This window comes from Dromiciops gliroides, chromosome 2 (genome assembly GCF_019393635.1).
Source record: "Dromiciops gliroides isolate mDroGli1 chromosome 2, mDroGli1.pri, whole genome shotgun sequence".
In the NCBI taxonomy this organism is placed as follows: domain Eukaryota; kingdom Metazoa; phylum Chordata; class Mammalia; order Microbiotheria; family Microbiotheriidae; genus Dromiciops; species Dromiciops gliroides.
Genome location: NC_057862.1, coordinates 116,351,421 through 116,495,599, shown reverse-complemented (window position 1 = coordinate 116,495,599; position 144,179 = coordinate 116,351,421). Strand labels below are relative to the sequence as shown.

Genomic DNA, 144,179 nt, shown 5'->3' with positions numbered 1-144,179 from the left:
CCTCTAAGTATGTCATTATTCTTTGTTCATATCATTCTCTTGTTTCCTTCCTTCCTTCCCTCTCTTTCTTTCTTTCTTCATTTGTCTATTTATTTATTCATTCCTTTATTTGTTTGTTTGTTTATTTTGCAGGGCAAAGAGGGTTAAATGACTTGCCCAGGGTCACACAGCTAGTAAGTATCAAGTGTCTGAAGTCGGATTTGAACTCAAACCTTTTGAATCCAGGGCCACTACTTTATCCACTGTGCCACCTAGCTGCCTCCCATTCACTTTCTTTCTCCAAAGTCTTCAATTGCTACAGGAAAGAATTTAAAAACATCCCATCTGGGTATACAGAGCTCTATAGAATCTATATCTTATATTGACTTAAGTTGTTGTTTCAGCTTTCCCTCTTTATTACTTTACATTGACCATAATCTTTATCCAAACTGAATTTCTTGCTGCACACCAAACATAATTCAATCTTCCCTGTTTCTGTCTATTGGCTCATTTCCCCCCTGGTTAGAATTTTTCCTCTATCCTTTTTGCCTCTCCAAGTCCTTCACATTCTTTGAAACCCAGCTGAAATGATACTTCCTGTATGTAGTCTTTTCTGACCACTCCATCTTGAATTGTCTTCTTTCTATGAATTCATTGAGGTATATTCCTCTACACAATTCTGGTGGTATTTAACTTTGAAAATGTATTGAAAGAGCATGGGTGATGGCACCAAAGAAGATGAGTACAAATTCTACTTTTTCCATTTACTATCTGTTTGACCATGTATAGGTTATCTCTCAGATTCAGTTTATTTATAAAATAAAACAATTAGACTAGATGGCCTGTATGTTCTATCATAGCTCTGTATTTATGATCTCATGGCATGATATGGTAAAATAGCATATGATTATATATATATATATATATATATGATCATCCAGCAATGTCTCAGTTTGATGTAGTGGAAAGTATGTTAGACCTGGAAGTCAAATCCCTTTGCCTCTCAGTTTCCTCCTCAATAAAATTGGAGTGTTATTTGCACTCTGTTTTACAAGATTATTGTGAGGAAAATGTTTTGTAAACCTCAAGATAACTTAGAAATAGTAGTTTATCCTTGTCTCTGCTCTTGTGCTCATGAAATTTCTTTTATATCTTTTTTCATGCATTGTTTCTTATCTCCCTCATATTATGGTGAATTCTTTGAGGGCAAAGACACATAACACTTCATATCTCTGAGTTGGTCAGTTATCTGTTCTGATTTGGCCAAGACTTGTTTCAGTTTAATGAATAGCATGCTTATTCCTTGGGTTTTTCTTCTTTTCTTTCTCAATGAACATACATTTATTTTCTTTCACATCAATTTCCTCCCCTCAACAGTGGAAGAAAAAAGAAAGAAAAACAAAACCCTTGTAAAAAACAGGCATAGCCAAAGAAAACAAATATTGACGTAATTTCAAAACCTCAGCAATCTCCTTCCAACAGCAGCAACTAATGTCCCTGCAACCTCTCCCTTTGTTTTCACAGGACAGGCAAGATGGAGAGATTTACAGCAGGATAGTATACAGTAAAATGCCCTCATGCCACCACCTGACACAGTGGAAGGTAAGATTCAGGTTCAAAAATGATTTAGTTTTAAGAATTGCATTTGCTGTATAATATTTAGGGTACCATATATTTCATGTATTATGAAAAGTGAACATTGTCAGAAATCAATTTTTATTGATATGTTAGCACAAGATGTCATAGAATTCCAGGGAATTACTACTAGAGAGAAAAATATTTTGCATGTTACCAATTTTATTTCGTATGCTATATTTTATGGGTTATTTCATGCTTCCTGAAAGGTCATATTGTCAGAATTTATGTGTTCTTTTAAAGAATTGTAAACAATATTCAGGAATTTCTTATAAAAATTACACTTTTTGGCATTTGGGGGAAACTAATCCCTTATTTCCCATAAGTTCAATGTATCAACATTGATGTTATTTACTTTTATGCCATTTTCTAGAACATAACAAAACATGAGGATTGATTATAAAAATGTGTGTTTTTGTGTGTGTATTTGTATGCATACAGAAATATATATGTACACACACATTATATATAATATACATGCAAATATATGTATATATGTTTATATATTTATGTGTGTGTATGTATGTGTGTATATATATATTTATATGCCCTCATCACCTAGACTGCTATAATAGCCTTTTAACTACTTATTCTTTCTTCCTACCAGGACATATTTCCATTCAACTACCAGAGTAATTCCTTTTTAAACTACCCCCCCCTAATTATTAAGAATTTTATTTTTCACCTGCTTATAAAAGAAAACAGAGTGCACAGAGACACTTTATTACTTTGGGAACTGGACTGGAAAGCTTATTAGAACATGTGAAATTGCACCTAAAGTTTTGTTATTAACTGATGATTATAAAACTGAAAAGCTAAATTTATTGTACTTGAATGAATGTACTTAGCCTGGTCTTAGTTACTTTGATTTAAATGTCTAAATTATGTCTCCTTCAAAATGTGTTTGACTGTAATTCATGCTATTGGGATTTGGGGGCCATTATTGGACTGCAGGGGTTGTTGACGTGTAACTTGTGATCATTATTTTATAGAATCATCTATACCAATTTTTTAATTTAAGTGACATAGATAATCCTAATAACTGTATATTTGGCAAACTATTAAAGTTTTTCAGTTATGTTTCCCCCCTTGAAAAAAAAAAGAATTTTATTTTTCTCCCTTCCATCACGCCCTCACAACTTAAAGAAAGCAAAACCAAATCCTGTTCAAATATACATAATGAAGCAAAACCAATGCTCACATTGGCCATATCAAAAATAGAAATGAGCTATTTATTAGAAAAACTTGCTGCAACAATGTTTTCCTAGTTATCTATTCTCTTCTAAATTTAGCAAAAGCTATTTTTGCAAAGACTTAAATTTTATGAAATCAAAATTGTCTATTTCATCTTGATTGATCTTCTCTATCTCTTTACTAGCTCTTGAATTCTTACTCTTTTTATAGATTAGAAAGGCATTTTCTTCCTGATCTTATTTTTATGATGTGACCCTTTAAAATAGCTGTGCAAAGAAATAGAATGGTGGATCAGCGGAATAGTTTAGGTACACAAGACACAGTACTAAATGACTATAGTAATCTACTATGTGATAAACCCATAAACTCCATCTTCTAGAATAAGAACTCACTATTTGACAAAAACTGCTGGGAAAACTGGAAAATAGTATGGCAGAAACTGGGAATGGCCCAACATCTGACAGTATTTATCAAAATAAGGTCAAAATGAGTACATAACTTACAGGTAAAGAGAGATACCATAGGCAAATTAGGAGAGGAAGAAATAGTTTACCTATCAAATCTATGGAGAAGTGAAGAATTTTTGACCAAACCGAAGATAAAGAACATCATGAAATACAAAATGGATCATTTTGATTACATTAAATAAACAAGAGTTTGCACAAATAAAACCAATGCGAGCAAGATTAGAAAGAAAGCAAAAAGCTGGCAAACAATTTTATAGATAGTATTTATGATAAAGGCGCCTTTTCTCAAATATGTAGAGAATTGAATCAAATTTATAAGAATATGATTAATTCCCCAATTGAGAAATGGTCATAGGAAATGAACAGGCAGCTTTCAGATAAATAAATTAAAGCTATCTGTAGTTATATAAAAAAAACCTTCTAAATCACTATTAATTAAAGAAATGCAAATTAAAACAACTACTCCCTCACACCTATCAAATTAGCTAATATGACAAAAAATGAAAATGATAAATGTTGGAGAATATGTGGGAAAATTGGAACACTAATGCATTGTTGGTGGAGTTGTGTATTGTTTTGTTCTCCAGCCATTCTGGAGAACAATTTGGAACTATGTCCCAAGGGCTATAAAATTGTGCATACCCTTTGACCCAGTAATACCACTTCTCAGTCTGTGTTAAGGCTAAAATTCTAGCCAGTCTGTCTAAAATATCTAATGAGTGGTCACCAATAAATTATAAGCTTTAGCAAGAGTTAGACTTTTAAGCATTTATTAAGGAGAATAAGAATTTGGTAAAGAGAGAGAGAAAGGCCTAGATTCCTATCTATTAAAGGGAGAGCGCATTTCTAGCTCCACTCTCCACCAGAGTCCAAAGGAAAGAGACCCAGTCAGAGCGCCAGGTTCCTCCCTTCTTCCTCCCACAAGCAGACGTCACTTCCTGATGCCAAAGAAAAGACTCCTGGTCTTGCCCTCAAAGACCTTCACTTCATCATGGAGCTTTTCTACAGTAAGTCTCCAGCAGGTGGCATCATTCCAATCATTACAGTCCCCCCTTTGTTTCCTCAAGTAATAGGACGTTTCCTTGATGAAAGAGTCAAAAATAACAGAATATAATAACCTATGCTAACTAACAATATGTTAATAACAATATAGAAAAGGGAGAGGAAAGTTTTGTCCAGAGGGGCGGTTTTTTGTCCTCGTGAATCGACACTTTGACATTGGTCTTGCAAAGGGAGGGCCTCTGCAGAGAGTACATGTTACAGATGGTATATATTATAACAGAAAGAGAAAAAGAGAAAAAACCCAACAACAACAAAACAAAACTCTTCATTTAAAGTCTCTGAAAGTCTTTTCTCACATGTCCTCTAAGTGTACTCGTGGAACAAAAGTCTTTTCAGGGGTTGATGTGTGGATGCTGGTAATCAGCCAGGAAAATTTCCTACAAAATTGAGCTTAACATAACTTTAAAATAGCTTTGTCCATAATCAAATCAAACAATGAAAGTTCTCAAAAACATATCTAAGGGAATGCAGAATCTTAGTTGTTATACATGAAACATAATAAAACAAAAATTGAAACATTCTTTAAAATTAATATTACTATAGTCCCCCCTTATGGAGAGTAATTGAGAAGACAATTGCTGTGATATTAATTTTAAAAAATGATTTTTATCTTTGTTTCATCACTTTTTGCATCATCTGCCTAATTATCCTCATGCCATTATGAGAAAATTCAAAATCTAATATAATTGGTAACAGATGTCAAGGCCAAATTCAACACTGTATTTATCATGACACCTGAGATAAATATTGGGGTTACCATAAAAGAACAGAGAAATGATGGGATATGTGCATTCCCACACTTGAGCAATATGTACTGCCCATGCAGTATTCCAGGCTTAAACTAGGTGGATGAAATATATGTCCATGCCACTGAACATATTGGAGGAAACTGAGTCAGACTTAATAAGATGCATGGGATTGAGATGTCCATGGCATCAGGCATATAGGAGGGGGCATAGAAGCCTGGTGTAGAATGAGATGGGTGGGATGAATATTTACAGCCATCTGTACAATATTGTGGGGGAAAAGAGAATAAAATATTAAACCAAGAGAATCCAACCTCAACATTTGTCAAAAGCCATTCCCTCAGCCATACCTTGACTTCATGCATGTCTCCCCTCATGTGACAGTTCAGTGTCTGCTCTTGCATGTATTCCTCTTGTGATTGGATGGCATCTTGACCAACTGACATCTAATAACTCAGAATAAAGGCAATTAATGTCTTAAATGATAAGTTCCCATAATCCAAGTCTCATATGGATTTAAAAATTGAGGATAATAAATGATCGCAAAAAATGTGAATACATCTTGACTCAGAGTAATATATAATTATGCAACAATTTCAAATAATACCTTTTTTTTACTAAGTATACAATTGCTTTTGTGAAAAATCAGAACACATTTAAATACAAGTTAAAGCACAACACAATCTCAAAGAAAACTTTTTTTGAAATAAAGAAAACTATTACAAATGTTCCCCTCTTTGTTTTTTTTTTGGAATATGCTTATCAAAAATAATACTTCTAGAATAAATTTACACTTGCCATGGAAACCAATTTGCCAGGGAAATGCTTTAAAGAGTTTGATCAAATAATCAGTTGAGAAAAAATAACAAAAACAAACAACTCAGAATATGGGAGCACAATACTCCCAGAATTAACATTGTATTATGAAATCAAAATCATCTTGCATTGTTTCTAAATTAGATAGATGAATGAAGAAAATACAAATGGAACAATAAAAGACAATGAAATTCAAACTAGAGAAATCTAAATTAATATGAACTTAATATTAATAAGAGTATTATAAAATATAAACTTGATCACATGACTATAAAAGCTTTTACAAATATTCTCCTTGTTTTAAAAACTAAGTATAAAACACAATCATAAAAGCATGAAAATATCTATGAAAATAAACCCATACCATTAATTTCAAAATGTATATGTAATAGCATAGAAATCCTATGTAACCTCTGAACTCACATTAATATTCTGAGTAAAGTTATAACACTTTTGATTCTGGTATCTAAAATCCCCAGTACTCATATCAACACCTTGCTGCTTACTTCTACATTTCTGTAAAATATGTACCCTTACATGGCAAAAGAGGTGGAGTCTTGAACTATTCAGCTTAAGTTTTTCTTCTTTAACCCCTCTATATTTGTCTGTGGGTCCTTCCCTAATACAAATGCTTTAGAAGATTACTAATTAAAGACAAAAGCAGATTAGCAACAAAATGAGCATATCTGGAATTTGAAGGGCTTTCTAAGGTTGAGTCAGAAGCACAGCCAGGCCAGGGAAGGGCTGAGCCTGAAGCTGCAAATGCTGGTAGAGAAAGCTGCACATGCGCATTAGATCTCTGGACTTCCAGAGCAGGGGAATCAAGGGGCTTGGCCAAGGGAGGGGTAGAAGGTGGGGTCTGGAGAGGAGGGGAGGGACCAGGGCAATTAGAATCAGACTTGATTTTGAACTCTGGCCTGGATTCCTCTTCCCCCACTTTGCCTCCAGGAGCTAGGGGATTAAAAACTTCTAGAGGGTGTGTCGTTGCCTCCAGGCATGCAAAATTAGAGCAACAATTAGTATTAGAACTTGGAAAAGCTGCAGGAATCTCTTCAGGTTTCTCTGAAAAAGCATAGCTGGGAGAGGGGGGGATGAGCACCTTGCTGGCTCCTCAAACAAAAATAAAAATAAAAATAGAAAATCTACAAAAACAAAGCATTAACATGATCTTATCTCCCATTTGTCTGGTTAAACAGACTGAATTAAAAAATAGAGTAATTAGGGAATTTAAAAGGTCCATTTGAAAAAATTTAAAGGGAAAACACCTGGCAATTCAGCAGTACTTCGGTTTAAAGGGACAAGGTAGGGGAAATTTCTTACCCTACTGGAAGATCAGAAGAGTAAGGTTTAGCTTTCCTCCTCGTGGTCACCATCTGTTAAGGCTAAAATTCTAGCTAGTCTGTCTAAAATATCTAATGAGTGGTCGCCAATAAATTATAAGCTTTAACAAGAGTTAGACTTCTAAGCATTTATTAAGGAGAATAAGAATTTGGTAAAGAGAGAGAGAAAGGCCTAGATTCCTATCTATTAAAGGGAGAGCACATTTCTAGCTCCCTTCTCCACCAGAGTCCAAAGGAAAGAGACCCAGTCGGAGCACCAGGTTTCTCCCTTCTTCCTCCCACAAGCAGACATCACTTCCTGATGACAAAGAAAAGACTCCTGGTCTTGCCTTCAAAGACCTTCACTTCATCATGGAGCTTTTCTACAGTAAGTCTCCAGCAGGTAGCATCATTCCAATCATTACATCTGTATCCCGAAGAGATCATAAGAAAGGGAAAAGGACCCACATGTGTAAAAATATCTATAGCAACCCTTTTTATAGTGGCAAAGAATTAGAAATTGAGGGGATGTCCATCAGTTGGGGAATGTCTAAACGAGTTATGGTAAATGAATGTAATGGAATACTATTGAGGTATAAGAAATGAAGAGCAGACTGATTTCAGAAAAACCTGGAAAGACTTTTATGAACTGATGAGTGAAGTGAGTAGAACCAAGAGAATAATATATGCATTAACAGCAACAATCAACTATGATAGAGTTAGTCCCTCTCAGCAATGCAATGATCTAAGATAATTCCAAGACTCATGATGGAAAATGCTTTCCACAATCAGAGACAGAACTATGGAATTTGAATGCAGATCAAGTCATAGTATTTTCACTTTTTTCTATTTTGTGGATTTTTCCCTTTTGTTCTGATTCTTATTTCACAACATGACTAATGAGGAAATTTGTTTAACGTAATTATACTGTATAACCTATATCAGATTGCTTACTGTCTTAGGGAAGAGGGAGGGAAGGGAGAGAAGGGAAGAAGGGAGAAAAAACTGAAACTCAAAATCTTACAAAAATGAATGTTGAAAACTATTTTTACATGTAATCAGGGAAAAAATACTACTAAGTGGGGAAAATCATAACTGTGTAAACATTTTTTAATAATTCTTATCCCTTCAATAGGTATGTTCCTTCTTTTGAATTCAGAGTCTGATGCACTGAACACTTCTGGTCATATAGTACCTGGCAGAATTGGGATTTACATGCTGATTCTAGTTTCATAACTCTGTGCATTATTATGTCCCACTCCTCTCAACAATCAATCAGTAAAGTAAGCAAAAAGTAATAAGCATGAGGAGGTGGGGCCAAAATGGTGGAGGAAAGGCATTAAGTGCTCAGAGCTCCTAAAACAATTACTCCAAAAAACTCCAAACACAGCCATAAGACAATTCCTGGAGCAGCAGAACCCTAAAAAGGATGGACTGAGATAATTTTCCAGCCAGAGATGTCTTAGAAGTTTGGCAGGAGGGGGCTGCTGTGCCACTGTGGGAGTGGAGTGCAACCCCATGCTCCTGCCTACACAGATTTAGCCCCAGCCAGATCATGCCAGAAAAATTTACCACCAAGTCTCCAAATCAGCTGCAGCACTGGCATCTTCCAGAAATAAGATCACAGTCTGAGGTGAGAGGGCTGAACAACAGGCCTAGGGGAAGACTATAGGGGTTTCTGCAGGAAACTGAGGTGGAATTTGGTTATTCTTCCCCATCTGGGAAGCAGGAAGCAATCTCCAGTGGCAGTGGCCCAGGTGGGGGGAGGGGCAAAGGCTCTTCAGAGCTAACAACCACAACAAACAAAATTTTGTTGACTGGTTAATTAGCAAGTTGGCCTGGAGTTATTTACAGACCAGAGCATAGGCCAGGCCAGTGAAGAATCTGCCTCTCTTTAAATCATACCGCCCAGGACACCCTGAAGCTTGAGAGTGTAGCCTGAATGCAGTGCCCCACTTTAAGAAGGAGTTAAAAGCCAAATAAAAGAGGGGCAAGATGAGCAGAAAGAGAAACATGTGGACCATAGAAAATTTCTTTAGTGATAAGGAAGATTGAGGTACAACCTCAGAAGAGGATAGCAATGTCAGGGCTCCTACATCCTTAGCTTCCAAGGAAAATATGAATCAATCTCAGGCCATAGAGGTGCTCAAAAAGGACTTTGAAGATAAAGTAACAAAGGTAGAGGAAAAAATGGAAAGATAAATGAAAGGTGCAGCTAGGTGGTAGAGTGGATAATGCACCAGCCCTGGATTCAAGAGGACCTAAGTTCAAATCCAGCCTCAAATACTTGAAAATTACTAGCTCTGTGACCCTGAGCAAGTCAATTAAGCCCACTTACCTCACAAAAAAAGAAAAGAAAAAAAAAGAAAAGAATTGGCCTAAGAATTAGGATTGAACAAATGGAAGCTAGTGACTTTATGAGAAACCAAAACAGAATAAAGCAAACCCAAATGACCAAAAAAAAAAAAAAAAAAAAAAAGAAAAGAGGGCAATGTGAAATATCTTCTTGGAGAAATTGCTGACCTAGAAAATAGATCCAGGAGAGATCATTTGAAAATTATTGGACAAACTTAAAACCATGATCAAAATAAGAACTTAGACATCATCTTCCAAGAGATTGTCAGGGAAAATTGCCCAGATATTCTTTAAGCAGAAGGTAATATATAAATTGAATCACCTCCTGAAAGAAATCCCAAAATGAAAACTTCCAGGAATATTATAGCCAAATTCCAGAGCTCCCAGGTCAAGGAGGTAATATTGCAAGCAGCCAGAAAGAAACAATTAAAGTACTATGGAATGTAATGACTGGAATGACGCCACCTGCTGGAGACTTACGTAGGAAAGCTCCAACATGAGGAGAGGGCCTCTGAGGACAGGACCATGTGGCTTTCTTTGGTGTCAGGAAGTGACATTGGCTGGTGGGAGGAAGAAGGGGGAGGCTGGCACTCTGTCTCATTCTCTTTCCTGAGCATTCTGGTGGAGAAGGGAGCTAGAAATGCACTCTCCCTTTAATAGATAGAGGAATCTAGGCCTTTCTTTCTCTCTTTACCAAATTCTTATTCTCCTTAATATATGCTTAACAGTATAACTCTTGCTAAAGCTTATAATTTATTGGCGACCACTTACTAGATATTTTAGACAGTATAGCTAGAATTTTAGCCCTTAAAGGAGCCATGGTCAGGATAGTACAGGATCTATCAACTTCTGCATTAAAGGATTGGAGGACATGGAATATGATATTCAAGAGGGCAAAGAAATTGGGATTACAACCAAAAATCACCTACCCAGCAAAGCTGAGTATAATCTTCAGTGGAAAAAATGAGACTTCAATGAAAAAGAGGACTTTCATGCATTTGTGATGAAAAGACCTGAACTGACTTTCAAATAAAAGATCCTAGAGAAGGATAAAAATGTAAACAGGAAAAAGAAATCATGAGGGATGTTAAAATGTTAAACTGTATACATTTCCACATGGGAAGATGATACACCAACTCGTAAGCACTTTCTCAGTATTAGGGCAGATGATAGGAATAAATTTAGACAGAGCGCACACGTGAGCATTGATTATGAAGGAATCATATATGTAAAGCATTTGTTTTTTGTTTATTTTTGTTTTTGTGGGGTTGTTGGGGTTGAGTGGCATGCCTGGGGTTGCGAAGTTGGTGAGTGTCTTGTGTCTGAGGCTGGATTTGTGCTCAGGTTTTCCTGGGTCCAGGGCAGGTGCTTTGTACACTGTGTCACCTAGCTGCCCCATGATGACATCTTTAGGGTAAAATTGAGGGGGGAGAGAATTGCACTGGGTGAGGGGGAAGGGAAGAGTTAGAATGTTGTGAAATCTCACATGAAAGAAGCAGGAAAGGGCTTACGGTGTAGGGGGAGAGATGGAGGAGGAGTGGGAGAGTGAATGAGCCTTATGCTCATCAGATTTAGTTCAAACACCTTAATCTCATCAGAATTGACTCAACAAGGGAATAACATACACACTCAATTGTGTGGAGTAATGTATCTAACCCTTCAGGAAAGTAGGAGGGGAAGGGGATAAGGCAGGAGTGGTGAAAAGAGGGAAGGTAGAATGGGGGAGGGGGAAGTAAGAAGAAAAACTCTTTTGAGAAAGGATGGAGTAATAGAAGATAGAAAATAGAGTAAAAAGAATGGGAAGGTGGGTAGCTAGGTGGCGCAGTGGATAAAGCACTGGCCCTGGATTCAGGAGTACCTGAGTTCAAATCCGGCCTCAGACACTTGACACTTACTAGCTGTGTGACCCTGGGCAAGTCACTTAACCCCCATTGCCCTGCAAAAAAAACCCCAAAAAACAAAACAAAAAGAATGGGAAGGGAATAGGATGGAGGGAAAGAGTTAACAATAATAATTGTGAAAAATGTTGAAGCAGAGGTAAGAGTAATGGAAGATGATGATTAATGATGATGATGAATTGATTGATGGATTGATGATGATTGGATGAAGATAAGGATTGATTGATGAGGATTGATTATGAAGAGGAAGATTGAATGAAGAAGATGATTGATTGATAATGATCAGGATTGACTGAGGATGATGATGAGGATTGATGGGTGATGATTAATTGATGACTGATTGATGATGATGGCAAAATATATTGTAATTACTTTGCTGGGTTATTTCGAATAAAATTCTTTGTCAAGTATAAGGTACTATATAAATGTTATCTATAAATGTTGCAATAATCAACCTCATGGGTTTATTGTAAGGAAATCTCTCTCTAAAGTACTATATAAATGTAGTTTACTATAAAAAATTGATGAGCAGGATGCTATCAGAAATATCTTCTAGGATTTGTATGAGCTGATACAAAGTGAAATGTACTGTATAAAAAATAACAGTAATATTGTGACATAAAAAAAGACATCTAAATTATCTGCTTGCCTCACACATAACAAACTTGACCATGGAAGAATATTAAGCTTGTTGCTGTTTGATATTACTATGGTTTTCTAAAATAAACTATTTCAATTTGCAATAAAAAAGAATTAATAAGCACATATAGATTATGAATTATGTTCCAGAAATTGTGCCAGGTGATGGATATACAAAGAAAAAATGAAATAATCCCTATCTTTAAGGAACTTACATTCTAATGGGAGAGAGAACATGTTTGCCTAGACTAGGGGATAGGGACTAGATCTGTGATTTCAATGGTGGGGGGACCTCTCTATAAGGAAACCCTTTCTACAAATGCAGATCTGTAATCTAATTCATACAACATAGTTATATTATAATGTACAGTTCCAAACAGATGTCAGTGTAGAAGGAAGAGTTTTGCTGAGGAATGCTTTTCCTTCTAGCTGAAAAGAGAAGCTAATCTTCACCGACCATACCTTTTTTCATCCCACTGGCTAAGGCAAGACGATTCCTTTGGTCCTTGGTCTCTCCTCCAGATTCTTCTCCTTCCCATGGGTGTTAATAGTCTTTGTTTTAAGTTATTTACCCTGCTTCAAACAATGAGAGGGCTTAAGGGTTTTAGGCTAAGGAAAGTAGCCCTCAGTTCCATATAAATTCCTTTCTTTGCACTTTTGGGAAAGTTTTATTGTGCAGGTTATTAAAAAAAAATGACAAAAGATCATCAAGTCCTCAAGTCAGACTTAAACCCGGTAATTAGAACATTGGTACCATAACCCATTTAAATTCAAGAGAGCCCTGATATTCTCTAAATTGATGTTGAAGATTTAATACTTAAACACAATTAAAATTGAGCATATTGGGGCAGCTAGGTGGAGCAGCAGGAGTACCTGAGTTCAAATCCAGCCTCAGACACTTAACACTTTCTAGCTGTGTGACCCTGGGCAATTCACTTAACCTCAATTGCCTCACCAAAAAAAAAAAAATTGAGCATATCTTTAATTTAGAGACAGTTCATAATAAAGTACTGTTGAAAATAGCAACATAACTTTTTTTAAAAAAAAAGATAAAACTCCAGACTTAAACCTCCCATCCTTTTGAATGGAATGGGAAAAGGAAAAAGGAGAAAAGAAGCATTCCACCAAGAATCATTTCACCAGCCACCTGGATTCTCAAGGAACAAGTTTTGTCATTTCTCAGTAGGATATTTCTAGTAAGTGGAGTATTAAAGGAAACTCCAGCTGCTCAATGCTTATCATTCCCTATACAAAGTATCCATTATTGATACTAGGTGCCCATGCTGCCAGTCTCTTAGATTCATTGTAGACTCTATCTGTGCCTCTGTGTCTACTTGTCCATACATCTACTCCAGCATTTTTCAGAGTGATGTTAAAAGTCTCTAGCTAGCTTAAAACTCTACATTCCAATACATAATCTGTGGTAGTTCAGTCTCTTGCCAGTCTATAAAGATCACAAATCTCCAAATCTACTCACACTGCAGAAATTTGTCCCCATACAGCCAATATGGCAGAGAAATGGCAGGGAAGCACCTAAGTTCTGCCCTAAACCCTTTTGAACATCTTTAAATGATGTCTCAAAATGAATTCTGGAGTGGCAGAACCCACAAAAGGATGTGGTAAAAGAATTTTCCATCCTAAGACAACTTAGGAAGTTGGAGCATAGTCTAGCACAGGCCCTGCCCTATCAAACCAGCAGTAGGCCTTGGGATCAAATGAATAAGAAGCAGAATCGATGATCGCCAAATCTCAGCCCACTTCTGGTAAAGGGGTCAAACAACTGGTCAGAACGAGATTATAGGGGTCCTATTGCTGGCATCAGGGGCAGGTCTCTATTGCATTGTCCATGCTTGTATCTAGGTTTTAGCACTAGGTCTCAGTCCCAGTAGGAGAGTGAAAAGGAGCACTAACATAAAAGAGCTTACAGCCACAGAGGATCTGTGACTCTGTTCAGAGTTCTATGGTGGAAAAGAGTGCTTGTGGTCACTCACAGACCAGAACACAGGGCAGGAGAGTAGTAAACGTACGTCTCCCTCAATCTTACCATCTTGGAAGAACTGAAAACTTATAGGTCCCCAGTATCTCTGAAAAGAGCTGCACAAAAAAGCTGAATCTTTGGACAGTGCCCCCTCCACTCTAGGAGTAAAGCCCCACATTAGAACAGAGTTAAAAGTCAAGAAATAGGCTTGGAAAATGAGCAAAGATGAGAGGATGATCTTGACTAAAGAAAGTTGCTCTGGTTACAGGTAAGATTAAAATAAAAATAAAACAACAAACTCAAAATTGCTACATCCAAAGCCTCAAAGCAAAATATGTATTAGTCTCAGGCCATGGAAGAGCTCAAAAATGATTTTTAAAATCAAGTAAGAGAGGTGGACAGAGGGACAGCCATGTGGCACAGTGGATAAACACTAGCCCTGGATTCACAAGGACTTGATTTCAAATGTTGGTTCGGACACTTGACACTTACTAACGCTGTGACCCTGAGCAAGTCACTTACCTTTCAATGCCCCCCTCCAAAAGAGGAAGACTGAGAGAGAGGGGGGGTGGAGAGAGGAGGAGGAGGAGGAGGAGGACAGAAAAAATGGGAAGAAAAATGAGAGCAATGCAAGAATATCATGGAAAAAGAATCAACAACTTGGTAGAAGAGACATAAAAAATATACTGAAGAAAATACCACCTTAAGAAACAGAATAGGCCTGATAATGAAAGATGCAGAAAAATTCACTAAATAAAAGAATTCCTTAAAAAGTAGAATTGACCAAATGGACAAAAAGGTATAAAAGCTCACTGAAGAAAATATTTCCTTAAAAATTAGAATTGGGCAAGTGGAAGCTAATGATTCTATGAGACTTCAAGAAACAAACAAAATCAAAAGAATGAAAAAATAGAAGAAAATGTAAAATACCTCATTGAAAAAAAAAACAACTAACCTGGAAAATAGATCCAGGAGAGATAATTTAAGAATTATTGGACTACTTAAAAGCCATGATCAGAAAAAGAACCTGGATAGACTCTTTCAAGTAATTATCAAGGAAAACTGCCCTGACATCCTAGAACTAGAGAATAAAATAGAAATTGAAAGAAACCACCGATCACCTCCTGAAGAAGATCCCAAAGTGAAAACTTCCATAATATTATAGCCAAATTCCCAAGATTCTAGGTCAAAGAGAAAATATTGCAAGTAGCTGAAAAGAAATAATTCAAATATCATGAAGCCACAAAGTAACAAAAAATTTTGCCATTGATACAGTAAAGGATTGGAGGGCTTGGAATATGATATTACAGAGGTCAAAAGAAATAGGATTGGGGCAGCTAGGTGGCACAGTAGATAGAGCACTGGCCCTGGATTCAGGAGGATCTGAGTTCAAATCCAGCCTCAGGCACTTGACACTTACTAGCTGTGTGACCCTAGGGAAGTCACTTAACCCCAATTGCCTCACCAAAAGAAAAAAGAAATAGGATTACAACTAAGAATCACCTACCCAATAAGCCTTAGTATAATCCTTATGGAAGTCTATCTTATCTTACAGGGAAGTATGATGGAGAGAGTAAGGGAGAAGGGAAAGAGCTGATGGAAGGAAGGGAAGATTATGGAAGGAAAAAGTCAGGAGCAAAACACTTTTGAGAATGGACAGGGTGAAAGGGGAGAGAGAGACAGAGACAGACAGACAAAGAGAAGGAGAGAGAGAAGGATAAACAAGAAGAATAAGATGAAGAAAAATATATAGTAACCTTAACATTAAAAAATGGAGCAAGTTTCTCTGAAAAACACCTCATTTCTTATATAGAAAGCTGAGTCAAATTTATAGAATAAGAGCCATGCCTCAATGGACAAGATGATCAAATATATGAATAGTCAGTTTTCAAATAAAGTAATCAAAACTATCCATGAGAAGAAATTCTCTAAATCACTATTGATTAGAGAAATGCAAATGAAAACAACTCTGAGCTACTACCCCACACCTATCATCTTGGCTAATATGGCAGAAAAGGAAAATGATAAATGCTAGAAGGGATATAGAAAAATTTACCAACAAACACTGTTGGTAATGTTGTATATTGATTCAACAATTCTATAGAACAATTTAGAACTATTCCCAAAGGACTATAAAACCATGCCTCCCCTTTGACTAAGCAATACCACTACTAGGTTTCTACCCCAAAGAGATTTTTAAAAAGGAAAAGAGAAAGGACCTATATGTAGAAAAATATGTATATCAGTTCTTTATGTGGGTGGCAAAGAATTGGAAATTGAGAGAATGGCCATCAATTGGAGAATGGCTTAACAAGTTGTTGTATATGATTGCGATGGAAATATTATGCTATAAAAAATGATGAGCAGGCAAATTTCAGAAAATCTTTGAAAGACTCATATGAATTAATGACAAGTGAAAGGAGCAGAACCAGGAGGACATTGTACACAGTAACAGCAATATTGCATTATGATCAACTAGGAATGACTTAGCTATTCTCAACAATATAATGATCCAAGACAATTCTGAAGGACTTATGATGAAAAATGCTTTCCATCTCCAGAGAAAGAATTGATGCTTTATAAAAGCAGATTGAGGGGAAGCTAGGTGGTGCCATGGATAGATCACCAGCCCTGGATTCAGGAGGACCTGAGTTCAAATCTGGCCTCAGACACTTAACAATTACTAGCTGTGTGACCCTGGGCAAGTCACTACTTAACCTCAATTGCCTCAGCAAAAAAAAAAAATTAAATTAAAAGCAGATTGAAGCAGACTTTCTTTAATTTGGTGTTCTTGTTTTCTTTTTGTCTGTGTTTTCTTTCACAATATGACTAACATGAAAACATATTTTGTATGAGCACACATGCATAACCTAAAAAAGAAAGAAGGAAAGAAATGTGTAACTATCCCTAGAAAATCCAGTCTTTGAATACTTGCCTGAATTAAAAAAAAATCTGAGATTATCTGAAATTCTGGCTATATACATATATATGTTTGTATAATACATGAATATACATGGATATATATTTATATTTATTGTGGTTTAGTCATTTTTCAGTCATTTCAGACTACTCATGACCCATTTGGGGGGTTTTCTGGAAAAGATAATAGTGTGGTTTCCCATTTCCTTCTCCAGCTCATTTTATAGATGAGGAAACTGAGGCAAACAGGATTAAGTGACTTGCCCAGGATCACAGAGCTAATAAGTGACTGAGGCTAGATTTCACCTCAGGAAGATGAGTCTTCCTGATTCTAGCCCAGCACTCTATCTACTTACTGAGCCATCTAACTGCCCCCATACATATACATTCTTATGTTTCAATGTTGTTTGGCAAAATACTTTATATACATTATCTCATTTGATCCTAGAAATATAATATGTAGAGATGTACACATATGCATGTGTATTTATACACACATGCTAGATGATATATGAGTATACTTCTTATAATATATGATTATAATAGAGAAAATAATTTTCAGTGATGTTTTGGATGCGAGAACCTAGTAACTATGAGGGATTAAAAAAAGCTTTGTGTTGAAGGTGACATTTGAACTGTTTTTCTTTCTTTCTTTTTTATTTTTTTTTCTTTGCATGGGACAGTGGGGGTTAAGTGACTTGCCAGGGTAACACAACTAGTAAGTGTCAAGTGTCTGAGGTCAAATTTCAGCTCAGGTCCTCCTGAATCCAGGGCCAGTGCTTTATCCATGAGCTATTTTTCTTAAAGCAATTAGGAATTCCTTATAGTTGAGTTGGAGAGGAAGTATATTCAGGCCTGGGAGGCAGCCTGTGGAAATATACAGCGACAGGAGAAGGAAGACCTGGTGTCAAGAAGACAATTAGTCCAAACAGGTAATCATAATGACAAGATACAATGTATTAAACCTTAAAGTCTAGGCTGATTCCTCAAGGATAAGAGAAAGGATTTAAGGGCCATTGTAATGCAAAGTAGTATGGAATAGTAGAAAGAACCCTGCTATGGGTGACAGGAGCCCTGTCTAGTTCTGGCTCTCCTACTGATTTAGCTGTGCAAACTTGGGTAATTCACAGCTGCATCTTCTGAATCTTCATTTTTTTTTTCATTCATAAAATGAAAGGATTGGACTAGATGATAACTGAACTCACTTCTGGCTTGAACATTTTGTGATTCTATACAATTTTTCAGGGATCAATAGTACATTAGGCCATTATTGCAAATGGCAAAATCTAGGCCCGTGTTCAACTCAGTAATGGTTATGAATATTTTCTGACGAGCTTTAGTTTGGGCCAAGAAATAGTGGAAAGAAACAATGTCTTTTGCTCCCCGTCAATAGCTGACATACAATAACGTGTGAGGTATTTAACTTTTAATGGAATGTTTTGCAAGGGCTCAGAGTTCCATTAATTACTACTGGCATGTTTCTTTTGTACTTTGATTCCTAGGAGAGCTTTTGCCTTGAATATCTGTTATCTCCTTTTAGAGAGGTTAGCTCAAAGACCTGCTGCTGCTGGGGAGAATAGGTTTCCCATTTTATAATACACTGCATTTTGCTTGGAATAGACATGCATCTGGTCTCTACTTTTGTGCTTTCTAATACTGTTCAATTTGAATATGCTGTGGGGGGAAAGGGGAGGAACTGGGGAGACAGCTGAGAAAGTGTGACAGAATGGGACTATACTTTCACAGGATGCAACAAAGGAGACTAGTTTGTATAAATAATCAACAATTTGAAAATCCAAGGTAGCAGTCTGTTCCTTTATACTATACTGAGGTTTCTTTGTGAAGTCACTTTATGGTCTGTATCTATGATTTCATCCCTGGGAAAAATCCTTCCACCAGGAACAGATTGTCAACTCATCTCTAATTTAGTTTTTCAAGAGTTGCCTAAGGCACTGAAAGGTTAAATGAATTATCCTTGGTCAAGCAGCTAGTATGTGTCAGAGGCAGGACCTGTTTCCAGCAGGCCATGTTAGATTTGTGAGGCTGTGGATTATACTCTTAGTTTTACTACAAGGTATACATTTTTTTAAAACTACATTTATATTAGATATAATGGCCAATAGAGCTATATTCTTTGTACTCTGAAGATTTTCAGTTTGTGCTGTTTCATGGTACAGGCTGTGACTTAAAGATGAATGGGTTTCTACATCTTGAGCCCTGTAGATATTGTATTTCAGAAAACAAACTACTTCTTACATACCAAGGGGACAACAGAATGAAGAACAGAATTAGAACAATAGACAAGGAATCATGAGACTTGGCTCTATCACCAACATGCCTTGTGACTTTCAGCAAATGACTCAACCATTTTTGGCCTTAGAATAATCACACTAATCTTTTTCCTTCCTTGTCCTCCTCATTATTACACATTATTTATACTTTAAATTTACAAAGGAATTGATATGCATTCCCTTATTTTATCCTTATAACAACCTTGTAAGGTATGTACCATTATGAGCTCCATGTTGTAAGTGAAGAAGCTGAAGGCTGCAAAGGTTAAGTGATGTGCCCATGGTTACTTAGCTTGTAAGCACCTGAGTGGGGTTGAGATAGATTGCTAGGTTTGTAACAGAGAGAGCTTTGACCTTAGGGTTAGTAAGTATTGAGTTCAAATATTGGCTTAGAAATTTAATAGCTATATGATCATAAGCAATTCACAATCTCTCTAATGTTGGTTTGCTCTTCTATAACAGGAAGGGCTTAGGTTTGATGTCTTAATGCTCCTTAAATGTCCCTTCTAACTCTAAATACAGACAGCTGGGTGGCACAGTGGATAGAGTACTAGGCCTGGAGTCAAGAAGACTCAACTTCTTGAATGCAAATCTGGCCTCCAATACTTAATAGCTATGTGGTTTTTGACAAATCACTTAACCATCATTGCCTCAGTTTCCTCATCTATAAAATGAACTGGAGAAGGAAATGGCAAACCACTCTAGTATCTTTGCCAAGAAAACCCCAAATGAGGTCAAGAAGTCTCAGACATGGCTGAAGATGACTAAATAAGAATAACTCTAAGTATATGGTCCTATTATCCTATGATTTAGAACTTCAAGGGACTTTAGAAATTATTGAGTCCAAGCTCCCTATGTTATAGAAAAGAAAATTGAAGCCTAGATAAAAGGAAGGAATTGCCCAAAGTCACATGGAGAAGTAGTATTTTTATAGTTCTTTCCAGCTCTAATATCTTATTGTTCTATTCTCAATAGAAAGCCACTCTAGCCCTATTTATTTCAGGGGCCTATTCCAGTTTCCATCCTAGCCTTAGAATGTCATATGTAGCAATAACTATTCTCATCACCACTTTTCATAGGGCATGTGTGCCTATTGAGTTCTTCCAATGTGTCTAAATTTCATGAATGTTATTGGTTATACTCTATAGCACAATATCCCTTATGACAAGACCCATGACACACTAATAAATGTTTTTCCTTCCCAATAGATATTAAAATAGGGCACTAATTATCTTATGTACTTCAAGGCTACTTGATCATGACCAAGTCATGATATTGAACTCTATTCAAAGGTCTTCAACAGTTTTCAAAATCTTTGGAATAAGTTTTGTGGGAGCATGACACCAAGGGGAAAAAACCCAGAAGTAGCTTGAAATCAAGACCATAAATTCAATACATTTACATCATGTGTGTCATGTAGTCAAATGACTTACCCGCTATGATTTATAGTTTCCTTATCTGTAAAGTGAGGAGGTAAAAGATGTTATCTTTAAATTGGTTTCCAGTTCACAGTTTAAATAATCCCTAAATTCCACCTAATTAAAATTATTCCATAATTCCTTCAGCCACAATATCAATTCTCTTTACTTGAAATAGAAGGAAAACAGCTAAGTAGAAGTAAAAACGACTTTCTTAAGGTCTCACTGGAAGTAAGTGGCAGAACAGATACAAACCCTCATCTTTTGACTCCCAATCCATTTCTAAATCACACTTCCTCCCTCAAGGCTCATAAGAAAGAAAGAAAAGAATGGAAATGAACATGATAGCATATTCTTTTGGTGAAATATAACCATTTCAGAAGTTGCTATTCTGTGTAACCATTTCACTCGGGACATATGGCTCGGTCTGCCACAGTAGGTCCTTTCAAAGAACCAGCCCTGAAATGGTTCTTTTGTTACTAGAGATAAATAGTAAATTGTTTCTTTTGCCTGAAGGCTCTTCCAAAGACCCACATTGGGAGCAGTTGGGATGATGTTGCCATTCATCAGTGTCTAGTGCATAGATGGAACAAATTAACCTGGCAACAGCATAGGAATAGAAGTGAAACAGAGTAGACTAAGAATTCCTATAACTTATGAGCAACAGATCTGCTCCTATTCTATTCATTCCTTCATCCAGACATCATTTATTGAGTGCCTATTATATGCAAGGCACCATGTGTGCCTGAGGAGCGAGTGGAAAGAGGAATTGGATGGAATGCAAAATAGAGTACACTCATAGAGATAACAGTCGGCTAGGGTTAATAAGTTACCTATGTCTTTAACTTACACAAAATAAGACACAATAAGAACATTAGCAGGTATAACTAAGGTGTTAGCAGTCTGAACAGGGTCATCACGATTAAGATCATCAGTGTAAGACCTTGGAGGATAGCAAGGATTTCAATACCACTGAAGAGGCAGGATGGTGATGTAGGGAAAAGTGAGCCAGGCTTAGAGAATAGTAAGCCAATGCATGGAGGATGAGAAATATGAAAAGGTTTGTAAATTGATTATAGGTGGTCCAGCATCACTGTATGTTTAGAAGGTATGAAGCAAAGTAATATGAGTTAAGACTTCAAGGGTAGGTTGGAACCATGTTACAAAATGCTTTCAATTCCATGATAAAGAATTGAAATAGAGGTCAAAATCCATAAGAATAGAAAGAGTTGGTAAAGTCAGGTGGACGTGTGTGTGTGTGTGTGTATATGTGTGTGTGTGTGTGTGTGTGTGTGTGTGTGTGTGTGTGCCATTTAAGAACTACCTATCATTAGCCCTTTCCTGGTTCATGAAAAAGGGAAAAGTTTGTGTAAATCAGGGAGCAAATAAAAAGCAAGTAAAACCCAATTTGGAAAAATGCTTTGTGTTACTTTCTTTTGTTTTTGTTTTTTGTTTTTGTTTGTTTTTGCAGGGCAATGGGGGTTAAGTGACTTGCCCAGGGTCACACAGCTAGTAAGTGTCAAGTGCCTGATGCCAAATTTGAACTCAGGTACTCCTGAATCCAGGGCCAGTGCTCTGTGCCACCTAGCTGCCCCCTTTGTGTTACTTTTATGAGCAATATAACAGAACTCAATCATTACTTGAATGGACCAAGCATTTGTGTACTGTTAACTAGGGCTGAAAGAACTTACACTTCCTTTCCTGTGCCCCAACAGAAAGGATAAACCACTGCAGGCTTCCTGCCTTGTGTTTTGTGTGACAGACCTATTAGTTCTCTGGATGCCACTACTTCTGCCGCTCCTTATAACTACACCCAATTTAAGGGGAAAAGGTAATAGATTGAGATGGTTCAGGTAAGTAGAGTCAGATGTAGAAAATATGTCTAAATTGGCAGGGTCCAAAACTGGAGAGGAGTTGTGGTGGCTTCTGCTCCTAAGGCACTGCTGTTTGCTCCACTGGAATTGCAGAGACCTGGGCCCTCCAGATAATAAAAGTACCCTGGAGACAGAATTTCTCCATACAAATTCCGTTTCTATCCAAGTAAAAAATAACTATGCTCAGATTACAAAACAGTAGTTCCCTTTAAAAGGAAGTTTTCATCTTTTGCAGGGTTGGTGGTGGAGGGCTATTTTAGAATTTCTATAGAGGAAGACTCCCAAGTATTTTATATATTCCATAGTGATTTTAAATTGAATTTCTTTTTTTATTCCTCCTGGGTTTGGTTGGTAAGCTACAGAAATTATGGTGGTTTACATAGGTCCATTTTTTATCCTGAAACTTTGCTGAAGTTATTGTTTCGATTAATTTTTAGTTGACTGTCTAGGGTTCTTTAAGGACATCATTAAATCAAAGGGAAAAAGTGATCATTTGTTTCTTCTTTACTTTTGTTTATTCCCTCAATATCTTGTGTAATTGTTATAGCATTTTTAGTACTCCATCATATTATATATGTGTCTATGCACGCATATATACATACATTTAATATGCCCTGTTCAGGAAATGTCTATTCCTATGCTTTCTGTTGTGTGTGTTTTTAAGCAAAAAATGAATATTACATTTTATAGTATAATTTTTGCTTTGACTTTTTAATAATCAAGTTATTCATTGTGCTGAAATTTTCATAATAATGAAAAATTTGAATTATTGGTATAAATCCTAAAAACCTATAAGACAGAATCTTCCTGATATGCAGCTATAATGTTCCTGCTAATAATTTATTTAAAATGTGTAAGGAATTAATTGTGATTTGGGGTTTTCATAACACTATCTTTGCTTTATTATGTTCAGACTGAAAGAAAAGCCTAAGAGAATATGGGTGTGTTTTGGGAGATAATTGAACAAACAAGAGGAACTCTGACCATAGGAAACATTTATTGAAACATCGTTTCAAAAGCCTCCCTCTAATAGCTTTCCCAGCCCACTGTGGGTCTGGCTAGATTATAATGGGAACAGACCATGTGGGTGTGCTGAGCCAATAGGAGACTTGGCAGGGTTAAGAATGGCCCCTCCCCCTTCCTGTGGGGGAGATGGTTAAGATACAGTAAAAAGTCAATAAGTCAGTTAGGGTTTGGAGTTAGGAGTTAGAGGGGAAAGTGAGTTAGGGAGGATTCTGAGGTAAATGGGGAAGAAAGGCAGACATTTTAGAGGTGATGTGGGTGTTGGACGTTCAGGCCAAAACAAAAGAGACTAGAGCTACAGATTTCAGGTGTGGTGAGTTTTGTTTTGTTTTGTTTTGTTTTGTTTTGTTTTGTTTTAGGCAGAGCTAGCTTTGAGCTAAATGGGCTGGAGGCAGGTTCGGGTGTCTGGGGTTTTCTTTTTACTGTGAGATTTATACATTGTTTATAAATTGTTTCTAGTTCTATTAATCTCACTTGTGTGATTCAGAGATAGTGTATTAAACTTGTTCCGATTAATAAACCTGTGTTATTTTTGAAAGAGGCTGTTTTCTTTTCTTACTTCATTATTAAGGTGAATCACCCAATTGACTCTTATCATTACTAAATTTGGCCCGTACAAATGTTATATCAGTATTTATTAGGAATATTGCTCTGTATTTTTCCTTCTCTGTTTTGACTCTCCTTGATTTAGGTATCAAGGAATGTAATAGGTAATTTTTTACAATTTATTTTAAAAATGTATTTATTTTTATTTTGTTTTAATTTTAAGTTCTTTATTGAATTGTGTTTTTTCCCCAGTTACATGCAAAAACAATTTTAACATCCATTTTAAAAACTATACTCAAAATTCTTTTCTTCCCTCCCTGCCCACACCCCCCACCCTTAAGAATACACACAATTGATTTTAAGTTTTATACATGTGTAGTCATGCAAAACATTTCCACATTAGTCAGGTCATGAAAGAAAACAGACCAACAAAAAGCTTAGGAATCTAAAAAAATATATATGCTTCAGTCTTTATTCAGACACCATCAGTTCTTGCTCTAGTGATGGATTGCAATTTTCATAAGTCCTTCAAAGTTATCTTGGATCATTTCCAAGTCATTCATAGCTAATCATGCTACAATATTGCTGTTACTTTGTATATAGTGCATCTCGTTTTGCATTAGCTCATGTAAGTCTTTCCAGGTTTTTCTGAGAGCATCCTGCACATCATTTCACAGTAACTGTCGCTAACTGAATTTCCTGCCATTCTACTCCCTCCCCATGTCATTTACTCTATTCTCTATCTCCTTTCACCATTTCCCTACTCAAAGGCATTTTGCTTCTGACTACCTCCTCCCCCAATACGCCCTCCCTTCTATCACATTCCCCTTTATTCCCTTCCTCTTCTACTTTCCTGCAGGGTAAAATATATTACTACACCTAATTATGTTTGTATGTTATTCCCTCTTTCAGCAAATTTTGATGAGAGTAAAGTTTATTCACTCCATGGCACCTCCTCCATCTTCCCCTTCCCTCCATTAGCTTTTTCTTGCTACTTTTATGTGAGATACTTTACCCCATTCCACATCTCCCTTTCCCTTTCTACCAGTGCATTCTTTTCCAGCACTTAATTTTATTTTTTAAAGATATCATTCCTGGGGCAGCTAGGTGGCACAGTGGATAGAGCACCGGCCCTAGAGTCAGGAGTACCTGAGTTCAAATCTGGCCTCAGACACTTAACACCTACTAGCTATGTGACCCTGGGCAAGTCACTTAATCCCAATTGCCTCACTAAAAAAAAAAAGATATCATCCCTTCATATTCAACCCATACCTGTGCCCTTTGTCTAAATATACACCATCTACCTGTCCTAATAATGAGAAAGTTCTTATGAATTACAAGTATCATCTTCCCATGTAGTAATGTAAACAGTTTAACCTATTTATATCCCTTATCATTTCTTTTTCCTATTTACCTTTTTATGCTTCTCTAGAGTCCTGTATCTGAAAATCAAATTTTCTATTCAGCTCAGGTCTTTTCATCAAGAATTCCTAAAAGTCTTCTCTTTCATTGAATTCCCATTCCCCCCCCCCAAAATATACTCAGTTTTGCTGGGTAGGTGATTCTTGGTTGCAATCCCAGTTCCATTGCCCTCTGGAATGTCATATTTGATGTGCTCTGATCCTTTAATATAAAAGCTGTCAAATATTGTGTTATCCTGACTCTGGTTCCACAATGCTTGAATTGTTTTGTTCTGGTTGCTTGCAGTATTTTCTCCTGACCTTGAGATCTCTGAAATTTGGCTATAATATTCTTGGGCATATTCATTTTAGGATAGCTTTCAGGAAGTTATTGGTGGATTCTTTCAATTTCTATTTTCCCTCCTGGTTCTAGAATATTGGGGCAATTTGTGTGAACAATTTCTTGGAAGATGATGCCTAGGCTCTTTTTTTTTTTAATCAGGGATTGCAGGTATTCAAATAATTTTAAAATTATCTCTCCTAGATCTATTTTCCAGGTCAGATGTTTTTCCAAGGAGATATTTCACATTGCCTTATATTTTTTCATGCTTTTGACTTTGCTTTATTGTGTCTTGATTTCTCATAAAGTCATTAGCTTCCATTTGTTCAATCCTAACGTTTATAGAGTTATATTTTGGTAGAGAGCAAAGCCAAGATGTCAGAGGAGAGGCAGTAATCTCTCAGACCTCCCAACATGATAAAGCCCCAAATCTACAAATAATGCCATGGGACAATTGCTGGAGAAGCAAAACACACAAAAGGATGGGGTGAGATTATTTTTCAGCCAACAATGGCTTATAAATTCCACAGGATGGGCTGCTGTGCCAGGGTGGAAGTGGAGTCCAACCCCATTGTCGTGACAACAAAGATCCAAACCCAGGCTGCATTGTGCAAATCCAGACCAAGGCTGGCCACCCAGACCCAACCTCACTGACACAGATCCAAACCCAGGCAGGCTGTGCCAGAGAAAGAGAACCCCAGAGCTTCTGAATTGGCTGCAGTGCAGGTGACTTCTGGAACTAAGCTCACAGTCTGGCAAGAGGCCTGAGCAGATGGCCAGGGGGGATACTGCAGGGGTCTCTACTAGCACTGACCCACACGGGGAAACAGGAATCATTTTTGTGTGGCAGTGTCAGCTCAGGTGGGGGAGGGGTGAAGGCTCATTGGAGCTCTCTCAACCTTAGGAAAACCAAATTTTGTTTCCTGGTTGGATAGAAAGTAGGCCTGGGATTATTTACAGACCAGAGAACAGGCCAGATGAGTGAATAACTTGCCTCTCCTTAAATCTTACCACCTTGGACCCCCTGAAGCTTGGCACAGTTTACCCTGGAAGCAGTTCCCCACTTTAAGAAAGAGTTAAACTCAAGAAATATGCTGGTGGCAAGATGAGCAGGCAGAAAAAGATGCAGACCATAGGAAGTTTCTTTAGTGACAAGGAAGATCGAGGTACATGCTCAGAACAGGATGGCAAGGTCAGGGCTCCTACATCCAAAGCTTCCAGGAAAAATATGAATTGGGCTCAGGCCATAGAAGCACTCAAAATGGACTTTGATGATAAAGTAAGAGAGGTAGAGGAAAAAATGGAAAGAAAAATGAGAGTAATGCAGTAAATTCATGAAAAAAAAAGTCATCAGCTTGAAAAACCAAATGGAAAAGGAGATACAAAAGCTCTCTGAAGAAAATAATTGCTTTAGATTTAGGATTGAACAAATGGAAGCTAATGACTTTACGAGAAACCAAGACAAAATAAAGCAAATCCAAATGAATAAAAAAATAGAGGGAAATATCTTCTGGGAAAAACTGCTGACCTAGAAAATAGATCCAGGAGAGATAATTTGAAAATTATTGAATGATCTGAAAACCATGATCAAAAAAAGAGCTTAGACATCATCTTCCAAGAAATTGTCATAAGGTAAAGTAGAAATTGAAAGAAACCACCAATTACCTCCTGAAAGAGATCCCAAAATGAAGACTTCCAGGAAGATTATAGCCAAATTCCAGAATTCCCAGGTCAAGAAGAAAATATTGCAAGCACTCAGAAAAAAATAATTCAAGTACTGTGGAACCCCAGTCAGGATAGTACAAGATCTAGCAGCTTCTACATTAAAGGAGTGGAGGGCATGGAATATGATATTCCAGAGGGCCAAAGAATTGGGATTGCAACCAGAATCACCTACCCAACAAAACTGCGTATAAACTTTTAGGGGGAAAATGGGACATCAGTGAAAAAGAGGACTTTCAGGCATTTGTGAGGAAAAGACCTTAACTGAATAGAAAATTTGACTTACAAATGCAAGACCCTAGAGAAGCATAAAAAGGCAAACAGGAAAAAGAAATCATGACAGATGGTAAAAGGTTAAATGTTTTACATTCCTGCAAGGGAAGATGATTTTTCTAACTCATAAGAACTTTCTCAGTATTATGGCAGGTGATAGGAATAAATTTAGACAAAGGATATAGGTGGGAATTTATTTATGATGATATCTGTAAAGTATCTTTTGCTTATCTTTTTTTTTGTGGGGCTGTCAGAGATGGGTGGCATGCCCAGGGTCATGTAGCTGGTGAGTGTCTTGTGTCTGAGGTTGGATTTGGGTTCAGGTTCTCCTGGGTCTAGGATATATGTTTTGTCCACTGTGTAACCTAGCTGCCCCATGATGACATCTTTAAAATAAAATTAAGGGGTAAGAGTATTGCACTGAGAGAAAGGCAAAGGGAGAGATGAAATGTGGTAAAATATCTCACATAAAAGAAACAAGAAAAAGCTTATGGAGTGGAGGGATTTTGGAGGAGGAGGGAGGGAGGGAATGAGCCTTACACTTATCAGAATTGGCTCAAAAAGAGAATAACATACACACTCCATTGTCTCAGGGAGTCACTAACTTCTATTTGATCCTTCCTAATTGTCAGGACATTTACTACTTAGATGAGATCTTATACCTCTAGCGTTGAATTAATTCTTCCTTTTCTTTCCATTGCTTCCAAAAAAAAGAAAGTCTCAATTCTTTTCAATTCATTTTTCTAAGTTCTCATTTCATTAATATCAGCTTTAAAACATTTTTAAATAACAGTTTTATTTATTATAGGAATTCTATTTGATCTTGTTACCAACCTATGTTATTATTTAAGGCTTTACTTATAAGTGATTTGGAATTATTCATAAATCCTGGGTTTGTGTCTTTGTAATCATATGAACTCTTCATTATTTTTTTCAAACAATAATTCTTTTAGTCTTAATACCCAAAATGTTCCTCTGTGTTATGATCAGGTTATGCACATTTCTGTTATGGTCTTTATGGTATGGGCCTACTTCTTTCTGGCATTTTCCTTTTATTTTTACTGGACATTTCATGCTGTTTTCTTCAAGAATCACAAAAGCAGCTTGGATCAAGGAGATTCAAACTTTTGGGATACCCTATCTTGTCACATTAAAAAAATTATATGATTGTTGTCTTCCTAGACCTTTCAGCATCTATACACTAGCTTAATTCCTAGGCAACACAGTTGTAGTCTTGACTCTGAGTGGAGCATCAGTGGGAAATAATAGGCCACAGCCTCTGTCTGTTAGTTGGAATTTTCTACAGCCATTCTCCCTGCTTAAATCTGTTCTTTGCCCAGGAACTGTGTCTTCAAATCCCTCTCTGAATAAGGAGATATAGCTCTGAAACTTTGTACTTTGTTCCAGGTTAAGTCTGAAATCCTTCCTTTTTGAGGTGAGAGTAACAAAATGCTGTGGTCACTGAACTCTAGGGCTATGACTGTGACCCCCTCTCTCTAGGATCATAATAGCAATGCCATTGCCCTGTTATGTTTCTAGAATCTGGTTCCAGGATCCTGGACAAACTTTTCCCCATACTTCTTGCCCTAGTCACTTACCTGGAGTTCAATTTAGTGATCTTGTGTTGGAACAATGAACCACTGTGCTCTAAACTAGATTTCCTAATCACTACATGGTCTAGACTTAAGTCTTTTGGAAATAATTATCTATAACAATGTAACTCAGGACTTTCTCTGACATATTTAATTTTACAATCTCTTAAATCACTGAGTGTTAGCATAATTTATCCAGCCAGTATGTGTTAGAGTCAAGACTTGAACCCAGGCTTTTCTAAATTTAATATATTATTTCATTGTTGGTGGGGTCTTTAAGTATATTATATTTTCTTAGCTTATATCCTGTGATCATATGTAATTTAACTTGTCTTATATGAGATACTGATTTTTCTCTTTTTAAAAAAAAAATCTTATGATGGCTAATAAATTCTACTTCACCTTCCCATTTTATAATAAAAAACAAACAAATAAATAAATGAAGAAATAAATGCATGAATGAATAAAAATAAACAAAGGGATGAATAAATAAGCAAATAAATAAATGGGTGGATGAACAAATAAATAGGTGAATAGATAAATAAATAAATAGATAAATTAATAAATGATAAGTAATAATAAAATGAAATAGCTACTATTCTTTGGAAGAATCTCATCCCAGGATTCTCTGTTCCATTTTCTCTTTCTCTCCCAAGCCAAACTCAATTCACTAGATTTTTCTGCATTCATTTTGTCACTCAATACCCTTCTTAAATCCATTCTTTTCCTTCATTCTACTTTATCCTATCTAGTTATTATAATCCTTTTGTTTTACCTTCCATTAAATGACCCACATAAGAAAGCTGATAAAACTTATTAAATCTCTCCCCTTCCCACCTTCCAGGTCAATGATTTTCACCAGAATTTCAAGTAACAAATCTATTTCTTCAGTTACCTTTTTGATAATGTACAACTGCCAAAGGACATTTGTTTTTGACTATTTAATTATGCTCAACTCTGCAGAGTAAAGTATTCTTGGGCACAGCCATTTTTCTTTGTGATTTGGTATATCATATTGTAACATTTCCTTTTCCACCCTTCATTGATGCTAAGTAATCTTAGATGATTCTGACAGTAATTCACTGGTATACAATTTATCTATTTGGTACCACTTGCAATATTTCTTTCCTTTTTCTTTCTGTCTTCTATCTTTTATAGAGGAGAAATGAGGGTTAAGAGACTTGTCCAGGGTCACACAGGTAGTAAGTGTCAAGTATCTGAGGCTAGATTTGAACTCAGGTTCTCCTGAATCCAGAGCTGGTGCTTTATCCGCTGTACCACCTAGCTGCCCCCTATATTTCTTAACCCAAGAGTGCTGGATTTTAAGTAGCTTAATTAGATGACCTCTAATCAATCATTCAATAAATCACCAAGAACTTATTTAGTCTCTATCATCTTCTGGGCTCTATACCAAAGAGAGAAATATAAAATGAAAGCACTTCCAGGCCTTGTGGAGATTACATTCTAAAAAGGGAGTCAACATATACATATTATATAGTAACATTAAAGGTAACCTAAGAGGGAATGATACCAACATTGGGAAGTGCTTGGGGAGGCTTTTTTGAAAAAGATAATACCTAAATTGAGCCTTAAGGGAAGCCAAGGATTCTAAGTGGTAGAAGTGAAAGAAAGCATTCCAGGCATGGGAGATAACAAGGGGAATTTCCTGGAGATGAAAGATTGAGTGTTGCGTGTGAGTAATGGCAAGTAGGACCATACACAGAGAGGAGTAAATATGTAAAAAACAAAAAAACACAAAACCCTGGAATACAGGAGTGGTGGAGAAGATTACGAAGAAATTTAAATTGGAAACAGAGTAGTTTATACATGATCAAAGAGATGAGAGGAAGTCACCGGAGCTTACTGAATATATATGGGAAAGTAGTTGAGATAGTAATACCTAAATGTTATGAAAATCAGTTTGGTAGCCCATGTGAAAGATGAATTGAAGTTAGAAAAGACTTGAGCAGGGAGACCAATTTTCCCAGATCTCTAGAATATTTCCCCACATATGTGAAGGAACTTTTCTGTAAAGTCTAACATTTCTGGAGATGTGCAAAGGAGAGAGAAGTCAATGAGAGCTGAAGTAGTCATGGAAGACTTCATCAAAGAAGTACTTCAGGTAGTCTCAATTTTCTTTCTACAAAGTTTTTGATTTCTAGAACAAGATAACAGAATTCTAAGAAAAAATATCATGTGAAGATTCAGAGGCTACAATGAAGACAGGATTTTATCACTGAGGAGAGAGGAATAGCAGGTGCATATTGGGCAGGAGTAGACAATAAGTATGGGTAAGCAGTATATTCCTGTCCATAATACCACATTTCTCAATTATGGAAGCTGCACCCTGCTATACAAGTGTAGAAGAAAGAGACCTGAATGTTTAAGAAGGTAAAATGAGTTCAATCCCAGATTTACTTCTTTGCCCTGCAAGCTAATTAGGGGCCAAGCAACAATTTCCCTGAGGCTTAATTTCCTTTTACAAAGAAGAGGGAGAGGAAATGAGGAGCTCATGGGATAGATAACTGAGAAGTAACACAAGCCCTCAAGGATCACAGGGAGTCAAGGAATTTATTGTTCCCAGACATACAAACTTGTGGCTTGCCAGTCCTTCAGTAGCATGGGCAAGCATGGGCAAGCAGGACCACTCAGAAAAATAGAGGAATGCTCCCTGGGTGAGAGCCCAGAATTCGGGATTTCTGGCCTTATGTCTTACTGCTCCTGTTGGGCAGATTCACTAGGATGGAGTGGGAGCAGGAGTTTGGGAGCAGTCAGTCAGTCAAATAGCCTTACCAGTAAATAGGCAGGTCATTTAATGGTTAAACTTCTGTCAGCTAGGGCCTAGCAAGAGTCCAGTCTTCATGGGGATTACAATATTTGCCCAGCAACATCATAAACAAGGATGTTGTCATTATCAAATCAAATAATTCAATTTATTTCAAACAGATTCAAGTCAAGGTGTGTGCAGTTTCCTAGATGTTTAGAGTATTTAGGATTTCCTATAAAGTAATTATATAGACATAACATTATTTAAACTATACATTCAATGCATACCATAGCCATAAATAACTTTGTAGTTCATTGCTTATGGTAAATGTTTAACAAATGTTTGTTGAATGAATGAATATTTGGATGGATAAATGGATAATCACTTATCCTACACCCATTTCCTTATCTGCAAAATAGGAATAATTATATGTCTCCTACCTTCCTCCCAAAAAGTTATGAGGATCAAGCAAGAATAAATCACTTTACAAAATGCAAACAAAGAGAATATATAATACTTTGATTTTATAATTATTATTATTATCTAGTATATATAGGATTATAACTGCTTTGGGGAAAAGAGTAGCAGCCTTCCCTTAAAGATACACATAGATTGCTTTGCATTTTCTAGAAGTTTCATTCCATGTCAGGTGAGCAGAGGCAATTATGTGAGGCTGCACACTTTTTATAAAGGGAACTGGATTATTTTGATTATGATAACGCTTCTTCACAAACCCAGATGCCTGGTTGAATGCAGTCTGGGAAAATGCCTAGGAAGACAGTCTTTGAAATGCCTGGCAAGATGGAGGTCTGAAAGCTTCCCTAAATAATTAATTTCAGGTTACTGTGCAATTCAGGAACCCTGCTGATTTGAAAGCCATTAATTGCTGGTTAGAGTCCATTAAGTGACCGTGGATGTAGAAAGTATGTTCAAAGTTAAAAAGATACAGCTAATAAAGGTGAGCTCATTGGTTAGATTGCTAGTATTTATGACTTTTTTTAGGGAGGAGAAAGAAGCTTAAGCCCAAAGGCCCCTTAAAAGAAAAAGCTTCACCACAATATTTATTTGATTGTCTTGCATGGCTTGGCACCAAAAATTAGGAAGAACTTATCCAGAATGATTGCCTATTTTTCTAGTACAATGCAATCTCAAACCTAAAGATCATTTCCCTTGGAATTCCCTTGTATTTGTAAAAATTCTAGGAAATACATTTTTAGTCACTTGACATTTATAACTCAAAAGTTTGGATGTTTTAAATATCTTTTTAATAGAAGTATTTTATTATGTTTCAGTTCCATGTAAGTTTAGTTTTCAACATTTGTTTTCATAGGATTTTTAATTCCAAATTTTTCTCCCACCCTCCTTTCACTCCATCCTCCCCAAGACAGAAAGCAATCTGATATGGTTTATATATGTACAATCAAGTTAAACCTATTTCTGCATTAGTCATATTGTGAAAGAAGAATCAGAGAAAAAAGGAAAAACTTCAAAAAAGAAGGAAAAAAATGGCCCCAAAGTAGAAACAGTATGGTTCAATCTGCATTCATAATCCATAGTTCTTTTTTGTGGATGTGGAGAACATTTTTTATCATTAGTTCTTTGAAATTGTTTTGGATCATTGGACTTCTGAGAAGAGCCAAGTCTATCACCATTGTTCATCACACAATGTTGCTGTTACTGTGTACAATGCCCTCCTGGTTCTACTCCTCTCAGTCAGCATCAATTCATGTAAGTCCTTCCATGTTTCTCTGAACTCCTCCTGCTTATTGTTTCTTACAGAAAAATAGTATTCCATTACATTCATATACCACAACTTGTTTAGTCATTCCCCAATTGATGGGCATTCCTTACATTTCCAATTCTTTGCAACCACAAAGAGAGCTGCTATAAATATTTTTGGACATGTGGGTCCTTTTCCCTCCTCTATCATCTATTTGGAATACAGACTTAGCAGGGTACCACTGGGTCAAACGGTATGTACAGTCCCATAGCCCTTTGGACATAGTTACAAATTGCTCTCCAGAATGGTTGGATCAGTTCACAGCTCCACCAACAGTGCATTAGTGTTCCAATTTTTCCACAACTTCCCCAACATTTATTGTTTTCCTTTTTTTGTCTTATTAGTCAATCTGATAGGTGTCAGGTGGTACCTCAGAGCTGTTTTAATTTACATTTCTCTAATCAATAGTGATTTAGAGCATTTTTTACATGACAATAGGTAGACTTGATTTCTTCATCAGAAAACTGCCTATTTAAATCTTTTGACCATTTCTCAATTGGGGAATGACTTACATTCTTATAAATTTGATTTAGTTGCCTATATATTATATAAATGTGGCCTTTATAAAAAATATTGGCTGTAGCCTTCTGTTGTGACTGCCGTTGAGGCTACAATCACACTGCAGCCATGGCCATCTGCTACCCCATGACCGTGGGCCTCAACAAGGGCCACAAAGTTACCAAGAAAGTTTTGAAGCTGCAACACTGACATCGGCATGGGTGCCTGCCCAAATACACCAAGTCTGTGAGAGATATAATCCAGGAGGTATGTGGATTTGCTCCTTATGAGAGGTGGGCCATGGAATTGTTAAAGGTCTCCAAGATAAACGAGCCCTAAAAGTTCATCCAAAAAAAAAAAATAAAAGGGTGGGAACTCACATCTGAGCCAAGAGGAAGAGAGAGGAACTCAGCAACATCCTGGCTGCCATGAGTAAGGCTGATGCCAAGAAGAACTAAACTGGACCCTGCCTGCCTTTCCCCAATTACCCAATAAAGATTTAACAAATAAACAAACAAACAAAAAATACTGACTGTAAAAATTGTTTCCCAGATTTCTGCCTCCCTTCTAATTTTGGCTGCATTGTTTCTGTTTGTACAAAACCTTTTTAATTTAATGTAACCAAAGTCATCCGTCTGCATTTCATAATGTTCTCTATCACTCTTGTTTGGACAAAAATTGTTTTCCTCTCCATAGATCTGAGAGGTAAACTACTCCTTCCTCTCCTAATATATCTATGGTATCACCTTTTATGTCTAAATCTTGTACCCATTTTGACCTTATTTTGGTAAACAGTGTAAGATGTTGGTCTATGCCTAGTTTCTGCCATACTATCTTCCAGTTTTCTCAGCAGTTTTTTTTAAGTATTTGATTATTTCCCAGTTACATATGAGGATAGTTTTCAACATTTGTTTTCACGGGATTTTTAGTTCAAAATTTTTTTTTCTCCCACCCTCTCTTCCTTCACACCTCCCCAAGATGGAAAGCAGTCTGATATAGTCTGTATATGTACAATCACATTAAACATATTTCTGCATTAGTCATCTTGTGAAAGAAGAATCAGAGCACAAGGGGAAAACCTCAAAAAAAGAAGTAAAAATAAAAACAGTCCAAAAGTAGAAACAGTATGGGTCAATCTGCATTCATAATTCACAGTTCTTTTTTTCTGAATGTTGAGAACATTTTCTATCATGAGTACTTTGAAACTGTTTTGGATCACTGCACTGCTGAGAAGAGCCAAGTCTATCACCATTTTTCATCACACAATGTTGCTGTTATTGTGTCCAATGTTCTCCTGGTTCTGCTCCTCTCAGTCAGCATCAGTTCATGTAAGTCCTTCCAGGTTTCTCTGAACTCCTACTGCTCATCGTTTCTTACAGCACAATAGTATTCATATACCACAACTTGTTTAGCCATTCCCCTCTTGATGGACATTCCCTCGATTTCCAATTCTTTGCCACCACAAAGAGAGCTGCTATAAATATTTTTGTACCTATAGGTCCTTTTCCCTTTTCTATGGTCTCTTTGAGATACAGAGCTAGCAGGGTTCCACTGGGTCAAAGGGTATGAACAGTCCCATAGCCCTTTGGGAATAGTTCCAAATTTCCCAACAGTTTTTTTTTTTTTCAAATACTGAGTTCCTATCCCAGAAGCTTGAGTCTTTGGGTTTATCAAACAGTTGATTTCTATAGTCATTTACTACTGTGTCTCCTGTGCCTAATCTATTCCACTGATCCACCACTCTATTTCTTAGCCAGTACCAAATAGTTTTGATGACTGCCACTTTATAGTTTAGCTTCAAATTTGGTATGGCTAGTCCACCTTCCTGTGCATTTTTTGATTTTTAAAAATCTTAAACATAAATATAAGGAAAGCATTTTCTCCACCACCTGCAAATTCACCAGGAGAAACTTTTAATTTCATATTAGACTGTGAAATATAAAGTTGATCATAGTATTTATCTAACAAACACAAAATCCTGTGACATGTCAGTCACTTCATTGGTTTGGACATAACAATAATCCCTCACATTTGGAGAATAATTGCTGATTTTCAAAGTTGTCCCTCATCCCTATATTCCGTCTTTTTCTTCCCTTTTCCCTCATTTCCTTCCACATTTTTCACATTTTCTTCCTTATGTTCTCATTTCCTTATTTCTTCATATCCTTCATTCCTCTTTTCCCTCTTTTTTCTTTCTTTCAAATGGAAATTAGCATGATATATTTTTTAAAAAGCAGTAGGGGCAGCTAGATGGCACAGTGGATAGAGCACTGGCCCTGGAGTCAGGAGTACCTGAGTTCAGATCCAGCCTCAGACACTTAACACTTACTAGCTGTGTGACCCTGGGCAAGTCACTTAACCCCAATTGCCTCACTTAAAAAAAAAAAGCAGTAGGTCATAAATCAGAAGACCTGGCTTCATATCCTAACCTTGAGAAAATCTAGGTCACTCTGAGAAAGTCACTTAGTGACCTCTTAAACTCCAATTTATCATCTATGCAAAGAAGATAGTAATATTTTTACTATTTGTTTCCCTTTTGTTTGTTTGTTTGTTTTTCATTCTTTGCAAACTCCATTATATGGCATTTTTCCTAAATAAAGGATACATAATAGGGTGATTAATATGTATGAATTCAATCCCTGACTGCAAAAAAAATTATGAATCCCTGTATTAAATTTCATCTAATTTATTCATGATTGGTATATTCAAAAATTCCCAAAGACTCTTTACACTAAATTGGCACATTTGTAAGAGACTACACCTTCCTTTGCCTATCTCAGTATAAAACCATAAAACCACCAATGTCTACATGCCTGGGTTTAACAGACTTCCTAGGACTGATTATTCTTGTAGCTTCATTTTCCTGAGTTAGACAAAGATGAGAACCCAGAGGATGAAAGTGAAGCATTTTTGGTATATATATTCCTGTACCCTTTATATGTGTGTGCATATTTATGTATGTATATGTGTGTGTGTATACATGTGTGTGTGTGTGTGTGTGTATGTATAGTGGTAGGCTTTCAGCAGTTGTGGAACCATGGATCAGTGCCTTGAAGAGTCACAGACCACAGTGTGGCTGTGCAGTCCAATATAGGAGCCGCAGCTCCTGCCACAATGAGAATATCGGGGAACTGTGCTCTCTGTTGCCTGTCGGTTCCTGTGTCTCATTTGTTTTTCTTCCTCCCAAACTCGAAGGCCCCATCTTAGCTGCGCGCAAGCTGCTCCTGAGTACTGAACTCCATCAGGCATAGTCCTAGGCTATCTCCTCCCAGCTGCCGATGTTCGTTCCCAAAGCCCTCAAGTCTCGCTTGCATACATCTCTGTAGCAAAGCTGAGGGTGTCCAGCAGGTCTTTGGCCTGAGGCTAACTCACCATAGAGTAGGTCTTTAGGGATGCGCCCATCTTACATGCAGTGCACATGACCGAGCCAGCACAGCCGTCTTTGCTTCAGTAGCGTGTAGATGCTTGGAAGTTGTGCACGTTGGAGGACTTCGGTGTTGGTGATCCTATCTGACCAAGATATGTCAAGTATACACTGAAGATAGCACATGTGGAAGCTGTTAAGCTTCTTCTCTTGTCTAGTATACATAGAACATGTTTTGCTGCCATACAGTAAGGTATTCAGGACGCATGCTCTATAGACAGCAAATTTGGTTCATCTTGTCAGTTTACTGTTTGCCCAGACACACTTGGCAAGCTTAGCCATGGTTGAAGTAGCTTTCCCAATCCTCTGATTGATCTCAGAATCAAGTGACAAATTGTCACTGACAGTAGAGCCAAGATACGAGAATTGGCTTACGACATCCAACTGATAGCTACCGATGTGTATCAATGGAGGCTACATAGCACTCTGACACATGACTTTTGTCTTTTTAAGATTTATGGTTAGGTCAAAGTCCATGCAAGATTGGGAGAAGCGATCCATCAAGGTCTGCAATTCATGCTCTGAGTGACGGACAAGTGCGGCATCATCGGCGAAAAGCAGGTCTCTAAGGGTGCTTCCTCTCACTCTGGTTTTGGATCTCAGACATGAAACGTTGAACAGGCCTCTGTCAAACCGGGAATGCAGATAGATGCCATCAGTTGATGAACCAAAATATGTGGCTCCAGCCCAAAACATTGCATCACCTTAAATCAACAAGGTGATCTCGTATTGACACTAGCAAAACCATGAATTTCAGCAAGGTGGATCAATTTTTGAGATCTCTCAAGAATGCATTGATCGTGTCTTCTTCTGCTTTATCAGCTGCTGAAAAATGGAAACAGATACATGAATCCCATCGTTGAGCCCAAGTGCAGCGTACTCATTGAATACAAATACTGCCCGAATGAAAGTGCTCTTCAGAAATTATGTGCTGTGAAAAGAAATGCTCAGTAAATCATGAGGCGATGTGGGAATGAATATTGGATTGAGCTCAGTGAGGAAATACAGGTTGCTGCTGACATGGGAAACATCAGAGGAATGTACGAAGGCATCAAGAAAGCTTGCGGACCCACTCAGAGCAAGACAGCTCCCCTCAAGTCCAGCACTGGAGAGTATATTACGGACAGAATTAAGCAAATGGAAAGATGGGTAGAGCACTTTCCTGAGTTGTACACCATCAGAAATTCTATCATAGAATCGGCTTTAAACATCATGGAGTCCTACGCTGTACTACAGGAGTTGGCCAATGTACCCACACTTGAGGAACTTGAGAATGCAATTAGCTCCCTAAGATGTGGAAAAGCTCTGGGTATAGATGGTATCACAGCTGAATTGATCAAATGCTCTAAAAACGTCCTATTAAAGCCCCTGCATGAATTGTGCCTGTGCTGGAAAGAAGGTGAAGTGCCACAGGATATTCATGATGCCCGCATAGTTACTCTTTATAAGAGCAGTGGAGACAGGAGTGATTGTAATAACTACAGAGGAATATATATATATATATATATATATATATATATATATATATATATATATATATATATATATATATATATATATAAAGAGTAAGAAGTATTTAACAGGGGGAAGTTACTATACTTCTTATCCTGTATATATATATATATATATATATATATATATATATGTGTGTGTGTGTGTGTGTGTGTGTGTGTGTGTGTGTGTGTGTGTGTGTATATATAAAAAAATATATATATATTATATATAAATTATATATATATTGATTTCTTTTCTCCACCATTAGATTGTGAGCTCCTTGAAGGCAGAAATTCAATTTTGACTCTTTTTGATTATTCCTATAGCCAGATCAAATTTTCTATAGCTAAATTAAATGATAGTAGAAAATTATTCTCCTTTGAAATACTAAGCCTGATCAACTCAGTGACATTGTGAGGAAAGTGCCATATAAATATATTATCATCATCGATACCATCACTATTCACAAATATATACTTCTATATGCAAATATATATGTATATGTGATACACATCTACACACACACATGTATATGTAGACAAAGAAATAAATATAGTTGTAGTTATAGATATAAATAATATAAATATTGGTATAAATAATATGGGCCAGGTAGGTGGCATAGTGAATAGAGTGCTGGACTTGAAGACAGGAAGATTCATTTCCCCGAGTCCAAATATGGCCTCTGTAATACACATATCAAAATTTTAAATTCTTTTTCACTTATCATATTAAATGGATATTATGATTATTTATTTTGGTGGTTTTTTTTTTTTAGCAGACTAAATTTTACTTGGTAGTCGGGACTATAGCTCATATGAACTTTGGGTCTCTCCTAGCTACCCAGTATAGTACTCTGCACAGAGTAGGTCCCTAATATAATATGCATTTATTTATATAAATGCCCAAGTATGGGAAGGCACGTATTTAATAAATAGTCTGATAATGGTGCTTTTGTACCAATTATTAGTGAATACTTAAGCCCATATTTAAGCAAAGCTGGAGTTGCTTGGATAAGTTGGTTTAAAAGCATCAAAAAAAGTTTAGTTAAAAACAAAAGGATCCTATTTAACTTTCAGTTAATCAGAAAGTGCAATGAGCTAGAATAGTCTATTGCCTTAGCACTCTGGTTAATTGAGCTTTAACTGTACTTTGCATTAGATGAACCACAAGCAGCTTAAATTGTATTAGTTTAGGGCCTTTGTCACTTCATCTTTAATTCCTTTGGGTATGCTAATTAAAATGTGGATCTATTAATTGGTTCTAAGTTTTTCTATTTTAGATCATTGGACAAGTGTGAGTGTAAAGAGATCACAATGGTTACTGGTAGAGGGACGATTTCCTCTGATGAGATTGGAGAATTATTGAAATATGGAAATGTGTTTTGTACTCAAATTCAATGTCTTCTGATTCTTTTGGATCTTTATTTTCTTTTATCTCCCATATATCTGTCATTTCTATTTATTGATATTTTATTGATGCCTTTTTATATCAAGCATTTTCTGCATTTTTTTATTTTAATTTTTTTTAGGGAGGCAGTTGGGGTTAAGTGACTTGCCAAGGGTCACACAGCTAGTAAGTGTTAAGTGTCTGAGGCTGGATTTGAACTCAGGTACTCCTGACTCCAGGGCCGGTGCTCTATCCACTGCGCCATCTAGCTGCCCCTCAAGCATTTTCTGACACACACCTCCTTCAACTCTCTGAAAAACAAAACAAAAAAAACCCAAAAAAACAGTAAAGGAAACCTGACTATAAAGGGGAGCACATTCTGGCTCTCTTCTTGATGGCAAGGGAAGAAGCGTTTCTTTATTTCTGTTTTTCTCTTTATTTCTTGAGGAATGAGCATGAAAATTCTGAGAAGCCTATAAGTCCTGTCCTCTTAAATTTCTTGTAATATTTTTTTAAGATTTTACAACCTCCTGTGTGTTTACTTTTGCAATCAATTTGCCTGGTAATGAAGAGATATGTCTTCTTGGTTTACTTAGTCCAGCATTTCTTCTTGGGAAAGTAGCTCTTTATTGTAAGACAATATGAATGATGGGGAGAAGTAGAGGGAAGAGAAATTCCCTAGCTCTTTTCAAAATCTGGAACTTATTTTCTCTCAAAAACTGGGTTCTCCCATAATTTGACTCTCTTCCCTTCTGCTAGAGGTCACAGTCCTCAAAACTATCTCCTATCCTGACTGAGTGCCAGGAAGAATATCTCATGGCTGATTTTTGACTAGTTAATGTTTAGATATTTTCTATTTCTACTTCTATCAGAGAATGTTGTAACGTCTAATAAAGGTATAAGAGATTCTAGACACATTTTTGTACTTTGTTTAAGACCTTAGAATCTTATTGTACCTGTGATCTATTCTTTCTGGAAAGAAAATCAGTTAATCAGAGTTTCCATATCAATTCCTCTAGTCCCCATTATGCTAATATCCTGAAAAAATCCACTGAGGCAAATTCCTAGTTCAATATTACTTTACCATAATCATTACATTGACCCAAACAATCTTCTCTTAATAAACTGTCCAGCAGTGACATCTGACACTGCCCTCCATAAATATTCAAATGCTATGCACTTTAAATATTCCATTGCTTCCTTATGTTTCCTCCACTTTTTGGCCCTGATATTTCTGCCAGTATTTTGATATAAAACTTTTATCAGTCTGAATTAGTCATTTGAATATGTTATATAAGGGCTATCAGTGCAGAGACTGTATCTTGTTTATGTTTGCATCTCTACCACTGTGTACATAGTGATAGGTCACCAGCCTATTTCTTGACTGAATTTTAAGTTAAAATTGGGCTCTGCTCAGTAGACGTGAGATGGCACTGTCCAAGTATAAGATTTTTTTTTCATGCTGCTGTTTTTAGAGCTAGATGTCGGGGTCTGGATGTTTTCAGTACTTCTAGGGTAGTCCTGGGAGAGGTGTGGTCACTACTCTCTGGGTTTGCACTCTGGTCTTTATCCAGGAAGTCCCCTGGATCCTGTAGCCACAAGTGCCAGCACTTCTTTGCTTTGGAACTTTGACCAGGGCCTCTGCTCCCTCATGACTGGCCACCAGCACTCTTCTTCACCCTGTAAGCATGACCCAGAACAGAATATGGGCAATACAGTCACCAATCAGCATCAGTACCAGCAAAAGATCCCTTGTAATCTTTTTTTGACCAATTTTCTAACCCTTAAGGCTAAGATCGCCCAAAGCTGCCTCTACTGATGCTGTAGCCATTATTGTCATCTATACATGTGTGATTTCTGGACAGGCCTCCTCCCTGATGCCACAGACTTCTCATGCCAAAATTTTAAGTTTTCTTAGGCTAGAAAAATGTCTCAGCCTGACCTTTTGCTGGCTCTGTCACACCAAAACTTTATTTGAGGTCTTATTTTAAAATTGTTTGGAGGGGAATGTTGGAAAAGTTCAGCTAAGTGGCTGCCCTTAATCTGCCATCTTGGGATACACACACACACACACACACACACACACACACACACACACACACACACATATATTATACTCCCTCACCCCCGCAAGGAAATTGTTGAAAGCAAAATGAGAAATAAATGGAAATGGATTCTATTTTGTCAGCCTAGTTCTGAAATGCTTACTAGCTTTGAAATGATTGCATGCATTTCAAAATGTACTAAATAGGAGTTCACCAAAGGGATTTATTCCTGCAGTTTTGTACATTAGTCTGAAGCATTCAGTACCTAGCCTTTTGTCATTGAATGGGTATTTCCTTAGCCAAACTGAGATTTAGGAAAGACATTAATTTAGAAGGGCCAAGGTCACCCATTGCATCTTGGGACATCATTATTCAACTTTTGTCTTTCCACTGGACTTCTGGAGAAGAAAATGAGGTTGATGATTTTATGCAGCTCTGCCTCACTTAAATCTTTTTTTTTAATCTTTTTTTTTTTTTTTTTGGTGAGGCAATTGGGGTTAAGTGACTTACCCAAGGCCACACAGCTAGTGTTAAGTGTCTGAGGCTAGATTTGAACTCAGGTCCTCCTGACTCCAGGGCTGGTGCTCTATCCACTGCACCACCTAGCTGCCTTTCACTTAAATCTTTAAGTCAAACTATCATCCATGATGTTATTGTTCCTCTTTGAGAACAAGGATGAAGAACTACAGCAAAAACAAGGTCACCAATCCCTTAGGCAGGTAGGTGGTACAATGGATAGAACTCTGGGTCTGGACTCAGGAAGACCTGAGTTCAAAGCAGGGCTCAAACACTTACTAGCTGTGTGACCCTGGAAAAGTCACTTAACCCTGTTTGCCTCAGTTTCCTCATCTATAAAATAAGCTGGAGAAGAAAAGGCAAAACTCTCAAGTACGTTTGGCAAAGAAAAACCAAATGAGGTTACAGAGTTGGAAATAACTGAAATGATTAAAAAATAAGAACAGATAAGAAAACTTCTTTCACAAATACATTCCTGTATCTTTTCCCAAACATATATTCTTAGAAAAGGGCCTAGAACAGCAGTGTCAATAAAAATGGCTGCCACTAAACTATATATAAGGATGCCTGCAGGCCATATATTTCACTTAGTTTGTTCTTTCTTTCCTTCCTTCCTTCCTCCCTCCCTCCCTCTGTCCATCTAGGGAATCATATGTTTACATATGGGTGCTCTGCCCAAAGGAAAGTGGATTTCTTGAACAAGAGCTCTGGAAATACCAGGGTTTAGCAAGGCCTATTGCTATTTAAATGGAGAAACTTGAGTATGTCTTAAACCCAAATCACTCTGAATCTCTCTGACTGGCCAATAATAAATCCCAGCCTAAGTCTCTGTTGGTCATTGTTTGGGTTTTGATGGCTAAGAGTGAATGTAAATACCAATTGTTTCTATTTTGGCCAGAAACTCTGAGGGTCTTCCCCTTCCAGATTGATTCTTTTGTGAAGGCAAACTAGGCCTTCTTTGGACTCATTTCTTACCTACCCTTAATCACTGAATGGGTGTTGCCTCAGACAAACTAAGACCTAGGAAAGACCTGAGCTTAAAAGGCCAAGGTCTCCTACTACATTCAGGGTCATCTACAGTTGTCCTGATGTATGTCTTGCCACTGGACCCAGATGGCTCCAAAGGAGGGCATGAGAATAGTGACTCTGCACACACCTCCCTCATTTAAATGCAATTTTCTTAGAAGTCAAAACATCATTTTCCTGATGTCATTAGTCCTCTTTGAGAAGGACAAATGAAAATTCACTTTGAAAATACAATGATATCTATATTTTATTATATTTTTATCTGTGGTTAAATATCCCCCAATTGTATTTTAATTTGCTCCTGACAGCATTTCAGAGTATTGCCTGTCCATGAAGTCTACACTTTGAGGCTTCTGGCCAAGAACATTAAGAGGGTAATTAAAGGGGCAGATAGGTGGTGCAGTCGATAGAGCACTGGCCCTGGAGTCAGGAGTACTTGAGTTCAAATCCGGCCTCAGACACTTAACACTTACTAGCTATGTGACCTTGGGCAAGTCACTTAACCCCAATTGCATCACTAAAAGAACAAACAAACAAACAAACAAACAAAAAGAGGTGAATTAATTTGCCTAGGACCACATAGACAGTAAGTTTCAGAAGCAGAATCTGGGTCTCCTTGGTTCTGAAGTTAACTTTTCATCACCTATGACATACCACCTCTCATTTTATTCAAAGCATAGAATTAATTCGACTTGATCTGCTCAGCCCCAGAGCTTAAAACTAGGGACTGCAGGTAGAAGTTTTAAAAAGGTAAAATATAATGATACCTCATGGGAGGAAAAAATTTCTACTAGTTAGAAGTTGTTGTTTGCCCTTTGTTCTTGAAGAGAACCATGACAGATATCATGACTTGCGATGAATTGGATTTAAGTAAGGGAGAGCTGTGCAGTCACCAGCCTCATTCCCTCATCTGAAGCCATCTGGGTCCAGTGGCAAGATACACACACACACACACACACACACACACACACACACACACACACACACACACACACACACATATATATAAATCAAGATCACTGGAGATGGCCCCAGATGTTTAAGGCAATTGGGGTTGTCGCTTGCCCAGGGCCACGCAGCTAGTAAAGTGTCAGGTCAAATTTGAACTCAGGTCCTCCCAATGTTAGGGCCAGTGTTCTACTCACTATGCAACCTTTCTGCCCCACTAGTTGGAGGTATCTAAAACTGACATGGACTGCCTTGGAAGAATGTGGGTATGTATTCCTTAGAAGATTTCCAACAAAAAAAGCCCACATGGCCACTTGATGGGTATATTCTAAAAAGAACTCCTTTCTACCCCTCCCCCCATACAAATTCAACTAGATGGCCTGTAAGGCTTTTTAATTCTCGCATTCTATGAAATACTTGTTGAATTGACTCAGTTGTTGGACTGCTCTCCCTTTGGATTTTCTGACAATCTTATCATATCTGCTTCATGAGAAGCCTGATAGATGATTTTTGACTCTGAAATCCTGGCCTTACTACACAAGTCACCTCATTTCTTATACAGTATGTGACCTTATAATAGTTTTGTTTGTCCAATGCATATCATAAGCCTCAAGGATTGGAATTCATCGTGCTGGTACATGCAGTATAATGTTGCATGATTGTACTAATTAAACATCATGTCCCATGATATAGAAAACAATTATTATTTTTAATAACTAACAACATGCACTTCCTTCTTTATACTATTTAACTATTCTGTGGAATTACTTATTTTAAAATCTTGACTATTATCTAATTTATTTTTTCAACTTAAATAATAAACATGTTTATTTAAAGTTTTGAGTTTTAAGTTCTATTCTTCCTTCTCTCCCTTCCCTCCTCCCTGAGGCTATAAACAATCAGATATGGGTTATATATCTACAATTATGTAAGCCATTACCATATTAGTCATTTTGTACAAGAAAACTCAAATAAAAAAAAAGATGAAAGTAGGTGAAAATAGCATGTTTCAGTCTGTATTCATTCAATATCAATTCTTTCTTTGGAGGTGGATAATATTCTTTATCATTGGTCCTTTGGGATTATCTTGAATCATTGTATTGCTGAGAATAGTTAAGTCATTCATAGTTCTTCATCAAACAACATTGCTGTCACTCTCCTGGTTCTTCTCACTTCACTATACATCAATTCATATAAGTCTTTCCAGGCCTTTCTGAAATAGCCCTGTTTGTCATTTCTTTAACACAATATTATTCCATCACAGTCATATACCACAGCTTGTCTAACCATTTCCCCAATAGATGGGCATTCCTTTGATTTCCAATTCTTTGTCACTACAAAAAGAGCTGCTATAAATAGTTTCTTACAAAAAGGTCTTTTTCTCTTTTTTGAGATATAAACCTAGCAATGGTATTGCTGGATTAAAGGGTATGCACAGTTGGGCATGACTGCAAATTGCCCTCCAGAATGGTTACATCAGTTCGCAACTCCACCAACTGTGGATTAGTGTCCTAAGTTTCCCACATTCCCTATGTGGAATTGTTAATAATGACTTTTAGAACTTTTTCATGCTCTTGATTAAATGTAGCTTGAAAATATCTAAGGATTCATATATATGCATATGTGCATATAGATAGATAGACATCCTATATTGATACATAGATATCCACACCTGGATAGACATAGATATATCTTCCTAGAACTGGATATTTATGTCTTGATATCAGTATATCAAAATCAATCTACATATCTCTATATATAGAGATATAAATATAGGTACAGAAGTAGATATAGTAAATAGGTTTCTAGTTAGTCTCTCAGCACCTTGTCTACATAATGAGGCAGGATATATAGGAAAAAAGCAATAGATACAGAGTCAAAAGAACAGGGTTCAAATGATGGCTCCATAATTTACCTACCTGAGTGATGTTCAGCAGATTATTTGACATTTACAAGCCTTAGTTTGCTCATTTCAAAAAACTCATAATAATACTGTACTTTTGCCATATAGTTCTTATAAGGAACAAATGAAAATAATATAAAATATAGTTCCTATAGAATCATAAAGTGCTCTATAAATGATAGCTGTATTAATTATCTATTCTACCAACAGGAATAATGATATATAATGATGGTGATGATGATGAAATATCCCAGGGACAATGATACATTCACTGATTCAATAGCTTCATTTTAAGCATCTACTGTATGTGCTACATATAGAAAACTAGGCTTTCCTTGATCTGTTATTCCAGCTCTGTGAAACCACCTCCCTCCCCCCTTCAAGATATAAAACAAAATCTGCCTGAGCCTTTTTGTTCTTTGCAATTCCTTTCTATGGTTTGCCAACAAATCTGCCATACCAAAGGTCTTCTTATTCTTTGAGTATTTCCAGTGTGGAGTGTGCCACTAGACATTCTCAAGTGGACAAAATAAGCAACAGACATGTCCATGAACTTGAGGCATTCATAGTCTAATGAGTAAGTCTAATAAACATAGAAAATGATACCCAGTAGAAGCAATTTAAAGATAAGAAAGTTGTTTACGTGGTGTTTTCAAAGATCCAAGGCTGTTTACTCTCTCTCTCTCTCTCTCTCTCTCTCTCTCTCTCTCTATCTATCTCTCTTATACACACACACACACACACACACACACACACACACACACATCGTGTGTTTTCCAAATCAATATTTTCTCATTAGTTCCATATAGCTATGATGTATAGAAACTCTATGCTATACAAAGAACTAAGGTTGCAAGACAACAAAGGGATGCATTATGGGCATAATTTGGTTGTGATACATTGCTTTTGGGTTTTGTTTTTTTGTTTTTTGCAGGGCAATGATGGCTTAGTGACTTGCCCAAAGTCACAGAGCTGGTAAGTGTCAAGTGTCTGAGGCCGGATTTGAACTCAGGTACTCCTGAATCCAGGGCCGGTGCTTTACACTGTGCCACCTAGCTGCCCTTACGTGATACATTGGTTTTGTTTTGTTTTGTTTTGTTTTTTTAGTTTTTTTTTTTTTAATTAAGGCAATTGGGGTTAGGTGACTTGCCCATGGTCACACAGCTAGTAAGTGTTAAGTGTTTGAGGCTGGATTTGAACTCAGGTACTCCTGACTCCAGGGCCGGTGCCCTATCCACTGCGCCACCTAGCTGCCCTATGTGATACATTGTTAATGGTAGCCTACAAATAGGAAGTGGTATAAAAGATCACAGGAAGTACATGAGGCAGCTAGGTAGCTCACTGCTTAGAGCACTGGAACTGGAGCCAAGAAAACCTGAGTTCAAATCCAGCCTCAGACATTCATTAGCTCTATGACCCTGGGCAAGTCACTTGACTTTGGCCTGCTTCAATTTCCTCAGCTATAAAGTGGAGATGATAATAATAGCTACTTCACATGTTGTTGTGAGGATGGAGTAAGGTATTTTTGTTGTTATTGTTTTTGTTTGTTTTTGCAGGGCAATGAGGGTTAAGTGACTTGTCCAGGGTCACACAGCTACTTAAGTGTCAAGTGTCTGAGGCTGGATTTGAACTCAGGTCTGCCTTAATCCAAGGCCAGTACTTTATCCACTGTGCCACCTAGCTACCCCAGAGTAAGGTATTTTTAAAGCACTCAGCAGGGACTGACACATAATAGGTGTTCAATAAATGTTATTCTCTTTTTCCTCCCCCTTTTGCATATAACTAGCAATGGAAATTGGATAAAAATGTATTGGGAATAAGAGATTGTATGTGGATAACACTGATGATGCATTTACATTGGCATTCATGAAATTTCAGAAGAACAAGAAGAGGGCCTTCCACTCATCAAGTGAATCCTTTTTTTTTGTTTGTTTTAGGATTTGTGGAAGGATATGAGCAAGAATTACACAAGATGAGAAGTAATGAAAAGGTTCCAGATAGAAACTACATCACTGAGAATCACTAAGAAAAGGAGACATCACTATACATCCAGTCAATTTAAGCAAAAAAATATTTATTTACCTTAGGCTGGAGATTTTTTTTTCACAGTTGGACTGGTTTTTGTTTGTTTGTTTAAATATCATATCTTTGGACTTGTGCTGTTGCATGTCTAATTTAGTTTTATCACTCCAGTTGTATTAGTAATCATATTCCCACAAATATTTCTTATTAGGATGTAGAGGGAAAGCAGTATCATATATGCCTGAGGCCTGTTGCCAAGTACCTGGATCTAGGCATGAGACAGCAGGACTAAGCTCAGATGATACAACTCAAATAGGCCACTTTGTGCTGAATCTAATCATACCCTTTTGCATTGCTCACTCCAGTACTTGCATATGCTATGTGTGATCCCCGGTGCCATAGAAGCCATGGCACCAGTATAATAGATTTTCATGGGAGGTGTATGGCTTTTCAGAGGGGACTAGCACCTGTGGTGTGATGACTGCCAGCCCTCTTCAGGGCTGCTCTTCACCTTTTGTGTCCAACTGGTCACCCAACTCTCACCTATAGCTCCAAGAAGCTTTAGCATGTATGGTAGCTGCACCCTGGTAAACTATCTTGGCATACAGGCTGAACCATGTAGAGGGTAACTGACTGGACAGTCAGGGTGGTGTCTACCCAAAGCATGAAAACCTCCCATGGCAGAGTGGGCAGAAAAGAATAATTTGTTCCATTGATCATGAAGGTGGCTGAAGCGGAGGCTGTGGAGCACTTAGAGCTTGGTTAGAATATGAAGATGCCAAGGTCATCAACTGCATCCCAAGCCTTGAATCATTTTGACTTTTGTCTTGCCATTGGGACTTTTCCATCTGACTTGGAGGTGAAACTACCTATAGGTGTCGTCTCCAGCATTAAAATGTGAGCTCCTTATATTACATTTTTTTAGACTTACAAATATAATCATACCTTAAATATTACCTTATAACCATAAACTCTTTATATATACTTTTAATTGTATTAAAATTACTTTCACAATAAAATTATTGATGATTACAAATATTATTTTATCATACAGAACTAGAAATAGTGTAAGCTTATCAAATAATTATCTATCACAAGTAAAATTTAAAAAAAAATTAAAAAATCAAAAATAAAATGTGAGCTCCATAAAAACAGGGCCTGTCTAAGTTTTCTATTTATATCTTCAAGACATAGCATGATGTTTTGCACATAGTAAGCACTTAAATGCTTTGTTCATTCAAGAATGGACATTTGTAATTCTCAGATTAAAAAAAAAACACATGTAAAAAAACTTCCATCCTATCATCTAGCTCCCCTAAATTTCCTGGTGAAAGCACCTATATAATTAGTACATGCCTCAGTTATTTTTGTAGCCCCAGTCTGCCAAGAGCATCCCAAGAGACTTTCCCAAGACATCCAGAATTCCCAATTCTTTGTCCTATATGATAAATATTCCTTTACTGCTTCAAACTTTCCCTGCTGCCTTCAAATCATGGAACACAATCCAAGACAGATTGTGTCAACAGAAGAACTTTAGATTTCACTAATGTATGACTTAGGCCCAGAATTGACAGGGGAAAAAATAGACTGAATTGCCTTTGTGAAATTCAAAGTTCCTTTAATGACCTGAAGTTTTTGTTCCTGAAACAAAAGACCTATTTTTAAAATACCGTTAGACCTCTAGTGATAGTATATGAGTTAAGGAATATTGTGGTATCTGAAGAACTGAAATTAAGGATCTCCCAAAAAGCAAAGGAAGAAATCCTTGATAGGTGTCAGTACCTTGCAATGTGTTACAAATAAGGGATGAGGATGGAGAACTGTCATGAACAATTCTATTGAACAAATAAAGGAAACAGAAGAAATAAAGGGAAAAGAATATGTGTCAATCAAATGGAATGAGTAAGGGATAACATAGAGAACCTGGGTCTCTTTTAATATTGCACTAACTTAGTTGTCTTGCACCATAGCTTCTGTAGAAAATGAAATATAGTTTTTATCTGTCTGTTTCCCACAAAATATAATAATAATAATAAACAGATCAGAGAAATCAATAATATCTCCTACCATTTCTTTCCATATCTGTCCTCCTATGAACAAAAGAGATCAGAGAACATGTCGCATACAAGAAAAACTAGATCAGAAACAGAGAGAAAAAAACATAATACCAATTTATTTTGTCCCAAGAAGAATTAAACATGATCATGTGGAGACCCCCTCCTAAGAAGGGAGTTCAGAGACTCTCTCTTTCTGAGGGTATACAAGTTTTTTTGTCCACTGGTTACAGAGTGTTTGTTATCCATTTCAATAGTATGATACAAATTCAACCCAGAAGCAAAAGCAGTTTAACAAGTATGGAGGAAATATAGAAATATCATGATAAGATTACAGCATTCCAAAAACGTGTTTGGCAAGGATGAGGATGCCCAGATTTCCCCATAAGATAGGAACTTACTATTCTGAGGAAGTCTTTCCTCAGGTAAAAGGTAGGGTTTTTATCAGCTAGCTACCTGGGTTCAGTTTGGAGTTCAGTTGAAGGACATTTTGCTCCTATTAACCTAGGGTTTCATAAAAAATACTTGGGGATAATAAGGCACTTACATCAAATCCAGGTGACCCATACTTTCATATTAATACTTCCAACCCCACAACATAACTGAAACTGTCTTCTCCAAAGTGACAAGCAATCTCCCTTCATTTACTTCACATTCCATTTGAATTTTCTTCAGTTTTTGGTAATACTGATTCATCCCCCTCCTCTTGGTACTCTTTCCTCCTTTGGCCTTTGTGGCACTGTTCCCTCTTAGTTCCTTTCCCTTGTTTCTAAGGCTCTTCTGTGGGATCATTATTCTTCTATTAAACAAGTATGGACATCAGGAAGGTTGTTCTCTTCCTTGACCTCTTTCTCATCTCTCTATAATTTCTCCTTTGGTGATCTCACCATTTCCCATGGGTTCCAATTATCATTTCAAGGCACGTAACTCCCAGATTTACATATCTAACCCTATCTCCCTTCTGAACTCTAGTCCTATATCACCAGATGCCTGTTGGACACCTTTCTCAGTAACCCATGGTTTTCTCAAACTCAACAAGTCTAAAATGAAACTCACATTTTCATCAAAATCCCCCCATTCTCTAAATGTTCCCTCTTTTGGAGACAAATCCATCTTTTTAGTCACCTGAGTTTAAAAATCTGGGAGTAACCTTTGATTCTTCTCTTTCCCCTTGATTTTCTAATGATTTCTCACATCTTTCCCCTACTCCTTTAATGATGAGATTTGCCAGAAGACTATAGCTATAGAATTAAAAGGAGCCATGGAGGCCTTCTAAACCAACCCCTTCAATTTGCATATGAAGAATCTGAGGTCCAGAAATATTGGGACATCACACAAGTAACAAATGCCAGAGGTAGAATTTGAATCCAGGTAGTCAAACTTCAGAGACAGAACAAGGTATGATGCCATCTTTCCCTTAAATTGTATTTCTTTCTCCTTTAGTGTTCCACCTACTATGCTTCTGCCTCTGTCCCTCTAGAACACCCTAGGAGTCACCACAGGTGTATAGTTCATCCAACCCTGTCTGGAAGATTAGAAGTTTTTCTACTAGAACATCACAACCTTGTTTTCCACAGGCTTTTAAACTTCTGGATTGGTCCTTCATTTATTCAAATGCAAAGCTAGATACGTTATGCAAATGAGTCATGGACAAAAGCAACAAGCAATCTCCCTAAACCACCCTGGATTACATGATTAAAAGAACAAGCTACTGAAAGATAACATCTCTGAGATCTTTCCATATTCATGAGTGTACCTCTAATTCTAGACCATTTCTCTCTGTCTCTTCTGTCTCCTAAACCCCACCTCAAGCCTTCCATTGGGCTGAATTGGTTTGATCCTTCACGGATGCAATGAAAGGGCAATGTTGCTGCCAGGGCCTAATAGACAACACTTGAAACCTAATTTAGTAGGGATTGTTTTAATTGACTCCAGGGTACTTCTCAATGGTTTTGAAATTATTAGGAGAATACTCAGCAGGAGGATAATGCGCCTTGGCAGCAGTAAGCAGAGTCAATGGATTCGAGCAACATTCTGAGTTTCAAACTGTTGGATAGATTTTAAGACTGGAAATGATTGTATCAAGGCTACAGCTAGACCAAGTAAATTGAAGCTTTTATCTGTCACTTAGCATAATCATTGCAATTGTCTGCAACGTGCCAGCATCTAGTAGAAACTATACTCTTGTTAATAATGTGGTATAAGGACACAAGGCTGTTTTGATAGTTCCCAGAGATTTTTTCTTTCTTTTTCATTTGCAAAAACAGGTAGAGAGTGTTGAGAGAAAGTAGTAATAAATGCCTCTTTTGTGTCACCAAAATAGTATGTATTGAAGCCAAGGAGGAAGCAGAAAACACCCAGCTTCCTAGAAAGCATTTGTGATTTTTAATGACATTCCAATTGGCCCTTGAGTCTTTTTCTGTATGTGTGTTTCTATTTCTATTTTTAAATAACCTCAAGTCAATTTATTTATGAACTACAAGTCATAGGCTTTGACCTTTTTTTTTTTTTGACATTTTAATGCCTCAGGCTGCCCTTGATAATTCCAAAGGGAGCAATGCCCTCTAAAGATTTGTGGTAGCACAATTGATTAGTTTTTTTTTTTATTAAATGCCTACTGTGTGTCAGGCACTGGGTTAGTCTTTGGAGATACAGACAAAAAATGAGACCATCTAAGCCCTCAAGGAGCTTATTCTATGTTCTCTCTCTCAAACAAGAGTTGCAGAAGGTCCTTCATTCTTCGGTTTATACATCACTCATTATATGACCCTGGACAAGTCATTGGAATCATTCTTTCCATCTTCCAAGAGGAAAGTAATAACCACAAAGGGTGAATTTATAAGGAAATGAGAGGGAAACTTAAGATTATTGACTGCCTCAATATCATATATATTATTTATGATATTTGCCAATAGAGTAATTTTTTGATAACAGAGGAATTGATATCAGCCACAGAGAACTAAACAGGATACATCATCATTGCCTAGAACCTATTTTACCTAGGAGAAAATTGATAAACCTTATCAAGTTACAGAGCCCTAGATCTCCTTTCTGTTACTCTGTATCCTGGCTCTAGCCCAAAATTAGATCTAGTTGTAGACCACACTTAGGTTCACATATGAAACACAGAATTGTTTCAAAAATTATGAGTGCCTTCCCCAGAGAATCAGAAGCCAAGACAGCATAAAGTAATCGGCAGGGAATGATATCAAACCCCAAACCACTATATCCTAATTGTTCCAAATTACCTGGTTGTTCATTTCTTTATTCTCCTACTTACTGATGCTTTTTCACATGCTGCATTATGTTATTTAGTTTGACGAGTATATACCACTAGTGAATATAGTATGAATCCAAAGTAAATAACTCCTTCTCCAACTCAAGTATGGATAAAATACTCAAAAGTTGATCACTGGTGGACAATTCTAGTTATCCTTCTTCTTGAACCTATTATTCTTACCAAGGAATATTTAGTGTCCATGAAAAGTATGCTATACCAGTGTCCATAATTTCTAAAGTCTAAGATAAGACAGGTTCCTCTTTGGAACACCAAATTTAAACTTATGCCATTGTTATAAGCTTAGCACAATAAAAAACATGATTATTATACTAATTAGAACTATCCAGTAATAGAATAAGCTGCCTCAGTAAATACAATGCTCTCTACAGAGATTGGACTTGACTGGAAAGAGGATTCTTCTTTTTTTTTTAATTTTTAAAATTTTTGTGAGGCAATGGGGGTTAAGTGATTTGCCCAGGGTCACACAGCTAGTAAGTGTCAAGTGTCTGAGGTCAGATTTGAACTCAGGTCCTCCTGAATCCAGAGTGGATGCTTTATCCACTGCGCCACCTAGCTGCCCTGGAAAGAGGATTCTTAAATAGAATAGGATCTTGAATTAAATGACCACTAAGGTCCCTTCCATTCCAAAGGTTGCAAGGCAGCTATTATGACAGATGATTCTCTTCTTTCCTTATAGAAGCACCAAAGTATTAGAAGATATTATAATGAGCCTGATTACATTTGGAACATAATTGGTCACTAATGGATAAGATCAATGACTGCAAATTCTCTACAATTAGGTAATCAGTTTTTTAAAAAAAAGATCAGGCTCATTTTCCATGCTTCTTAACATAATTAAGCTCATTGGCAGGATATTGAACTCAAGTCTCCTGCATGGGAGGAGAGAATGATGTAAGAAAACAATTAATATTGAACCCACTTGACACTCACAACTTCCCTGGGAGGTAGATATGATTATTTTCCCCATTTTATACACTTGAGGAAACCTGAGGCAAATAGAGTTTAGGTGACACAAAGGTTATAGAACTCTTGACTTTGGTTTTTAACATTCAAGGGCTCTATGAAAGAATTTTCCAATTGGATATATTCCCCCAAGAAACAGGATACCTCATGAGGTAGGAAGCTGCAAATAACACTTTTTTTCCTCACCAGGTCAGTCAACATTAGTAGTATCTCATTATTTATCCATTCCACAAAGAAATGAGTGTCTACTATATAACACATCATTAAAAAGGTATTAGATAGTCTCTGCCATCAGTAAGTTTACACCAAGGGATGCATTTTAATATATTATATATGATATGTATTATACATTTATAAATTATATAATTATTTAACATTATACTTATGTATAAATTTTATATGCAATATAATATTATATGATTATACAATATACAATGTAATATATCATATAGTATATAATATAAATACAAATACAAATAAAGGACATATCTGCATCCAGAGGAATAATTGATACACATAAGTATGTATAGAATAATTTTACATATACATACCTATTTCTGTCTAATGGTAGCCATCTCAAGGGTGGAACTAGTGGAAAGGAAACAAAAAGGAAAAAAATTTGCATAATTGTTATATATTTGAAAGGAATAGCAAGTTGTACATGATAGATGTGTAGTTTCATGTGAAACCATCTTTTTATTATACTCTTATGAAAATGCTTTTTTGATTCCATAAATTAAAAATAAAATAAAAATTTTTAAAAGAAGCTTAGGTCAGATTCTTAATGGAAACCTGCTAGGTGAATCTTACTTATTCATTAATTATCATCACTGTATTTTTAATAATTGATATTTATCTAATGCTTGCGGAGCAGCCATGATGAAGAGGCTATCATTGGGTTCTTAACCTTTTTTGATATGAACACCTTTTACAGTCAGGTGAAGCCTATAGACCCCTTCTTAACATAGATTTAAATGCCTAAGATAAAATCAATTGGGTTACAAAGAAAATTAATTATATTGAAATACAGTTATCAAAATATTTTACAAACCGCCTAGGATAGAGAACTGACCTCAAAACCACAAAGATCAGGGTTCAAGTTTCACTTCTGGCATATACTGGCCTTTATGACCCTAGACAAGTTACTTAAACCAGGACTTCCTAAACTTTTTCCACTCAGGACCCCTTTTCACATAAAGAAATTTTATGCAACCCTGAGGATATAGATATCTAGGTATATAAAATAAGTGTCCACAGGCTTTTACTGTTGCCAAATTTCTTGCCACCCCCCACATTCAGTTATGCAACCCCATATGGGTTTGTGACCCACAGTTTAAGAACTAGGACTTGATCTATCAGTGCTCTAGAAAACTCTAATACTAAGTGACAGGCTGGATGCTGTGGTGTCCATGATGATCCTCAGGGAATTGGTACATCAAGTAGGAGACTGGGCTGGTTGATCCAAAAAGTCCCTTGCCTCTCTAAAAACAGATAATTTTAAGCTTATCATTTCTCATTACAGGTCACCTGTCTTACATGCCTCCAATGACAAAAAGCTTTCTAAGATCTCCAGGTAGTACTGAGGGTATTTATTAAGGCTGGTAAGAACAATTTCTTCCAGCTTTGAATAAAATAAAGAATTGTGGTGGGTGGTTGTTGTTTGGGTTTTTTTTTTTGGGGGGGGGGTTGCAAAAGCTGCATAGTTGTTGTTCAGTCAGGTCCAACACTTGATGATGTCATATAGGGTTTTCTTCGCAAATATACTGTAGTGGTTTGCCATTTCCTTCTCCAGTTCATTTTACAAATGAGAAAATTGAGGCAAACAGGGATAAGTGACTTGCCCAGGGTCACACAGCTAGTAAGTGTCTGAGACTGGTTTGAACTCAGATCATCTTGATTCCCAGCCCAGAGCTTTATCTACTGCACCACCATCTGCCTGAACCTTAGTAATAGCACAAACATTAGTATAATTTCACTGTATCTTTTAGCTTTTCCTACAAACTGTAGAAAAATAATTATTTGAGGCAGAAATTATTAATTATACCTATCTAAAAGAGTTGATTTTGGAAATAATTCAAGTATAACTTATCAGTATTTTAAGTTGTCTCTGCCCTTCTGAGTAGAGAGCTGAAAGACAGAGCACAAAACTTCTCCCTTTAAAAAGCTCAGGAGCCCTATCAGTTCTTTATTTCCCACCAGCTTCAGTGCTGGGATTTGAAAATCACCATCTTCATGCCCCACCATCTCCCCCTGCTCTCATTTTTCTCTTACCTTAGCTTCCTTTTGTATATTGTCTACTCCCATAAAATTATAAGCTTCTTGAGTGTGGAGACTTTCTTTTTTGCCTTTATTTGTATCCCACTGCTAAGCACTGCCATTGGCATATAGTAGTTGCTTAATAAATGCTTATTATGTTTTTGGATTCATAATTATAAAGTTATTCAACCACATAGCTAGATAGGTTGATAAGAATTCATTAGTCTATTCCAGGCAGGCTTGTACTTAAATAAATACTGAGGTACTATAGATTTAGAGTTAGAAATAATCTGAGATATCATTGAATTAAACCCTCTCATTTGCCAGGAGATGAAAATTGTAAGTGGAGTGTAATGTTAAGTGACTTGCCCCAGGTCTGAAAAAGGATTCAATCCTAGGTCTTCCTCACTCCCAGTCAGGTCCTATCCACTACACCATGCTGTCTCTATCTGTCCCCCATCTAAACTGACAAAACATGCAAGGTACATCTCAGTTGTTCAACTAAAAGGAACTTTATGCGAAAGAAGTGATTGATTCATTTAGGCAAAAGAGCCCTCTGCTGACCTTGGAAGCAACTCTAAAGCAGAAATTTATTTAATTGTAAAGGCAGGAATGAACTTCTCCCACCTTCTTAATTTAGGGTATCCAAAATGGTGAGGATTAAAGCATTCCATGTGTTTTCTTTCCCTGTCTCAATTCCTTGACATCTCTTCTTCACCCTTCCTTCTATCTCCATAAAAATGAATGTGCTGGATTTGGGCAATTCTCAATAAGCAATCTCAACCACTGAAGGCCAGTGGAATGAATGAAGTACCCCATAAGCTACCCAATGTCCATGAGAAAGGATTCATTATTTTAATTGTCTAATAAATGCACCATGGTTTAGTGGAAGGAAGGAGCTCTCTATCTGGAGTCAGGAAAGAAGCATTTGACTCGCAGCTTTGTTTCTCACTGTCAGTTTCTTCCCATGTAAAATGAGGATACATTTCTCAATACATAACTCACCTTGACATTATCTGAAACTTTCCTGTGCACATGTATGGTACTTAATGAATATTTGGTGGATTCTAGTCCATGAGTAAAAATGAATGGAAAATCTGAACTAGGGAACTTAATACGTGGGTTTGATAGTATTTTCTCTTTCTTACCCCTTAATGAGCAATTTAACAACTCCTAAGTTGCTCAGTTTCACCTCTAGCCAAATTGGTGTTTGCTCCGTTAGATAAGTGTGTTTTCCTGCTTCTTAGACAAAAGTAACTATATGTTAGCATTATTGTTATAATAACATTTTATTGTTTTCTACTTACTTATTGTAACTCAAAACATATTTTTCCTTAAATATTTTCAAAGGAAAAACATAAAGTGATTAAGTATGGGGATTTGGGGGTAGATAGAAGCAAAAGATGATTTACATCTTTCCTTCTCCCTTCAAAGTAGGAGAATATTAGCAGTGCTCATTATTCATTATTGAGTATCAGCTATATGGTAGGTTCCTAAACATATGTAAGTCAACAGCTTTGCCATCAGTAACTTTAAAATGAAGCTTAAAAGAGTATAGTTTAGATTCTAACTATGAACCAGTCAAGTGACTATTACCTGTTCATTACTCTTAATATTAAAACAATTGTCACACATGGAGTACTTAAGATTTGTGAGGGAAAACTGTGGTATCATAAATAGAGAGATCACCTCAAAGCCACAAAGATCTGGGTTCAAGTCTTGCCTCTGATTCTAGTGGTTGTGTGACCCTGAGGACATTCATTTAGCCTTTCTAGACCCTAGCTGCTTCCTCCTCCTCCTCCTCCTTCTCCTTCTCCTTCTTCTTCTTCATTGTTTTGTAGAGCAATGAGGGTTAAATGAATCGCCCAAGGTCACACAGCTAGTAAATGTCTTGTCTGAGGCTGGATTTGAATTCAGGTCCTCCTGAATCCAGGGCTGGTACTTTATCCACTGTGTCACCTAATTGACCCCTAGACCATAGCTTCTTAAACTGTGGGTCATGACCACATATGGGGTCATGTGGGGGTTGTGAAAAATTTGTCAACATTAAAGGTTATGTATACCTCTTCTATATATCTACATACCTGGGGTCATGTAAAGATTCCTCAGGTAAAAAGGGTTATGGGTGGGAAAAAAATTAATAAACCCTGCTCTAGACAACTCTTTCAGAGTTTCAAAAAAGATGCTGGCCTACATTGGTAGAAGGAGTTCCCTATATTGGTGAAATCACCAGTCCAGTCTTTCTTCCACTCCCCTTTAAATATTTCAGAGCATCTTTCCATACATTATCTCACTGGAGGCTCACAAGTCTCTAAGGTAGGCACTGAGCTTACTATTAGATCTGCTTTACATTTTAAGAAACTAATAATCAAAAGAAATCAAGTGGATTGTTTAGAGTCACTCAGCTAGTAACGATCAAGGATAGAATTTGAACCCAAGTATTCCTGACTCCAGGTTCAACCCTCAATTCATCAGGCCAGGCTACTGCTCTTCCCTAACTAATCTAAACTCAGTATCAAGTAAAACATCTGTAAAAACAAAAGAAAACAAAAACCCAGATCTCTAGAGATGAAAAAATACCCCTAAAACTAAAGGCATTTTAGGGGGGAAAAGGAAACTCAGATTCATCATTCTGAATCTCAGCAGAATCCCCCAGAGTCAGAACTTCTACTCCACAAATCACTTCATGGAAAAGGGAGTGCAGGGGGACCCACAGGGGTCATCCATAAAATGGGAAACTGTGAAGGAGAGCAGAAGAAAGATTTATATTTTCTGTCTATGTTAGTTGTGTGTGGGTGTGTGTGTGGGGGGCGGGGTGTATGTATGGGGAGAAACTTTTGACCCAGTTTCTCTAAGAGCCATTACAGTACTCTGAAGCTATGTGCTTGCACTCACACTGTTTATTCCAGAACATCTGTGTCATACTTTTGGTTCATGTCTGTGGAATATATGAGGTCATTTCTCTGGATGTGTATAATTGCTGATGAATAATCAAAACCTATGCATACCCCAGAGGAGGAGTCCCTTTTCCAGATTAAAAAAAAAATTCTTTGTAAGCACTTTTGCTCTGGGTTCCATTCAGAGGATACGCCTCCAATCTCTGCTTGCACCACCAAACTTCCTAATATACTGACACAGCCCAGAGCCCAAACAGAAGAAGAAAGGGGGAAATTCCAGTATGGAGGAAAGAAACAAGCAAATCTGCAAAATCTGACTTGGTAAAAATTCAGTGCCAGGCTGGCTACTTCTATCCACCTGAGGGTAGGTCTGTCTGGTGGGCAGCAGAAACCGATGGTTACATTGTCACTTGTTTTAATTGTAAGTCACCATCCGAATCCCAATGTTCAGATCCATGAGGGAGAATGCCCAGAATGATGCTATAACCATAGAAAGGAAGTGGGCAGAGCAACTCTCTCACCCTAAGGGATGCCCTAAGAAATAGGAGACAGGAGGGAGAGGCCCTCCTTCCCCTGCACTCTGTCTATTTGGAGCAGGTTTGACTGTCAATGCATATAGTTTTCCTCCTGCTTTTGTCCCTGGGGGCAAACAATGACATGTATACACATGAAATTCTGTCAACACACTGATTTACTAGCAGGGGAAGGAGATGGGACAGGACCCAATTAAATGAAGAATGTGTTTCTTTAAATAGACTCAAAGGTAAGAACCAAATCAATTAGATGGGGTAGGGGTTAGGAGGATATATAGGTTGAACATCAGGAAAAAAGGTTTGCTGAGATTTATTAGCATAATGAAAAAAAAGGCTTCTAAAGAACTTGGGAGAACCAGCAGAGCATTTAGCAGCAACTTTCATTCTGTGATTCAGTACACTCAGTATAGCCACCAGGGAAGGAGCTGGAAAACCCATTAGGCATTTCCCATTTTTAGTTCTGTTTCAAAGGGTTTTATGCTCTTAATCTATGACTGGGCTTGAGATGATCAGGAGCCAGTTGAGGGCTTTATTGGGGAGAAGGAGGAAATCAGGAAGGAGAATATGAGATTCTGTTTCATTCCCTTAAGGATTAACTTCCTAAAATCTTTCCTATGTACTCTCCAAGGGTAATTGGGCCAGACAGACAGGAGAAGAATGAATAGACAGTGACATTGTTTGTTCTGGAAGTTTTTGACTGAATGCAACTCTATTTAACAAATCAAGTGCACTCAATTTATTGAGTGCAAAATTTTCAAGGCACTGAATCATATAACCCCATGTTAGACAAAGTTTCACTGTGCCATGAAACTCTGTTCTAAATATGAAGTAGATCACTACAAACATCGAGGAATCAACCAGAAAACTGGCAGAAATTCTAACAAATAACTTAGTCGATGGAACACTACCTAATCTTAGTTTTCCTATTTCCTTTCCCACTCCAATTGTTCTGGACACTTTAGGTATCTCTCACTACCAGTACCTTATATGAACTGGGAAAGTGTGCCTTGCCATCTCCTATAATAAAACAGCTAACAGTTACATAGAACTTTAAGGTCTGCAAAGCAGATGTCATCAGTTATCTTGAGTCTCACAAAAATCCCATGAGGTAAGATCTAAAGATAGTAACACCCATTTTTACAGATGAAGAAAATGAGGTTCAGGGTCATAACATGATTTTCCTATGGTCACAGAATTAGTAAATACCAGAAGCAGGTTTCAAACCCAAAGTTTCCTGTCTTGAGGGCCACACTTCTATTAATTATACCATACACTCATGGGGTTCAGACTCATAAGTAACCTTCTCCTTTCCTCTTTTTATCATTTCCCACTGATTACATGCATAAGTAGAGAATAAGGAATTGAGTATATGTTTGTAAATAGCCAGAAGTGTCCTATCTATCATTCAACAAGAACTTATCAAGCCCACTATGTATCATGGGTCCAGAAATACAAAGATAAATATGAAACAGTCTTTGCTCCCAAGCATCTTGCATTCTATGTGGGGAGAAGACATATACATAGATAAGAATAGACATAATATATACAAAATAAATATAAGTGTTAGGAGATTAGGCCCATGAAGTTGGTAGGATCAGGAAGAGCTTCCTTTAGAAGGTGGTCTTTTAGCTGAGTCTTGAAGGAATTAAGGTAAGATGTAGAGTTGAGGAAAAAGGGCATCCCAAGCAGAAGTAACAGCCAAATACATACAAGGTGGAGATGGAGTATTTGAGGGGAGGCAAGAAAAGCATTTGGTTGGATTGTAAAGTGTGGGAAATGGAGGAATTTACAATGATACTGAAAAGAAACATTGAGGCCAAATGGAAGTTTGTATTTTTCTTAAAGTCATTAAGAATTCATTTATTCCAGCCAGCCCCAAGATCCCCACAACTGTCCCCACCATCAACTGCCATCAAGCAAATCTAGCAGAAACATCAAGACAACCCAGGGAGAGAGAGTATCATATTCCAGATGAAGCAAACCCATTACTACTACCCCAATCAATTCTATTCAGACCCTATCGGAGATAGCGTAAGATGCCATGCCCAGGAACCCTAATGAGAGTAATACTCTCCTCACCACTGGCCCTGCTTCCAACCCAGTCTCCATAGTCATCATTAAGTGTGCCAACCCTTGTAGGGAAGGAGTCATTTTCCTTGCCACCATTGATGCCAATTGTAGACAACTGCCAATGATGATAGGCAAATAAGCCTGAGAGCCCCACCCTCCAAATCACCAGCCCTCCCTTATTCCAGCCTAGCCTTTAAAGCCATTCTTTAAGGTAGTAACCCTTGTGGTTCTGAAACCCCACCTCCTCAGTAGACACAGCAACTGAAGGCCAAAAAAAGAAAGTTGTCACTACTATGGTCTTTGAAACTTCCAAATAGTTTAGCATTAGAAATAGAATTTATCCCTGGAAATGACACTAAATAAGATAGATTGCCATCTGGTTTTGCTGATTCAACCTAAGGACCACTGGGCCTTTTCAGCTAATTTGATACTGGAACTTCCCCTTTTGTGCTGTCTTTACCTCTTAAAATGTGAGCTCCTTAAGATCTGGGACCATCATGATTTTCTATTTGTATCCCTAGCACTTAGCACATTGCTTTGCACAAATTAAGTACTGAATAAATGCTTTTTCATTCATTCACTATAGTTTAACAAGCCTTTAAAAAAATTCAGCTTTTTTTAAAATTTATTCATTCATTTATTTATTTAAATTTTTTGCACCTCCATTATATGTAAAACTGAATTTTAACATCAATTTTTAAAAATTGAGTTCCAAATTATCTCCCTTCCTCCCCCCTCCCTGTGAGAAGGCAAGAAATTCAATGTAGGTTTTATATATGTAGTCATGCAAAACATTTCCATATTAGTCATATCATGAAAGAAAACAGACAAAAAAACTTAAGAAAAATAAAGTTTTAAAATATGCTTCAATTTGTATTCAGACACCATCAGTTCTTTCTCTGGGGATGGATAACATTTGTCATCATGCATCCTTTAGAGTTCTCTTGGATCATTGTATTGCTGAGAATAGCCAAGTCATTTACAGTTGATCATTTTACAATATTGCTGTTACTTTGTGCAGAGTACAAAGTAACTTTGTATCACTCATGTAAGTCTTTCCAGGTTTTTCTGGGAGCAACCTGCTCTCAATTTACTGCCCATCAACTGAGAATGTCATCCCCTCAATTTCCAATTCTTTGCCATCAGAAAAAGAGCTGCTATAAATATTTTTGCACCTATAGGCCCTTTTCTCTTTTATTTTTATTACTTTTTGGATACAGACCTAGTGGTGGTATTGCTGGTCAAAAAGTATGCATGGTTTTATAGCCCTCTGGGCATAGTTCCAAATTGTTCTACAGAATGGTTGGATCAATTTACAACTCTACCAACAGTGCATTAATGTCTCATTTTCCCCATGTCTCCAATATTTGTCATTTTCCTCTTCTATCCTATTAGCCAATCTAATAGGTATGAGGTTATACCCCAGAATTGTTTTGATTTGCATCTCTCCAATCAGTAGTGAGTTAGAGCATTTTTGTCATATGGCTAAAGATTGCTTTGATTACTTTATCTGAAAACTATTCTTATCTTTTTGATCATGTATCAATTGGGGAATGGCTCTTATTTCTATAAATTTGACTCAGTTCTCTACATATTTGAGAAATGAGGCATCTACCAGAGACCCTTTCTTCAATTTTTTTAGTTACTGTTGTTAACTATATTTCCTTCCATCCTATTTCCTCCACCATTTATTTTTTCTTCTCTCTCTCCTTTCACCCTGTCCCTCCTCAAAAGTGTTTTGCTTCTGACTATTCCCTCCCCCAATCTGTTCTCCTTTTTATCACCTCCCTCCTTATCCTATTCCCCTCCTACTTTCCTGCAGGGTAAGATATATTTCTATACCCAAATGAGTGTGTATGTTATTCCAACTTTAAGCCAATTCTGATGAGAATAAGGTTCTCTCACTTCCCTTCATGTTCCCCTTCTTCCCCTCCACTGTATAAGCTTTTTCTTGCTTCTTCTTTGTGAGATAATTTACTCTATTCCACCTCTCCCTTTCCCTTCCTCCCAGTGCATTCCTCTCACCTCTCTCTCTGTATGTATGTATATATATGTATATGTGTGTGTGTGTGTGTGTGTGTGTGTGTGTATAAAATTCCTTTATATTCAACTCACACCTGTGCTCTCTGTGAGAAGTTCCTTATTGGTTACAAGTATCATCTTCCCATGTAAAAATGCAAACCTTTTTAAATCCCTTATTATTTCCTTTTCCTGTTGACATTTTTATGCCCTTCTTTAGTCTTGTATTTGAAAGTCAAGTTTTCTATTCAGCTCTGGTCTTTTTGTCAATAATCCCTGAAATTCCTCTTTTCACTGAATGCCGATTTTCCCCTGGAGGATTATACTCAATTTGGGATGCAAGAGATCTAAAAAGGTACATTAGAAACAAGCTGGATACTGATTAAATATATGGAGGGAAAGGAAAGTAAAGAGTTAAATATAATGATTGCAAAGCTGGAAGAGTGGAAGGACTGCTGTACCTTTGATAGAAATAGAGAAGTTTTAAAGAGTGGTAGATCTGAGTGAGTTGTGTTTAGGATATGATGAATTTGAGAGGTCTAGGGAAAATCTAGTTTAAAATATCTAATAGAAAGTTCATTAATGGATTTTTGGAGAGAGACTGAAGACAGATATATAGCTCTGGTAGTCATCTTCATAGAGATAATCATTAAATCCATGGGAACAGATGATATCACCAATTAAAACAATGGAAAGAGGAATACATAGAACAGAAGACTAGGGGTCACCCCTATAGTTAGGAGGTAGAATATGTGTGATGAACCAGAAAAAATCTGAGGAGGAGCAATCAGACACCTAGGAAGGAAACCAGGAAAGAGTGGAGTAACAAAAACCCAAGGGAGAGAGGATATCCAGAAGATGATTAACAGTATCCAAAACTTTAGAAATCAAGAAAGATAAGGTTTAAGAAAATATCATTAGTTATGTCAAGTAAGAGAAGAGTGAAGAAGTCAATGAACTCATTGTGAAAGGTAAGAAGGAGAAATGATGAATAGAAATGAAGAATGCTAGAAAAAATTCTCTAGGATTTTAACTATCAAAGGGAAGAGAAATGTAAGATGTAGATTAAGGGGATTCTATGGTCGATGAAGAGACCATTTGGAAACATTTGTAAGCAGCAGGTAAAGCAGCAGTAGATACAAAGACACGGGAAATTAGAAAGGGATAGATTATAATTGAAGGGGCAGCCTACAGGACAAGATGTGAGAAAGTGGAATAAATGGCACATGTAGTGGAGATGGTCTTGGAGAGGAGAAGGGTCATCTCATTATTTGAGAGGGAAGTAAAGAGGGAAGTAAGTGGATGGTGATAACAAGGAGTTGTAAGATAAAGAGATGGAGAGAAGGAGCTCATGGTGAATAATATCTATTATGCATTATGAAGCAAGGTCCTCAGCTGAGAGTATGAGGGGAAAAGAAGATGTAGGCAATTTGAGGAGAGGATACAATTTGGAATAATCTCTGTGGTATGATAAGTAAGATAGAAAATGTAGTAAGATAGAAAAACAATCAGGGGAGAATATTTTACTCTTCTGTTGTTTGCTTAAGATGTTTTTGCCTAGCCATAGAAGTGAAATATACTGAATTTCATTTTTTTTCTTTTGATTTTTTCTAATGGTGTGGGGTTTTTGTATTCAAGTTATTTATCCATTTTGAGCTTATTGTGCCATAGAGTATAGGTTCTGGGCATAGTTTAGTAATTTTTCTTACATAACTTTAAATAGGTTTTCAGAATATTTGGACCAATTCAAAATGCCTTCAAGAGTACATTAGTGTTCCTGACTTCCTACAGTCATTTCAATATTGAGTATTTCTGTCTTTTATTATCTTTCCTAACATGGTTAGCATAAAATACAAATTCAAGAGTTGTTTTAATTTGACTGTCTCTTACCATTAGTGATTTTTGAGCATTTTTTCTGATGCTGAAAATTTTCTTAGATTTTGCATTTCTTTTGAAAACTGCCCACTTACCTATTGGGAAATAATTCTGTAGCACATTACCAGTTATTACTAGTAAATGAAAAGAAGTATAAAATAAATATTTGAGGAAATACATTACCAGAAAAGATACCAAGATGCACCTAAGTGGTACATTCATGCCCTAAGGTATAGAGAAATGTCTCCAGTGTTTCAGTGAATGGTCTGTGTTAGACTTATGGAAGGGCAGAGACAAAAATCTCATGGAATGAGAAGGCTTTGGAAGTACCACAATAAGCAGGAGGAATACCTACCAATAGAGGTGGACACATATAGGTACCAAATCATTTTTATGTGTCTTTTAAATCATTTATGCATCAAATCATATTCATTCATATTAATTATACAAGATGTCCCAAAAATCTTAGTGCATTTTCAAAGCTTAGATAGATTTAAAATGCTTATTGATTAAAGAATCAATTAATTAACCTAAATATCAAGAATCCATTAATTTACTCAAAGATGGAACTAGTAAAAGAAATCAATTCAGTCCTGGTCTACTATCCATTCCATTGAATAAACTTTAATTAACCAGCACCTACACCTTGTACAATGGGGATACAAAGACAGAAATGAAATATGCCCCAACCTCAGATAGCTTACATGTGACTAGGGGATAAAACATGTGAACAGATAAATACAAACAAGGTGTAAATTGAGCAGTGAAAGGGGGAAATGAAGGAAAACTTAATAGGCATTGGAGTACCTGAACTGAAACTAAAGTAAGCTTGTTAAGTGTAGGGACTATTTTTTTTCATTTTTGTCTTTATATCCATAATGATGAATACAGTGTCTTGAATATAGTATATGTTTAATATTTGTTTGTTGAAGACAATTGACAAGGATTTTGATGAGCAGGGATGAAAAGGGAGCATGTTCTACAGATGGGTTATGGTTTGTGCTGCTATATGGAGGAAGGAAATGGAATGTCAAACTTGGAGAATGAGAAGTAGACCACTTTAGTTGCAACAGAGAGTGTATGAAGGTGCTGGGGGTTGTTCTGTGTGATAAAACTTGAAAGGCAGATTGGAACCAGACTGTGAAGGGTATTAAGTGTCAGGCTGAATAGTTTGAATTTTATTATATAGGCAATAAGATTTTGAGCAAGGAGATAACCAGCATATTTCAAAAATGTTTTAGCAGTTCCATGGATGAGGGAGTGAAAAGTATAATGACTGGAAGCAAGAAGCTAGATGACGCAATGGATAAAGTAGCAACCCTGTAGTCAGAAGGACCTGAGTTGAAATCCGGCCTCAGACACTTGATACTTTCTAGCTGTGTGACCCTGGGCAAGTCACTTAACCCTGTTTGCCTCATTTCTTCATCTATAAAATGAGATAGAGAAGAAAACAAATCATTGATTCCACAATCTCTTTCAAGAAAACCCCAAATGGTGTCATCTAACACTGTGTGTGTGTATATATAATATGTGTGTGTGTGGGGGGTATGGGTATGTATATATAATATATATGTATGTAGAGATATATGCATATGTGTGTACACACATACATATACACATATGCAGGTTATATATGCATATATCCTCTTATCATTTATGTCTACTGTTTTTTTAATAATAATAAACATTTTTAAAGTTTTGATTTCCAAATTCTATCCTTCCTTTCCTCCCTCCCTTCTCCCATCCCTGAGGTGGTAAGCAAAGCATGTACAATTTTATAAAACATTACCACATTAGTCATTTTGTATAAGAAAATTTGAATAAAAGAAAAAAATGGAAAAAATAGCATGTGTTCAATATCAGTTCTTTCCTTGGAGGTAGATAGTATGCTTTATCATTAATCCTTTCTTGGATCATTGTATTGGTGAGAATAGTTAAGTCATTCATAGTTCTTCATCAAATGATATTGCTGTCATTGTGCACAGCATTCTCTTGGTTCTGCTCACATCACTATACATCAGTTCCTATAAGACTTTCCAGGCCATTCTGAAATCATCCTGTTGGTCATTTCTTATTGTCTACTGTTTTTTAATTAGGTATGGTTAAGATCACTTATTTTCTTTAGAATTATTTCTAAAACTGTAATTCTTTAGACCTGATTCTGGAATGCATACATACACATATATGCACATGCATGCATATGTACAAATATATGCATATGTGTCATTTGCATAGAGATCATATCTGAATCCTGTGAAGTGGATGAATTAAATCAATTAATCAACAAACATTTATTAAGCACAAACTATGTGCTAGGCACTATGCTGAGGACTAATAATACTAAGAAAGCCAAAAATAATATCTCTCTCACGTATCTTGAATTTGAATGAAGAGTGTCTAGTCATAAAGTATAGCTCAGGGCAGAGTCTTGGGGAACAGCCACACTTATATGAAAGGCAATGGATAAGGATCTAGCCAAGGAAACTGAGGAGTGGTCAGACATGCTGGAGCAGAAATTGGAAAGACAAGTGGAATCCCAGCCAAGGGAGATTAAAGTATGCCAAAAGAAAGGGTAGACAATGGGGTCAAAAGCAGAAGACATCAAGGAGGTTGAGTCAGAGAAAACACCCTTCATAATCCATGGAACCTTTTATTTTATTATTTATGGCCACTGTCTTTTATTCAGTATAGTTAAGATCATTTACCAATTCTTCAGAATGATGTCTGGAACTTTAATTCTCAAGAATGGATTTTTGGAAACTAGAGAAGTAATGAATAATAATCCACTAATGTCTTCTCCCTTTTTTGAATGAAAATCATTCTTAGGAATTATCCTCATATAGGTTTTTTAAAAACAGTGAAAAAGGTAAGGTTTCTTTAAGTTTTCCCTAGAGATTATCTCCCTCTTTGGGGTTTTCTTAAGGTGAAAGCTTTCACTTCATTCTTGCCAAAGTGTTTCATAACTGAGCAATTAGAGACAGGAAGCAACAGAAAATAAAGAGACAAGATTAATTTTAGTTGGGAAGACTGTGATTAAAATCTTGCCTTTGATACATATTAGCTACACGACTATGGACAAGCTATTTGACTATGTAGTGGAATGGGTATTGAATTTGAAGTCAAGGACCTGGATTCAAATCGTGTTCCTATTTCCTACCTCTGTGACCTTGAGCAAATCATGTAACCCCTCTGGCCTCAGTTCCACCAGTTGTATAATGAGGGAGTTAAACTAAGTCAATTTCTAACTTCCCTGCAAATTACAAGCCTATGAAATCATAGGTCCTTGATGTAACATTAAGAAAAGCTAACAGAATCTGGGTGAAGGAATTGTGGGGAACTGGTAGAAAATATAACATAGCTTGTCTTTATTTTTAAAAAATTCATAGAATTTCATATTTAAAGTATAAATAAAGTACAAATCAACTTAATGAAATCATAGAGTCAAACTGAAAGCATTTCTCAAATGTTTCCAAAGTATTCTGTGAGACATAAAACCCATAGAATTAAGGGGTAGAAACTACTAAAAATACTGAAACATAGCTTTATTAGATGCTGTAAATACCCAGATGAGAAAAGGAGAAGGAATAAATTGTGAGCACTGCATGTGTAGGCAGACTTAGGAAGTTCAGAAACAGAGGGTAAATTATAATGACCTGGGAAGGACAAGAGGAGAGATAGACCAGAAAAGGAAGATGCTGGAATGAAGATCCTAGGACTTGAAAATTGCTAGAATTCTTAAAGGTTGTAGAATACATGATGTGATAATATGGACCTGGTCACTGTATAAATAACTTCCTCGCTTATGAAACATTTTCAACTCAGCCCTTTAAGGCATTTTTGCTATGAGAACATAAGAAAAATTTTATGATGGTAATTGGTGAAAAAATAGGATTTGCTTTACAGAAAATACTTTCATAATTAGTTTTTATTGTGATAGGCTCATCAAATAATAAAATGTTAGACTAGGAAGGAACCTTGGAGTTAATCTATCCCAAATCCCTCTTTTACATATGAACACTCTAAAACACTTGTTTATTTATTGATTAATCTCCCTGGAGAAAAAGGTGGGGTTAGGTTGGGAGGGGGAGGGGGAAAGGAAAAGCTTCAGTGGTGACTTTACAAATAAAAAGTGAAAGCAAGTTTTATATTCTATCTAATTGATATTTTTATTCATGGAATAGTAAGAAAAAAACCCCAGTGAACATGGGGTGCAAAGAGGCATCGTTTTACCTCTGACATTTAGCAAATGGTCAAGGTTTTAAACTTACGTGTCTCAGTTTCCTCATTTTGAAAACGGAGAGGATGATATCTGTTGTAGTTACTATTAAGGCTTGTTGTGGGTCTCAAATGGCATAATGTATGGAAAGGTGTTATGTAAACATAAGCTATAAGAAATATTATTAATATTAGAGTCATTATGGCATATCTCATAAAGGACTTGGGCTGCTATGGGTTTAAGTCACACTTGTAATATATACTGGTTGTGTGACCATGAGAAAATCACTTAGCCTCCCAGTCCAACTAAAATTAAACTACAGTTGAGTTGCCTGGCCACAACAGTGGAGACAGATTTGCATTAGATTAGATCAAAAGAAATAATAAAATGTCAAATAATAATAAACAGGTCAATTATCTGATTGCTATTGGAAAGTCTATATAGCATAGAAAGATTATCATATAAGATGGGAATTTAGCACTGGAAGACATCTTAGATTTATCTATTCCAACAGTCTCATTTTATAGGTGAGGAAACAGAGAGGTATTGTGGCTTGCCCAATAACATATAGCTAATGAAAGATAGAACCAAAAAAAAAAAAACTGAATGAAGATCTTATGATCCTAAACCTAGGGGCTTTTACTTTGTACCACACTGCATCATTTCACTGAAGACACTATATTCTAAAAGTACAATATCATACCATGTTGTTGTTGTTGTTCATCCTACATTGGGAAGAGGACTAATGATATCACAGGTGATGTCTTGCCTTGCAGATGAAGTATATTTAAGTGAGGCAGAGTTGCACAAAGTCATCAGTCTCACTCTCTTTTCCAGAGTCATCAAAGTCCAGTAGCAAGACAAAAATCAAGACAAATGGCAATGGCTCAGGATGCAGTGAATGACCTTGGCATCTTCCATGCCTGAGCAAACCATAAGCTCTCCACAGTGTCTGCTTCAGCTACCTTCATGACTGTTGGAACAAATTGTTCTCATCTACCCATTGCACTGGGGAAAGTCTTCCCATGCTTGGGGTAGACATCCCCCAAATTCAGTGACAAGTTTGTGACTGTCAGTTACCCTCAACTTGGGTTAGCCCATATGGTGAGGCAGTTTTAGCAGGGTGTGGCTTCTGGGAATGTTACAGTTTCTTGGAGTCACGAGTGGGAGTTGGGTACGAGGTTGAACCTAAAGTTGGATGAGCAACCCTGAAAAGGGCTCATAAGCCCTCACACCAGAGGTGCTTCTTTTCCCTGAACTCCCCATACACATATACAGGCCACAAGTCTACACATTGTCTTTTTTCTCCTGCCTGGCCCTATAATTTGGGAATAAAAAACAGGAGGCTGCCATACCTTTCCATACAGCTTTGTTGGAATGAACTTTAATTAAGAGTGGTTAATTTGAGAATAAAGCAGGGTCATTCCAAGAAATAAGTATGTGGCACATCCAAACACTAGTCACTGGGCAAGAGTGAACCTACCAGTTGAGGCCAGTGGATCAACAAAAGGAGAAAAACCCTAGGATTATACTCAAGCAAACATAGGAAGGCAAATAGGGATTTGGTTAATTTCTACACAATATTCATACTCAGGTGGCATCTTGGGAATTGCTATGGAGAAGGAAAAAAGGAAAACCATGAGCTAAGGAAAGGATCACTTTAAGGGGGAATCAACATTGAAAGCTTTTTACAAAGATGTGACCTTCTTAAAGCCCAGAAAATGACATCAGTGGGTCATAGGAAATGAGAGAAAAAAACTGGTTAGAAGTTGCACGGAGGTTATTAGTTTTCAATATCCTGCTCAGGAGGTGAATGAAGAAAGTGGAATTTGAAACAAAATGGGAGGTGAAGGGAAGATATTACTAGTCTTTGTGTTTGGATTGACCAGGTCAGGAACAGGAAAAGATTTTGCATTTTTGTCAAGGTTCAGTATGTTTGTGTAGAGTTGAAGGTTGTATGTTTCAATTAAAGGTCTGATTAATTTTAGAAGCAATACATGCAGAAACCAGGGAGATATTTTTCCTGTCCTCTGGAAGAAGATAAATTGATTTTCAGGGAGAGAAGAACATGGGCCCTCCCTCTTTTAAACTACAGAATAAAAACCTGGATTTCCCTGCCCCCAGGAACACTGTGACTGGCATCTCAACATAATGGGTTTACAAGTAAGGAGGAGGTCATCTATGCTGAGAGATAGAGCTTTTATGGAGAATTAAAAACAAGTACTTATTTTTAGCAAAGAAAATGCAATCATACTTGAGATACAGTATGCTGTACATTAGTAAGAAGAGATTTTATTGGCTCTGGGTCTGCTGTGTAACAAAGGAAACATATTAAAAAAAAACAACTTACTAATGCAGAAACCAGTTCTTTGACCCTCTGTAGGTCAACTTAATGATTGGAGAAACAGGTAACAGAGTACGTGAAAATCCCCTTGAGACGGTAAAGGAAACTGAGAAGTAGAAAAAAAAAACACACTGCCAAGTGTTGCAGAGTTAGAAACCACCATCTGGGAGAAGAGAAAATTAGAATTTAGGGAAATAATTACATTAACAGAAAAGCAGGCATATTTTGTCTCTGTGTGCACAATTTTCTTTCATTGTTAAAAACACTGAGTCACCCTATAGTCTCACTTTGTATTTTATACAGTTTTTTTTTTCTGGGAAAAGTCCCAAAGATTATACCTGTGATAGTGAATAAAGTATATTAATAAGCCTGACATGTTTATAGTGATTTAATGTTTACAAAGACCTTTCCACACATGAGCTCATTTGATCTTCATGACAATCTAGTGAGGAAGGTGTTGTTTTTATACTCATTTTATAGATAAGGAAAGTAAAACTGAGTTCAATGACTTGCCCAGGGTCACACACTGATCAAATGTCAGGCAGGATTAGGTGGTCCTGACTCTAAGGATTCTAGCTAACACCCCACAATTCCTCTGAAAAAATCCTTTAGTAATAAAGGCCTGGGCAGATGGGAAGAGAGACATAATATCCTCCCCATTTAGTAAATGGAGGAAAACTGAGTTTGAACTAAAATATTTAAATGAATTGCTTTCACATATCAGTGATAGAACCAGAATGAAATTAAGTCTCTCGGCCCTTAGTCCAGGTCTTCTCTGGCTAGATCAGATGCTTTCAGATAGCATTTCTTTATAATTCCTTTATGAAAAGGTAACAGTGACACAACCTGAAAAGCAATAAGGATTTTAGATATGAATTAATAAAATAGTCATAATGAATGATTAAGAAATGATTCCTGTTTTTATATTTTATCTTCCCCCAGTATTCCACAATAAAACCAATTCTCACCTTCTTGAACTTGAATTCTCTGATGATAGGAGAGTGAAGTATATTATAATTTTATATAAAATCTGAAATTCTCAAATAAACTCCTGGCCCCTTCCTAAGCTTATTTCTTAATGAAGCCATGCTTATATCATGAAATGACTTGAGTTGAGTTCTGCCCTTTTGTCATCATTTTGTCCAAACTCCTTTGGAAGCATAAAGACAGTAAGAAAGAAATGGAGAAGGAAAGAACTGGAATAATCCACACAGTGGAACATCAATCCCTCCAAAACTGGGCATCAATAATAACAAACCAAGAAGTATGAGATTATCCAGAAAAGATGTAGAGGATAAAAAGAAATATGGGTAGTTATAAGATTAGTTTTGCAGCTATGATGCCATAGCTGCAAGTGATTTAGTGTATCAGGAATTCATCAGAGGTAGCTCTCATCAATTGAAGACAATAGAGTCCTAAAAACCATAGATTTAAAGCTGTAAAGTAATTGGATTAGAATTCATCTAGTTCAATCTCCTCAGATTATAGATTATGACTTAAACTGTTCTTTGAAGATTGATAGAACTTTGTAGATAAGTCTGGAGAAAGTAGTTGGAATCCCAATCATAAAGGTCACACTAAAATCTTTTAATTTTATGCCTTAGGAAATAGGGAGTCATTAATGTTTCTTAGGACAATTAAATTAGTATCAATATGCAGGGTGAAATGGAGAAGAGAGACTGGAGGTGCTTAGCATAGTTCCTGGTACATGTTGTTCAGTCATTTTTCAGTCATGTCTGACTGTTAGTGACTCCATTAGGGTTTTCTTGGCAGAGAAACTGAAATGGTTTGCCCTTTCCTTCTCCAGCTCATTTTATAGATGAGGAAACTGACTTGCCCAGGGTCACACAGTTAGTAAATGTTTGAGGTCAAATTTGAACTCAAGTATTCCTGACTCCAGGACTATTGCTTTACCCACTGCACCACCTACAGCATCACTATGTATCTGGCACATAGTCTGTGCTTAATAAATGTCTATTGAATGACTGAGGCCTCTCTGGGAGATTTTATTAGAAGGTTATTGCAATAGTAAAAGGCCTAAAATAGGTTGGTGGCAGTAAAGATGAAATTATGTGTTTTAATAATATTAGGAAGGGAAAAATTACTATGATTGGAGGTTAATAGGAGTTGAGGTAGGAAAGAAAGAAAGGAGTATAGGATGATTTGAAATTTTTAAACTTGAATTATATGGAGGCAATTATAGAACTGACACAAATAAGGAGGAAGAGCTTGTTTGTAGAAGGAGTGAAATGATTAATTCAGTTGTAGACATGTTTATCTTGAAGACCCACAGAAGAAAATATCTAGTAGAGAGATGGAAATGTGAAACTTGAATTTATAAAATACATCAAAGCTGCAGATATGGAATTGAGATTTAATTTCATTGATGTGTTCACATAAGATTATAGATGAGCTCTTTTTTTTGCAGGGCAATGAGGGTGAAGTGACTTGCCCAGAGTCACACAGCTAGTAAATGTCAAGAGTCAGAGGCTGGATTTGAACTCAGGTCCTCCTGAATCCAGGGCTGGTGCTTTATCCACTGAGCCATCTAGCTGCCCCTATAGATAAGCTCTTGAAAGAATGGAATGGAAAGAAAAAAAAGGAGGAAGATGAGACCAAAATTTGTATGAATTGAGGCAGAGTTTCTTATAACCAGGTGTCAGCCATGCTTCTCTATTGAAACTACTCTCTCTTATCATTGGTCAATTAAAGCAAGCTATTATTCTATATCTGTCTATGCCTGGCTTTGAAGTTAATATATCCTCTACATAGTACTAGTTCAGTCTTTCTGATAATATGATCAAAGTTGGGGTAGAGGAGGGTGGCAAAAGAGGAGAAGGATAAAAAAAAATCTATCCCTCAAAAGGATGTCCTTCCTTCTTTTTTTTTTTTTTTGGCAGGGGAGGGTGGGGGTGGGAAATGAGTGTTAAGTGACTTGCCCAGGGTCACACAGCTAGTAAGTATCAAGGGCGTAAGGCCAGATTTGAACTCAGGTCCTCCTAAATCCAGGGCCAATGCTTTATCCACTGTCCCACCTAAGTGCCCCAGAATGCACTTCTTAAGGGTTTGGCTCATACTAGAATCCCCAAATCCTAAATTGAATTTTTCAGCCACTGAGACAGACCATTCTTGACCCCAGAACTGATGAAACTCCTCTGTTATGAAAAGAATTCTGATCAGTCTGACCAGAATAGCCAAAAATGCTTTTTCTCTTCCTGATCTGAAGGCTTTGCACCTAACAATGTAGATAATTTGGCTTAGTTGATTCTGTAAATAAATCAGATGCATTATTGCTTGATAAAGGAATCTGGAGAGGACTTCCAGGGCAGAGCCAAGATGTCAGAGGAAAGGCAGTGGAGCTCTCAAATTCATGACACAATCACTCCAAAAAACATCCGAATAATGCCATAGGACAATTCCTGGAGCAGCAAAATATACAGAAGAATGTGCTGAGATCATTTTCTAACCAAGGACAGCTTGGAAGGTCACAAGGAGGTTGCTGCTGTGCTGAGACAGGAGTAGAGCCCAATCCCACAGGCACCCTGACACAGATTCAGTCCCAGGAAGGCCACACCAGAGAAGAGACCCCAAGAGCCTCTGATTCAGCTGCAGTCCAAGTGTTGTCTGGAACTAAGCTCACAGTTTGGTGAGAGGGCTGAGCCCAATGGGCTATGCTGGTGATAAGGCATAACTTGGGTATTTTTTACCCCTGCTGGGAACCAGGAGGTAGGCTTGAGTAGCAGTGGCCCAGGTGGGGGAGGAGCACAGGCTCATCAGAGCTAAGAACCACAACACACAAAGCTGGTTGATTAGCAAGGTGATCTGGGGTCATCTATGGATCAAGGAACAGGCCAGGTGAGTGAAGAACCTGATCCTCCTTAAATCATACCACAAGAGACTTTTTGAAGCTTGGGATATTGCAGCCTAGAAATAGTGCCCCACTTTAAGGAGCTAAAAGTGAAGTAAAAGAAAGGCAAGATAAGCAGACAGAGAAAGGTGAGGACCATAGAATGTTATTTAGTGACAAGGAAGATCAAGGTGCACCCTCAGAGGAAGATGTCAATGTCACTGTGTGACCCTGGGCAAGTCACTTAACCCCAATTGCCTCACCAAAAAAAAAAGATGTAAATGTCAGGGCCCCTATATCTAAAGCTTCCAAGAAAAATATTAATTGGTTTCAGGCCATAGAGGTGCTCAAAAAGGACTTTGAAGATAAAGTTAGAGAGGTAGAGGAAAAAATGGAAAGACAAATGAGGGTGATGCAGGAAAGACATGAAAAAAATGTCAACAGCTTGAAAAGCCAAATGGAAAAGCTCTCTGATGAAAATAATTGCCTAAGAATTAGGATTGAACAAATGGAAGCCAGTGACTTTATGAGAAACCAAGACACAATAAAGCAAATCCAAATGAATTAAAAAAAAAAATAGAAGGCAATGTGAAATATCTTCTGGGAAAAACTGCTGACCTGGAAAATAGGTCCAGGAGGGATAATTTGAAAATTATTGGTCTACCTGAAAACCATGATCAAGGAAAGAGATTAGACATCATCTTTCAAGAAATTGTCAGGGAAAATTGCCCTGATATTCTAGAAGAAGAAGCTAAAATAGAAATTGAAAGAACCCACCAATCACCTCCTGAAAGAGATCCCAAAAATAAAACTCCTAGGAATATTATAGTCAAATTCTAGAGCTCTCAGGTCAAGGAGAAAATATTGTAAGCTGCCAAAACCAATGAATTCAAGTACTGTGGAGCCCCAGTCAGAATAACACAAGATCCAGCAGCTTTGACATTAAAGGACCACAGGGCAGGGAATATGATATTCCATAGGGCAAAGGAATTGGGATTACAACCAAGAATCATATATCCATCAAAACTGAGCATAAGCTTTCAGAGGAAAAATGGGACTTCAATGAACAAGAGTACTTTTAGGTATTCATGATGAAAAGAACTGAATTGAATGGCAAATTGGACTTTCAAATACAAGACCCTAGAGAACCATAAAAAATGGATTTGGGGGTCATACCTGGGATCATGCAGTGTGTCTGAGGCCAGGTTTTGGCTGGGATCCCTCTGGGTCCAGGTTGGATGCTTTGTCCACTGTGTCACCTAGCTGCCCCATGATGATATCCTTAGGGTTAAATTGAGGGGTGAGGGTAATGCACTGGGGGAGGAGGAAGGGCAGAGATAGCATAGGGTGAGATCCCACATGAAAAAAAAAAGGAAAGGAAAGGGCTTATGGAGTGGGGGAAGAGATGTGGGAGGAGCAGGGCAGTAAATGAATTTTTACACTCATCAGAATTGGCCCAAAGACCTCAATTTCATCAGAATTGGCTCATGAGTCATGACCTGGAGGCACCAGAGGTTCAGGATAGCTACAGGCAGCAGCTCCATTGTGACATCCAAAAAGGACTTCAGGATGACCCCAAGTATAGCCCCCAGCACTTTCCCAATGGCCACAGGGCCTTTGCTGATAACCCTTAGGTTCTTGTTGAAGGCCATCCCTTACCATCTTCTCCCAGAGACCTCCCTCTCTTCCCCTCCCCATTCATAGTATTTAAGAAATAGGGGCAGCTAGGTGGTGCAGTTGATAAAGCACTGGCCCTGGATTCAGGAATACCTGAGTTCAAATCTGGCCTCAGACACTTGACATGTACTAGCTGTGTGACCCTGGGCAAGTCACTTAACCCCCATAGTCCTGCAAAAAAAAAAAAAAGAAAGAAAGAAAGTCAGATTTTCCTGGCCAAAAAAAAAAAAAAAGAATTGGCTCAAGCAGGGAATAACATACACACTCAGTTGGGTGGAGTAATCTATCTAAATCTGCTGGAAAATAGGAGGGGAAGGGGATAAAGAGAGAGGGGTAAAAGAAGGGAAGGCAGATTGGGGGAGGGGACAAACAGAAGCAAATCCCTTTTGAAGAGGGATAGGGTGAAATAAGATAGAGAATAGAGTAAATATAATGGGGAAGGGAATAGGATGGAGGGAAACAGTTAACAGTAGTAATTGTGAAAAAGAGAAAAGGGGGAAAATTGCACAAAAAATATTCATAGCAACTCTTTGTGGTGGCTAAGAATTAGGAATCAAGGGAATGTCCATCAATTGAGGAATGACTGAAGAAGCTGTGGTGGTATATGATTGTAGTGGAATGGTATTGTGCTATAGGAAAGGACAAACAAGATGATCCTAGAAAAACCTGGAAAGACTCATATGAACTGATGTATAGTGAAGTGAGCAGAACTGGGAGGACATTGTGCATAGTGAGAGCAGTATTGTTCTCCAAGCAATCGTGAATGATTTAACGACTCTCAGCAATACAGTGATCCAAGACAAACCCAAGGGACTAATGAGGAAGCATACTATCCACCCCCATAGAAAGGACTGATAAAAAGAGCACTTATGGATTGTACATATATAATCTATATCAGATTGGTTGATATCTTGTGGAGTGGGGAAGAAAGGGAGGGAGGGAGAAAAATTTGGAACTCTGAATCGTATGAAAATGAATGTTGAAAACTACCCTTACGTGTAATTGGAAAAAATAAAATAAATGTTTGTTGCACTGAAAAAAAGAAAAGAAAAAAGAAAATGGTATAATCAATAAAAGAAAAAAAGAAAAAGATAAAGGAATCTGGGTAAAGAGAAAGGATTCTTAATATCTTATGTTTCATGGGCCCCTTTGGCAATGAAACCTATGGACCCTTTCTCAGAATAATGGTTTTAAATGCTATAAATAAAATGCATGGGGTAATAAATGAGACTGATTATATTGAAATAAAGTTATCAAAATATATATTTTAAAAATTCAGAGACTCCAGGTTAGGAAGTATAGAGCATCTTATAAATTGAGCTGAGGAACTCTACTGCTTATGGGTTTAATTATTTCCTCTACATTGATGTAAGCCCAGACTCAAGTCTAGGTATTTAGGGCAGTAGGTAGCACAAAGGGGAGAGGAGGCCTGGAGTCAGGAATTCCTGCATTCAAATCAGGCCTCAGAAACTTGTTAGCATGTGATTTGGGGCAATCCACATAACCCTGTTTCTCTCAGTTTTTTCTTCTCAAAAGGGAGCTAGAAAAGGAAATGGTAAATAACTCAAGTATCTTTCCCAGGAAAACCCCACATGGGGTCATTAAGAGTTGGACAGAACTGAAAACAACTGAAAATTTTCATAAGACTCTTCTTTTTGTTAAAGAGACTGCTTATGCAATTTGCCTGTTTGGGGATTTGAGTTGGGGAGAGTATAGGAGAGTAGAGTTTTTCTGCCTTCAAGCTTTGAGAGATTGCAGGCTTATTTCAGGGAGAAGTTACTAGAAGAGGGGAAAAACTTTGAGAAAACGATGAAATTTAGAAGAAGGAGCACCTCAAACATTTCCCCATTTCTAATTTGCCAAAGGACAATTTGGTGAATTTCCTTTTGGGTAAAATGGACTCTTTCTCTCTCTCCTCTCTGTCTGATAACTCACTGCCAGTGGGAGAACTCATTCATTCTGTGTATTTTCTGGCATATTCCAATCTGTATAAGATCTCTGATTTCTTTTTGCTATCAGAGGATAAATGGATTTCTTTGTTGTTCAATAATTGTGATGGTCTTTATGTAATTTTTGACAGGAATGACACCTTTAGATTTCACATAGGATACTTTTCCACCTTAAGGTATAGTAAGCACTAGAGTACCTTGAACCTAAAAATCATTTACCCTAGACTAACAATGTTTAGAGGGAAGATGGATATAATTCTAATCTAACTTTCATAATTTTAAATGTAAATGCAATTTACTTTTTAATTAAAATTAAAATGAAAATGTAAAAGCAATCCCAGGGGAAGCTAGGTGGCACAGTGGATAGAGCACCAGCCCTGGAGTCAGGAGTACCTGGGTTCAAATCCGAACTTAGACACTTAACACTTACTAGCTGTGTGACCCTGGGCAAGTCACTTAACCCCAATTGCCTCACTTAAAAAAAAATCCCATAATAGAGTGATATATTGACTAAGAAAACAAAGCCAAAACACTGTTGCTTACAAAAAATACTATCAAAAAAAGAAAAAAAAACAGAATAAATATGAGAAGCTAGGGGCAGCTAGGTGGCACAGTGAATAAAGCACTGACCCTGGATTCAGGAGGACCTGAGTTCAAATTTGGCCTCAGACACTTGACACTTACTAGCTGTGTGACCCCAGGCAAGTCACTTAACCCTCATTGTCCCACCCCAAAATAAATAAAAATAAATAAAAAAACAGATAGACAGATAGATAGATAGATAGATAGAAATAGATAGATAGATGAATAGATAAATAAGTATGAGAAACTAGAACAAAATTTTAGTATATATCAGGTGAATTAAAAAAAATTGAGTTGTAATTATCCCACCTGACAAAGCAAAACCAAAAATTCACAAAATAGAGATAACAAGGAAACAATATTGTGCTAAAAGGAACTATAGATAGCAAATCAGTATCAATTTAAGTGCATATGCTACAAATGTCACATAATCTAAATTCATAAAGAAATAATGAATTATAAGTAGATATGGACAGAAACACAACAACAAAAGGTGTTACTATACCTCTCTAAAATACAAACAACATGAACTGATCCAACCATTCTGGAGAGCAATTTGGAACTATGCCCAAAGGGCTATAAAGCTACATATCCCTTTGACCCAGTAATAATAACTATTCTTAACAATACAATGATCCAAGACAATTCCAGAGGACTTAGGATGAAAAGTATTTTCCACATCCAGAAAAAAGAACTTTGGAATCTGGATGCAGATTGGACCATGCTGTTTCTATTTTGTTTTGTTGTTGTTGTTGTTGTTTGTTTGTTTGTTTGTTTGTTTGTTTGTTTGTTTGTTTGTTTTGGGGGAGTTGAAGTTTTTCCCTATTGTTCTGATCTTCTTTCACAACATGACTAATACAGATATATTTTTAATATGATTGTAAATATAACCTATTGTTTTCTAACCATTTGCTTTGTGTCTTGGGAAGCGGGAGGAAAAAGAGGGAGGGAGAAAATTTTGGAACTAGAAATCTTATAAAAACAAATGTTGAAAACTATCTTTACATGTAACTGGAAAATAATAAAAATATGTTTATGGTTAAAAAATAAATTGGAGCCTGAAATAAAAAATAAAATACAAACAAATGTAAGAAAAATGTTTCAATGGAAAATACAGAATTGAACAAATCCCTGCAGGGAAAAAAAAGCTAAAAGACTTGTGGCATCTTCCAAATGGGATTGCTTAAGAATGTACATATTTTTCAGCAACACATAGAAGTTTTACCAAAAAAAATGATTGTGTATTAGGGCACAGAAATATTGCACAAAGACATGGCAAACACAAGCCTTACAGACCATAAGCTAGTGAAAATGGTAATCAGCTCAAGAAGCACAAATAAAAGACACAAATGAAGATTTAATTTTTAAGTATTTATTGGAGTATTTTGGGGTGTCTAGTTCCTAGCATGGGCCTAAATTAGCAAGAAACTCCTTAATAAACACTTAAATAATTTAAATATAGATGATTAAACTTTAACTGCCTCTTCTTCCCTTTTTATATTAATCTCATTGTTCCCATCTATTGTTCTTCAATTAATCTAATCATTTTGTCAATTTCTAAACCTCTATACAGTGTTATTCTGCTCCTGAGGTATCATTTTATACAACTCAATAGCTCTCTACAGAAGTTCATTTTGGAGGACTTTTTTTTAAACTTTCAGATTCTTGAAGTATAGCTATCACTTTTCTTCTTTATACTTGAATACAATTCTAAGCCTTCAAAATATATTTATTTATTTCCTAGGCTTCAAAATATATTTATTTATTTCCTAGGCTTTTTAAATATGCTTCTTAATCTTTTATATTTCTTATTCTTTCCTTAAAAAGTGACAAAAAGCCATAGCAATATATCAAATATCTATTAATAGTTTAAAATATTTAAAAGGTTTACAGAAGGAATCAGGCTTCTTTTTCTTATTGGGCATTTTCATTAAAACATAGCCAGATGAAAACTGTGACAAGATATGATAATGAGGATAAATTTAGTCAGAAATGTTCTGCTCAAGTGAGGATATGAAGTTGTTTGTAAATTTGGACAGGTCTGATAAAGAAGAGATGTGATGCAGAAAGATGCAACTATACACAGATTGAAACATCCCTGTGAGCTGTTAACATTGTCTTTTGAAATTAATTGTTAATATGACCCCACAAAGACACCTTAGCAAATGTTTTACAAAGTAGAGACATTTTTTCCTGTCCATCATCTCTTTTTTTTTTGCGGGGCAATGGGGGTTAAGTGACTTGCCCAGGGTCACACAGCTAGTAAGTGTCAAGTGTCTGAGGCCGGATTTGAACTCAGGTACTCCTGAATCCAGGGCCGGTGCTTTATCCACTGTGCCACCGAGCCACTCCCCCCTGTCCATCATCTCAAAGCAAGAACCACACTTTCATTCTTATTTGAATTAGTGATCAATTAGCTAATTGTAGTTCTCAATAAGAAATATTGAAGATAAAATTTCTTGTTTAATAGATACTTATACCTAAGTAAATCGTCCATCTTGACAATGTATAAGAAACTGGAAGGACATTTCAAATTCCCCTGATAAAGTACAAGAAAGACCTTGAAGGTCATTGAGTTAATTTTCCTTATTTTACAGAAGAGGAAAGTGAGTCCCTATAAGAGCTAAAGTGATTTGCATAAGGGTACAGACACTGGCTGTGTGACCCTGGGTAAGTCACTTAACTCTATTTGCCTCAGTTCTTCATCTGAAAAATGAGCTGGAGAAGAAAATGGAAAACCACTCTTATATCTTTGCCAAGAAAACCCCTAATGTGGTCATGAAGAGTCAGACACAACTGAAATAACTGAACAACAACAAAAATTGAGTAGTAAATGGCAGAACCAAGCACTGAATCTAGTTCTTATAACTCTAATTTGATTACAATTGAGAAGGCAGTCCATGAATAAGCACTTATTAAGAGTCTACTATGTGCTAGACACTATGCTAAGCACAAGGGATACAAAAAAAGGTCAAAGATAATTTCTGCTTCCACAGGAGCTCAGATTCCAATGCAGGACATGAAGCACAGACAACTATGTAAAAACAAGCTATATATGGAATAAATAGGAAAAAGTCAATAGAGGGAAGACACTAGAATTAAGAGGATTTGGGGAAAGGCTTCCTATAGAAGGTGGGTATTTAGTTCGGACTAAAAGGAAGACAGGAATTAGAGATGAACAGAGATAATATTCCATGTATGAGATAGTCAGTGAAAAATTCATGGAGTCAGAGAGATGGAGTAGAAAGGAGATACTCTGCCTTTGATCTCCTGGATCACACATGGAAAGTCTAAATCTGAATACTTACAAAAACAAGAACCAGAGAATCTGAGGATATAAAAGACTGAAACTAAGAGTGACCAGTTTTAAAGAAAATATTTGGAAGAACTGGGAAACAAGATTCTCTCTCATTCTTGCTCTCTCTCGCTCTGTCTTTTTCTGTCTCTTTTTCTCTCTCTCTCTCTTGATAGAAAGAGATAGATATATACACATATATAAATATATGTACAAATATATATTAAGCCATTGAAGCCCAAATTCTGTTGAGTTTTAGCAATTTCTATTTTAGAATATTTAATTAAATAACAATTGAAAAAGCTCATTAAGTATATATATATATACATATATATATTTACTTCTCAAACTTATCAAATATTTGAAGTAGTTATTAGTTCAACATAACCTTGTTTCTTCTTTCTCAGAGGGTAGCAATACTAATGAAACTTGGCAGAAGCTAAAAATTCAAGTTAATAAGCCCCTTGTTTGACGTGTAGATCATAACCTACAGGAGAGCTTAAGGATTATCTAGTCCAACCACTTCATGTTACAGCTGATGAAACAGATTCAGAGATGGAAAGGGACTTCCCCAACAACATGTTGCAGAAAGGGGATTTGACTGTTGGTCCTCTGAAACCAGTATTCTTTCCTCTAACTTGAGCTATTCTGACTCCTCCATGGAGTCTTCTTTCACCATTTAAGTTCCCATCAATTTGCTTCTTTCCTGAACATTAGTCATTCAACAAGCATTTATTAAGTGTCTGCTATATGCCAGGCACTGTGCTAAGTGCTCAGAAAACAACTAAACAAAAACAGTCCATACTTTTAAGGAACTTACAATTTAATGGGAGAGAGAGACTGTAGATAATTATGTCCAAACAAGCTATATAAATGGTAAATTGGAGGTAATCAACAGAAGGAAGACAATAGCATTAAGGGGGGGGCACTTATTGAAGAAGGTAAGATTTTATCTGGAATTTAAAGGAAGTCAGGGAAGAGAAGAGATGGAGATGATCAAGGAGAGAATTCCAAGCATAGGGAACAGTTATTGAAAATAGCTGATTGAATATCTGTGTGAGAAACAGCTAAGAGGTCAATATATCAAACACTGCACTACAAGCTATAGTATTTGACTTCCTTCCAAGCTCATATAGTCTAGTTTGGATAAAACATAAATACACACATTATTTTTCCACCTATCAATCCTCTACAATCTCTCCAGCTTTATTCTTTTTTTTTGGTGGAGCAATGAGGGTTAAAGCGACTTGCCCAGGGTCACACAGCTAGTGTCAAGTGTCTGAGGTCAGATTTGAACTCATATCCTCCTGAATACAGTGCCAGTACTTTCCACTGCACCGCCTAGCTGCCCCCTCCAGCTTTATTCTTTAAATCTTTCCAGTTGACCTACATACTGCTTCCTCTTAGATTCTTGGATGCAATCCATAAGAAGGAGATCAGGAGGACTGAGGGTAGACAGTATTGGAACATAAGAATCTGTTTGGGAAATGAAATGAAAGTTTTGAGTCCTAAATGGAATTGACAGTAATATAATAGGAAGAATGTTCAACATTCTAAAAGACGTTTAAAAGGAGAGGATCAAGTGAAGAAATTACATTGAATCATAGATAATATGCTGCTCATGAAGTCAGGAGGACCACTTACTAGTTATATGCCCTATGGAAATGCCTTTGACTTCTCTACTTCAATTTTCTCCTTTGTGAAATGGGGTTACCTATAGAATCTCAGGTTTCTCTTGAGAGGCTCAAATGAGGAAATTGTCATAAAGTACTTTGCAAACCTCAAGGGACTATTAAAATAGAAGTTAGTAGTAGTAACAGCCAATCTCTGAGCCTCAGCCAGGACTGGAAGCCAGGTTGCTTAAATTCAAGTTCATTGCTACACTATAAAGCCAACTGTTCCTCATATGTCATGGTTCCATGCTTTCTTACCATTCCTGCAATCTCCTTTGGATGCTCTCTAGTTTTTCAATGTCACTCAAATTAAAACAGCTGGAGCTGAACACAAAACCCCAGATATGGATTGATCAGGGCATAGGACAAAGGAAATATTGCCTCCTTATTTTTGCCAGAATACTTTTCTTCAGGCAGCCTATAAGCACATTAGTCTTTTGGCAGCCATAGTCTTGGTTAGCTCATATTGGACATAGTCAAATTGAATCCCCAAAGTCCTTTTCACATGAATTGCTTTTATATATACTTCTCATGAAATTGCTATGCTGTGGGTCAAATTATGATCTCATGTCCTTCACTCCCTATAACACTGACCTGAAAACATGGACCTTATCAGTGATGTTCTGGAGCAAGCTCATACCAGCTCCTGAGAGCTGGTCATGAAATTTTCAGCATGAGTACTTACACCTCGGAAATCAACAAATGCTGCAAATCAAAGCTGCTTTATTGTCTTGTTGATTTTCTTTTTGTTGTTGTTGTTGTTGTTTTGCAGGGCAATGAGGGTTAAGTGACTAGCCCAGGGTCACACAGCTAGTAAGTATCAAGGAACTGAGGCCAGATTTTAACTCAGGGCCTCCTAAATCCAGGGCCAGTGCTTTATCCACTGCACCACCTAGCTCTCCCTTCTTGTTGATTTTCTAGACTTAAAGTGATGAAGAAAATGATAAAATGCAGATGAAAATTAAAAGTATATTATGCATAGACTTTTTTCCCAGAGTTATTCATTTAACATTTACCAGCATACCTCTAGTCATTATCCTTTTCCCACCTCAAGCCTAGTCTCAGTGTTACAACAAATTTCTCCTATAATTTCACTCTAGTTGGGACTTGGGTATTTTATGCTAATGTAGTCAGTATCTTGATTCTATCTGCCTCTGATTTCTATCTCTTCACCTGGCAAGGAGGAAATGGTGTGGAATGGGTATTAATGTGTATCCAGTGGCTTTGTGACCTAATGGATCTCCCCTGGGCATTTTGGAATGTGATATTTGCCAAAATTATAGTTTGGGGCAAGATACAGTTAGGCCCCAACTAACTAAGGAGAGATGATCAAGACAAAAAGTACATACATCAGCCATCAAGCTTTCCCAAATGTATACTGTGAATGCTTGATAGATCATTTCCTGAAACGCTCTTCTTTAGCTTTCAGTAGCATTCAGATAGGATGTCTGATATATTGCATATGAACCTAAGATTCCAACATTCACTTGAACTCCAAATGTCACTTGGGATCCAAAGAGCATGTTTCATGAACAACCCGTCCTTAGAAAAAGATTCTTCCACTCAGACTCCAAAGCATATAGGAAATGACCTTTTGAAAGTGATATTCTGCCTTTTGAACTACCTCAAACGCACAAATATATCAAAACAAGTATATTATTACTTAATCTTATACTCATCTCAGCTGACTATTCTCCATTTGTAAAATGAAACCCAAATATCTCACTCTTTATTTTTCTATCCCTTGGAGGTTTGCAAAGTGACCTGCTACTAAAACCAAGCAGCAGAAGTATAGGATAATTTCCCTTTCAGTGTCATATAGTGACCAACATATATGCAACAGAAAATTTGGAAAACTATACAAAAATATGGAGAATCACTATATTATAATGGATAATCAGGAAGCTTTGGGTTTGAGTCTGCCTTTTAACTTAGCTGTGTGACACATGGACAAGCCAGTAGCTTATCAATCAACATTTATTAGACATTGACTATATGCCAGGCACTATGCTAAGCAATTACAATATAGAAAGAGGCAAAAGAAAGTCCCTGTTTACATTTTCTTTAGTTCTCGTGTTCTCTCTCTCTCTCTCTCTCTCTCTCTCTCTCTCTCTCTCTCTCTCTCTCTCTCCCTCTCTCTCCTTTCTCACTTTCTTCCTTCCCTTCTTCCTTCCTGCTTTCCTCTCCTTCCATGCCTCCCTTTCTCCTTTCCTTCTTTTCTTTCCTTCCTTTCTGCTTGCCTCCTTCTTTCCTTTCCTTCTTTCCTTCCTGTCTTATGAGAAATAAAGATAGACTGAAGCTCAAAGTTCTGTGCAAGATCAATTTATTTACAAAGTGCAATTATCAATAAATTGGGTCAGTGACTCCTCAATAACCAAAGACAAATGAGTGTTTTATGGAGAATTTTTATTGCCAATAAAGAGCAACTATATTCAATAGATTAACACATACACATGATATTAATGTACATTCATACAGATTGCAGGAAAAGGGAAGAATGACAGGAATAATGAAATAGGTTGATTTGTAAGATTTGCTTTAGGAGTATTCCTGACCCCATGTGATTTATGATAAACCAATGATTATCAGATAATTGTTAAGATAGTTAGTTATAAGGGGTCTTGCATAATTGGGAAAAGTCTTGAAAAACAGGATATCTCAGTCTTGAGAAACGTACAGAACATTCTATGGTCACTTTATTGATCCCATTTCTCAAACTTGTTTATCATTCAGATTATGGGGAATTTAGCAATTAGCCAACACCTGGCTAGCCTGCACAGGGTCATATGCATGTTTCTATTCCCTCAGAATTAAAGTAATTTAACTAATTTATCCTCATAAGATTAAAGAGCAAAACTACAAAGTTAATTGAGGCTTGATTAGTAAGATGTGATCTAGAACTCTCATTTATTTATTTATTTTCCTCAAAAGTGAAATCTTTAATGTTTCCAGGAATGATGATAAATTGGCATTGATGCTCCCTCACCTAATCTAAGTCACAGCCCCTCCATTTCTTAACAGTTATTTTCGTGTTTTGTTTTTTTTTTAGTGAGGCAATTGGGGTTAAGTGACTTGCCCAGGGTCACACACCTAGTAAGTGTTAAGTGTCTGAGGCCAGATTTGAACTCAGGTACTCCTGACTCCAGGGCCGGTGCTCTATCCACTGCGCCACCTAGCTACTCCCTTAACAGTTATTTTCTCTCCCTCCTCTGTCTCTCTCTCCCTCCCGCCTCTCCCTCTGTCTCTCTCTCTCCCTCTCTCTTTCTCTCTCTCATTCTCTATCTCTCTCTCTCTTTCTCTCTCTCTTTTTCTTTCTTTCTCTCTCTTTCTGTCCCTTACTTCCTATCTTATTTATATTTAGTATTATTTTTAAAATCTTAAGTTCTGAATTTTCTCTCTCCATCTAGGCCTTCCCACTCCCATTGATAAGGCAAACAATGTAGTATTAATTATGCATGCATAATCCTGAAAAATATTTTCATATTATCCATGTTGCAAAAAACAAAACAAAACAAAAAGGAAGGTAGAAAATTATGCTTCAACTTACACTCTGAGTTTATCAGTTCTCTCTGAAAGTAGACAGCAATTTTCATAATGAGTCCTTCAGAGTTATTGTGGATCAATATCTTGATCAGATTAACTAGGTCTTTCACAGTTGATCATCATTACAATATTGCTGTTATTGTGTAAAATGACCTCCTGGTTCTTCTCACATCAATTTGCATTAATTCATATAGGTCCTTCCAGGTGCTAATCATTTCTTAGAGTGCAATAGTCTTCTATCACAGTCATATACCAAAATATGTTCAGCCATTTCTCAATTGAGGGGCAATCCCTCGTTTTCTGGTTCTTTGCCACCATCAAAAGAATTGCCATAAATGTGTTTGTGAATATAAGTCCTTTTCTTTTCTCTTTGATCTCTGTGAAATACAGACCTAATAGTGCTATTGTTGAGTCAGAGGGAATGTACAGTTTTTACAGCCCTTTGGGTATATAGTTCCTGAATTGTTCTCTAGACCATTTGGACTAGTTCACATCTCAACTATATTTCCTCCAGCATTTGTCATTTCACTTTTCTGGAATATTAGCCAATGTCATATATATTAAGTAGCCTCTGAGATTTGTTAAATTTACATTTTGCTAATCAATTTTTTCATAAAAGTATTTTATTATTTTCCAGGTACATGTAGAGATAGTTTTCAACATTTGTTTTTATAAAATTTCTAGTTTAAAATTTTTCTCCCTCCCTCCCCTTCTTCCCCACTCCCCAAGACAGCAAGCAATCTGATATGTTATATATGTACAATCACATTAAACAAATTTCTGCATTAGTCTTGCTGTGAAAGAAGAATTAGAGCAAAAGGGAAAAACCTCAAAAAAGAAAAACAACAACAACAAAAACAATAGAAATAGTATGGTTCAATCTGTATCTAAAATAAACAGGTTTTTTTCCTGGATTTGGAGAGTATTTTCCATCATGAGTCCTTTGGAACTATCTTGTACCATTGTATTGCTAAGAAGAATCAAGTCTATCACAATTGATCAACACATAATGTTGTTGATACTGTGTAAGATGTTCTCCTGGTTCTGCTCATCTCACTCAGCATCAGTTCACATAAGTCCTTCCAGGTTTCTCTGAAATCTGCCTGCTCATCATTTCTTACAGGACAATAGTATTCCATTACATTCATATACCACAACTTGTTCAGCCATTCCCCAATTGACAGGCAACCCCTCAATTTCCAATTCCTTGCTACCACAAAAAAAGCAGCTGTAAATATTTTTGTACATGTGGGTCCTTTTTCCTTTTTTATGATGCTTTTGGGGGGAAAAAACTAATAGTGCTATTGCTGGGTCAAAGGATATGCATATCTTTATAGCCCTTTGGGCATAGTTCCAAATTGTTCCCCAGAATGGTTGGAGCAGTTCACAGTTCCACCAACAATGCATTAGTGTTCCAATTTTTCCACAACTTCTCCAACATTTATTATTTTCCTTTTTTGCCATTAATCAATAATAATTTACAATATTTTACTATAACTATAGATAGCTTTTATTTCTGTCTGAAAACTTCTCATTCATATCTTTTAAACATTTATCAATTGGGGAAAGCCTTGCTATTTTTGGTAAATTTGAAACAATTCCTTATATATTTGAGAAATAGGGTCTTCATCAGAAGAACTTGCTATAAAATTTTCCCTATTTTTAATTTCTATCATCCTCTCTATTTCTTGTTTGGTCATAAACACTTCCCTTATCCATGGATATGGTAATCAAATTTTCCCCAATCTCCCTAATTTACTTATGAAAAGAACCTTTATATCTAGATCATATACCCATTTTGACCTTATCTTGGTATACACTGAGATGTTTGTCTAAGTCTAGCTTCTTCTAAACTGTTTAGCAGTTTTTCTGGGTTTTTAGTGGGACAATGAAGGTTAAGTGACTAGCCCAGGGTCACACAGCTGATAAGTGTCAAGTGTCTGAGGCTGGATTTGAATTCGGGTCCTCCTGAATCCAGGGCTGGTACTTTATCCACTGTACCATCTAGCTGCCCCCTGTTTTCCAGTTCTAAAAGCAATTTTTATCAAATGGTGAATTCTTACCCCAAAAGACTATTAGTGTTTATCAAACACTAGATTCCTAAGATCATTTACTAGTGTGTATTGTGTACCTAATCTATTCTACTCATCTATCAATCTATTTCATAGACAGTACTAGATTATTTTGATGATTAACATTTTGCTGGATTGACCAGTTTTCCAATCCCTTGAAACAATTCAGATGAGAGTGAGGTTTATGCATTGTTACACACACACACACTCCCTATTTTTACCCTACATGGTGAAATATCTTTGGTTTTAGCCCCTTTTATGTGAGATAATTTTCCCCATTTTTCTTCCCTTTCTCCCTTCTTTCAGTACATTCCTCTTTCTCACCCTTTCAATTTTTTTACATCATCCCAACATAATCAACTTTTAACTACCATAAAGTTAAAGTTCTAAGAAGTTACATGTATCATTCTTCCATATCGGAATATTATCAATTTAACCTTATTCATTCCCTTATGATTTCTCTTTCATGTTTACTTTTTTATGCTTCTTTTGAGTTTTGTACTTCAGTGTCAAATTTTCTATTTAGCTCTGGTTTTTTTCAACAGGAATGCTGGAAAGTCCTCTATTTCAGTAAATGAGTAGGTTATTCTTGATAGAAATCCTAGCTCTTTTGCCTTATGAAATATCACATTTCAAGTTCTCTCCTCCTTTAACGTGGAAGCTGCTAAATCTTGTGTGATCCTGACTATGGCTCTATAATATTTGAATGATTTCTTTCTGGCTGCTTGCAATATTATCTTCTTCACTTGAGAGCTCTGGAATTTAGCTATAATATTCCTGGCAGTGTTCATTCTAGGACCTCTTTCAGAAGGTGATCAGTGGATTCTTTCACTTTCTTTTCTGCTCTCTTATTTTAAAATATAAGGGAAGCTTTCTCTTATAATTTCTTGAATTATGCAGCCAGAGCTCTTTTCTTCATCATGGATTTCGGGCAGTCTAACAGTTCTTGAATTATCTCTCCTCAACCTATCTTCTAGGTCAATTGTTTTTTGTTTTTGTTTCAATGAGTTATTTTACATTTCCTACTTTTTAAAATTCTTTTAACGTTGTTCTATTATTTCTTGCTGTCTCATGGAGTCATTAACTCCCACTTGCCCAATTCTGCTTTTTAAGGTATTCTTTTCTTCAATGAATTTTTATGCTTCTTTTACCATTTGGCTAATTCTGTGTATTTTTAAAGATGTATTTTCTTCAGTACTTTTGTATCTCTTTTACCAAGCTATTAATTATCTTTTCAGAATTTTCTTGCATCACTCATGTCTTTTTCCAATTTTTCCTCTACCATTCTTATCTTTCTTTAGTTATTTCACCAAGTTTTATTGGGTTTGTGTTCATTTCACATTTTTTCTTTGAGGCTTTGTTTGTAGCTGCTTTGACATCATTGTCTTTTTCTGAGTTTGTGACTTGATCTTCCCTGTCACTACACTGACTTTTTATGGTCATGCTATTTTTTTGTTATTTGGTAATTTTTCCAGTCTATTTCTTCACTTTGAACTTTATATTAAATTTGGGCTTTATGCAATTTGAGATGAGGAGGCACTATCCTAAGCTTTAGGTTTTTTCAAGCTGTTTTCAGAACTAGTTCTTGGGGTCTGTAAGTTTTTGGTGCTTTCAATGTGGTGTGATCCAGGAGAGATGTGGACACTGCTCTCCTAGTTTGTGCTCTTGTTTTTACCTAGGGAGACCCCTGTTTCTTTGCAACTGCAAACTCTAGCACTCCTCTCTGCTCTGAAACTGCAATATGTAATTGCTTTCTTTCTTTCTGTGGGCAATGGAGATGCCAAACAGCACCTGATTCCAGGTCTAGTGTGAATAAAGGATTCATTGTAATCTCTTTCTGACCAGTTTTCCAATCCCTTGACTGAGAGCTCCTAAAGCTTCTGCTACTGCTGTCAAAACTTCCTTCAAAGCTCACCACTGCTGGTCCTGCTGTGTAGTCTACCCCACCCCCACCCCACCCCTTTGTCATGGACTTCTTCCAACCTCCTAAGTTGTCTTGTTCTGGAAAATATGCCTTGTCCTGACCTTTTCTTGTCTCTGATGATCCAGAATTTGTTTTGACACATTTAAAATTGTTCTAGAGGGGAAGTTCGTGAGAATTCACCTGTGTTTACTGTCTCTATTCCACTATCTTGCTTTATAGGGCAGCTAGGTGGTGCAGTGGGTAGAGCAATGACCCTAAAGTTCAAGCCTCACCTCAGACACTTACTAGCTGTGTGACGCTGGGCAACTCAATTAACCTCAATTGCCTTAAACATCTGGGGCCATCTCTAATCATTCTGATAGCTATCTCACAACTGGACCCAGATGACTCTGGAGGAGAAAGTAAAATTGGTTACCTTCCACAGCCCTCCCTCACTTAAACCAATTCATTTCAAGTCATGATATCACCTGATGTCATGGTCCTCTTTGAGAACAAAGGACAAACAGCAATTTTGGCTTTGCATCTCTCCTTCCTTCTTCCTTTCTTTTGTTTCTTTTTTCTTTTCCTTCTTTATCCCTTCCTTCCTTTATTTCTCCCTTCCTTCCTTGTTTCCTTCCTTTTTTTCTTATTTTCTTTTTCTTTCTATCTTTTTTCTTTTTATCTAAGATATTCATTTCTGTCATGCTAGCTTTGGCTGTACAAGAACTATCACTTTTGCAACCCTACCAAGACTACCCACCATACAAAAGTGTTCCATGTTCCTGCTCTCACTTTTCTTTATTTTACTGCACAAAATTCAAAATTCAACTGTCCGGGGTATGCAGCATATTTAATTTAATAGGATACAGAACTAGTAATCATGAAGGTTTGGATTCCAAACTTACTTCAGAAATTTACCAGTTGTGTGACCCTGCATGTGTCAATTAATCTTTCTGTGTCTCAGTCTCATTTCTGAAAGAGAGAGAAGAAGAAAGAAGAAGAAGGAAGAAGAAAGGAAGAAAAAAGGAATGAAGGAACAAAGGAAGGAAAGAAAGAAAGAAAGAAAGAAAGAAAGAAAGAAAGAAAGAAAGAAAGAAAGAAAGAAAGAAAGAAAGAAAGAAAGAAAGAAGGAAGGAAAGAAGGAAAGGGGGGGCAGCTAGGTGGTGCAGTGGTTACAGCACAGGCCCTGGATTCAGGAGGACCTGAGTTCAAATCTGGCATCAGGCACTTGACACTTACTAGCTGTGTGACCCTGGGCAAGTCACTGAGCCCCCATTGCCCCACAAAAAAAAAAGGAAGGAAGGAAGGAGGATGGAAGGAAGGAAACTGGACCCAATAGCATCTATGTTCCTTTCCAGTTCTAAATATGATAAGTCACTTTAACACTGGTTTTCTTTTAATAAAACTAATAGTTTTCTATTTTAAATATGGTTACCTCATATTTGTTACAAAGCTATACCTACTCTTTTAGAAAATAGATTCCCATCCACAAACTGAAATGTTTGTTTTGCAAAACTCTTTATCTTAAAAAGGTTATAAATGGAATAACTAACAAGGAGACTATTAAATGCACAGTTCAATTCACACAAGTCTCCACTGAGTAATAAAGTTGAAGCAATAGAGGATAGCAATTATTCAATTCTCTTTCCTCTTCTCTCCCTCCCTAAAAAATAAACCGATAAATAAAGATCTAAATAAGCAAAAGAGAGTCACAGCATCACAGTGTATAACTGTGATTTCTTCAATCTTCTTCCAGGTATAAGGAAAAAAAGTGTTCTGAATTTAAGAAATATGGAAGTTGTAGGCAACTCTAACGGCAAATGATGCAAGCGCTATTTCTAAGGGGAAATTTCAAGGTGAAAAAGCTTTAAAGGATTGGGGTGGTAGTGGAAGAAGGCATCATGAGGAAGAGATGGAGGATAGCAAAGGGGACATAGTGTTACTTACATAACTTCAGATCAAATCTGGGAGCACCTAGTCAACATGGACTCCTGATAAGTGGAGGAGTGCTCAAGGGGTAGGGTAGTAGAGTCCCAACCTTATAGAGTTCTGGTGGTGGGAGATGTTCTAATTCTTTTTCCAGGGTGTGTGTGGGGGGGCAATTGGGGTTAAGTGACTTACCGAGGGTCACACAGCTAGTAAATATTAAGTATCTGAGGCGGGATTTGAACTCAGGTCCTCCTGATTCTAGGACCAGTGCTCTATCCACTGTGCCACCTAGCTGCCTCTGAAATGTTCTAATTCTTAAACAGTCCACCTTGGACTCATTAACATAAATATCATCTCAAAGTTATCAGTGCCAGTTTAGGAACCCCTTATTAGAATAACCAGAGACTTTTACTGTGTATTCCTGGAACTTATCTTCAGTTTACAGACTGAAGAGCCATTAGTAGGACTGAAGGGCCATAATCCTGGGGCCTAGCTGGCTTTTTGTAACTAAGCATTTTGTAACTAAGCATCTACTACCCTACCCCTTGAGCACTCCTCCACTTATCAGGAGTCCATGTTGACTAGGTGCTCACATTTGGATGTGACCTTAGCTCATTTACATGTCAGATTTTTGCAACTTGCTTCTGTGTTTATACACTTGTCTTCATACTCTTAATTCCTATTTATTATCTTACACTACCTATTTATATGCTTGCTATACTAACTAGTGCAATTGTTGGGGTGAGTGGGGTGGAAGTATAACAAGATACAGTGTCAGCACAGCTGCCAACGTAGGTGTCATCCTCAATCTCTCTTCCTCCCACCCCCTGCTACCCAATCAGTTGAGGCCAGTCAATTTTACCTTTGTAATATGTCTTGTGTACTCCTCCTTCTCTTTTCTGATAGTGCCACCACTGTAGTGCAGGCCCTCATTACCTCATGTCTGGACTATTGCAATAGCTTGCTGGTTGGTATCCCTGACTCAAGTATCTCCCCACTCTAGTCTCTTACTACCTATCCCATTCAATAAATTCCAGTTGCTCTCTACTACCTCTGAGATCAAATACAAAATGTACTATTTGGCTTTTAAAGACCTTCGTAACCTGTCCCCCTACTATCATTCCAGTTATCTTTTATCTTACTCCCCCTCTAAATACAATATAATCCACAATACCAGCTTCCTTACTGTTTCTCACACAAGACACTCCATCTCCTGAACCTGGGCATTTTCATCAACTGTCAAGCATCCCTGTAATTCTCTCCCTTATTTCTCCTTCACTTACTCCCTCCCTTACTTCCTTCAAGTCTCAGTTAAAAACCTCATTTTCTTCAAGAAACCTAGATCTCCTTAATACTAATCCCTTCCCTGTATTATCTCCAATCTATCTTGTATTCATATATGTGGATAGATACAAAGATAGAGAGAGAGAGAGAGAGAGAGAGAGAGAGAGAGAGAGAGAGAAATGATAGCTTGTTTATACATAGTTGCTTTTAAATTTTTTTCATTCATGTAATGTTTAAAATCTAAATTGTGTGATGCCTTAAATTAAAAAAGCTTCACTACCAGTCTTTGGGCATTAAACATTTATTAAAAGCATGCAGGTGTTCACATGGAGTTCAGAAAGTTAAGAAAAAGAAAGCCTACCTAGTCTAGAGTTCCAGCCTGGTCTGGTTCCTCCTCAAGTCCTCCGCCTCCAGCCTGCTTCAACCACAAACTCACTAGAAAACTGATTGTGGAAGCTTTTTATAGGTCTGGAACAGAGGTGGTCCTTACATACTGCTTCAAGATGATTGGTTGGTGTCATCCAAATCCAAATGTAATAAAATAATGGGATTTAGCAGATACTCAAAGATCCACCTGGAGATTAATCTAAACTGATTGAATCAAGTGAGAGTGATTGACTGCTGATTAGTCTACTTCAAAGTTAACTAGATTGTAATCACACCTGGCTAGCCCTTAAGAAGGTATGGTTCTCAGGGGGCAGCTAGGTGGTGCAGTGGTTAAAACACCCGCCCTGGAGTCAGGAGTACCTGAGTTCAGATCCAGCCTCAGACACTTAACACTTACTAGCTGTGTGACCCTGGGCAAGTCACTTAACCCCCATAGCCCTGCAAAAAAAAAAATCAAAAACAAAAACAAGAAGGTATGGTTCTCAGAAGTTAGACTTTGAACTTGACTTGAGACCACCTTCAAGTTCAGTGAACCAATGGATTTGGAGGACGACAACCCATCAGTTTGAAGCAGTATGTAAGGACCGCCTCTGTTCCAGACCTATAAAAAGCTTCCACAATCAGTTTAGATGAATTTCCAGGTGGGTCTTTGAGTATCTTCTAAATCCCATTATTTTATCACATTCATTTTATTCTAAACCTAAGAAATAAGACAAAAATTTCCATAACATAGTAGAAAAGAAAAAAATGATTGTACTTGAAACTGCAAATCTGTTATGTACAACTTCCTAATCATTTTAAATACATAATAAAGTTACCATGTATCTTTTTTTCCTTTTTTTAATTCTCTGCCCCACCCCACCCCATTCTAGAGATGGCTATCATTAGACACAAACATGTGTGTGTGTGTGTGTGTGTGTGTGTGTGTGTGTGTGTGTGTGTGTGAGAAACCATTCTCTATATACTTCTATTTATCATTTCTTTCTCTGGCTGCAGATAGTCTTCCTTCATATGTCTTTCATAGTTAATTTTGGTTAACATTATCTTCTTCACTAGTCTGTGAGCTCATTGAGAGCATATTTTTTTTTCTTTGTATCCAAAGAACTTAACACAGGACCCAGTATATAGGAAGTACTTAATAAACATTTGTTGACTTCACAATTTGAGAAGAAAGAGGCAATTGAAAAGAAAATTATTTTAATCTCATAGTTACAATTAACAATGTATGTGGTTGAAGCCAATGTATTCAGTGAACTAGACCATAGACAAGGCAAAATTGGTGGTAGTTTACCATAATTGATACTAAAGTACCATAATATAGAGCTTAAGTAATTATAAATGTTTATTGCAAAGCAATATGTTTTTTTTAAATTGAGTCCAATTCCCTTAGAAAAGTTTTTTTTTTCTTTTTTGGAACAGGTAGGGGTAGTTCTTAGCTCCTTAATTTTTTCCAAAAAGTAATATATCAAAAGCAGCTTCCTATTCTTTGTGTTACCAACTTTGCTGCTTTTGACCTCTGCTGCCTACCCTTTACATTTTCTGTCCTTGCCTCCCCCCCTCCTCCCCAACAAGTTCATCAGTTCTGCTTTGAACATAAGGGAGTTGTTCACTCATTAGCCAGAATTACATTGATAGCTGACAGCTTGTTAGGTTGAAAGCAGAGTGAATTCTTATAAGCAATGTAGTAAAACTAATTATAATAACCTATTTTAACATTACAACATTGGCACATATATTATACAGTTCTTCACCATCAGAAACCAAATGATTGTAATCTACATTTGTGCAGCTTCCATGTACTACATTTTAAAAGCTCCAACAAGTGTAGTAGCGATCATTTTAATTGACTCCCAGTTGTATGACATTTCTCAACAACCCCCAAATTGTTAAGAAAACATATTGCTGGAAATAATTTTTCTCAGCAGTGGTGAGCAAGCACTGATTTCTAATACTTCTGGTTTCCAGTTGTTTGGTGCATTTTGTGGCTGAAAGTGATTGTTTATAGCCTATAGACTAACTAAGACAATTGAAGCTTTTAGGTAGGGTAGGGGCTGAAACTCTTAGTATTGTGTTTATAGTCACAAACAACAATGAGGGTGGGCTATGAGGGAAGAAGGAGGTCAGGGGAGGAGAGGGAAAGGAGATGGTTGGAATCATATAACTGTAGAACTGTTGCTTTTAAATTGGGATTTCAGTCTATTATTAAATTTGTTAATCCTTTTTTGGAATTGTGGAGAAGTAAGTCATAATTTGTTCTTTCAAACTAACACTCATTCTTTCAAGTCACCATTTCATTTTGTGAAGGAAGGAAGGGAGAAAAGAAGGAAGAAAGAAAAGGGAGGAAGAAAGGAAATGAAAGGAGGAACGAAGGAAGAAGGAAAGAAAGGAGGGAGGGAGGGGGGACATAGGAATAGAACAGGGAAGATGAAAAGGAAGGAAAGAATGTCTATAGTGATCAAGATATTCTGTCACTAGAAGGCAGTAGGTACTATAGTGGTGGAAAAGATTAATAAAAGAATTAAAGAAAAAGGTAAGGAGTGAAAACAGAACCTTAAAAAACTTAATATGTATGTAAACATATATATGTGTATATGTATGTGTGTGTATATATATATGCATGTATGTATGTATGTATGTATATGTATATTGGGGGGGCAGCTATGTGGTGCAGTGGCTAAAGCACTGGTCCTGAATTCAGGAGGACCTGAGATCAAATCCAGATTCAGACACTTGACACATACTAGCTGTGTGACCCTGGGCAAGTCACTTAACCCTCATTGCCCTGCAAAACAAAAACAAACAAATATATATACAAAAGCCAGAATATTTAGTCTATGAACATGTTGAATGAGAATGGAAGAGATAAATCTTAAAAACTCAAAGATAAAACAAGAAACCCTAAATTACAAGAACATAAGTTCTCTATAAAACAAAGCAACGAACTGAAGATAAAGGTCTATAAGACAGTCTTGGAATAATTTTTCACCCAGGAAAGCAGAAACAAAACTAAAATTACACATTTCAGAAAGACATAAATGAAAAATTCTTAGAAGTATTACAACTAGAGGGTAAAGTGCAGATTAATAGAATTGACAGGATGCCAAAAGAAACCAACCCCAGGTTTAACTCATCCAAAAATATAGTTAGCACATTCCAGAATTAAAGGTTTAATAAAAAGTCTTAGGGGCGGCTAGGTGGCGCAGTGGATAAAGCACCAGTCCTGGATTCAGGAGTACCCCAGTTCAAATCCGGCCTCAGACACTTGACATTTACTAGCTGTGTTACCCTGGGCAAGTCACTTAACCCCAATTGCCTCACCAAAAAAAAAAAAGAAAGAAAGAAAAGAAAAGAAAAAAAAAAGTCTTGTCAAAAACTTAAAGGAGAAAGTTCACTTAGCAAGTAACACTAATCAGAATCTCCTAAGACTATTCATCAACAATGTTAAATAAGAAGCTAAAATATGATATATTAAAAAGCAAAGGAAAAATAATTTTAGATAATGCTTCCTTGTCCTAAAAAGCTGAACATCATTCTAAAGAGGAAAAAAATGGATTTTAATTGAATTATTCCTAATCTTCAAAAATATTTTAATAAAAATAATGTTTATTGATATGCAAACTAGCCTTTAATGCAATTTAAAAATAATAAAATCTACAAAGATATTTATAAAACAAAATAACCATAATAATAATGTTACTCTGTTGAGTGAGCTTGTTTGGTATATACATGTTATCAAAATGTTATTTATTTTATTACACTATTTATAATTGTTGTTTCATCTATATTTTTATAATGTTTTCATTAACTTACACACACTTGCAGAATTTTAAAAAAAATAATAATAAAGCCCTCAATACATATATTGATAGTTTGACTAAACAAATTCTCATCTTGCCACATCTGAAAATTTTTGACTCTGTATTTTAAGTTCATCAATCTTTCTTTCAAGGGCTAGCTGGCATGTTTCATCTCTACTCTTTTACATTCATTATTCATCATTGAGTAGATCAGAGTTCTAAAATCTTTCAAAGGTATGTTTCTTTGAAATCGTGTTATCAATGTCATGATTATTCACCTTGTTTTGCTCACTTTGTTCTGTGTCAGTTCAGAGGTCCTCCTATTTTCCACCTAAAACTGTCTATTGCTTCATTTCATAAGACACAATAATAATTCATTATGCCTTTGGAGAAAACTAAAATTGAGTAGAGTTTTGAAGTGCAAACAGTGGACAAAATTTCTTTTGAAAGTCAAATAAGCCCAAATAGCATGAAAGAAGTATGTAATACATATCTCTCTGCTTGCATGCTGGAAAGGGAGTTTCAACCTATCTATGATTCCTTTGAGAAACCAAAGAGAGACTATGAAATTGGGTGATCAGAAAAGAACATCTAGAAAGGAGAGATAGGTCTTGACTTAATATTTCTAGAAACTATCATATCAGCGCTAAAGGTCATTCAAATATGGGGCAGCTAAGTAGTACAGTAGATAAAGCAGTGGCCCTGGATTCAGGAGGACCTGAGTTCAAATTTGACCTCAGACACTTGACACTAACTATGTGACCCTGGGCAAGTCACTTAACCCTCATTGCCCTGAAGAAGAAAAAAGTATAAGAAGACTCAGTTGAACAAGGAAGGAGAAGGAGGTTTGTTTGAGTCTCCTCAGAAGGAATCGGAGTTTGAAAAATTGATTTAAATCAAATATTACATAATTATTTAGGGATAATTACAAGAGGAGCATAATCCATTGATGGAAGTAAAAGCTTGAGAAAAATGAAGAAAGAGTAGTTCAATTTACAATGTCATTTGTACTGCTGTTCTTTGTCATACTTTCAAAAAATTTCCATAATTTCAGCTTTCTGAGAATCACCTTTCTTCTCTGAAACAAACTGAGGAAAAGAGACTGAGTTACAAATTGAGCCCCTATTCTAAGGGCACATAGATCCCAGTGTTTCAGTTCAATTCAGTTAGCATGTTTAATTCCCAAAGCAGGAGTCACTCTTCTAAATTCTGGAGGGTAACAGAAAGTGTAGGTGAGACTTTATACTCATAACATACTCATAACTCAATTCTCATGAGACATAACCTGATAGATCATATGGTCTAATAGGAGGAACATATCTCAAGCAACTATAATACAAAACAACATCCCAATGTATAAAGGCGTTGAGAACAAAGTACTATGAGCTGTATGTTGGGGGTGGGGGAAAAGGAAGGATAGGGATGCCAACTAGAGGTAAAGGTGAAAAGTAGAGAAAGACCAAAGAAGGCCTCCAGGAGGAGATGAAATTTGAGCATCTTTGCCATCTACTTTCACTCTACTCAACCTCTACCCTAGGTTAGGGCAGATATAGGTAGATGGCACCATAGTACATAGGGTGCTGGGCCTGAAGTCAGAAAGATGTAAGTCTAGCTAAAGACATTTACTACCTGTGTGACCCTAGGCAAGTCACTTCACCTCTGTCTCAGTTCCCTCATTCATAAAATGGAAATAAAAATAGCACCTACCTCCTAGCATTGTTTGAAGATCAAATGAGATAATAATTATAAAGGGCTTAGCACAGTACTTGGCACATAGTAAGTGCTATATAAATGTCAATTATCATCATCAACCAATCAATCATCATCATTCAGAACCTCTTCACCTCCTTCTTTAATTATTGTAATATCATCCCAATTGGTATTCCTGACTCTATTCTTTATTATTTTTTGTGAGGCAATGGGGGTTAAGTGACTTGCCCAGGGTCACACAGCTAGTAAGTGTTAAGTGTCTGAGGCCGGATTTGAACTCAAGTACTCCTGACTACAGGACCAGTGCTCTATCCACTATGCCACCTAGCTGCCCCTCCTGACTCTATTCTATCACCTCTCTAGTTAGTCTTCAACACAGCTAACAAAAAAATATTCCTAATTCAATTCAATTAAATTTAACACTATTTATCAAACTCCTACCATATGTCAGTCATTTCTCTGTATTTGGGGACTACAAAAACAAAATGAAACAGTCCCTGGACTCAAAGAACTTTTATTCTTTTGAGAATGAGAGAGAGACATTGTGTGCACATATAAGTAAATACAAGCTATGATCAAGCAATTCTAAGAGGAAGGGCAGAGATCTAAAATGAAGGACTTTTCTTAAATAATGGAAAAGTGGTTTCTTTCTTTAAATAGAAGAAAGTGGGAAAGTAGAAAATAATGACACAGATTGCCAGCTGAGTGGAGATGATAGAAATAGATATGAGGGTACAGAATTGGGTAGTCAGGAAAGGCAACTTCTAGGTAAGCCATTTCAAGAGGTCCTATCTTGTTACATCCTTTGTAGGATCAAGGGTAATGATTGAGTCTTAAAACAGAGATCTGTACCATGTCATCTTTCTACTCAAAATTTTAAGTGGTCACCTCTTGCTTTTATGATAAAATGAAACATATGCAACTTTTCATTCAAAGCCCTTCACCATGTGGATCTTCCCCACCTCTTTGATCCCATTTCCCATTATTCCCTATCATGTACTCTCTGAGCCAGGAAATTGGTCACTTACCTCTTGCCACATATAACATTCAATCTCCCATCTCTGTACCTTTGGACAAATAGTCTCCCATGTCTGGAATGTGCTCTTCCATCACTTGAATGGCTGCTATACCATCTGTATCTTCCCGCCAGAGGAAAATGTAAGCTGCTTGAACTATGGATCTATTTTTGCTTTTTGTTTTTTACTTTCTATCTCTAGGACAGGGATTCTTTTTTCATTATAAAAGTATTTTATTATTTTCCAGTTACATGTAGAAATAGTTTTCAACATTTGTTTTTATAAGATTTCTAGTTTCAAATTTTTCTTCCTCCCTCCCATCCCTGCCCCCTCCCCAAGACAGCAAGTAATCTGATCTAGGTTATATATGTACAATCAAATTAATTTCTGCATTAGTCTTGCTGTGAAAGAAGAATCAGAGCAAAAAGGAAAAACCTCAGAAAAGAAAAACAACAGCACCAAAAATAAAAGAAATACCATAGTTCAATATGCATCCATATTCCACAGTTCTTTTTTTTCCTGGATTTGGAGAGTATTTTCCATGATGAATCCTTTGGAACTATCTTGTACCTTTGTATTGCTGAGAAGAATCAAAGCTATCACATTGATTACCACATAATGTTGATGATACTGGGTACAACCTGGTTCTGCTCATCTCACTTATCATCAGTTCACGCAAGTCTTTCCAGGTTTCTCTGAAATTCACCTGCTCATCATTTCTTATGGCACAATAGTATTCCATTACATTCATATATAGTATTCCATTACATTCATATACCAGTCTTTGACAAAAACTGCTGGGAAACTTGAAGATAGTATGTCAGAAACTAGGCATAGGACAGTGATTCTTAACTAGGGTGAGCTTGATTTTTAATATTTTGATAACTTTATTTCAAAATAATTGGTTTCCTTTTAGATGTTTTATATTTTATTTTATCCATTTAGAATCATTTTTCTAAGATGAGGTCCATAGGCTAGTCCCTGCTCTACTATACAATGAATAAAATAGGTACTTATTGAATTGAAAGGCAGCTAGATGGCTCAGTAGACAGAGCATTAGTTCTGGAGTCTGGAAATTCTCATTTCAAATCCAGTCTCAGACACTTACTACCCTGGACAAGTCACATAACCTTGGCTTCCCTCAGTTTCCCCATCTATAAAGTGGAAATAAAAATAGCACCAGTATCCCAGGATTGCTGTGAAGATAAAATGAAATATTTGTAAAATGTCATTATTATCATTATAATTTAATAGAATAGGGCTTTAAGCAACTAAAGAGTCATTCTGGTGAAATAGAAAGAATGATGGACTTGCAGTCATAAGACCTAGGTTCAAATCCCAGTTCTGCCACTTGTTATCTTGGAATGACCTTGAATTTGACCTCTTTCTAGACATCCATTTCCTTATCTGTAAAATTAGGGGGGGGGTTGATTAGATATTTTATAAGGACTCCTCTGGCTCTAAATTTCTATAATCAGTATAATTTCTCCCTAGTTTTGAGTAAAGTAAGGGGGTGAAGTTGGCATCATACTCCTTTTCTCCTGCTGAGCTTAAACCCAGTGCCACTATAATGGAAAACAACATGCCTGTATAACTGTGCCTATGTTAATTTCCTTATTCTACCTAGGAGAAGAGAACATAGCAGCAAGGGGCCAAATAAGTGTACATAAGAGGTAAATGTATTTATTCACACAGGCATTTGCTTTAAAACTCTCCCCAGGGAGCTATTTTCTTTCACTTTTATGTGGATCTTGCTGTATGCTCCCTGAGGTTTAGAAGTTTAGCCCAGCTTGACCAGATGGAAGAATGGTACAGAATGAAGAGGAGATCAAGAAGCAAGGGCAAAATGAATGTTGCCCAAATGTGGAGATTCATTTTTGTGGTGGCAAGCCAGTCATATAGCACACAGGTATGAGAACTGTGGTCACTGTGACTTTTGTTTTGCCACTGGACTTGATGAAAGGAGAAGTAGCAAGAATCTTATCCAGCATTCCTATTCCATGAATAATAATCATCCACCCATCACCATTCCATTTACAAGAATTTTATAACTACAGAAGAAATTCTATAAATTATCTCACCCAAATGCCCCATTACAGGTAAGAAGATTGTATCATAGAGAGAAATGACTCGGAAATTAATGGGTGCTGTTAACTTTAATGGTAAAGTACCTTGATTTAAATTCCTGCTCTATTATTTACTATGTTTGCAGTATTGATCAATTTACTTAATCTCTCTAGGCCTCAGTTTCTTCATCTGTAAAATAAGGGAACTAGGTGAAATGACTTTCCTTTGGGTTTGCTCTTTGTCATATCAAGCAGAGAGTGGGCACATCTTCTGATGTCTGTTCTCTCCAGTGCCTTTTCCATTCTATCATACTATCACCCAAATGAAAATTCTTACCACTTTGCAGATGAGGAAGCTGAGGCACAGACAAAAGAAATAATAATGATTAAGATGGTGCTAGAAGGAGAAATCATAGTCTTACTTCTATTCCTCTGCCATCTTGACTACAACAAAGCCATTTTGCATCCAAAGAAGTAACTATTTCAAGGGTAATAGGCAAGTGTAGCAAATCCACTTATGCCATTAGAAAGGGGGAAAAAATCCTGCTAAAAGCAAGAATTTAAAAACAAAGAACCAACCCTGTAGTATTTATGCCGAGCACCTTATCTTCCATATGCCTTCAAATTGAAAGAATAGCTGTAACCCTGTGCTGCCTGCCTGAACTCCCAGTCAACATCCCAACCTCAGACTCAGAAAGCTCATTTGCAAACCAAATTTATAATCTCCATTTAATTCTTTTTTCCATATTTAAGTTGACTTAATAAAATACCTGAAATTGCCTAAATGTGTGTACTGAAGCAAGGAGGAATTTCAAGAGCTCATCATTTTACAATCTAAGAAATGAATTCCATACCCCAAAGAAATACTTAGACAACACGTTATTTTGATCTTTTTCCCCATAACAATCTGAGTAGCACAGAGCTTATTTAAATAGCACCCTTTTCCTTTTTTCAGTTTAGAATACTTTTTTTTTTACTTTATAGGAATTATTTATGAAAAAAGTCAAGCATTTTTTAAAATCAATATTTCATTTGTGATGCATGTTTCACTAAAGAGACAATGCCTTAATGGATGGAAATGGATCATGTCAGGGAGATAGGTCAAAAAACAAATATTGCCATAAATAATAGATGCTCTGTAAGTTAATCGGCAGAGTGGGTAATTTTTTAGATTATTAATGCAGGGATTGGGCATAGGCAACACATACAGAAATAGCTACTAATTATAAGCAATAGCATGTGGAATAAGCACACCCTTTTTAATGTCTGAAACTTATTAAAACTTGGGCCACCTTCAGCAAGTAGTTGATCTCACCATTCTCCCAACTGTAGACAGCTAATTATCGAACTGCCCATGATTAAGAAGATCTGGAAAACAAGTACAGGGTGACTGCCTCTAATTGTAGGTGGCATTGGGCACAATTTTGCATTTCCCAAGGAAAGTCATCATACATGGGTTTCAAGCTCTGTGCTTCCAATATATTTACCTGGATTTTTCATCTCACCCAAAGGCTTCTCTTTTATCTGTTGATGTATGCTAAAATAAGGCAGCAGAGAAAGGAATAGAAGGCTTCTTTAAAAACTGACTTATAAGGGTAGCTCCCAAATATGGAGGATGTCCCTGACTTAGTTGTACCCAATAGGGAGCCTGGCTTTTGTAGACCCTGAATTCTTGTAAAGGAATATAGTAGGAATAGCTTTATTGCTAAGTTGGAATGATAAAGAAAGGACTGCCATGAAAAAATAAGGTTCTCTAGAAACAACCAAAGAGAAGTACACATAGTGTCCAACTTTTTAAAGAAGTGGGTTATACTCCCAGACTCAACCCACCAAGGACAAGACATATCACTGGTCCTTTGTATTTCAAGAAAAAGAGAATTATTTTGACTCAGACAATGGAGTCCCCTAAAAACTGAAGGATCATTTTGGGGGAGGTAGAAAGTTGGAGTTTGTTTATTTGAAATGTTAATGTAGATGTGCTTATATGTAAAATGATACTTGACCAGGGTGAGAATAACTCTAAATCTTTGGGTTCTATTTCTGATATCTAGACTCTGTTCAGCAGGATAACAATAATAGTGATGATAAAATGATGCTGATGATAGTGATGGTGACACTTTTATATTTTTATGTAACACTCGAGTCAACTGTAAGCCTTGCTTTCTGTTCCACTCTAACATGTTGGACTCAGTTTCCTTAGCTATAAACTAGGATCGCACCTAGCCTGCCTAATTCAACGGTTTGTAATAAAAAATTAAATGTATATGAAAAGGGGCAGCTAGGTGGAGCAGTGGATAAAGCACCAGCCCTGGATTCAGGAGTACCTGAGTTCAAATCCGGCCTCAGACACTTGACACTTACTAGCTGTGTGACCATGGGCAAGTCATTTAACCCCAATTGCCCAGCAAAAAACAAAAAACAAAAATTAAAAAAATGTATATGAAAAGACTTTGCAAACTGAAAAGCACTATACAAATGCAAGCACATATTATGAAAGTAGATGCCTGGTAGAAATTACTTTGTAAATAGGAGAAATAGAATTATCTACTTGCTACCTAAGCTTAGGGTTCATGATTCTCCATGTATCTCTATTCTCCACTATCAATATATTCATCCCAAGGTTCTGTGAGGCACTGTGGTTTCCATAATGGAAAGAAAGCTGGACCCAGAGTCAGGTTCCAGTCCTAATTCTGACACTTCTAGCTGTGTAAGCATGAGCAAGTCACTTCACATTTCTGACCCTCAGTTTCTTTATGTGTAACACAGGGCTATTAATATCTGTGTTAGCCTACAAATAACTTCAGCCAGCATTTGATCTTGTGAAGGGAAGAGATATGGCAGTTAAAGGCAACAGTTTGTAATATAATCTAATTTCACCAACAGTGAAATTAGGGTCATCATATTTGGATTCTAATACCATAGTTTGTTATACTTCGTGAGTAATTGAAAAATAAAAAATGAAAAATCCATTGAGAATGGGAAGAACATCTGAACTAGACCAAGTACATGCAAAAAGTGTTCATGGTGGAGATTACACAACATTGGGGATATTTTCAGATTCATTTTTTTTTTGGTGAGGCAATTGGGATTAAGTGACTTGCCCAGGGTCACACAGCTAGTAAGTGTCAAGGGTCTGAGGCCAGATTTGAACTCAGGTTCTCCTGACTCCAGGTCCAGTGCTCTATCCACTGTGCTACCTAGCTGCCTCCAGATTAATTTTTTTTTAGTGAGGCAATTGGGGTTAAGTGACTTGCCCAGGGTCACACAGCTAGTAAGTGTTAGGTGTCTGAGGACGGATTTGAACTCAGGTACTCCTGACTCCAGGGCCGGTGCTCTATCCACTGCACCACCTAGCTGCCTCCAGATTCTTTTTTAAGAGATATAAAACAGGAGACAAAATTTTTAGTGAAGAAAATAATTTGGACCTTATTTTTACCTATTAGCAGTATCCTCGTTAGATTACCTCCCTCCCCCAAAACGCAAATCTCTCAAGATTCTTCCCTGGTTTCTCTTTTCTCTCTTGACACAGCCTCCTTTGTGATCTCATCTGTTCCCATGAATCACATTATAATGTGGGGAGAAAACATCCAGAGTTTTATAGTAAACTCACTTGTTTCCAAACTCTAGTCCTATACCTAGATCTTCTTGGTACAACTTGCCTCCTGAATGCATGCCTCATTATTTCAAATTCATTATGAACAAAATGGAACTCACCATGTTCTTTTCTAAACATGTTCCTCACTCAAAATTTTCCTTTCCATTGAGTATACCACCATCCACCTCACAACTCAGGATAAAATATTTGACATCAAAGATGGCTCTTCCCTCATTCTCACCACCCTCCCTGCATATATATATGTGTGTGTGTGTTTGTGTGTGTGTGTATGTATATGTATGTATGTATATGTATGCATGTATGTATATGTATGTGTGTGTATATATATATATATGTATATATATATATATATATAATCATTTGCTCCCACATGACAATTTCACTTCCATGATATCTCTTACGTGGACTCCATTCTTGATTCAACATGGCGAGGAAGGAAACAAGCATTTATTAAGCATCTACTATATGTCAGACATGGTGCAAAGTGCTTTACAAATCTCATTTTATCCTCAGAAATCACTTGACTTCTAGTGTTAATACAGCTAGCAAGTGTCTGAGGCTGGATATGAATTTAGGTGTTCCTCATTGCAAGCCCAGTACTGTACGACATAGCTACCTTCCTTTCAGGTTTCTCACCTAGCCTACTATGATACCTTCTTAATTGATCTCTTTCCTTCTAGATTCTCCTTCTTCCAATCCACTCTCTGTATAGTAACCAAAATAATCTTCTTAAAATCCAGGTATGATTGAGTCACTACCCCATTTAAAAGCTTTTAGTTACTCCTCATTGTGTCTTTAGCCTGGAATTGAAGGCCATCCACAATATGTTTGACTTTAATGTATGTTTCCAGCATTATTTTAATTTAATCCTTTTCCTTGTTAATGCATTCTAAATTCCAGCAAAACTAAACTACTAGCAAGCTATTCCTCAAACTTAGTATTCTATCTCTTTTATATCTGTACATTCACAGAAGAGATGTGGTATCAATTCTACTATCTGCCACTAACTAGCTTTGTTATCATGGGCAAGTAAATGGATTTTTCTGAGTCTTAATCTCCTCATATGTCCAACTGGCATAATCTTATCTGCTGTACTCACCCCACAGGGTTATTTTGAAGATCAAAGGAGATTATTTAAAGAGTTTTGTAAACCATTAAAAGGTAATAAATTTCAGCAGTTGTTCTTGGGCCAGATGTTAGAATCTGTCTTTCTTTTATTATAAACATCATTGTATAGCCATCACATTGGGATTTTGTTCAATGACCTTTTGATTAAGTAAGTCATAAAATGGGAAGAAGCATGCTCCTCAACAGCATTTACTCTTTATCCTTGTCATGGAAGAGATCCAATACAGATTTCTAGTGGAATATTGGAGTGAGATTAATTTCTCCAGTTAAAAAAAAAGATTTGATTGCCAGTAGTGGTTAGTACTCTCACTTCCTAATTACCTCACAGAAGGAAGAGAACTGCCTTTCTATCCAGGGGGCTTGGCAGAAACCAGGATCGAGAGAAAAATTTTGCAGCTGTGTGAATCCCCGTCATTGACTTTTTTGCAATTAAATGGGAATAACTTCCCCTTCTCAAATGAAAATATCTCACTGCTTTCATCAGGTTGCACACAGTGCTTACATTTGCTCATTAAGTGCCTCCCTTCTTTTCTTACTACTTAAAAATTTTATTCCTCAATCCCATTTGGAAAGGAATTGAAAACTACTTAAACAGAGCTAGCAAGCTTCCTCTTTCTTCCTTATCATGCCTGTTTTTGTTTGTTTGTTTCCATCTTGCTTTCTTATGTTAGAAAGCATTATTTCTTATTTCTCTCTCTATCCCTGCTCCCCACCTCCAAATTGGAGTTTTATATTATCTAGTTCTGAAGATCTTCAGAAGTCCAGGATAAGGCTGAGCAAATTAGTTGTATCTTCTGACTTTTTTTAAATAGAAGCCTACCTTCTATTTTTAACGAGACCACTATTTTCACTGGAAACCAAAGCTGGGTCCAGACTGCCATTTCTAAATTTTTTTTGGAAATATCGAGGATATACTCCACCCCTCTTTTTACCCACTCACCCCTCACTCTTCTATTGTGACTGCTGCAAGATCTGGAACTGTGTTGACCTATTTTGGTATGGCATATCATTCTTTTTTCTTCTATATGCTATTTAAATCCTTCCTTGATCCCAACAATTCAAAACTCCTCCACTACTGGTTTGAGAGAAATTTTATTGAAGTATTTCCTCCTAGATGTTTTGTGAGCCCTTTCAGTATTGATTTCTTTGTTGCACCTGTTCCTTTTAAAGATTAGTTGCAGTGACTTGTCTTATTCTATTCTTTCTTCATTTTAGAATTCCTAGAATATTAGAGGGTTTTTTCCTGACTAATTTTGGAGGTTTCAGTTTGATTTATTTAAAATTTCAAATACTGCCTGAGTTTTTAATAAGTAATATCTATTTAATTTTGTGTAACAATACCTAGAATTTTTTTTCTTTTCCATTTGTTCTTCATCTTGTCCCAGATTGCAATTTGGGAATAATCCTTCTAATTGTTAAAAATTCAAGTATCATTCTTTTCCTACAAAATCTCCTGCAAAATTCTGGATATACTCTTTTGCCTTGGTTTCAGTGGTATAGCTTTCTCTTGGCTCTCCTATTTTGCTTCCTGCTCCTTCACTGTGCCTTTTGCTAGATCTTCAGATATCTCCTGTCCCCTTTACCTAAGCACTCCCCAGGATTCTGACACACAATCTAGTCCCTTATCTCTCTCCATACTTCCTTGGCAAGTTTGTTAGCTCCCATGACTTCAGGCACCATGTCTCCTTAGGGATTCTCAAAACCTAAATATTCGGCCTTAATCTTTTTTTCCAAACTCTAGTCCTTTGTGATCAATTGCTAATGAGACATTTCCTACTGATTTTCAATTCTGTAATAATTGGTAGGCCACACAGTTCTTCCTGTGCATGTCAAGCCCCTGGAGATTTCTCTATATATACTAGCTTTCTGTGTCCTGCTGTTTTCTACACATATCTCTAGAGGTTACTGAATTCTCCATATGGTTACTAACTTTTCTTCCTTCTGGATTCCTCTCATCCACACATTGATCCCCAAAGGGACATAAACTCACAATTCTTATTCTACTAAATCTCTCTTGGGATTCTTGGGAGTTTTGCCACTATGTACTATAGGAGTTAAATGAAGAAAAAACTTATGATAAGTTCTAAATATTAATTTTGCTCTTCAATGAAATTGGAGAACTTGGTCTATTCCTTCTTGGCTTCTCTCCTCAATGATGGATCCTTCTGGTTTCTAGAATCAGGTCCCCCTATTCATATTATCTGGGCTTAGATGGATCAAGCTCTTTATACCCTACTGTAAAGTGGATTTTTTTTCTCTCCAGATATATTTTCTGAGAAGTAACTTTTCTGGAATCTATCCTTATAGCCTTACATTCAAAATATGTTTTTTTTTCTTTCTTTTATTATACTTTTGGTTTCATTGACATAGGGGAAAATTTAGCCAGAGTAATATTGGCAGTCTGTGGCAATAGAAGGACTTGAGCCTTGATTGCTATGACATCACATTTGAGCTCTCTCCATTCAGTAACTGTTGTACTGGGGCAAAAGTACCATATCTCTTTTTATATTTGTATCTCTGGGGCACTTAGCACAGTGCCTGGAACATAGTGAATGATTAATAGATGTTTGTTAATTTACTCATAGTCAAACCAATATTCTGATGATCAAGCTCCTTCCCTAATCATCACAAACACTCACAGACACACACATACACACAAACACACACATACACACATGCTTAAACCACTGATTAAAAAGAGTCTAATTTTCCTGGATGCTCCTGCTTAATTGGGAGTTCCAGATATAAACTGGTTAAATTGTCAATGAAACAAAATGTTAATTGACTCAAACTCTCACAGAAGTCTAGTTTGTAAATTCTACTTGTGCCTTTTACTAGAGCAACAGCTGGATCCCTGAATTTCTACTTTAGGGAAGAGGCTTAGAAATTCCATTAATTTTTTTAAAACCCATAAATTCTGTGTTCAGAAATATCTTGATTATTTTCTGCTATAAAAGCTGCCTCCATAAACATAATTTTCATTAGAAAAATAACATTTTTCTCTTGTCACAATATTGTATAATTCGATAAAAAATAATCCATGCATGAGGAAGCTCTGGGTGGTGCAGTGGATAAAACACCAGCCCTGGATTCAGGAGGACCTGAGTTCAGATGCGGTCTCAGACACTTGATACTAGCTGTGTGATCATGGGCAAGTCACTTAACCCCCATTGTCCTGCAAAAAAATAATAACAATCCATGCAATAAATGTGTACTAAGGATCTCCTAGTGCTTGGGACTCTCCAAAGTGTTAGAAATACAAAGATCATTATCACACAGACCTTGTATTCATGAAACTTAAAATTCAATGTGTATTTTGAAGATATATACAGAAGTCACTATAACAAAAGGATGAGTGAGCAAATTGCCAAGGAGAGGGTGGGTTGGAAAGACGATTGATTGAAAACAGTGAGACAAGTTAGGAAGTTATTAGAATTAGGCAAAAAGAAATGTGGGTCTAAACAAGTGTGGCTATAATTGAAGGTGAGAGGAGGGGACAGATACAAAAACTATTACAAAGATAGAATTGACAGGACTTGACCACTGATTGTATATTTGGAGTGGGACAGAATAAAGAATCAAAGAGTACTTCAAGATTATAAACCTGCATGACTGAGAAGATTGACTGTTTAGTGCAAGTTAGTGGAATATAGTAGCCCTCAAACTAATCATATCAATCTTACTATGCTGCTATTCTACTCCTTAAGTCTCTTTTCTGGCAGTCCAGCTCATGCTTTGGGGACATAAACTTTTGATTGAAGATAATTCATCATATCTAAGGCTTCAGACCCCACATCCTGTCATGCTGCCATATATATATATATATATATATATATATATATATATATATATATATATATATATATATATATATATAGTCCTCTTTTCCCCATCTTTCCATCTCTAGCTTTGGAAATAGTAATTGAATGAACACAATGCAATACATAACTGGAAATAACAATCAATTAATTGTCTTATGACTCACTGTCACTGTGACTTTGAGGACCAAATCACTCTCCACAGCCACTGTTTCTCTATAATAAGTTCTTCCCCTCTTAGAATAGAAGCTGTTTGAGGTCAGGAATAGCCACGCTTGTATTTATATCTCAGTTTCTAGCAAATGGTAACCACTTAATAACTTTTTTTTTCATTCATTCATTCATCCATCCATTCTTTCATTCAAACAGAGCTGTTATCATAAACAATAGAAAAATTAGCAAAAGGGCAAGATTTAAAGGGGAACATGATGAATTTGCTTACAGACATGATCAGGAATGTTGTGGGTAGAAGTGATTTCAGGCCAGACATCCAGGAGACAACTGAATAATGTTAGGAAGGAGGAAATTGGGGATTGATATGAAGATTTGGCACTGATCTACATGAATGTGCCCACTGAAGTCATGAGAACAAACGAGAACACCAAATGAGAACCTGAAGAGAGAAGAAGATCAAAGATAAAACTTTCAAGGAAAGATACTTTTAAGGGATGGATGGAGGCTGAGAAATAGCAATGAAGACAGAGACTGAATGGTCAAGTGAAAAAAAGGAGATGTATGATAGATCATAAGATGATAGATTGAGATCTGGAAGAAACTTTAGAGTCTATCTAGTCCAACTGCCTAATTTTACACATGAAGAAACTGAGACTCAAAGATGTTAAATGATTTGCTCATGGTCATATGACTAATATGTAAGAGCCAGAATTTGAACATTGTCTTCCAGATTCCAGATCTTGATTTTTATCCACTACTCCACACTATTGATACTCTTTCATAAAAATTGGGTAATAAACAGATATCTATATAAGATGTACATTAAGTAATTAATTACATTAATTAGTGTGTATTAAGCATACTGCAAATGAAGGGATTTTTATATTTTACCCAATTACATGTAAAAATAATTTTCCCATTTTGGGGTTGAGGAGAAAGGGAAGCAATTGGGGTTAAATGACTTGTCCAGGATCATACAGCTTGTTTCTCAGGCCAGATTTGAATTATAATCTTCTGACTTTATGGACAAGAGCTCTATCCACATAGGTTTTAACCTAGCTGCCCCCAAAACAATTTTTAACATCTATTTTTGTGTTTTGAGTTCCAAATTTTATCTCTCCCTCCCTACATTCTCCTCCCCCCTCCCTGAGATGGTAAGCAATCTGATATAGGTTTATACATGTGCAATAATATAAAACTTTCCATATTAGTCATTTTTTGCAAGAAAATTTGAATGAAACAAAGGAACCAAGGAAGGAAAGAAGAAAGGAAAGGGGAGAGGGAGAGAGAGAGAGAAAGGAAGAGAGAAAGAGAGAGTGAGCGAACACAAGCAAGCATGCTTTGGTCCCTGTTCAGACACCATCACTTCTTTCTCTGGAGGTAGATAGCATTTTTTATCATGAGTCCTTTAGGGTTTTCTTGGATCACTACATTGCTGAGCATATCTAAGTCATTCTCAGTTGTTCATCATATAGTACTGTTGTTACTGTATATAGTGTTCTCTTGGTTTTGCTCACTTCACTCTGTATCAGTTCATGTAAGTCTTTGCATGTTTTTCTGAAATCATGCTACTCATTATTTCTTATGACACAATAATATTCCATGATAATCATATGCCATGATTTGTTCAAATATTTCTCAACTGATGGGCATCCTCTCAACTTCCAATTCTTAACTACCACAAAAAGAGCTGCTATAAATATTTTTGTACAAATAGGTTCCTTTCCCTTTTTGTCTCTTTGGGATACAGATCAAATAGTGGTATTGCTGGATTAAAGGGTATGCACAATTTGAAAGCCTTTTGGTCATAGTTCCAAATTGTTCTCCAGAATGGTTGGATCAGTTCACAAATCCTCCAACAGTGCATTAGTGTCCAAGTTTTCCCACATTCCCACCAACATTTATCACTTTCCTTTTCTGTCATATTAGCCAATCTCATAGGTGTGAGATGGTACCACAGAGCTATTTTAACTTGCATTTCTCTAATCAATAATGATTTAGAGAATTTTATATGACTATAGATAACTTTATTTCTTTGTCTGAAAGCTGCCTATTAATATCCTTTCACCATTTTAAACTGGGGAATAACTTGTGTTCTTATAACTTGTGTTCTTTGACTCAGTTCTCTATATATTTGAGAAATGAGACCTTTATCAGAGATACTTGCTGTAAAAATTTCTTCCCACTTTTCTGTTTTCCTTCTAATCTTGGTTGCATTGTTTTGGTTTGTGTAAAACCTTTTTTACTTTTATATAATCAACATTAACCATTTTGTATTTTGTAATACTCTCTATATCTTGTTTGGTTCTAAAGTCTTCCCTTATCCATAGATCTGACAAGTAAACTATCCTATCCATATTCTATTAATTTGCTTATGGTATCAACCTTTATGTCTAAGTCATGTACCTATTTTGACCTTCTCTTGGCATACAGTATAAGGTGTTTGTCTATATCTAGTTTCTGCTATATTGTTTTCTAATTTTCCCAACAGTTTTTGTCAAATAATGAGTTTTTATACCAAAATCTTGGATCTTTGGGTTTATTAAACACTAAATTACTCTGGTCATTTACCATAATGTATTATATGCCTAATCTATTCCACTGACCCACCCAAATGGTGAAGTTTTAAATAAATGTTTTGGTTGTTATTATTAACATAAAATTGTCTTGATGGAAGGGTGGTTCACAGCATCAAATGCTACCAAGAGGTCAAGTACCATGGGTACAGTAAGCAATATGTAAGTACTAGATGCATTTGGCATTGGGAAGGTCACAATACCTCTATATAAAAGTTGGAAAGTGAGGGGCTTAATGCCTCTTCCTCTCCTGAGAGTTCTGGGGAAGTAATGAAAGGAGAAGATGAGAATATGGGAAAAGGAAAGGAGAAGAAAAGAAATACTAAGACCTAGGTAATAGGTCTAGAGGCCCAATTGTCTAAAAACACTTCTTTGTTTCCAACTTGTGCTATAGTTCCTCACAAAAAAAATATTGTACTGTGAACAAAAATAGTTTAAGAACCACTGATCTAGTAACTGCTCTAGGATTCTTTAATATTGAGCTCACCTAATATGTTTCAAATATGGCTTGATTTATCAAAATTAACTCTACACATACTTTTTCAGAAACACATTTGTTTGTGCAATGAAGTATACCTATACATAATTCTCTGCATCTTCTTCAATTCAGCAAGCATACTCATGGGGAAATATAGAGTGAACAAGAACAAATGAATATTTATTATTCTTAAAACACAACTAGCTGTCCCCTTGACAGAGGACAAAACTAAGGAAAATCAACCTGGCTTAGACATAATTTCCAGTGATAAAAAAATGATCCAACACTGAAGAAAGCTACTGAGAAAGATCAAGAGGCTCCATTGCTGTATAAATAGGATAAACAATCATTGTGTGTTGGATGGGTTAGCTATGATTGAGTTGAGAAATAGAGGGTTTCATGAAGTAAATATAATCTTCTTCTTAGAGCTAGGAGTTATGAGTTAATTCATATAGATTAAAACTAAAAGCAAAGGATTCCCTTAAGAAGGGATTCCTCACAGCCACCATTAAGCTGGATAGCATCTCAAAATCACACCCCTATCTAACCTGAGTCCTGAAACCTGAAAGTAAAAACAGAAAGAAAGAAAGAAAAAGAAAGCAAGCAAAGCTATTATCCCATGAAAAGGCACCCAGTGGACCCTATCTCCAACTTTACGATCTTTGTATTCACTAATGAGTTTCTCTGTTGTCTCAGTGCCAAGTGGCATAAATAATCAGCAGAGAGTGAATACACACAACTGCAACATCCCTCAAGAACTGACAAGCCAGAAAACAACCTAAATTCCCCCAAATCCCAGGACTGTGTTGATGTACCTGGGCTTGGCAGCTTCCCAAAAATATGTGAAAGGAAAAGAGACAGTCACACTCAAAGGGACAAATAAGTAACAACCAAGTATACAATTAATGACCATCCAAGTATATTAAGGCTTTTGCTGGCCACCAGGAAATGAAAGGATAATATTACTTTGTTTATTTTCCCAGATATTATTTGGATCACCTAAGATGCAACGCTACACCAATTCTGAAAGAGGAGACTTGTAGAATGAATTGCAGTGAAGTAGCTCTAGAGATTTTCTTTAGCACACCTGTCATCTGCAGAATGGGATAAAGGCCCTATATTTCCCCAAACCAATTTACTGTCAGCTCCCCTTCATCAGTTTCACTTAGTCAATAGGAGAAAACAATGGAGACAAGTACTAGGTAAGAGGCCCATAAAATTAGTGTCCACTTAACAATTAGAAGAGGATAGTTTCCTTTCATACAACCACCATAGTAATTCAAGTCTTCATCATTTCTTGCTGGACTATTACAAAAGTCTCATATTTTGGTCTCCATGACTCTAATTTCTCCCTTCCTCTATTCGTCATCCACACAGATAGCAGATTAACACTCTCATCTTGGGTTCTACCCCATGTCATTCCCCTGATTAAGAAGCTTATGGGGTTCTGGGATAAAATTGAAAATGCTTTATAAAAATATATAGTTAATGTCCTTTAAATTCTTACTCCAAATGATGCTGTCTTTTCTTTAATAAAGCCAAAACAATATACTTACCTTTCCCTCTATTTCTCACCTCCATTTCTTTGTAAAGGCTGTCCCTCTAATTTGCAATGCTCTCCCTCCTCACCTCCATCTTTTGGAATCTGCAACTTCTTTCAAAACTCGGTTCAAGTATTTTGCAGATGAAGAAAAAACATTCCATGAGGCCTTTTTCATCCCTTCTTCATCATTAGTGCTCTTCCCAAACTTCCTTTCCCAATCTGTACTCCTTTCAGCCTCTTCCAAATTACTTAATACTCATTTTCCCTCCATTTTATATGAACCTTCATGTTGCTTCTACCAGTAGAATGTAAGTACTTTGAAGGATGGGGCTAGTTTGGTTTTTGTCTTATATCCCCAGGAATAAGCACAATTTATAGCACAGAGTATACACTTAAAACTTATTGAATTGCTTGATTAGGAGATGATGTGGTCAGTGCTACGGACACCTATGGTGACAAAAATAATATTGGAAGTGTTCTTGACTCCAAGTCTAGAAGTCTATCCAATTTTAAATCTCAAAATACCATACTGTTTATGACCTAGGGAAAGTGTGTAAAACAAATAAACAAAACCTCTTAGCAATTAGATTATATGATTTTGGAGGAAGGACAGATTTATTGCCTGATACTTAACTCAATAAACAATTATAATAATAATACCTTGCATTGCTATTGCATTTTAGTTTTCAAATTTGCTTCATGTATAATTATCTTATTTGATTCTCACACCAGCCTGTGGGGTAGGCAAAAAAAGGAAAACATCATCCTTATAAGACAGAGGAGGAAAATCTAACTCATTGAGATTAAATGGATGTCCATAGTCAGAAGATTAATTTTAAAAAGGCATACTCAATTTAGGATTAAGGAAATCATGATTCAAGTCCTCTGCCACTAACTAGCTAGATGGTGGTAGAAAGTGATGTAACCATTTTAGGACTTTGTTGCCTCATCTGTTAAGTAAGAATCAGATCATTTATTAAGTTGCTTCTAGATCAACCATTCTATAATTTTGTAATGGATCAGGGACTTGGATTTTCTAACTTCTAGCCTAGAGTCTATTGCAAGCCATAGTAGATAGGGTGTTATCTATAATGGGATCCCACAAATCTGGGTTCATCTCTTGCCTCTGGTTTCTAGCTACAGGGCCATGATGAGCAAGTTACTTAGCCTCTCTGAGGTTATAGTTACTTGTAGTTGTCTGACCTGTAAAGTAGGGATATTCCTATCTTCCATATCAGGGTATTGTGAGGCTCAAGGGAATTATTTTTATAGGGCACTTAGCAAACCTTTAATTACTGCATAAATGTCAGTATTTGGCCATCTCTCTAGTTTAGAATTAGAGTGAAATATAGGAAGCTGTCATCATTACAAATCAACTCCTAAAGTTTAAAGGTACTAATGTCAAAAATCAACCTTCTACTACCCAACCATTACCACAGCATTCTAACCCTAAATTAGCAGTTATTTCTGGAAGAGGAAACATTACATGAGAACAAAATTTTATCTGTTTTTCAATTCTCACAGGAAGTCATTCTTAATTCGCTTCTTGTACTCATTTAACTGACTTCTTAGAATAAGAACAGCAATAATAATATAGAAGAATAAAAATGAGAAAAATAAGATTGTGCAATTAAAACAATCACAAGCAATTTAAGCAAGCAATTGATACCATGTGCAAATAAGCAGAATCCAACACATTACAAAGAAGCAATTATATAAGAGAATTTTTAAATAAGATTTTATTTTTCCATAAATATATGTAAAAACTAAAAACCATTTTAACATTTTTTAAGTTTTGAGTTCCAAATTCTATCCCTTCCTTCCTCCCCCACCCTCTCCTGGAGATAGTAAGCAATCCAATATAGGTTATGCATGTGTGAGCATATCAAACATATTTCTGTATTAATCATTTCATACAAAAAAAACTAACTAAAGGAAGGGAGGGAGGGACGGAGGGAGAGAGGGAGAGAGAGAGAGAGAGAGAGAGAGAGAGAGAGAGAGAGAGAAAGAGAGAGAATGCTTCAGTCCTTTCTTTGAAGGTACATAACATTTTCATGAGTCCTTTGGGATTGTTTTGGATCATTATATTGCTAAGTCATTCAGAGTTACTTATTATATTATATTGTTGTTATTGTTTACAATGTTCTGATTCTGCTCACTTCACTCTGTGTCATTTCATGCAAGTCTTTCCAGGTTTTTTCTGAAAACATCCTGCTCGTAATTTCTTATAGCATAAAAATATCATCTAATTTATTCAGCCATTCCACAATTGATGGACATCCTCTCAATTTCCAATTCCTAACCACCACAAAAAGAGCTGCTATAAATATTTTGCACAAATAGGTTCTTTTTCCTTTAAAAAATCTCTTTGGGTTACATACCTAGTAGTGATATTATTAAATCAAAGGGTATGCACAGCTTGGTAGCTCTTTGGACGTAGTTCTAAATTGTTTTCTAGAATGGCTGGATCAATTCAAAACTCCACCAATAAGGCATTAGAGTCCCAGTTTTCCCTTGTCACCTCCAACATTTGTCATTTCCTTTTCTGTCTTATTAGCCAGTCTCATATGTGTGAGATGGTACCTTGGAATTGTTTTCATTTGCATTTCTCTAATCAAGAGTGATTGAGATAATAAATAAGTAGATTTCATAAAAACCTGGAAAGACTTATATGAACTGATGCTGAGTGATGTGAACAGAACCAGGAGAACATTGTATAAGATAACAGCAATATTGTATAATGATCAACTGTAAAAGACTTAGCAATACAATAATTCTCACCAATATTATATATATATATATATACACATACATATATATAGATACATATATATATGTATGATTTTTATCTTGGGGAACAGGGAGGGAAGGGAGGAAGGGAGAAAATTTGGAACTCAAAATCTTACAAAAATGATTGCTGAAAACAAAAAAAATGAAATACTTCAAAAAGTGATTGAGATACTTTTTTTTCAAAAGACTTTTGACCATTTATCAAGTGGGGAATGACTTGGTCTTCATCAGAGATACTTACTATGAAGTTTTCCCCCAGTTTTCTGCTTTCCTTATATAATTTTGGTTGTTTTGGTTTGGTTGTACAAAACCTGTTCAATTTAATATAATTAATATTATCCATTTTATATTTTGTAATTCTCTCTCTATCTCCCCTTATCATAGATCTGACAGGGAGACTATTCTATCCTCCTCTAATTTGTTTGTGGTGTCAGCCTTCATGTTTAAATCATGTACCCATTTTGACCTAATCTTGGTATATGATAGAAACTGTTGATCTATACCTAATTTCTCCCATACTGTTTTCTAGTTTTCCCAGCATTTTTTTGTCGAATACTAAAGTTTTGTTCCAAAACCTTAGATCTTTGGGTTTATTAAACAGTAAATTACTATGGTTATTTACTACAATATATTATGTGCAATCTTTGTAGCTAGCAGCTCAACCAAACCCTCATTCAAAATCTTCATTTGATTGGTTCTTTTTCAGAATTCCTGCAGCTCTGTGGCACAGTGCATAGAGCACCGGGCCTGGAGTCAGGAGGACCTGAGTTCAAATCCGGCCTCAGACATTTAACACTTACTAGCTGTGTGACCCTGGGCAAGTCACTTAACCCCAATGGCCTCACTAAAAAAAAAAAACAAAAAAAAAACCCAGAATTCCTTAGGTAAAGTCAAATGTGCGCAATGAGAATTTGCATAAAATGAGAACTATCTGTATAATCTGAGAGGAATATTTTTAAAAATCTAAAATGTGTGGAATGGGACTTATCTAGGCAACATCGTTCCAAGAGAATTTATAGATGAAACTGACAAGGGGACCAAAAATACATGGGAAATGGAACAGATTGGTCAGTATTCTTTTAGTAACAAATTTTAATAAATGACAATGGACCTATGGCATTTGGATTCTAACTCTTGAGTCCTTGGTGTATTTTTTTTTAGAGATTGTCATTTCAGGAAGTAGTAGGTACCATGGTACAATGGAAAGATTGGTCAATTTCTTTAGAGGACCTGTAATTGAATCCTATTTCTGCCCCTGACAAGCTGTGTGATCTTGTGCAAGACATTTAACCTTTAGGTACCACTGTTTCCTTAGCTATAAAAAAGTACATACAAATAGATTCTCTCTATTATCCTGCTCTTCTTTAAAGGAAATGTATGATTGAAAACAGTTGGACTGGTGATTTAGAAATATTGAAGAGTGTCAGTTATACAGCCTCAGTGCTGCATTGGTTCACATGTTTTAAGGCCTACAGCAGTAATTCTCAAACTTTTTGGTTTCAAAAACTCTTTACACTCTTAAAAAATATTGTGTGCCCCACTAAAGGGCTTTTGTGTTGTGGGTTAAATCCATTAATATTTATCATATTAGAAAATAAAGTATCTCAGTTTTATTAGTTTTTATGAAAAGGGTTTTGAGATTGAGGACTCCCTCAAAGGGACACAGGGACCTCCATGTGTCTCTCGAGCACACTTTGAGAACCACTGACCTAGAGGAAGGCCTAAAGCAGGGCTTCTTAAACTTTTTCCACTCCCTTTTTGACCAAGAATTTTTGACATGAACCCAGTTATATAGGTATGTAAAATAGGTATAGATAACCCTTTACTGTTGCCAAATTTTTCATGACCCCCACATTCAGTTACACAACCCCATGTGGGGTCATGACCCACAATTTAAGAAGTTTCAACCTAGAGGACACTGGCTAAATCCTTCATTGAAGGACCTATGGGAATATTTGGACTGAATTGAATAGGAATAAAAAGCATGGCTAGATAGCATTCCCCATTAATATAGGGAATATTGATATCAATTAGATCATAAGTCCATTTAATATAGTAAAATATGTCTACATTTAAGCCAAATAATATACTCATCTCAATCTTGAAGAACAGATATATTCTTAATTATTGAATCAGTGCAAGAAAAGATCAGGGACAAGGCTAATGGGTTTGATTATACATGCATACCCTGCCTAACACTGTTAATTGCTTCCATAAAATCATGCTGGTCAAAATAATGTAATGGGGCAGTTTGCTCTACTGGAACTAGCCTAGAAATGTTATACATGTTATAGCAGAATGTTACAATGTCATGGTGGTATCCTGGTTATAATATAGGAAGAATGTTATTGTGAAAATATTTTCAGGGTAAGATAATGCTGAGTATCCCTATAAATAATGAAAAATGGCATGTTGAATGGAGAACATAATAAAACTAGAAAAATAGAAAAGCAAATAGATGGAGAAAATGTTCCCATCAAATACATAAGTAAAAATAAATGGTTTTAACTAATAAATTGCATAGGAAACTGAAACAAACCAGCAAGGGTAAAATAGAGTCTCCAGTGGATCTGAATAAACAATTAACAATAAAAGAAAGGTAAATAGGAAATAACTACATCAAAATATCTTTACTATTAATAATTAAAGAAAAAAATTAAAATAGCTAATGAGAATTCTATTTCAATTAACACCATTGCTTTGGACTACTTTATTCAGCACAATGGATTACCATTTTATTGGAAATAATGTCAAATATGAAGACTATGCAAAAATGAGGAAATATCTATATAAAATAACCTTAAATGGGAAAACAAAAGGGGGAGAAGTAAATAAAATTACAAATAATGTAATCTATCTAAATAACCATATGTAAATGAGAATGTATAAGGATCAGAAAAGTTTACAAGATAAATTATTGATAACTTATCATTGATGTTGACATGTTTAAGATTATTTACAATAAAATTGATTAAACACAAAATATTTTTAAATGTTCTTGATTTTTAATTGTTTAAGATGAGTGTGAAGGATCTTATGAAATACCAAAAGCAAGCTTACTGAGAAATCTCTCTAAGTAAATGCAATTAGTATTTTCCAAATTTAGTTCCTTTACGGGAAAAAAAAAAACCTGCCTTTTTGTTTCACTACTAACAACCTTCCCCACAGCTATTTTTTGTTATGAAACTAAATCACAGGAAAAGTGGCTTTTTTATTTTTGAAGGTGAAGTAAAATACTGAGAAAATTTTATTACCTGCAGGTGGTTCACCACATCATATGATAATCTGAAATTTTTAAACAAAAGTTTATATTTGTTATACTACCCAAAAACAATGGGGAATGAACTTATTATTTTTATTCAGGCATTCTAATAGTCAAATAATCTAGCTAACAAGGTCATTTATATAAGCTGTGTCAGGTATTTCTTGGCTTTCTGTTTAATTTAATTGCATTGCACTTTATAAAAGTATGAATAATTATATTATGTGATAAAAGCTAAATTGTTTAAAATAGATGTGATTGAAATATATAAATAAAAAATAAATTTGGTCTGGGCATGCATACCCATTGTTGTGATACCACAATATCATTGGCTCTTCCTTTTACTTACAACTATTACTCATAACTACTTCATAAAATTTCTGATTATTGTTGCATATATTCCATTGAAATAATTTCATGTCCACTTCTTTATATTTTAATTCAATAATATGATTCCTCCTTTTAATGTTAAAATATGGACCAATTCATTGTTAAGAAAAGTAATGTTTATAATAAATGAGATAAGAAGTATCAGTCAATAAACATTTATAACATGCTTACTATGTTCCATATATTGTGGTATGTGTCAGGGATATAATTTTTTTTAAAAATCAAATTTTAAATTTAAAAAAAAATTAAGTCTTTCTTCTCAAGGAACTCACAATCTAACAGAGAAAGAAAATACACAAAAAGAAACTGAAGAACTAGAGGTGGGGGAAGAAAGTACCCAGCACCATGGTGTGGTGAAATCCAACTCAAGAACAACTCGTGAAAAATGAAGTGTTGACTGGTCTGGCAACTTTCTTTAAATAGAAACTTTGGGAGAATTCTTTGTTATATCTTCTAGCTCTTCAATCAGAGGGGACTGGTGAAATATGAGTACCAAAGTTGATACAATCTCACAAGATGATGAGTTCCCTGCTGATGAAATTACTTGGAGGAAGATTATGATAGAATTCAGCCCAAGAAGTGCACCTTGTGGAAAATATATCACAACATTGTTAAGGGCTAAAATTCTAGCTAGTCTGTCTAAAATATCTAATGAGTGGTCGCCAATAAATTATAAGCTTTAGCAAGAGTTAGACTTTTAAGCATTTATTAAGGAGAATAAGAATTTGGTAAAGAGAGAGAGAAAAGCCTAGATTCCTATCTATTAAAGGGAGAGTGCATTTCTAGCTCCCCTCTCCACCAGCATCCTCAGGAAAGAGCGCGAGACCGAGCGCCAGTCTCTTCCTTCCTCCTCCCACTAGCCCGCATCACTTTCTGACACCAAAAAAAAAGACTCCTGGTCTTGCCCTCAAAGACCTTGGCTTCATGGGCGGAATTCTTCTACAGTAAGTCTCCATCAGGTGGCGTCATTCCAATCATTACAACATGATAACATCACTTCTAAGTGAAAAACATAAATAAAAATAATATTGCCAATACTTCTACTATGTAATAAATGCATTGCATCATAGAATAAACCTGGTAATGGCCAAGAGAAACATTCTATGTCTTACTTCAGGACTACATAGTTTCTATTTAAAGCCATCAAAAATTCCATCTGATGACTGGTCTGTTTTATATACACACAGATGTGCACACATGCATGAATGCATACATGTATACATATGTGTATTTATATGTATATGTGTGTCTGTACAGACACACATACATACACATACACATAGAGTGGGCCAAAAGTCACAAAGGGGTTTCAATATTTAATAACTATTTTATTTTTGTTTTTAATTTATAAATCCATAGCATAATATATAGTATATATAGGAAAGGAATTTACATAATGTGTGAAAAATCAAATTTCATAAATGACAAAATTAAAGGAAAATATTTTTCAAAAATTTATTAGAACATTGTGACTTTTGGCCCACCTTGTATATTAGGATGTCAGTCTTCATTGCCTAGATTTCCTTATTAGACCATATTAAGCAAAGTTCGTAGGGAAAAATAGTTAATAAACAAAAAAGTATTCAATATGTTTGGCATGAAAACTATAGGTAATTAGAATATAGCTCATCAAAGAAAATTGAATTTTTGTTTACTGTTATTTATTCTCCTCCAGTGATTCTGCAAACAAAGGTCACATTGTTCTAGCACTTGTGAGATTCCACAGTTTGTATTCCATAACATATAATGAAATAATCCCTACATATTGAGAGATTATATTCTAGTTGAGAAGAGATATACGTGTGTGCGCATGTATGTGTGAGATTTAAAATTGGATACTGAGCATTAACCTCCCCTTCCTAACCTTTTCCTTAATTTATCTCCCAGACTAGTAAATGGAAGAAACCTCTGGTCTATAGTTAGAGCTTTTATTGTGTGGTAGTTACCAGGTGATGTTGATTAGAGGGATAGGAAAGTAGAAATGCAAAACAAATAGTCTTAAGTCTAAGCTTAGTCTATATTCTGTATAAAATTCACCAAAAGCCCAAAGCCACCTTTGGGGGGAGAGAGAGAGAGAGCCAAGCACGTGATACTAACGGCAAGCCAGGACGCGTCCAACTCCGGTCAGCATCTATCTGTGTGTCGCGCCAATCATCAGACCAGGAGAGCAGGCCAGAGATCCCACTTCCGTTCTCTCCTTGCCTTTTAAGCTCGCACCCCAGAAGTGGAGTTCTTAGCAGCCGGGCTGACATGCGTAGCCCACGCATGGTCATTGGTCTCCTCCCTGAAAGGGTCCTTTAAAAACTGGCATCTTTCTATATTCACTAACCGACTGTTAAAAAACTTTTTACCACATATGTGTCCTAGTTCATATAAATATGCATGATATATTTATCTAAAATTTACAGTATAGATAATATACAGATATATAGTATAAATAAAATTATAAAGACAATAAATACAAATAGCTGCAAAGTAGTTTAAATACAAAGTTATTTAGGAGGGAGGTCACTAGCATTTGAGTTATTAGCAAAACATCTAGAAGGTGATGCTTGTATTGTTCCTAGAAGGGAAAGATGGAATGTATGAGGTGGAAAGGAGCAGGAGTGTAGGTCAGGCATGGGGAGCTTAAAATGTCTTGTGTTGAACTATTTTGCATAGTCAAATTTTTAGCAAAGAAAAATCTACTTTTATATGTCATGCTTATTTGTCTGAACAAAAATAAATATTATATCCTTATCCTTTCCCCCCTCTTTTCTTTCCAGAACTTTATTTTTCTAATTACATATAGTTTTCAATATTCACTTTTATGAGATTTTGAATTCCACCTTTTTCTCCCACCCTCCCTTCCCGCCCCCCTTCAAAAACAGCAAGCAATCTGATATAGGTTATATATTACAATCATGTTAAACATATTTCCAAATTAGTCATGTTGTAAGAGAAGAATCAGAACAAAAGGAAAAAACAAACAAAAATAAAACAGAAGAAACAACCACAGCAATAACAAAAAGCAACAACAAAAGTGAAAAGAGTATGCTTCAATCTGCTTTCAGAGTCCATAGTTGTTTTTCTATATATGGAGAACATTTTCATTATGAGTCTTTTGGCATTGTCTTGGATCACTGTATTGCTGAGAAGAGCTAAGTCTATCACAACTGATTATCACAAAATGTTGTTGATAGCTGTATACAATGTTCTATTGGTTCTGTTCATTTCACTCAGCATCAATTCATATAAGTCTTTCCAAGTTTTCCTGAAATCTGCCTGCTTATCATTTACAACACAACAATATTCCATTACATTCATATACCACATCTTGTTTATCCATTCCCCAAATGATGGACATTTCCTCAGTTTCCCATTCTTTGCCACCACAAAAAAGCAGCTATAAATATTTTTGTATATGTGGGTCCTTTCCCCATTTTTATGATCTCTTTGGGATATAGACCTAGTAGTGGTATTGCTGGATCAAAGGATATGCAGTTTTATAGACTTTGGGGCATTTTTCCAAATTGCTCTCCAGAATTGTTGAATCAGTTCACAACTCCACCAACAGTGCATTAGTTGTTCCAATTTTCCCACATCTCCTTTAACATTTATCATTTTCCTTTTTTGTCATATTAGCCAATTGGATAGGTGCAAAGTGGTACCTCAGTGTAGTTTTCATTTTCATTTCTCTAATGAGTAGTGATTGAAGACATTTTTTCATATGGCTTTAATTTCTTCATCTGAAAACTGCCTGTTCATATCCTTTGATGATTTCTCAATTGGGGAAATGATTTGGATTCTTCTATATTTTATTCACTTCTTTATATATTTTAGATATGAGGCTTTTATCAGAAACACTGGCTGTAAAAATTGTTTCCGAGTTTTCTACTTTCCTTCTGATCTTGTTTGCAGTGGTTTTGTTTGTGCAAAAACTTTTTCAAATTTACTGTAATAAAAATAATCCATTTTTCATTTCATAATGTTCTCTATCTCATCTTTGATCATGGTTTATAATTTTAAAAGAAAAAAAATTTAAGGATAGTATCATAACCAAGTATAATGAAGTGATTAACAGAAGTTAGGAGATTATTCAAGGATAACAATTAAAAGACAAATTTTGAAAACATTTAGTGCTCAATCTGCATCACATAATTCAAAAATATGATGCTTTAATGGCAAAGCATTACAACAATTTCCTTAAAATGAAACCTAAGTTATCACATCCAAAACGATTTAATTGTGTCCTTGTACAATGTGGTATAACAAAATATTTTCTCAACTAAATGGGGAAAGTACCTCAATAATAACAACACTACTGACCTTGGACACTATAAATCAACATCCATTGTGATATAGTATTATGACAATGAAAAACAGTCCATTTGAATATTATGTGTATGTTTAGATACAATTAACCATCGATACTTAGTCTATATTGATCAGTTAAATAGAATCCTTAATACTCTTTTTCTTAAAATAAAATGTTACTGACACCTTTTGTTTTTTACATCACCAACCCTCCCGCCCTTCCACAATCTCTCTGACACTGAGTATTCCCATTTTTACCTTTTTACTATATGTTGTTTGTTATATGAAACCTCAGGGATTTCGATTTTGATTTTTTTTATTTATGGTGATTTGAAGCATTCTTTCACATAGCTGTTAAAAGCTGGCTTTTCTTCTTTTGTGAAATACTTGTCCCTATCCTTTGACCACTTTTTAATGATGGCTTTTGGATAGATAGATAAATAATAGATACATGGATGGATGGATGGATAGATGGATTATAGCAGGTAGATAGGCAGATATTTATATATGTGTGTGTGTGTGTGTGTGTGCATGTAAGAACTGTATATACAAATGCATGCACATATAAACATATATAAGTATAGTTTTAAATGTGTGTACACATATGTGTGCATATAGGCATAGATGTGTAATATATATTAGCAATTTATGTGTCTTGATATCAAACTCTTAGAAATGTCATGCAAAGATTTCTTTCCCATTTGATTGTTTTCATTCTTACCCAAGACAGGATCAATTTATTTCTGCAGAAGCTTTTCATTTTCAGGTAATTAAACTTATCTGTTTTATCTTTTATAATCATTTCTATCCATTCTTTGGTTAAGAATACATTTCCGTTTGTTGCTGGGGGAAAAAAAGGAATACATTTCCTACCTATACCTGTGAGAAGTATATCATCTACTTCTCTTCTGATTATTATGGTATCGTTATTATAGAAGTCATATGTTCATTTTAGAATTTATTGTGGAATATGCCATAAGGTATTAGTCTAAGCCAAATTTCTTCCAGACTGCTTTCTAGTTTGCCCAGTAGTATTTTTTGTAAGAAATTTTGTCCTGTGTAATTTATGTTTTCTATTTTATCAAGCACTGGGTTTTTGAGTTCTATTGTTTCTGATTCTCCTTTATTCTGTTCTATTCATCTGCCTTTCTTTTTAAACAAGCTCAAATTATTTTGGTGACTTCTATTTTATAATATAATTTGAGTTCTGGAAGTAGAATTACCTTATTTCTTCCTACCTCTTTTCATTATTTTCCTTGATGGTCTAGATTTTTTGTTTCTCCAGAAGAATTTTATTCTTGTTCTATAAAGTTCCATAAAATATCCCTTATATAATTTCATTGGTATATCAGGAAAACTACAAATTAATTCTAATAGTAATTTCATTTTTATTAAATTGGCATGGCCCAGCCATGAGCTCTGAATATTCCTCCAGTGATTTATGTCAATCTTTATTTCTTTAATGAGCACTTTGTTTTTGAATCTATATTAATTTTTTGTGCTTTGATAGTTTGATTTCCAAATATTTCTTGCATTTTCTAGTTACTGTGAAGGATAATTCCCTTTCTTTTATTGCCTCTTGAATTTTGTTATTAGTATATTGTGTAACAACCCCTGGCAAAGGACTGGATGGCCATGAAAGCTTCCAGGATTTGTAGTTTCCCCAGCTTGAGAGGAGAGGAAACTCAACCCTAAGGTTTAGGACCATCTACAGGATTTACTCTTCCCAATTTATAGAAGAGGAAACTGGGGCTCAGAAGGGAAGCAATTTGCTCATAGTGTCATGTCTAATTGATATGGGTTAGATTTGTTACCCAGGTACTCCGGACTCTAGTATGGTTTAACCATATTGCCTCTAATAACATACTTTATTTCACTCTTCTCCCCACAGGTAGGATTATTAGGTCTATTTTTCCGGGAGCAAACTGAAGTTCATAGATGACTTATCCTAGGTCTTATAGCTGGAAAGTAGTGGAGCCTAGGACTTCTGATTGCTAATCCAATTATTTTGTACTAATAATAAATTACACTTTCATTTCATATTTTTCTTTACAAATCACTTTCCTCACAGTGACACAACTTTATGAGTTGGTCTAAGCATTATCTTTAGTTAAAAACAGGTATAGGCCCCTCCGCCGCCTCCTCTGCCAGCTCGGGACCTCGCTTGGCCGAGCTCCCCTTCTGGCTCCGCCAGACCAGACTGTGTGAGCTTGCCCCTGGCCCGCAGTGCCGGCAGCCCTCGGCCATGAACCTCTTTTGATTCCTGGGGGACCTCTCCCACTCCTGCATCAGGATCTCGTGGAAGAGACAGATTCTGTTCGCAGTGGTCTTCACTGCCCGCTACCTAGACCTGTTCACCAATCACATCTCTCTCTACAGCACCTCTATGAAGGTGGTCTAAGTCACCTGCTCCTTCACCACTGTCTGGATGATCTATAGCAAGTTTAAGGCCACGTGACAGCAACCATGACACCTTCCTAGTGGAGTTTCTTGTGGTCCTCACAGCCATCTTGGCTTTTTTGTTCAACCATGACTTCACCCCACTGGAGTTCCTTGGGACCGTCTCCCTTTGTCTGTGTCTGTATCTGTGTCTGAGTCTGTGGCCATCCTGCCAAAGCTGTTCATGGTGACCAAGGAGAGTGAAGCAGAGTCCATCACCAGCCATTAGCTGTTTGCCCTGGGCGTTTACAGAACACTCTACCTGTTTTATTGGATCTGACGCTACCAGTTTGAAGGCTTCTTTGACCTCATTGCCATTGTGGCTGGCCGGTGCAGACTGTTCTGTACTGTGAATTCTTCTCCCTCTACATCACCAAAGTCTTAAAGGGGAAGAAGTTAAGCCTGCCTGTATAGTGGAGGCTCCCAAGGGCATCTCCGCCGCAGGAGTAGCAATGGCAGAGGAGACAGGCCACATTAGTATGGGTGGGGTGGTGTAGAGCAGGGAGGCCCAGGACCTGCCCAGCCCAAGGGCCGCCCTACTCTGCTCCCTAGGTCTGCGGGGGAGGGGGGAAGGGAGGAGAGCATGGGGCCTCCCAGCCTTGGGGAGCAAGTGTTTTGCCTTTTAGAGAAACAAAGACAAAATCTTTTTTGAGTCGGTTGGGGTTTAGATAACTCCCTGCTTTTCCTTCTGTCATCTTGTCAGCCTCCGGACACCAGTGTTTTTATAAACTGTCTGGGGGAGGAGGGGGATGGGGCGCCCTCCACCTGAGCTTCACCTTCCCTGCTGTCTGCTTCCTCCTCCCTCCAGATTTTGCCAAACACTCAGCCTCTTCCAAAAGGACCTGGTCCTCTGGCTTTTTTTCTGGAGAATAGGAGGGGCTGGTGGGGTGATGCTCCATCTCTGTCTTTTATAGCTTTGGGGGGTTTTTTTGTTTGTTTGGGGGGGGTTGTTGTTGTTTGATTGGTTGTTTGGTTTTTGGTGGGGCAATGAGGGTTAAGTGACTTGCGCAGGGTCACAGAGCTAGTAAGTGTCAAGTCTCTGAGGCCAGATTTGAACTCAGGTCCTCCTGAATCCAGGGCTGGTGCTTTATCCACTGCACCACCTAGCTACCCCCTTTTATAGCTTTTTTTGTCAGTTTTTTTTTTTTTGTCCAGGGGTTTGGGGAGGGAGGGAAGGGGCCATGCCCCATTTTTGTACAGAATTGATGGTTAACTCCTTGTTCACTTGAAATAAAGACAAAAATGAACTTCAAAACAAACAGAAAAACAGGTATAAATACATGTCCCTACTTAACACAGAGAGCAAGCATAAAAACTTGAGTTTTGAAGCCAATCTCTGGACTATGAGTCAGTCAGTCAATCAGTCAAGCATTTATTAAGCACTTACTCTGGGGCAGATAATGTTCTAAATGGTGGGGATAAAAAAAAAAGCCAAAAACATAGTCCCCACCCGCTAGAGGTTCACTTCTAATGGGGGAATCCTATGCTCCTGTCATTATATTATACTGATGTCTATTTTCATTGTATGGAATTTATCTGGGCACTGCCTGATGAAGATGATGAGCTTAAAGGGTGGCAAGCCTTTCTTTGGTACTTTTTATCCTCTGTTGTAGGAGGAGCCATCTCTTTGTACTAGACTAAAAATGAGAGCTGACATACTCTCTTAGTTTTTTTGCCTTTTTCCTTTCCCTGCTATAGTTCTATGGGTCTGTCTCTATCTGTCTCTGTCTCCCTGTCTGTCTCTCTCGGCATGCTTTGAAATAATGAGAAAAGCACTGTTTTCCTATCCTAGGTTTTATTCCTTGGACCTTTATTAAACTTGTTGATTCTTAATGTAGGCTTTGACTCATTTAATAAGAGACTTGGGACTCCATTAAGTCTTTAATTACATTATCATCTAAATTCATTTATAAAGTGCATAGAGACCCGTGAAAGACTGGACACAAAAGCTCTCCATTTGCTCTCATGTCACCAACAGAATGAATTCTGTTTCTCTCTAGAATTCAGTGCAACTAGTAATTAGGCAGGAAAGAAAAGGAAGCAATTTAAATATATTACTCATAAGAGTTCCAGACACTTATGGCCAATTTCCCGCCTGGCTTTTTGGCTTCAACTGGGCCTTTTTCAAAAGACATTCCAAATTGTGAATTGTCCTCTCAATAATCACTCATGACTCTATGTTTAACTTATTGAATGAAAACCTCCCTGAGCCTCTTCACTGGGAATGATCTCTCCATCATTTAAGCACCATGTTGCTTGTACATTTCTTATAGCAAGAAGCAGTGTGTGCAGTAGAAATGGCACTAGTCTAAGAGTAAGGAAATTTAGAGTTTTCATCATGCCTCCATGGATTTCCAGACACGTGCACTTGGGCTAGTCAGTTTTCTCCTCACATGTAAAATGAAGTGGGCTGTCTAGATGATTTCTAATGTCTCTTATGCCTCTAAATCTACGATCTTATGATAATTAAAATAAGGGAATTGGACTAAATATTCTTCAGGATTCCTTAGAGCTCTAAAATGATGACTCTCTAATGTACTTGTCTTATTGTCATCCCCCCCCCCAACATTTTCTTGTAAGGTCCTTGAGGGAAAAGATAGAGTTTTATATATCCTTTTTTTTTAACTCTTTGAGCATTTATCATAATACCTTCCACATAACAGCATTAGCATAAGGACTAGACTTTTGATTTCACTGGGATGAGAACCTCCAGAAGGTAAAAACTCCTTCTACCAATGCTGAGCAACATTGTCTCTGAAACTTATACTGCAGTCTAAGACAATTATCTAGGAAATAAAGAAGCCAAGTTCCTCTCTTTGGGTCACACAGCTGCTATGATACAAAAGCTTTTCTTAAGCATAGGTCTTTTTGATTCCAGGACCAGTTTTCTACCTACCTCACTGTGCTGCCTTAACTGTATATCCCAGTATACCCCAGGTTCTGGGGTAAAACAATGCCTGACCCTTATTTTCTTTCCTGCTAATCTAGCAGGAGTATGCCACTCCATCATTGTCTAATCTGTCTCAGGGTTTTGAAAGGAATTTTTCAGTCATTAAAAAAAATTATCTGTCCCATTGCCTGAACAACCATGAAATTATACTTATTGGAAATTAGAGTATTTTTTTTCTATTGAGTATTACTGACTTCGGGGCAAGGAATTTTGGATGAAATTAATAAAAAAGCAACTTTGTTGAAGGTTTTGTTTTGGGAAATAAATTGAAAATACTCAGTCGAGTATATTTAATTTTTAAATAGCATACTATAACATTTCATAAAAGAAAATGTAAAGAAAAATTATTGAAAGTTTAGGAGCAGAGTTTTAGAGAAGAGACAGAAAGAAAAGAGGGGAAAACTGATGAGAAATAAAAACTTGGGAAGATAAATACAAAGTAAGGATGAAAGGGAGAGAAAATAGGTGAGAAGAGATTAATAACAGAGGAAGAAAGGGGGTTTGAAATGGAGGCTGAGAGAAATATGAAGATAGGACACAGCCTCAGGTTCTGAGATAATGGTGTGAGTCAAGTCAAATGACTTTTTGTTCACTTGGACTGTGCTCAGACTGAATAATCATCTATCATCCATTTTTCCCCAGCAAAGCAACCATTACTCCCAGCTCTTCAACTGTTCTAAGGAAATCTTCAGTCATATCTGAAAGGAATAATCATAATAACCCCCCCACACACACACACACACAGGAGGTAATTATGAGGAAACAGGGTACTTGTCAAAAACCGAAGAAAGCATCAAACTTGGCCCTAAGGGGATATCTTCCCTCTCCCTAAAAACATCTTGCCACATCCTACAGTAGTGGTTCCCAGCCTATAGAAGCCATACCACCAAGGGTACAGGTAGCTTGCCAAAGGAATATGGAGAATATTTGCTATGTAACCATATTATCCTATTGAAATATTCTAGAAGCAGTAGTTAGTGGAGAGATTGGGAGGGTTATCCACTGAATAAAATTTTCTCAAATATTAATCTATTTTATTTAATTTCTTACATGTATATGCATAGTAAATTCTAGAATTTATTTCCTTTCATATTGATTTGGTAACAGTACAAGAAGCTTTAACAAATTTTGAGGTGTACAAAAATCCAAAAAAGTTTGAGAACTTCCAATGTGTGCTGGTAAATGGTTTAACAACTGGATGCACACACTTTTAAGTTTAATCTGCATTATTAACATGGGGGGGAGGGGAAGGGATGGAGTTAAGTGCACAATGGATAGAGTGCTGAACCTGACATCAGAAAGACCTAAATTCAAATCTGACCTCAGAAACTTATTAGCTGTGTGACTCCAAAGAAGAAACTAAACCCTGTTTCCCTCAGTTTCCTCATTTGTAAAATGAGCTTGAGGACATGGCAAAGCACTCCAGTATCTTTGCCAAGAAAACCCCAAATGGAGTCACAAAGAGTTGGCCACAACTAAAATGACTGAACAATATTAAATTTTTTCCATCACTTTCTAGACAATCAACAAAACAATAAATTGAACCTTGATTTGTAATCTATTTCTAAGGTGTTAATGCTCACACTGAAAATTTAACAATCTTCTCTTGTGAACCAGTTTAAACTGGCTCCAGCACACCCCTGACCTTTGTCCTGAAACACTAATATCCATCTAAATCTCAAAGTTCCAGAAGGCAGTCAATTCCATGATCTACTGACCCAGGGTTTATCCCCCATTCACTGAAAATCATTTATGTTTCTTATTTCTTATATCACATTTTAACTGAGCTTTATCCCAAAGAACTAAAAACTTTGCAGACAAATATCTGTGTTAAGTCTAGAAAGATCTTACCATCATCAATCCATCCCACAGAAAATGAAATACAAAGGGAAAGTAAATGATTTTTGTTCACCTGATCCTCCCAATTCCCAGTTTCAGTTATTGTAATATCTAGAAACCCTGGTCTCAATATCAAACTTTCCAATAAAACTTTCCAAAAAGGTAATTTAAGTACCACGTCAGCAGAATTTCATGGCTTGAGTAGTAAAAAGTAAATTTATGAAAATTATGTAGTTCATCAGGTTTCATTTACTGACCCTTCAGACTACCTCTGACTCCCTATATTGGAAACTGAGACCTAAATTTAACACAGACATAAGTTTTTCTTTGCTTAAATCAATAGGCCCAGACAAAGAAGAGAATTAAGCAGTCAAAAACTGAACAGAATATAAAGGAATATTAAAGCAGAATTAACTGTACTTGCTAAGGTCTACACTTGCCTTTCTACCTTCCACACTAACACCCCAAAGAGATGCAGCCTTTCCAAACTCCCAAGTCTGGTGGTGAATTTATGAACTCAGTGTATTTCTCCAGCCAGAATTGTATTCCCTGAAATGCATCAAACAGGGCTAAAGATGAGAGAAAAGTTTAGCCTGTATCCAGGAACCCATACTTCCCCTTAAATTGCTCTACCTATACCAATTCTGGAACTCAAATGCCTGCATTTCCTAATGGCACTGTCCCACAGATGCTATCATGGCCCATCATCAACATTACAATTCTGGCTTCTCTCAGATCTTCTCCATCAACTTAACAGAAACCAAAAATACTTAACTCTAATCATATTATCAAGAACTGGACAAAAATAGTCTTCAGTCTTAGAGGTGAAACTTTTCTACAATTATCCCAATTTCTCCTCTCTCTTTCCCATCCATGGTCAGAAATCTCTCCCTCCCTAACAAAGAAGTGGGGAATGGACTGTTCTCAGGTAAATCGCACCTTTGGCTACAATGATAATAACTCATGTTTAATACAGTACTTTATGCTTTATAACTGGGGAGAAACTCTAGGGAAAAGTTGAAAGAGTGGATGATCGTGTTGAACAATTTTATGAACTTATAAGTAGTTGAGCCTTTGTGTTGTCTTTATCTTTTTCTCTTCCTACAGACATGCCCATTGGCACCTTGTTTAAAGGACAAAAAATAACTCCTAATTAACTCTCAGTGACTATGGATGCCTGAAGATTTATTGTTTGATTTGAAGCCAACCCTTGGCACTTCTGGGGGGATGCATTTCGGTGACTGGAGCTGTTTAAAGATGACTTGGCTAGCTAATACTCTTTGTAGAATGAACTCTGCTGGTGAGACAATTGTTTGTCTAGGTCTATAAAAGTGAAACAACAGAACTGCTCAGAATTTTTACCTTCCTTTCACCTTTTACCTTCTACCTTCCAGAGTATAACAAATAGGGAGTCCTTTCCCTACCCCTACCCCTGCTATAGCTGTTGATGTCTGCCTTGGAACAGACATACATGGGAACTGCATTTGCTTACTTATGAGGTTTGAGAGGCATGTTCTTGGCTATTTGTACCTTTCTTATTCTCTAAGTAAAGGTCAGAGAACAGAAACTTCAGAGTGGACTTTATGGGCCCAAAAGATAGTAATGGTAGGGGAATATCTTGATGGGGCACTATATGAGCTATGTGTCATCCTATAATTTCTACCTTCCAGCTAGAGGGGGGATATCTGGGGAGTAGCATGATTGCAGAATCTTGTCTTCTATCCAGAGAAGGAATAATTCTTGTGCTGTGCCAGCCTTGGAGGTGGCCTTAAGAGTAACCCCAAGTATGACAGGTGGGAGAAAAGGTCTTCTGATCTTCTTTATGGAGAAGGAACATTTCCTGGGCTGTGGGCCTTCTAGAGTAAAAAGAGGACCACCCACATTCACGGTCCTTGTAAGTAGAAAAATAGTGGGGGATGACTAAATCCATAGTGTGTGGGGCCATAAGATTCTGGCTTTGTTTCTGATTATTATAGTAGTTTTTGGACAATGAAGCTTTGATGGGATGTGGGTCGCTGATTTAGGAATACCAAAGTATATTTCCCTTCTGGAAGGAGTCCAAACCATGGGGTAGCAAAATATACAAGAGAGGGAGGGAGAGAGAGAAGGAAAGGAAGGGAAGAAGGAGATGTAGAAGGAATATTTGGGTGTTGCTGGGAATGCCATGTTCAATTCCTTAAGGGAACCACACCATGGGGTGGTACTGAATTTAGAAGACTTTAGAACCCCATGTAAAAGCAGGACAACTGGAGAACTGTGCCTCTTTTCAGGGGCTATTTTATATGTTTTAACTGCATTTTTATGGCCTGTTTCCAATGCTTTTTGTTTTCTGCATTTTCGGAAAGGTGCAATCACTTTATTAGGTACCATTTGCTATGTACCTTGAAGGATCGCACAGGTGCTAAAAAACTAGCATGAGCTTTATTCAGAGATTTCTCAGAGCATCTCCATCTACTCTCTGGGTGGAGATATCATGACCAGACAAGAAACTAACATTTTTATTTAGTTCACAAGTTTGAACCTGTCTTTGGGGGCCTAAAACATGTGTGTTCTGGATCATAGGTTACATTAAAATAACCTAATACACATGCTTCAATACAGATGGTATCTTCACTGAACAAGGAGCATATTGTGATATTCCTAGCCTTCATTCATGTTTACTTTATCTTCAGTGTTTTTCCCTTCCTCCCAACCTATTTAAATCCTTCTCATCCTTCCAGGCCCAGACAAAGTTCTGTCTTATCCATGAAACTTTCTCTGACTATTCTACCCTGTAGTCCCCATTTTCTGAACCATTTCTTCATCCCTGGAATGAAATATTTGGTAGATGGAATTTTAAGTCCTTGCCCCTTCCACCTCTAAATCTATGTTACTATGATTTTCTATACAAGAGCAAATATGTCCCTTATGATATAGCACTTAAATACTATCTTGGGCATTGGTCTAGTTGTTTTATTTCTATTAGACTTGTGTCCTCACCTTCTATGTAAACTTCTCCAATCCTCCACAGTGACTAGGAGGGAGCCAGATATGGATATATGATGAAGATACTCAATCGATATAATAATAGAATTTGGAAACCTGAAAAGACTTTCAGATCACTTATTCCAGTATCTTCTCCCAACTCCTTTGAGAGAAAGTGTGGAATATACTATGGAGGTAAAAGTCCTGCACTAATTCACCTGGATCAAACTCACATTAACATATCTGCAGAGTGACTCTGAGTTGTTGGCCACATTTACTTGTAAAAGGAAAGAATGTGGGCCAGGAGAGTGGAAAACAAGGACATTACCCTCTCAGTTTAGCTTTTATGCTGGCTTAGATTTACACATACCAGAGGATGCTGGGACTAAAATCAATTTCCTATCTCAGCTGTAACTCAGCAGGTCTGAGGTTTCTTTAGTAGAGCCCCTTGAAATGGTTTTGGTGGCACATAATCCCCACAAGGAATTAAATGAGAGTTAAAAAGGAACTTTCCAAAGTAGATTTCCATCAATTTGAAAATGGCTAAAAAAATGTGATACATGAATATAATAGGTTATTACTGTACAACAAGGAACTGTGAATATAAGTAATATGGAGAGGCATGCAAAGATTCATATAAGCTGATACAAAGTGAAGTAGATAGAGCCAGGAAAACAAACTATACAATGACTACAACAATGCAAATGGAAAGAACAACACAAACAAATTGAAATCTGTGTAGTTATAATTATCAAAGTCAGCCTTCCACAAGAGAAGATGTGTCTTTTTGTAGGCATGGTAGCCTTTCACTATGAATGTTGAATAGAGTTAGATTTACCCAAGATATTGGTTAGTTTTGTTGAATTCTCTTCTCTTCTCCCTCTCATCTTTTCTTTGTTACAATAGATCACTCTTTAATAGAGGAAGGATATATTTGAAAATCAAGGTGATACAAAAACAAAAGATATCAATAAAAAGGAAAAATAATTTCCTATCTTGTCAGAAAGTTTCTGTGACAACTTTGATTCAACCCATAATGAATTTAAAGAATGGGTTTTTAAGTTAATCTGAGAGCACTTTACCTGGCTTCTGTTTGGCTGGTCCTTGGCCAGTGTGATGACTCATAAACTTGACAGTGACTAAAGAACAGTTGGACACTTACTAGCTGTGTGACCCTGGGCAAGTTACTTTGCCTCAGTTTCCTCATCTGTATAATAAGCTGAAGAAGGAAATGGCAAAGCACTCTAGTATCTATGCCAAGAAAACCACAAATGAGTTCATGAAGAGTTAGACACGATTGAAAAAAAATGACTGAACTTTAAAGGTTAAACTGTCTTTACCAAAGAGAGACTTTCTAGTCATTTTGCTCCAGGAACCAACAGTGAAAGGACCAAGTAGAACACCCTTAAGATATAGCACCTTAGCTGAAGAGTATCTCAGTATGTGATAACTGCAGAAATTATCCAACAGAGAGAGATACTAGTAGCAGGGAACAGCAGAGATGTGACTTGGTGACTGGCAGAGAGTATCAATAACACAGAACCAGGCAGGAAGTGAGCTTCACAGAGCAGTGAATGGCATCACCTGTAGTCACAGGTACATCAGAAGTTATTAGTTGGCCCTACCTACTTGCTCCCTATGTGTGTACCTGTCTACATGTATGGTCTCTACACATACCCTATATTTCCATATATGTGCCATTCTCACATAGAATGTCACATAAGAGACACATGGGTATCTCCATATCTAATTCCCTATTTGTATTCCCTCATTCCAGTGATATTGTGAGGGTGCATTTGGGATGTTGTGAGTCAGAATTGGGCAGCTGGGTGGCACAGTGGATAGAGTATGGGGACTGGAGTCAGGAAAACTCATCTCCTTTAGTTCAAATCTGGCCTCAGACACTTACTAGCTGTGTGACCGTGGGTCACAACCCTATTTGTCTCACTTTCTCACCTATAAAATGAGCTGGAGAAGGAAATGACAAACCACTCCAGTGTCTTTGCCAAGAAAACCCCAAATAGGGTCACAAAGAGTCAGACATGATGAAAAGCAAGTGAATAAAATATTTCTTTAAATTGCTTTGCTTTGTACCAGTTTCATCTTCTGCCTTACTAGTAAACACATCTTTGTAGACTTGTGAGTACACATGATACCTTGAATTCCTGGCAGCTTTTCTAAGGACACACAAGGATGCGTAGATATGTATCTGTCTGACTGTCTGTGGTGTTCTACATGAGTAGTTTTTCTGCAGGTCCACATGTATGTGTTTTGGGGTATCCTATATATCTAAAATCCAGCTCATCACCCTTTCGCATAAACCAGCTCATCCTCCTGGACACCTTCCTCCATCTCCCTACTATTTCTCTGGTCCCAGCCCACAACTAAATCCATCCAGCAAGTGCTGTCTATTCTCCTTTGTTGATATCTAAATTAATAAGCCATGTCTATAAAATAAAGGAATGAGACTAAGCCCATAAGCCACATATGAAACATAGCCTCAGTACCGAATAGTCACTTCCTCTATTGATTGATGGGAGAGTGCTATAGAGCAGGAGTAAAGGGGCCTCTTTTCGATGGAGAAGTGTAAACAGTCAGTTAGGTCTCATTTGACATATTTATAAATTATGTGGAAGAGGGAATACACAGGGAAATCCCCAACGCTGCAGATGACATTAAGTATTACTGGATAGTAAAATGGCAAGCCAACTGGGATGAACAGAAAAGCACTCAGAAGGCTGTGGGAGTAAAATAAATAGTGATAGATGGGTTTAAGTCAGATAAATGATCGGGACTGCATTGAGGGGAAAAACCATACAACCTCAACCAAGGGCAGGGTCATATAGTGGGAGAATACTGGACTAGGATTCGAGGGACCTGAGTTTGAAGACAGGTGGATGACAGAATGTACCGCATTTACAGGAAGATGCCATTCGGGTTTTGTCTTTGACGTTTCTGAGAGTTGCCAATCTTTACATTTCAACTTCCCCTGGATGGGTTTTGTCAGCCACTATCAAGGGCAGGTTCTATGTATCTCTAGTCTGAGATTTTCATCCCTTTCTTTTGGAACTCAATCTCTTATACTGAAAAGGAGGTACAGACTCAGTCTTTAAGAGCAGACTAAGGCTTCATTCAACACTGCTGTCTTTCCATCATCCAGAAATTTACATTCAGAGGACCTCAATTTAAACCATTAACTCTACTTTTTATTGTTCATGTGGCCTTGGGAAAGTCACCTCTCCATTTTGGATCTCAATTCCCTCAGGTATAAAATGACAAAATTGGATGAGATGATCTCTAAGGTACTTAAAACCTTTTATTTTATGATCCTGTTCCAATTATATAGGGTTCTACACCAACCTG

At 36.7% G+C, this 144,179-nt stretch overlaps 1 pseudogene; it reads left to right on the top strand.

Annotated features, from left to right (window-relative positions):
- Positions 1–38,912: 38,912 nt before the first annotated feature.
- On the top strand, positions 38,913–133,477 carry LOC122738378 (annotated as a pseudogene).
- The last annotated feature ends 10,702 nt before the right edge of the window (positions 133,478–144,179 follow it).